The sequence below is a fragment of the Bubalus bubalis genome, chromosome 1 (genome assembly GCF_019923935.1).
Source record: "Bubalus bubalis isolate 160015118507 breed Murrah chromosome 1, NDDB_SH_1, whole genome shotgun sequence".
Taxonomy (NCBI): domain Eukaryota; kingdom Metazoa; phylum Chordata; class Mammalia; order Artiodactyla; family Bovidae; genus Bubalus; species Bubalus bubalis.
This window is the reverse complement of record NC_059157.1, coordinates 102,474,380-102,603,880: the sequence shown is the minus strand read 5'-3', so window position 1 is coordinate 102,603,880 and position 129,501 is coordinate 102,474,380. Positions and strand designations below refer to the sequence as shown.

The 129,501-nt window shown below is 39.0% G+C and overlaps 1 protein-coding gene and 1 long non-coding RNA gene across 6 annotated transcripts; one reads left to right on the top strand and one right to left on the bottom strand.

Moving 5' to 3' along the window:
- Nucleotides 1-21,733: 21,733 nt before the first annotated feature.
- On the bottom strand, nucleotides 21,734-97,505 carry CD200 (CD200 molecule). 4 transcript variants are annotated; one of them, XM_044941744.2, is made up of 5 exons: nucleotides 97,424-97,505; nucleotides 93,881-94,201; nucleotides 91,209-91,481; nucleotides 85,671-85,778; nucleotides 21,734-21,979 (listed from the first exon to the last, which is right to left on the bottom strand). In XM_044941744.2, the coding sequence occupies exons 2-5, from the start codon at nucleotides 94,077-94,079 to the stop codon at nucleotides 21,957-21,959; spliced, it is 603 nt and encodes a 200-aa protein (XP_044797679.1). In that variant the 5' UTR covers nucleotides 94,080-94,201; nucleotides 97,424-97,505; the 3' UTR covers nucleotides 21,734-21,956. The 4 variants fall into 4 exon arrangements, with proteins under 4 accessions (XP_044797679.1, XP_044797683.1, XP_044797681.1 ...); XM_044941746.2 differs by lacking the exon at nucleotides 21,734-21,979 and adding an exon at nucleotides 78,355-79,663; XM_044941748.2 differs by lacking the exon at nucleotides 85,671-85,778.
- A 3,512-nt stretch (nucleotides 97,506-101,017) lies between these two features.
- On the top strand, nucleotides 101,018-105,674 carry LOC123333306. Of its 2 annotated transcripts, none has more exons than XR_006550604.2 (3): nucleotides 101,018-102,323; nucleotides 102,405-102,468; nucleotides 105,616-105,674. It is a non-coding gene; the product is annotated as an uncharacterized LOC123333306 (long non-coding RNA). The 2 variants fall into 2 exon arrangements; XR_006550603.2 differs by having other exon boundaries at nucleotides 102,405-102,688; nucleotides 105,616-105,673.
- The last annotated feature ends 23,827 nt before the right edge of the window (nucleotides 105,675-129,501 follow it).

Below are 129,501 nucleotides of genomic sequence, written 5' to 3'. Positions count from 1 at the left end.
TTAAAAGCACAATTGATGGAATGGAGAAAAGTCCAGAATATTTAATTGGCCAGTATGGGTCAACATACTTTGATTTACTGTATCTGTATCTTGCTGTTTTTCTTATCAAAGATTAGGGGCAGATCATACATGGTAAAGTAGTGCAATTTGATAGCCATTTATTTTAAAATAATGAGGTTGCAGCCACTTAAAAGTAAAGCATTAACTCAAAATGGATTAAAGATCTAAACGTAAGACCAGAAACTATAAAACTCCTAGAGGAGAACATAGGCAAAACACTCTCTGACATACATCACAGCAGGATCCTCTATGACCCACCTCCCAGAATATTGGAAATAAAAGCAAAAATAAACAAATGGGATCTAATTAAACTTAAAAGCTTCTGCACAACAAAAAAAACCTATAAACAAGGTGAAAAGACAGCCTTCAGAATGGGAGAAAATAATAGCAAAAGAAGCAACTGACAAACAACTAATCTCAAAAATATACAAGCAACTCCTACAGCTCAATTCCAGAAAAATAAATGACCCAATCAAAAAATGGGCCAAAGAACTAAATAGACATTTCTCCAAAGAAGACATACAGATGGCTAACAAACACATGAAAAGATGCTCAACATCACTCATTATCAGAGAAATGCAAATCAAAACCACTATGAGGTACCATTTCACACCAGTCAGAATGGCTGTGATCCAAAAGTCTACAAGTAATAAATGCTGGAGAGGGTGTGGAGAAAAGGGAACCCTCTTACACTGTTGGTGGGAATGCAAACTAGTACAGCCACTATGGAGAACAGTGTGGAGATTCCTTAAAAAACTGGAAATAGAACTGCCTTATGATCCAGCAATCCCACTGCTGGGCATACACACTGAGGAAACCAGAAGGGAAAGAGACACGTGTACCCCAATGTTCATCGCAGCACTGTTTATAATAGCCAGGACATGGAAGCAACCTAGATGTCCATCAGCAGATGAATGGACAAGAAAGCCATGGTACATATACACAATGGAGTATTACTCAGCCATTAAAAAGAATACATTTGAATCAGTTCTAATGAGGTGGATGAAACTGGAGCCTATTATACAGAGTGAAGTAAGCCAGGAAGAAAAACACCAATACAGTATACTAACGCATATATATGGAATTTAGAAAGATGGTAACAATAACCCTGTGTACGAGACAGCAAAAGAGACATTGATGTATAGAACAGTCTTATGGACTCTGTGGGAGAAGGAGAGGGTGGGAAGATTTGGGAGAATGGCATTGAAACATGTAAAATATCATGTATGAAACGAGTTGCCAGTCCAGGTTCGATGCACGATACTGGATGCTTGGGGCTAGTGCACTGGGAGGACCCAGAGGGATGGTATGGGGAGGGAGGAGGGAGGAGGGTTCAGGATGGGGAACACATGTATACCTGAGGCGGATTCATTTTGATATTTGGCAAAACTAATACAATTTTGTAAAGTTTAAAAATAAAATAAAATTTTAGAAAAAACTGAAAAAAAAAGGTTAAAACTGTAAAAAAAAATAAAACAAACAAACCATAGCACATCCATACAATGGAAATCACTCAAAAATAAAAGAAAAAGTTACTGATTAAAAAAATAAAGTAAAGCAAGAAGAGATGAATTTATGAATTTCCAGTGTACATGGTCTAATTATTTCAAAAATAGCTTGTAACATTCAACAGCTTGAGGCTCTTAGGATGCTCAGATGCTTCTGAGAATAATGCAATAGACCTCATACAAAGTGGATAACAAAGGTTAGGATCTATTTGAGCAAATACATAAACTACTGCACAAGTGAATGCGGGATGTGAGAAAGTATGTGTGTGTTATTGTATAGAAGGGAGGGTAGATGATTTACAGAAATGGTTAAAAAAAAACTGAAAAAACTGACATTCCATTTAAGCTTACTAAAGAAACTCAAACTATTAGAGTAAATGGGTCATTAAAGAAAATATATGAAAAGAATGTATTATGTCATGGCAGTTAATATGTGGGTTGGAAAAGAATTTCCAGACACAGAGTTTCACAGAAAGGAGTGGGTTTATTAAGAATAAAGGGCAGAGAGAATGTGGTCGCTGCAAGCACAGAAGGCTGATCTCCTGACAGGCTAGCAAGAGCTGATTCTTTTAGTGGGCTAGTAGCCAATTTTTATAGCCTCAAGATAAAGAAAATTCCTGCGGAAGGTTGGGTGATTGATTAGGGTGTTATAAGGTGAGTACCAGAGTGAGCATTTTTGCCTAATATGGGTCAGGAAGCTTGCTGGTGGTGTTGAGCAGAGCTTTGGCAATGGTTCCAAAGGGGCTCAGTCAGTTCTGGAAATGACTTTGGATATGGCTCCGCCTCTGTGGCCTTGGTGAAGGCCTTGTGGCTTTGGGGAAGGATTCCACAAGATGTGGGGATGGGAGTATGACATTCCATAAAAGTTTTTGTTCCAGAAAGACACAACTGAGATTCGGTAGCAGAGTTTTTCTTATTTAACACTGGCGTTCAGACTTTGCTGCTTAGGATTAGGTTGTGGAAGTTGTGTTAGAGTCACTGTCGTCTAGCCAGTATGATAGCACCTCTCCTAGCATTTTGAACAACCAGTTCTAGGTAGGCCCTTTCAGCCAGGACACACTTATGGGCAACTAACTCTGCAAAAGATATACTAGAATGGCTGCTATGCTTTTAGAAATAAAAACAGGAAGTATGGGGAGGATATATTTAGCTGTCCTTATCAGATGAACACACAAAGCTGAACAGTTTCTTCATGATTTTCTTTAATTTAAACAACAAAATATTTCTATTATTGAGACATTCTTAGCACACCTTATGGTAAAGATAGCATTAATGATGATTGCAACTTTAAGTGATTTATACTTATATTTGTACCATGCTGCCCAAACCACAAATCATTTACATTTTTTATTCCTTCTTAATAAAATGTGTCAGAGTTATATATGTCCCCAATAAATCTATTTCAGTATTATCTACATGGTTTATATCATTAATAAAATATGAAAAAATATAATAATTTAATGAATATTAAACTTGCTAATTATTCCCAATAAGATAAAGTTATTAAAAACATTTGGAATCAATTTGGTATTGCTTTATATACAAAAAAAGTGTGGAAATGAAAGAGAAGAATGATTCTCCAACCTTATGGAATATAAAACAACTTGAAGAACTTTCAAAACTGCAGATTACCAGCTCCCAGCACTAAGAAATTCTGATTCAGGAAATCTAAGATATGACTCCACAATCTTCACCGTTGAAGGACACCTCAGGTAATTTTAATGTAGGTTTCCCAGTGGATAGGCTAATTTGTTTTATGTGGTTAATTTGACAGCTTTGCCCACTAACTGAAACTTTCTAGGCCCCAGAATAGATTATCTGGCCTGATTATACTTACACACACACACACACACACACACACACACACACACACATATCCACTTCTTTAAAGAGCAGTTTTAGGGTCAAGGAAGTTGAGTGGAGAGTACAGAAAGTTCCCATATGTCCCCTGCCCTCAAACAGGCACAGCCTTTTACATCATCAACATCCTGGTCCAGAGCAGTGCATCTATTATAATCAATGAACCAACCCTAATACATCAACAAAATTCCATAGTTTACATTAGGGTTTCCTGGTGTTGTAATTCTTCGTGTCTGACAAATGTATAGTGAAGTATCAGTCAGTTCAGTTGTTCAGTTGTGTCTGACTCTTTGCGACTCCATGGACTGCAGCACCCCAGGCCTCCCTGTCCATCACCAACTCCCAGAGTTTATCCAAACTCATGTCCATTGAGTCAGTGATGCCATACAACCATCTTATCCTCTGTCATCCATTTCTCCTGCCTTCAATCTTTCCCAGCATCAGGGTCTTTTCAAATGAGTTAGTTCTTTGCATCAGATGGCGAAAACATTGGCATCAGCATCAGTCCTTCTAGTGAATATTCAGGACTGATTTCCTTTAGGATGGACTGGTTGGATCTCCTTGCAGTCCAAGGGACTCTCAAGAGTCTCCTCCAACACCACAGTTCAAAAGCATCAATTCTTCAGTGGTCAGCTTTCTTCACAGTCCAACTCTCACATCCATACATAACCACTGGAAAAACCATAGCCTTGACTAGACAGACCTTTGTTGGCAAAGTAACGTCTCTGCTTTTTAATATGCTGTCTAGGTTGGTCATAACATTTGTTCCAAGAAGCAAAAGTCTTTTAATTTCATGGCTGCAGTCACCATCTGCAGTGATTTTGGAGCCCCCCAAAATAAAATCTGTCACTCTTTCCACTGTTTTCCCATCTCTTTGTCATGAAATAATGGGACCATAGTCCATGATCTTAATTTTCTGAATGTTGAGTTTTAAGCCAACTTTTTCACTCTCCTCTTTCACTTTCATCAAGAGCCTCTTCAGTTCTTCGCTTTCTGCCATAAGGGTGGTGTCATCTGCATATCTGAGGTTATTGATATTTCTCCCAGCAAGCTTGATTCCAGTTTGTTCTTCATCCAGCCCAGCGTTTCTCATGATGTACTCTGCATAAAGTTAAATAAGCAAGGTGACAATATACAGCCTTGACGTACTCCTTTCCTGATTTGGAACCGTCTGTTGTTTCAAGTTTAGTTCTAACTGTTGTTTCCTGACCTGCATACAGATTTCTCAAACAGCAGGTAAGGTGACCAGGTATTCCCATCTCCTTAAGAGTTTTCCACAGTTTGTTGTGATGCACACAGTCAAAGGCTTTGGTATAGTCAATAAAGCATAAGTAGATGTTTTTCTGGAACTCTCTTGCTTTTTCGATGATCCAGCAGATGTTGGCAATTTGATCTCTGGTTCCTTTGCCTTTTCTAAATTCAGCTTGAACATCTGGAAGTTCACAATTCACGTACTGTTGAAGCCTGGCTTGGAGAATTTTGAGCATTACTTTGCTAGCGTGTGAGATGAGTGCAATTGTGCGGTAGTTCGAGCCTTCTTTGGCATTGCCTTTCTTTGGGACGGGAATGAAAACTGACCTTTTCCAGTCCTGTGGCCACTGCTGAATTTATATATCTATATCTATATAGATAGATAGATAAACATATATATATATATATACATATATATATATATATAGTGATGTATATCCTTTATTATAACAATGCACAGAATAGTTTCACTGCCCTAAAAATCTCTTGTGCTCTACTGCTTCATCCTTCCCTCTCCCCAAACTCCTGGCAACCATTGGCACTTCCCATAGTTTTGCCTTTTCCAAATTGTTGCTTAGTTGGAACCATATAGAATGTAGCCATTTCAGGCTGGCTTCTTTCACTTAATAATATGCATTTAATGTTCTCCCAGGTTTTGTTTTGTGTGTGTGTGTGTGGCTTAATAGCTCAGTTCTTTTTAGCACTAAATGAGAGTCCCTTGTACTGCAAGGAGATCCAACCAGCCCATTCTGAAGGAGATCAGCCCTGGGATTTCTTTGGAAGGAATGATGCTAAAGCTGAAACTCCAGTACTTTGGCCACCTCATGCGAAGAGTTGACTCATTGGGAAAGACCCTGATGCTGGGAGGGATTGGGGGCAGGAGGAGAAGGGGATGACAGAGGATGAGATGGCTGGATGGCATCACTGACTCGATGGACGTGAGTCTGGGTGAACTCCAGGAGTTGGTGATGGACAGGGAGGCCAGGCGTGCTGTGATTCATGGGGTCGCAAAGAGTCGGACATGACTGAGTGACTGAACTGAACTGAACTGAACTGAATATTTCATTATCTGGAAGTACCAAAGTTTATTTATTTAATCACCTACTGTAGGACATCTTGGTTGTTCCCAAATGTTGGCAATTTTGAATAAGGTTGTTGTAAGCATCTGTATACAGGTTTTTGTGTAGAAATCAGTTTTCAATTCATTTAAGCCAATACTAAGGAACTTGACTGCTACATCATACAGTTTGTTTCAAGCTCCCCAGGTGGTGCTAGTGGTAAAGAACCTGCATTCCAATACAGGAGATGTAAGAGATGCAGGTTTGATACCTGGGTTGGGAGGATCCCCTGGAGGAGGGCATGGCAACCCAGTCTTCTTGCCTGGAGAATCCCATGGACAGAGGAGCTTGGCAGGCTATAGTCCACAGGGTCACAGAGAGTCAGACACTACTGAAGCTACTTAGCACATGCATAGTATGTTTAGTTTTGTAAAAAACTTTCTTCTGCCTTCCAAAGTGGCTATGTCATTGTGCACACCCATCAGCAATGAATGAGAGTTCCTGTTGCTCCACATCCTCACCAGCATTTGGTGTTTTCAGTGTTTTGGATTTTGTCCATTCTAATAGATGTGCAGTGACATCTTATTGTCTTAGTTTGCTTGGTTGCATCTGATGATGTGACGTTGATCACCTTTTCATATGCTTATTTGTCATCTGTGTATCTTCTAGGTAAGGTATCTGCTAAGGTACCTTACAGGTACCTGCTATGGCCCATTTCTTAACTGGGTTGTTTCTTTTCTTATTGTTGTATTTTAAGAGTTCTTCGTATAGTTTGGATAACAATTCTTTATCAAATATGGCATTTGCAAATATTTTCTCCTGGTCTGGTCTATGGCTTTTCTTCTCATTCTGTTAATGATCTTATCACTTATAGAACTTATATGTTACTATGCTTGCTGCCACATTAGGCTATAGGTTTCTTATGAGTGAGGATTATTCACATTCCACTTTCATTTCTTGGCTCGGTGTTTGACACATAGTAGAATGTTTAAGGAATAAATGGTTGTGTTTGTGTAGTGTCATCTATACTCTCACTACTCAAAGTCTGACCAAGTCAATCAGTTGGATAGGCATCCTACCACATAAAGTTGTGAATCAAGAGAGCCTTGAGCATCTTCACAGTTCAGCATTTGTTCAGTTCAAGTGAATCATTTGGTGAAAGAGAAATATTTATTTCCTAAGTAATTTATTTTCTTTATATTATATCTTATATTATATCTCCAAACCATTAAACCAACACAATCCACTCAAATTACACTCTTAGGATAAATGAAAAAATTGAAATTATATACCAAAGAATTTTCTGACCACTTCTCTTGATTAGTGGTGGGTGGTAACCTGTGGTATGAGCTTTATCCTGTGAATCACTTATTTGCAATGTCAGATGTGTTGATGACTACTCATTCATTATTAATTTTTATCGCTATGACTTTAACCTCAGAATTCTTTAAACACAATACCTCAAAGAGCTATGAGTCAACTATTGAGAGGGCAAAGGGCAGAAATTTTTACTTTTCAGTTATTCAGGAGAAGGTTTAATTGACATGTGAAATGCACTCAAGTAACTAAAAATTAAATGGTGACTTGATAAATAAATGCACAAGGCTCAGAATAAGAGAAATTACACTATGAAATATGAGAGAAAAAAAAGAGGCACAATACTTGACAGATTTATAAAGGATTAGAACAATATGATAATTAATTTCATTTATCAATTTGTCTAGGCCATGATACTCAGATATTTTGTCAAACATTATTTTAGAAGTTTCTGTGAAGGTCTTTCCTAGATGAAATTAATGTTTAAGTCTGTAGACTTTGCGTTAAGCAAACTGCCCTGATAATTTGAGGATAGGTCTCATCCGGTCAGTTGAAGGCATTAATGAAAAAGACTGACCTCCCTAGAAGAAGGATTTCAATGGCCTTTGGACAAAATTGCAACGTCAATTCTGGGTCAGCAGCCTGCCAACTCACCCTGCAGATTTTGGACTTGTCAGCCTCCACAATCCTGTCAGCCTATTTCATCTCTCTCTCTCTCCATATATATGTGTGTGTGTGTGTGTGTGTGTGTGTGTGTGTTTATATATAGAACTGGAGTGGGGTGTCATTGCCTTCTCCATATAGATATACAGATATATGGATTTATAAATATATATAGATATATGTATGGCTTCCCAGGTGGCTCAGTGGTAAAGAACACACCTGCCAATGCAGGAGATTCAAGTTTGATCCCCTGGGTCAGGAAAATCCCCTGGAGGAGGAAATGGCAACGCACTCCAGTATTCTTGCCTGGAAAATCCCATGGCCAGAGGAGCCTAGTAGGCTACAGTCCATAGAGTTGCAAAGTATCAGACACTACTGAGCGACTGAGCATGCACGTGTAAATGTATGTATATCTTCTATTGGTCTGTTTCCCTGGGGAACACTGAATAATACAGGCAAATTTCCAAGAAAAAATTACTTTTGCATTTTAACAGAGCTTCTGCTTCACTGAAGGAAAAACTTATTAATATTTTATTGTTAAAAAGAACACTCAGTATTGTTACTTAATTTCTGTTGCTCAATAATTAAAATCCTTGATTTTTTAGGTCTACTCAACTATAATGCAGTGTCAATAACCCTAAAAGCTTTTCTGTCATAATTATATAAATTATAATTTTTCATTCCTTTTTATTTAAAGAAGAAATAAATTACTGTTTATATTTCCAAAGTATTTATTTTTGCCTGGACTGAGTCTCATTGACTTCTTATTTCCAGCTTTACCCTTTTCCCTTTGCATTTGAGAATCAAACCATCCTAAGAACTCAACTTTGCTCTAATAATTTTTGAAAATTATTTATTTGGCTACACTGGGTTTTAGTTGCAACACTCGAGACCTTCAATTTTCATTGCGACATTTGGACTCTTAGTTGTGGCACGTGGAATTTTAGTTTCCTGACCAGCTAAGTTCTCTGACTTAGTTCCCTGAGCAAACCTGGGCCCCTTGCATTGAGAGTTTTAGCCACTGGACTACCAGGGAAGTCCTGCCCTAATAATCTTGAGGAAGTGAAAATAGGATAAATCACAAAAACTGAAACTGCCTCCATGAATAATGATGCCGCTGCTGGTGCTGCTAAGTCACTTCAGTCGTGTCCGACTCTATGTGACCCCATAGATGGCAGCCCACCAGGCTCCCCCGTCCCTGGGATTCTCCAGGCAAGAACACTGGAGTGGGTTGCCATTTCCTTCTCCAATGCAGGAAAGTAAAAGTGAAGTCGCTCATTCGTGTCTGACTCTTAGCGACCCCATGGACTGCAGCCTACCAGGCTCCTCCGCCCATGGGATTTCCAGGCAAGAGTCTGAGAAGCAATCACTCCCTGAGAAATTGTACCCTATTGATCCCGATTGTACCCTGGGATCCTACACACATCCCCATAGTAACGATGACTCTTTGCCTGTGGAACTAAGGATCCTTAGAACATTTCCTCAGTATTTTATTCATCTCTTCATTTATGCAACAAAAGTATACTGACTTTCACCTGGCAACTGGGAATAAAGTAGGAAGACGCGTAAGACATACCATCTACCTTTAAGGTGATTAAAGACCTAGAGAGAGGAGAGATATGCAGACAAATTAGCACAGAGCCTTAGAGGTATAGTGATGGAAGTATTTGTAATATATAATAAATGTGTATGTTGGAGATCAATGAAATGCTGGCCCCAGATTTTATTCCTGTGCCTAATGCCTGTGCCTTTATACATGTGCCTATAGATTTAACTCTGTTTAGGCACAGGTAATGATTATTCAAAAGGAATTGCTGCTAAAAAATTCAAATAATATGTTTCCTGTGACTTTTTTTGCCACTAGAACTTTAAAAATTCTGCTCTAACTGGTGTGCACTCATACTTACCCTTACTAAATCTGTGTGACTCACTCATCTGAAAAGACTCAGACTGTAGTCTATTTCATTTTACCAAGTACACTGTCAACTTTCCTCATGTCATATACCCATCACCTCAACGACATTTATAGACTATTTTCAGTTTTGTTGTTAATGCATTTTTAGGATTCTCAAGCCCATTATATGTGAGAAATTATCAGAATAGAGATGGTGTTGCCACCCCTCCCAAATTGTCTCTCTGCCAGCAGTTTCATCCCAGGCTGTTTTAAGCATGGCCTGTTAATGGCTCACAGCTGCCTACCCGCCCACTTCCTTGGACAACTGCCCTCAGATGCCTGTCACCTGTTGGAGTGACTACCAACTTCTCTCCACCACTGCCTACAGCCAATGACGGACTGACTAGTCAACACTGGGTATGATAGAACCACCGCTTATGTCAGCAGAGAACAGCTCTGTGGTGCATTTCTGTTCCTGTGCACCCCCACCCTGGCAAACCCCTCCAGTGCTCTTGCCTGGCAAATCCCATGCACGGGGGAGCCTGGTGGGCTGCCGTCTCTGGGGTCACACAGAGTTGGACATGACTGAAGCGACTTAGCAGCAGTAGCAGCAGCACCCCCACCCTGAGAGATCCAACCGCCTGAGGTCCTGGTCACCTCTTTCCACTTCCCTCTCCTGCTTCACACTCCTCTTAGAGATTCATCCTGAAGAGCACTCCCTCAATAAAACTTGGGCATAAGAATCCCTTTCTTAGGCCCAGTATTAGGAAATCTAACCTAACCTGGTTAATCTCATAACTGATGGCTATGTTTTATCTTATACAATAGCAGCCTGTGGGAGTGGGGGGGCGGGGAGCGGAGAGCAGCTCATGACTTCAGTTTAGGAAGGAAATGATTAAGCAGTAGAGCTATAATCCATATTCTCTTTTTACTGGTGGACCCCTAAGAAAGATGGTAGGCACAACAAATCCTCTGATAGTCATAGGAGACAGAGAAGGTGCACTAAAGGTCCTGAAGATAAAACTGGGAGGGTGTAAAAGTGCCACAGATGGAGGGAACCAGAGCAGGGGGGAAGTTGCACAGTGACTGGAGACATTATTTGGTGGTTATCACCCCAACCTGAGTGCTTCAATGCATGGTACCACTGGAATTAGCTGTCCTTCCTAGTAAATATTAAGTAACACACAATTGCAGGAAGCAAGAGATAACTGATAAAGAAAATAATTGAGGAGGCAGTTTTGATTTCTACTAACTCCCTTAACAGTCCTGTCTAGCTTCAGAACATAAGGCAGATGGTTCTTGAAGGTTGATAGTAGACTATGGAGAATTAAAAAACTGGTTTGTCTGATAGCTTTAGCAATGTCTGATGTGGTAAAGGTTATGTATAAAGGCTAAAGGAGATTGTAGAGCCATTTTAGGCCTTGTTAATGATTTCTTTTCAGTCAATTTCTGAGTCCAGCCAAACACAGTGGCATTCTCATGGATGAAATCCAGGATGCATTTACTATTTTTGACACAAAAATATTTGAATTTGCTTACATATCTATTTCTGCTTTATTGACTATGCCAAAGCCTTTGACTGTGTGGATCACAAGAAACTGTGGAAAATTCTGAAAGAGATGGGAATACCAGACCACCTGACCTGCCTCTTGAGAAATTTGTATGCAGGTCAGGAAGCAACAGTTAGAACTGGACATGGAACAACAGACTGGTTCCAAATAGGAAAAGGAGTACGTTAAGGCTGTATATTGTCACCCTGCTTATTTAACTTATATGCAGAGTACATCATGAGAAACGCTGGACTGGAAGGAACATAAGCTGGAATCAAGACTGCCGGGAGAAATATCAATCACCTCAGATATGCAGATGACACCACCCTTATGGCAGAAAGTGAAGAGGAACTACAAAGCCTCTTGATGAAGGTGAAAGAGGAGAGTGAAAAAGTTGGCTTAAAGCTCAACATTCAGAAAACGAAGATCATGGCATCCAGTCCCATCACTTCATGGGAAATAGATGGGGAAACAGTGGAAACAGTGTCAGACTTTATTTTTCTGGGCTCCAAAATCACTACAGATGGTGACTGCAGCCATGAAATTAAAAGACGCTCTCCAAGAGGAGAAGGGGACGACAGAGGATGACATGGCTGGATGGCATCACTGACTCGATGGATGTGAGTCTCAGTGAACTCTGGGAGTTGGGGATGGACAGGGAGGCCTGGCATGCTGCAATTCATGGGGTCGCAAAGAGTCAGACATGACTGAGTGACTGAACTGAACTGATCTGATCTACATATCATCAGTCTAATAAGATGAGATTAGATTCGGTAACCATTAAGAGCAAGTTTTGAGAAGGCAATGGCAACCCACTGCAGTACTCTTGCCTCGAAAATCCCATGGATGGAAGAGTCTGGTAGGCTGTAGTCCGTGGGGTCGTGAAGACTCAACACGACTGAGCGTCTTCACTTTCACTTTTCACTTTCATGCATTGGAGAAGGAAATGACAACCCACTCCAGTGTTCTTGCCTGGAGAATCCCAGGGACGAGGGAGCCTGGTGGGTTGCTATCTATGGGGTAGCACAGAGTTGGACACGACTGAAGCAACTTAGCAGCAGCAGCAGCAGGAGCAAGTTAGACCACCATGGGTCTTACCAGGTGGTTCAATGGATGAAGAATTCACCTGTAGTGGAGGAGACCCAGGTGATGCAGGTTCAATCCCTGGATCAGGAAGATCCCCTGGGCAAGGTCATTGCCACCTACTCCAATATTCTTGCTTGGAGACTCCCATGGACAGAGGAGCCTGGTGGACTACAGTCCATAGGGTGGTTGAGAGTTGGACATGACTGAGCAACTAAGCACATCACAGGCAGTTGTTTGAATACTTACTGTGTGGCTGCAGTTTGTAGCATTACTATGTGGTCAAGGTAGATGAAACATAGATGAACATAAGGAAAATCCCTGTATGAGTAACTTAGTTTTTGAATTACCTGTAGAAACTTGGGTGAAAAATTAAAGTGACTCACTATGCCCAACAAAAAACCCCTTGCTCACAAGGGGATTGGAAGACTGAGGTGATTGTCTTAATCATTTTGCTAGCTAGAAGTTATTAATACCTTGAAATGAATAGGTGTGAATGAACTCAGGTCATGTGTTAATGGGCTTAAAGATTCCCTTTGTACCTGCTGACTAATATGGTAAGAAATTATATCTTTGTCTACAAAAAAGAAATTCCTAGAAATGGCTCAAGTAAGATTAAGGTCAAGGACCTCTATACAGCTGGTGTGTGGATTGCACTCTACCATTACTGGTAGTCCTGGGAAGCTACAAGTGGGTTTTAAATGGGATTGAGACTATACTATAATAGGTTTGCTTATCTTGTAACAGAAGCAACTTTGGAGAATAAAATTAAAGTTCTGTAAGAGCAAATTATCCATAAATTTGGCTCATTTGGATATATTTCACATGTTTTTCCTCTACCAGTGTACAGAAATGAACAAAGAAAAATAATATTTTATGGCTATACCACAGTCCTTTTCATTCTTAGATTAGTGGTTTCATTGAAAAATTGGGTTCAGTTCAGCTCAGTTCAGTCACTCAGTCATGTCCAACACTTTGCAACCCCATGAACTGCAGCATGCCAGGCCTCTTCATCCATCCGGGAGTTGGTGATGGACAGGGAGGCCTGGTGTGCTGCGGTTCATGGGGTCACAAAGAGTCGGATATTACTGACTGACTGAACTGAACTGAACATGTCCATTGAGTCGGTGACGCCATCCAACCAACAGATCCTCTGTCATCCTCTTCTCATCCCGCCTTCAATCTTTTCTAGGATCAGGGTCTTTTCCAATGAGTCAGTTCTTTGTATCAGGTGGCCAAAACATTGGAGTCAGCATCAGTCCTTCCAATGAATACTCAGGACTGATTTCCTTTAGGATGGACTGGTTGGGTCTCCTTGCAGTCCAAGGGACTCGCAAGAGTCTTCTCCAACACCACAGTTCAAAAGCATCAATTCTTTGGTGCTCAGCTTTCTTTATAGTCCAACTCTCACATCCATATATGACTATTGGAAAAACAATAGCTTTGACTAGACAGACTTTTGTTGACAAAGTAATGTCTCTGCTTTTTAATATGCTATCTAGGTTGGTCATAACTTTTCTTCCAAGGAGCAAGTGTCTTTTAATTTCATGGCTGCAGTCACCATCTGCAGTGATTTTGGAGCCCCCAAAAAGTAAAGTCTGCCACTGTTTCCACTGTTTCCCTATCTCTTTGCCATGAAGTGATGGGACCAGATGCCATGATCTTAGTTTTCTGAATGTTGAGTTTTAAGCCAACTTTTTCACTCTCCTCTTTCATTTTCATCAAGAGGCTCATTAGTTCTTCTTCGCTTTCTGCCATAAGGGTGGTGGCATCTGCATATTGAGGTTATTGATATTTCTCCCGGCAAGCTTGATTCCAGCTTGTGCTTCATCCAGCCCAGCGTTTCTCATGATGTACTCTGCATATAAGTTAAATAAGCAGGGCGACAATATACAGCCTTGACATACTCCTTTACTGATTTGGAACCATCTGTTGTTCCAAGTTTAGTTCTAACTGTTGCTTCCTGACCTGCATACAGGTTTCTCAAACAGCAGGTCAGGTGACCAGGTATTCCCATCTCTTTAAGAGTTTTCCACAGTTTGTTGTGATGCACACAGTCAAAGGCTTTGGCATAGTCAATAAAGCAGAAGTAGATGCATTTCTGGAACTCTCTTGCTTTTTTGATGATCCTTCAGATGTTGGCAATTTGATCTCTCGTTCCTCTGCCTTTTCTAAATTCAGCTTGAACATCTGGAAGTTCACGGTTCATGTACTGTTGAAGCCTGGCTTGGAGAATTTTGAGCATTACTTTGCTAGCTTGTGAGATGAGTGCAATTGTGCGGTAGTTTGAGCCTTCTTTGGCATTGCCTTTCTTTGGGATTGGAATGAAAACTGACTTTTCCAGTCCTGTAGCCACTGCTAAGTTTTCCAAATTTACTGGCATATTGAATGTAGCACTTTCACAGCATCATCTTTTAGGATTTGAAATAGCTCAACTGGAATTCCATCATCTCCACTAGCTTTGTTCATAGTGATGCTACCTAAGGCCCACTTGACTTTGCATTCCAGGATGTCTGGCTCTAGGTGAGTGATCATACCATTGTGATTATCTTGGTCGTGAAGATTTTTTGGACAGTTCTTCTGTGTATTCTTGTCACCTCTTCTTAATATCTTCTGCTTCTGTTAGGTCCAGACCATTTCTTTCCTTTATTGTGCCCATCTTTGCATGAAATGTTCCCTTGGTATCTCTAATTTTCTTGAAGAGATCTCTAGTCTTTCCCATTCTATTGTTTTCCTCTATTTCTTTGAATTGATCACTGAGGAAGGCTTTCTCTCCTTGCAAAGGAGAAAAGGAAAGATATATACCCATTTGAATGCAGAGTACCACAGAATAGCAAGGAGAGATAACAAAGCCTTCCTCAGTGATCAATGCAAAGAAATAGAGGAAAAATTGTGATGTAATCTGAAGTCCTTGTTTCTCAAAAACTGCTGAAAAAATATTTAAGGGGTGGATTTTTTTTTTTTGATGTCGACCATTTTATCAAATTTACAATATTGTTTTTGTTTTATGTTTTTTTTTTTTTTTTTGGCCCTGAGGAATGTGGAATCTTAGCAGCCTGATCAGAGATTGAACCTATACCCCCCTGCAGTGGAAGAAGGCAAAGTCTTAACCAATGGATCACCAGGGAAGTCCCAAGGGTTAGATTATTCAAATGATTGAATAGGAGGGAAACTAAAGTGAGGACTCCAGTGGAACTCTCTCTATAATTTGGAGATGGGAATACTGGGTTGGGGAGAATGTAATTATAGTACTTTATAAATTTCCCATCTTACATTTTTCCATTTTGTTTATCTGGTGGTACCAGGCTTGGGTTTAAATATACATGTGCCCAAGAAAGGTGATATAAATGAACAAGATACAATATCTATGCTATTAATTTTGACAGTGTATATTCCCAAAGGTACTTTTGGGGAGGTCATAACTTTACCCCATGTAACAAAATTGGGGCTAACTGTAAATACGATTCATTTCTAATCAGCAGGGCATATTACCTTACCTCTTAAATACTATGAAGTAGTATTTAAGGTATTCCTGACTTCAGTCCCCCTCACAGGAAGACCAACTAGCAGCTATCCACAGACAAGATATCAAGAGAAAACTCCAGCACATGGAGATGAGACTGAAGCATCTCCCTGAATCATAGGAACCTAGAAGGCCCACATTAGAAGGGGAAGGGGAGTGGCTACATCTCTCCTCCAGGTGTCTGGCACTGAATCTCTGGCCCTCTCTGAGTCTACAGTCTCTGCAGTCTCCTAAGTTTGCATTGCTCCTCCAATGTTGTAGGACATGTCCTGGGAGTCCTACAACTCCCTAAACTCTCATCTCAGACACCACTGAGGGAATCTAAGGAACTTGGCCACTGGGAATCAGATAGACACAGCGAGGAGGACAAGGCTTATAGTAACCAGTGCTCAGATCTTAGGGGACAACATTCTTACCTGTGGTGGTGCCCAAGCAGAGATACCAGCCAGTGGCTCTGCCCATCTGCAGAGCTGAGCCAGTGATCCTGTCTAGCCAGGGAGCTTGGTAGGCAGCTCTATCTAATTTAGGTCCCCAGCTTCTGAACTGTGGTGTTGGAGAAGACTCTTGAGAGTCCCTTGGACTCCAAGGAGATCAAACCAGCCCATCCTAAAGGAAATCAACACTGAATATTCATTGGAAGGACTGATGCTAAAGCTGAAACTCCAATATTTTGGCCACCTGATGCAAAGAATTGACTCATTGGGAAAGACCCTGATGCTGGGAAATATTGAAGGCAGGAGGAGAAGAGGATGACAGAGGATGAGATGGTTGGATGGCATCACTGACTCAGTGGACATAAGTTTGAGAAAACTCTGGGAGATGGTGAGGGACAGGGAAGCCTGGCCTGCTGCAGTCCATGGGGTCACAGAGTTGGACACAACAGAGCAACTGAACAACAACAACCAGCCAAAAAGCCACAAGGGCAGTGGAGCCTTTTATACGGTCCTGTCCAGGCAGATAAGAAAATTTGCTGCCCTACCACCTGCTGAGTTTAGCCTCTAGTCCCACTTAACCAGGAAGCCTGACTAGAGAATCTGGGCAGCTGCAGAGTCCATCCTACAGCTGTGCTCAGGCAGGAAGCCAGGCCAACAGTACTGCCCAACTATTAAGTACAGTCACTGGCTCTGCATAATGAGGGAACCTGAGCAGTGATCTCTATACATAAAATCGATAAGAAGCTCATACAACTTAATAGCAAAACAACCAAATAATCAGATTTTTTTAGTGGGCAAAGGACCTGAATAGACATTTTTTTCCAAAGACATACAAAGAGCCAAGTAAACAAAAATGTGCTCAGTATCATTTGTCATCAGTTCAGTTCAGTTCAGTCACTCAGTCGTGTCCGACTCTCTGCAACTCCGTGAATCACAGCACGCCAGGCCTCCCTGTCCATCACCAACTCCCGGAGTTCACCCAGACTCACATGCATCGAGTCAGTGATGCCATCCAGCCATCTCATCCTCTGTCATCCCCTTCTCCTCCTGCCCCCAATCCCTCCCAGCATCAGAGTCTTTTCTAATGAGTCAACTCTTCGCATGAGGTGGCCAAAGTACTGGAGTTTCAGCTTTAGCATCATTCCTTCCAAAGAAATCCCAGGGCTGATCTCCTTCAGAATGGACTGGTTGGATCTCCTTGCAGTCCAAGGGACTCTCAAGAGTCTTCTCCAACACCACAGTTCAAAAGCATCAGTTCTTCGGCACTCAGCCTTCTTCACAGTCCAACTCTCACATCCATACATGACCACTTAAAAAACCATAGCCTTGACTAGATGAACCTTTGTTGGCAAAGCAATGTCTCTGCTTTTGAATATGCTATCTAGGTTGGTCATAACTTTCCTTCCAAGGAGTAAGCGTCTTTTAATTTCATGGCTGCAGTCACCATCTGCAGTGATTTTGGAGCCCAGAAAAATAAAGTCTGACACTGTTTCCACTGTTTCCCCATCTATTTCCCATGAAGTGATGGGACCAGATGCCATGATCTTCGTTTTCTGAATGTTGAGCTTAAAGCCAACTTTTTCACTCTCCACTTTCACTTTCATCAAGAGGCTCTTTAGTTCCTCTTCACTTTCTGCCATAAGGGTGGTTGTCACCTGCATATCTGAGGTTATTGATATTTCTCCCAGCAATCTTGATTCCAGCTTGTGTTTCTTCCAGTCCAGCGTTTCTCATGATGTACTCTGCATATAAGTTAAATAAGTAGGGTGACAATATACAGCCTTGACGTACTCCTTTTCCTATTTGGAACCAGTCTGTTGTTCCATGTCCAGTTCTAACTGTTGCTTCCTGACCTGCATATAGATTTCTCAAAAGGCAGATCAGGTGGTCTGGTATTCCCATCTCTTTCAGAATTTTCCACAGTTTCTTGTGATCCACACAGTCAAAGGCTTTGGCATAGTCAATAAAGCAGAAATAGATGTTTTTCTGGAACTCTCTTGCTTTTTCCATGATCCAGTGGATGTTGGCAATTTGATCTCTGGTTCCTCTGCCTTAAATGCAAATCAAAACCACAATCAGATACTCCTCACACTTGTCAGAAAAAGACAAGAGTAACAAGTGCTGACATTAGTGCAGAGAAAAGGGAACCCTTGTGAACTGTTGGTGGGAATGAAAATTGGTGCTTTCGCTATGAAAACCAGTATGGAGTTTGCTCAAAAAGTTTTTTAAAAATATAAATAACATATGATCCAACAATTTCACTTCTAGGTATATAATGGAAGGCAACCAAATCAGTATCTGAGATGCTGAGATGTCTGCAACCCCATATTCATTGGAGTATTATTCACAGTAGCCAAGATACCTAAGGAAACAGCCTAATTTTTCACCTATGGATGAATGGATAAAGAAAATGTAGTTTACATATACAGTGGAATGTGTCACAGCCATAAAAGAAGGAAATCTTGCCATTTATGGTGATATGTTTGAAACTTGAGAGCAAATGTGAAGTGAAATGTCAGACAAAGAAAGATAATGCTGTATGATCTTACTTATGTGTGGAACCTAACAAAAACAAACTCATAGAAATCGAGGGCAGATTGATGGCTGCCCTGGGCAAGAGGGCAGGGTTGGGGAAACGAGTGAAGATAGTCAAGGTGGCTTGGTAGTAAAGAATCTGCCTGCCAAGCAGGAGATGTGAATTCGATCCCTGAGTTGGGAAGATTTCCTGGAGAAGGAAATCGCAACCTGTTCCAGTACTCTTGCCTGGGAAATCTCATGGACAGAGGAACCTGGTGGGCTATAGTCCATGGGGTTGCAAAATATCAGACATGGGTTAGCAAGTAAAAAAAAAAAAAAGAACGACAAAAATCAAAGTATACAATTACCAGGGGAGAGTGCAATCATGCTGTTTCTATTATGGCCTTTCAGAGCAATAAAATAATATTCTATCTCTCCAGTGCTAGCTCTGGCTGGTGCTGGGAGGATAAATTCCTGCATAGATCTATTTTATTAAAAAAGGAAAAAATTTTCTGGAAGCCACTCAACACAATTTCTCATAGCTGGTGTCACAAATAAGCAACAGAGTTGAGGGAATTCAACTCTCTCTTTAGAGTGTTAAGGAAAAAGGGAGTTGAAAATGGCTGTGGGTTTGCCTCATTAACAGTGTGTTCCACCAGGAGTGATAGGGTGGTGACCAGATTTATATTTTTGAAATGTCATTGTACCTATAGAGTAGAATCTGGGCAAAAAGGGCAGGGCTCTGGAGCTAGAAAAACTAGGATATTGAGAGAATAGAGGGGATGAAGGCTGACACTAAACTTGTGATTTAGGCCCTGAGAAGGAGGCACTATATGAGAGATAAAATGGTATACATGTCAGCACTCGATCACTGGATGGGAGAGATTAGGAAGCAAGATAAATGACTGCCAGGATCTGATCAGGGTGAGGACTGATGCTAAGGCAAGAGGTGAATGTCAAGGATAGAGAGGATTCATTTAGTTATCTGTGTCTACCTAGTTCCACATATATTGGAGAAGGAAATGGCCACCCACTCCAGTGTTCTTGCCTGGAGAATCCCAGGGACGGAGGAGCCTGGTGGGCTGCTGTCTATGGGGTCGCACAGAGTCGGACACGACTGAAGCCACTTAGCAGCAGCAGCAGCAGCAATTCCACTTATTGTTCATCATCTACTTTTTATGTGTCTTTTGATTTTTGGGACCATACTGTCCAAAAGTGAACTGGCTCTGGAATGTTATGACAATTGTGACATTTATTGAATCCCAAATCTTTTAATAGTTGTGTCATGGAATCTGTGTTTAGATTTTAGAATTACAAGGCTTATAGTTACTTATGGAATTCTTGTTTCAAGTCCTCAACTTGCTGCTTTCCAGAACTCTACAAGGGCCAAATGAGATAACTATGGAAAAACTCCTTTTTTGTAAACTATAAAATGTCATGAACATGCACACTGTTGTAAGAAATCATTTTAGATATGTTGATTATCGATGGGAAGATAATCTCTGGTTCTTATATTTGTGAAAATGGAAATGAATTTTGACTCCATTCAACAGGCAGCCTTATATAAAACCCTTGTAATTCTCTACCTCTCCCTCACACCTTCCTACAAGAAGAGGGTGATCTATCCACCTGGTGAATTTGTGAGAAGAAATTGAACTAGGTTTGCTCTCACTTTGGATCTGCCTGGCTGCAGGTAGGCTCATTCAAATCTGCTCTTCTGCTCCTTGTGGAGGGGCAGGTTGGGCACTGTGAGAGAAGCTGACTATTTCTATGACTGCATCAGCTTCTTTTAATCTTCATTAAGGGTGTTCAGTTCAGTTCAGTCGCTCAGTCGTGTCTGACTCTTTGCAACCCCATGGACTGCAGCACCCCAGGCCTCCCTGTCCATCACCAACTCCTAGAGCCTACTCAAACTCTTGTCCATTAAGTCAGTGATGCCATCCAACCATCTCATCCTCTGTTGTCCCCTTCTCCTCCCGCCTTCAATCTTTCCCAGCATCAGGGTCTTTTAAAATGAGTCAGTTCTTCACATCAGGTGGCCAAAGTATTGGAGTTACAACGTTAGCATCAGTCCTTCCAATGAATATTCAGGACTGATTTCCTTTAGGTTGGATGTCCTTGCAGTCCAAGGGACTCTCAAGAGTCTTCTCCAACACCACAGTTCAAAAGCATCAATTCTTCGGTGCTCAGCTTTCTTTATAGTCCAACTCACATCCATACATGACTACTGGAAAAACCATAGCTTTGACTAGACAGACTGTTGTTGGCAAAGTAATGTCTCTGCTTTTTAATATAATTATATTAAAAAAAAAAACCCTCATTTAGCTTACTCAACTCTGTTTCTCTGTTTTAGTTTCTTCCATTCATTGAGTTTACTCTCTCTCTCTCTTAGGTTTTGGCTTCCTCAAATAGCTTATTATTCTGGATTGTTTACACTTGTTTGTAGTGGAGTTTTATTTTTGATTATCTTGTTGTAGGTGTTCATGCAGCCTGCCAGAACATTGTTTCACTGCAAGTGTGGGGAAAACATGGCATGCTGACAGTATGGGACCTCAGTGCCTATTCTTTCTGAGTGTGGGTGTTCATCATTTCCTCCCAGGTCCACAGTCACATGCACATTGTTTATCATCCTTTCTCGCCTACCAAACCGTCTCATCCTACTATAAGCAACTGCCGCCACGTGAGGAGTCACAGGGCAGGGCTGTTCCCCTCGCCTGCTCCTATAGCCGCCATGTTTATTGCCTCTGACACCCATCATTCTCCAGGTGTGCAGTTTTTGATACCAAGTTCCATATTTTCAGTAGTTTAATTATGCATAGGTTTGGGATGGTGGCTTTTAATCAGTCCAGCCTGCATAATTTTTGTCTTTCAGAGATTCCTCCCAAAACCTTAGAGAGGGTGCCTTAGAGAGGGTGCAGTGATGGTTTTAGTCACACATTTATACTGTATGTGCAATTTTTGCGTGTGTATTTATATGTTTCCCATTGCTGCTATAGCAAATAACCATAGACTTGGTGGCTTAAAACAATAGAAATTTATTCTCTTACGGTCTGGAAATCAATTTTGGTGGATCAATATCAAGATATTGGAAAATATGTGATTCCTCTGGAAGCTCCAGGGGCAATTTGGTTCTTGCTTCTTCTAGATTCTGTTGGCTCCCAGCAATTCTCAGCTTGTGGCTATATCACTTCAGTTTCTGCTCCCATGGTTTAGCTTGTCTCTTCCTCTTCTGTAGGTGTCAAATCTCCTCTTGCCTCCATCCTACAAGGATATATGGGATTGCATTTAGGGTCTACCTGGATAATCCAGAATATAACCACATTTCAAGATCCTTAACTTAATCATCTGCACAAAGATTATTTTTTCAAACAAAGTAATAAAGATGATTTTTCCAAATATAATATTTGTAGGTTCTAGGGATGAATATTTGATAACTTCAGGAACCATTTTTAGACTATCACTATACACATGTACCCCACCCCAATTTATTGCCAGAAAGATAAAATATATATATGCGTGTGTGCACTATACAGATTATATCATTTACATAGATAATATGCATATATTCATCTGAACATTTTTAAAAAGTTTTCCAGAGTTTATAGCTTTTATCCCAAAGGTATCAAACTCAATTCATTTTCAACAATAGAGCTTTGAAAATGCTGAAATCAACTGATACTACCTGAAGGATGTAAAAAGATTGATAAATCCAGACCATGTTTCTTTTCAGTTACCTTAGAAATAGCACATGTTGTGAAAGTTCAGAATTCCAAGAATCCCTATAGCAGTTTATGCTAATTAATACACAAAAACCAAGCATGGAGTGGAAAAAGTATCACATTCTTTGGCAAAGGCAAGAGAAAGAAGGGGAAAAACAACTTATCATGAAAAGGGCAGGGACCCAAAGCACACATGAAAGTGTGGACCTTTGGCAAAGCCCTGAAATAATTCTTTTAACAGATGGTCTATTTTGCATTTAGAAACAAAATAGTGATCAACAAGTCTGAATGTAGTCTATGCATATATGTGTACATAGGTGCTTACATGTGTACATAGGTGCTTACATATGTACATATTTTAGTCTTTTTTTAAGAAGCTTTGAAAATAAAGTTTATTAAACTTCCAGTTATAAGATGAATAAGTTCTGACAACCTAATATACACCATGGTGATTATAGTTAACAAAACTATATTTTATACTTGAAAATTCCTAATGTTCTCACCACAAAAAAGGAATTATAATTATATGATATGACAGAGGTGTTAACTAACCTTGCTATGGTAATCATTTCACATGCAAGATAAACATATGCCAAATCATCACAATGTACACCTTAAACTTACTCAGTGTTATGTCAGTTGTATCTCAAAAACACTGGAAAAAAAATTAATTGTAAACCTAATAATATATAAATAAATGATCCTTACAAAAATAAAACTTAAAAGACTTAAAATAGGTCACCAAGGCATAAGCCTTTGGTCTTTAATGATGGTGGTGTTTTCCCCTTTTCTTTCTTCAAATAACATCTTTTTCAAGTTCATAAATTACTGTTTCCCCTCACTTTCCTTAGGTTCCATATCTGTGGATTCAACAAACTGAGATTGTGTAGTACTATATTTACAATTCATGCAATGTAATGTTAATTGCAGCACTATTTAGGATAGCCAAGACATGGAAGCAGCCTAAGTGTCCATCAACAGATGAATGGATAAAGAAGATGCAGTATCTATGTATGTATATATATATTCCATTTTGTATATATATAAAATATCGAATATTAGACATAAAAAGAATGAAATAATGTCATTTGCAGCAACATGGATGGACCTAGCGATTATTATGCTAAGGGAAGCAACCCAGAAAAAGCAAATAAATGATATTGCTTATATGTGGAATCCAAAAAAAAAAAAAAGATACAAATGAACTTATTTACAAAACAGAAAGGGATTCACAGACTCAGAAAACAAACTCGTAATTACCAAAAGGGAAAGGGGGTGTTGGGGGGGATAAATTAGGAGACTGATATGAACATATTGACACTGCTGCTGCTGCTGCTGCTGCTGCGTCGCTTCAGTCGTGTCCGACTCGGTGCGTCCCCATAGATGGCAGCCCACCAGGCTCCGCTGTCCCTGGGATTCTCCAGGCAAGAACACTGGAGTGGGTTGCCATTTCCTTCTCCAAACATATTGACACTACTATGTGTAAACAGGTAACCAAAAAGGACCTACTGTATAGCACAGGAAACTATACTCAATGTTTTTTAAGTTTAAAAAAAAAAATTTAGTATGTATTGGAGTACAGTTGATTAAAGATATGTTGTTGTTAACTATACTTAATATCATATAATAATCTACAAGGGAAAATAATGCATATATATGTGTGTGTATATATATATATACACACACACACCTGAAACTTATATGCTATTATAAATCAATTATACTTCATTTTTTTTTACAAAATTAAAAAGAAAAATTAAAGTCGAAAGACTCTTGCTCTTCTAAGAAAGTTAAATGAATTATTTGCTTTCCCATTTATTCAACACACTTTCTTCTGTGCTAGTCTCTGTGTAGGGCTTCTCTGATGGCTCAAATGGTAAGGAATATGCCTGTAATGTGGGAGGATCTGGGTTCGATCCCTAGTTTGGGAAGATCCCCTGGAGAAGGGAATGGCAACCCAATACAGTATTCTTGCCTGGAAGAATCCATGGACAGAGAAGCCTGGTAGGCTATAGTTCATGACATCTCAAAAAGTCAGACATGACCGAGCAGCCTCAGTCTCTGTGTATACGCCAGGCAGTGAGTACAATAAGCATGGTCTTTGCCCTTGTAGAATTTAAAGTCTAGTTTGTCAAGAAAGCTTCCCTGGTGGCTCAGGTGGTAAAGAATCCGCCTGCAATGTGGGAGACCAGGGTTCGATCCTTGGGTTGGAAAGATCCCCTGGAGAAGGGAAAGGCTACCAATTCCAGTATTCTGGCCTGGAGAATTCAGTCCATGGGGTTGCAAAGAATAGGATACGAATGAGCGCCTTTCACTTTGTCAAGAAAAAACTTTTTTAGTTCTACCATATTGTACTTCTAGGAGAAAGCAAAAAGCAGGAGATATTGATATAGGAAAGTCTAGTCTGAACTTTAGGTATTCATTCATTTGCCAGCCCATTTTTATTAAAAAGCAGATTTGATTCCAAGTATGTTACCCTAAGTTGTTATAGCTTCAGTTAGCTTCAACCCAGACCAGTGAGTGAAAGATGTGTTCATTTTTTCCCTGAAGAATGAGGTACAATTCACAAGCCATAATATTCACCATTTAAAAATGGGCAGTTCAGTGGTTTCCAGTATTTTCACAAAGTTGTACAATCATCACCACTGTTATAACCACCATTTCCATCACCCCAAGAAGAAACTCTGTATCAATTTGCAGTCACTTTTCCTATTTCCCACTCAGTGCCTGGCAGCCACTAATGAGCTTTCTAGGGATATGCTTATTTTAAATATTTTATATCAGTAGAATAGTTACTATGTGTCTGGCTTCTTTTGAACCCATGGGTGAAATACATTTCACCTCCTTTTGCTAATGGAGATTTTAAGACTCTCATGTCCTCCAAAGACCTGGTAGCCTGAACAACATGATTTTGCCTGAGTTGTTTTCCCAGAACTTGGAGTCGGCTGCATCTAGTTCAAGCAGAACAAGGTCAGCTGTGTATAGTTGAAGCTGAACTCATTAGAAAGGACCATTGACTCTTGAACTGGGCATGTGCAGGCAAGCACATTCGTGACCTTTAGATGTGCAGAAGCCTGTAGCTTTGTTATGTGCTGTGCTCAGTTGTGTTCAACTCCTTGTGACTCCCTGGACTAGGCTCCTCTGTCCATGGAATTTCTCAGGTAAGATTACTGGAGTGGGTTGCCATTTCCTCCTCCAGGGGATCTTCCCCACCCATGAATCAACCCACATCTCCTGCATTGGCAGGAGGCCCACCTGCGCCACCTGGGAGGCCCGTCACTTAGATGCCTGCGTAGAAAAATGAGTATCTTGCCTTCTTGGAGTAGATGAGACCTGTTTTTCTTGCTTCACTGCTCACATCAGTGACTGATCATTTTGGCCTGCTGTAGGCACATTGGGCAAAACAAACCCGGTGAATAATACCTTCTCTTAGCTTAAAATTTTCCAGGTTGATATATGCTGTGCTTGTTGTGCTTAGTTACTCAGTCGTGTCTGATTCTTTGCGACCCTGTGGACTGTATTGTAGCCTGCTAGGTTCCTCTGTTGATAGGATTTTTCATAGTCTGGCATTAGCAGGCGGATTCTTGACTAATGAGCCCCCTGACATATGTTGTATCATGGAAAAGTACTTCATTCCTTTTTGTGGCTGAATAATCCATTATATGGATATACTATACTCATTTTGGAGAAAGCAATGGCACCCCACTCCAGTACTCTTGCCTGGAAAATCCCATGGATGGAGGAGCCTGGTAGGCTGCAGTCCATGGGGTCGCTAAGAGTCGGACACGACTGAAAGACTTCACTTTGACTTTTCACTTTCATGCATTGGAGGAGGAAATGGCAACCCACTCCAGTGTTCTTGCCTGGAGAATCCCATGGACAGAGGAGCCTGGTGGGCTGCCGTCTATGGGGTCGTACAGAGTCGGACACGACTGAAGCGACTTAGCAGCAGTAGCAGCATACTACATTTATTTATCCTTTTTTTGGCTATTATGAATAATGTTGCTATAAAAACTTACATACAAGTGTTTATGTGGAGCCATATTTTGTTTGTTTGAACTGGTACCAAATAAAGCCTATAGAATGTGGTTAGTTGAGAAATCTTTTAAGTCTCTATGGCTTTTCCTCTACAACATTTTCAAATTTGTTGAAGAAATTGAGTCATTTGTCCTGTACAGTTTTACAAAATCTGAATTTTGCTGATTGCATTCTTTTGACATAATTTAACATGTTTTTCTAACATCTGTAGTTTCATTAATTGATAGCTGGATGTAGAGATTTGATTGGATTCAGACTTGATGGGAGAAGGTGAGCTGACAGATTATATTATACTCTTGTTATTCTACAAGGGGAATGCCTGGTTGTCTGTATTAGCAGCCATTGATGCTCTTTGCCTAGATCCATTATGGAATGAGAAGTAGAGATAATTTGGTTTTGTCACTTCTTCTTTATTCATTAGCTAGAATATAGTATATAGGGAAAAAAATGCCCTCAAATATTTTGTTTTAAAAGAGATTCTTTTTAACTTTCCCTTTTCGATATTTCATTGTTAACACTAACAATGCAATGGATTTCTATATGATAATCTTGTTTCCTGCTACCTCACTAATCTGTTTAGCAGTTCTAGTAATTTTATATTAAATATATATTTAATTTTTAATTGGAGGATAATTGCTTTACTTTTTTGTGTTGGTTTCTGCCATACAACAATGTGAATCAGCCACAAGTATACATATGTTCCAGAGAAGGCAATGGCACCCCACTCCAGTACTCTTGCCTGGAAAATCCCATGGATGGAGGAGCCTGGTGGGCTGCAGTCCATGGGGTCGCTGAGGGTCAGACTCGACTGAGTGACTTCACTTTCACTTTTCACTTTCATGCATTGGAGAAGGAAATGGCAACCCACTCCAGTGTTCTTGCCTGGAGAATCCCAGGGACGGGGGAGCCTGGTGGGCTGCCGTCTATGGGGTTGCGCAGAGTCGGTCATGACTGAAGTGACTTAGCAGCAGTATACATATGCTCCCCCTTTCTTGAAACTTCCTCCCACCCCACTAGGTAGTTATGGAGCACCAGGTTAAGTTCCCTGTGTCACACAGCAACTTCCCACTAGTTGTGTATTTTACATGTAGTAATGTATGTGTCAGTGCTACTCGCTCAGTTCATCCCACCCTCTGCTGCCCCTGCTGTGTCCACAAATCTGTTCTCTATGTCTGTGTCTCTATTCCTGCCCTGAAAATGGATTCATTAGTGCCATTTTTTCTAGATTCTATATATGTGTTATTATATGATATTTGTTTTTCTCTTTATGACTTACTTCACTCTGTTTTTAACAGGCTCCAGGTTCATCCACATCACTAGAACTGACTCAAATTCATTCCTTCTATGGCTGAGTAATATTCCACTGTATATTTGTACCATAACTTCTTTATCCATTCATCTATCAGTGGACACCTAGGTTGGTTCCATGTTCTAGCTATTGTAAATAGTGTTACAATAAATTTGGGGGTACATATGTCTTTTGAATTATGGTTTTCTCAGGGTATATGCCCAGTAGTGGGATTGCTGGATCATATGGCAGGTTTATTCCTAGTGTTGTTTTTTTTTTAAAGAAATCCCCAATAAGTTGCAGCAAGATCCTCTATGATTCACCTCCTAGAGTAATGGAAATAAAAACAAAGGTGTATTCATTTTAATATCTTCCTTTTATTGGGGAAAATTAATCATTCACCTAGATTATGTTGGAACTTAATAAGAAAGAAGGGCACTAGGGTGATTTCTCTAGTGGTAAGCAATCCACCTCAGCAATCTCTACCAGCCACTTTGTTACTGGAATAATGAGATCTTTTTAAGTTCAGTGTAAGTAATGAGCAATTGTTGTCTCTTAGGGCCATCAGCTTTCTTATCTAATTCTTATTCCATCCACCATTTTTATTTCAGAGACATTTGGAATAACATTTGAAAATTTGGAAAGGAGAATTTTTATATTTGCCTCCAAAACATTTTGAATCAGAAATAAGTAGCCTTTCAAAAAATTTTATTTGACTATAACCAATTTACAATGTTGTGGTAGAGAAATAGTCTTTTAAAATCAGTCTGAAAGTCCAATTGAGAGCAACTGAAGAGCAAGTAACTGGTGAAGTTCAGACCATCAGTGTTTATCCTTTATACTAGAGGAGGCTTAGACAAGTGTTTTGTTTTGGTGTACACCACAGTAATGTCAGGGGGTCTGGTATTCCCATCTCTTTCAGAATTTTCCACAGTTTATTGTGACCCACACAGTCAAAGGCTTTCACATAGTCAATAAAGCAGAAATAGATATTTTTGGAGCTCTCCTGTTTTTTCAATAACCCAGCAGATATTGGCAATTTGATCTCTGGTTCCCCTGCCTTTCCTAAAACCAGCTTGAACATCTGGAAGTTCATGGTTCACGTATAGCTGAAGCCTCAGTTCAGTTCAGTCGCTCAGTCATGTCTGACTCTTTGTGACCCCATGAATCGCAGCACGCCAGGCCTCCCTGTCCATCACCAACTCCCGGAGTTCACTCAGACTCACGTCCATCGAGTCAGTGATGCCATCCAGCCATCTCATCCTCTGTCGTCCCCTTCTCCTCCTGCCCCCAATCCCTCCCACCATCAGAGTCTTTTCCAATGAGTCAACTCTTCGCATGAGGTGGCCAAAGTACTGGAGTTTCAGCTTTAGCATCATTTCTTCCAAAGAAATCCCAGGGCTGATCTCCTTCAGAATGGACTGGCTGGATCTCCTTGCAGTCCAAGGGACTCGCAACAGTCTTCTCCAACACCACAGTTCAAAAGCATCAATTCTTCGGTGCTCAGCTTTCTTAACAGTCCAACTCTCACATCCATTCATGACCACTGGAAAAACCATAGCCTTGACTAGACAGACCTTTGTTGGCAAAGTAATGTCTCTGCTTTTCAATATGCTATCTAGGTTTGTCATAACTTTCCTTCCAAGGAGTAAGCGTCTTTTAATTTCATGGCTTCAGTCACCATCTGCAGTGATTTTGGAGCCCCCCCAAAATAAAGTCTGACACTGTTTCCACTGTTTCCACATCTATTTCCCATGAAGTGATGGGACCAGGTGCCATGATCTTCATTTTCTGAATGTTGAGCTTTAAGCTAACTTTTTCACTCTCCTCTTTCACTGGCTTGGGGAATTTTGAGCATTACTTTACTAGCGTGTGAGATGAGTGTAATTGTGCAGTAGTTTGAGCATTCTTTGGCATTGCTTTTCTTTGGGTTTGGAATAAAAACTGACCTTTTCCAGTCCCATGGCCATACCAGACCACCTGACCTGACTCTTGAGTAACCTATATACAGGTCAGGAAGCAACAGTTAGAACTGGACATGGAACAACAGACTGGTTCCAAACAGGAAAAGGAGTATGTCAAGTATATCAAAAGGAGTATGTCAAAAAGGCTGTATATTGTCACCCTGCTTATTTAACTTATATGCAGAGTATATCATGAGAAACGCTAGGCTGGAAGAAGCACAAGCTGGAATCAAGATTGCCAGGAGAAATATCAATAACCTCAGATATGCAGATGACACCACCCTTATGGCAGAAAGTGAATAGGAACTAAAAAGCCTCTTGATGAAAGTGAAAGAGGAGAGTGAAAAAATTGGCTTAAAGCTCAACATTCAGAAAACGAAGATCATGGCATCTGGTCCCATCACTTCATGGGAAATAGATGGGAAAACAGTGGAAACAGTGTCAGACTTTATTTTTGGGGGCTCCAAAATCACTGCAGATGGTGACTGAAGCCATGAAATTAAAAGACGCTTACTCTTCGGAAGAAAAGTTATGACCAAACTAGATAGCATATTAAAAAGCAGAGACATTACTTTGCCAACAAAGGTCTGTCTAGTCAAGGCTATGGTTTTTCCAGTGGTCATGTATGGATGTGAGAGTTGGACTCTGAATAGATAAAAAAGATGTGGTGCATATATCCAATGGAATGTTACTCAGCCATTAAAAAGCATGAAATAATGCTCCTTCAACTATGCAGATAGATCTAGAGATTGTCATACTGAGTGAAGTCAGAGAGAGAAAGAGAGAAATATTGTGTGATATCACTTATATGTGTAATCTTAAAAAAAGATACAAATAAACTTATTTACAAAACAAAAACAAAGCTGAGTGCCGAAGAATTGATGCTTTTGAACTGTGGTGCTGGAGAAGACTCTTGAGAGTCCCTTGGACTGCAAGGAGATCCAACCAGTCCATCCTAAAGGAGATCGGTCCTGGGTGTTCATTGGAAGGACTGATGCTGAGGCTGAAACTCCAGTACTTTGGCCACCTCATGCGAAGAGTTGACTCATTGGAAAAGACTCTGATCCTGGAGGGATTGGGGGCAGGAGGAGAAGGGGACGACAGAGGATGAGATGGCTGGATGGCATCTCCGCCTTGATGCACATGAATTTGGGTGGACTCTGGGAGTTGGTGATGGACAGCGAGGCCCAGTGTCTGCGATTCATGGGGTCACAAAGAGTTGGACACGACTGAGCGACTGAACTGAACTGAGCTGAACTGAACAAGAATGTCAAGGATGAAGAGTGCCTTATTCTTTATTGTTGTCACAGTACTTAGCACACATTTGGTCAACTCAACAAGATCAACAAACTTTTGTTGGAGGAATAAAGCAAATGATGACACAGAGCTCCAAGGAGATCCATGATGAGGGTCCTTTGGGCAGGAACCACTTCTCTTTTATCTCAGTATTTCTAGTTTCTACCACAGTAGATTCTTAAAAGGTGGTTGCAGATTTCGATTCAATGTAATTGAGTGGGTCCGTTATTCTTCATTGTAGATAGCAGGCCATTTATAAGACAAATGGTCTCAAGGAAGCTTGCAGATTCAGTTCAGTTTAGGAGAACTGAACTGAACAACATGAACAAAATCAAGTATAATACATAAAGGCAATTTTAGATTTTGTTTGTGTGTTTTTACATATATATCTGATTATATGTACTTCATGATCCTGTCTCTTCAAAATATTTCTTTGTGATTGAGTGAAAACTTTTTCTCTTATTCAAAATTTCCTGTGGAAAAAGTTTTGATTATTAGTATGTTATGCCCTTGACTACCGGTCCCAGGTGTCAAGGGAAAATATTACTAAATGGAATAAAAATTCTTCTCACTTCAATCGAGTTTCCATGACTATCCGCTTATGTCAGTATTTTCAGTCTTTTAGAAATAGTATACCAAGTATGTTGGAACCATTTCTAATCTTAACACATTTTTAAAAACTTCTCATTTTATATTGGAGCATACTTGATTAGGGGAAAGATTGAAGGCAACATGAGAAGAAGACAGCAGAGGATAAGATGGTTAGATAGCATCACCAACTCAGTGAACATGAACTCGTGCAAACTCCAGGAGATAATGGAGGACCAGGAAGCCTGGTGTACCACAGTTCATGGGTCACAAAGAGTCAGACACAACTTAGGGAGGGAACAGCAACAGCAACGTAGATTAACAATGTTGTGTTAGTTTCAGATATGCAGCAAAGTGATTCAGTTATGCATATACATGTATATATATTTTTTCAAATTATTTTCTTATTTAAGTTGTTACATAACGTTGAGCACAGTTCCCTGTGCTATACAGTAGGTCCTTGCTGCTTATCCACTTTAAATATAGCAGTGTGTGCATGTAAATCCCAAACTCCTTAACTATCTCTCCCCTGCTCCCACTGTTCCTCTCTGGTAATCATAAACTTGTTTTCTAAGTCAATGACTTTGTTTTTGTTTTGTAAATAAGTTTATTTGTATCCTTTTTTTAGATTCCACATATAAGTGATATCACACAATATTTCTCTCTCTCTCTCTTTGACTTACTTAACTCAGTATGACAATCTCTAGATCTATCTGCATAGTTGCAAGTAGCATTATTTCATGCTTTTTAATGGCTGAGTAACATTCCATTGGATACACGTACCACATCTTTTTTATCTATTCATCTATAAGTGGACATTTAGGTTGCTTCCATGTCTTGGCTATTGTAAACAGTGTCGTGATGAACATTGAAGTGCATGTATCCTTGCAGACAGGTATATATTTTTTTCTTCAGATATATACCTTGGAGTAGGATTTCTGGATCATATGGTAGCTCCATTTTTAGTTTTTTAAGGAACCTCCATACTGTTCTCCACAGTGGCTATACCAATTTACATTCTCACCAACAGTGTTGGAGGGTTCCCTTTTTTCCACACCCTCTCCAGCATTTATTTTTTGTGGATTTTTCCATGATAGCCACTCTGACTAATGTGAGGTGATGTCTTACTGTAGTTTTGATTTGTATTTTTCTAATAATAAGCAATGTTAACATTCACGTGCCTCTTGACAATCTGTATGTCTTTTTTGGAGAAATGTCTATTTCGGTCTTCTGCTCATTTTTGGCTTGGGTTGTTTGTTTTTATGATATTAAGCCACATGAATTTTACTTTTTGTAAATTTTGGAGACTAATCTCTTCTTGGGCTTCCCTGGTGGTGCTAGTGGTAAAGAATCCACCTGCCAGTGCATGAGATGCAAGAGACGTGGGTTCAATCCTTGGATTGGTATGATCCCTTGGAGAGGGAAATGCAACCCACTCCAGCATTCTTGCCTAAGAAATCCTATGGACAGAGCAGCCTGGCAGGCTACAGTCCATGAGACCATAAAGAGTCAGACATGACTGAGCACACATACACTTAATCCCTTGTTGGTCACATCATTTGCAAATACATTCTATGGTTTATCTTTTCGTTTTGTTTATGGTTTCCTTTGCTGTGCAAAAGCTTTTGAGTTGAGTTAGGCCCCATTTGTTAATTTTTGTTTTTATTTCCATTATTCTAGAAGACATAATAGAAAAAGATACTGCTGTGATTTATGTCAGAGAGTGTTCTGTCTCTGTTTTCCTTTAAGAGTTTTATACCGTCTGTTCTTACATTTAGGCCTTTAACCCATTTAGAGTTTATTTTTGTGTGTGGTATGAAAGGGTGTTCTAATTTCATTTTTTAACATGTAGCTGTCCAGTTTTTTCAGCACCATTATCGAAAAGATTGTCTTCTTTTTCATTGTGTGGTCTTGCCTCCTTTTTTGTAGTTTTATTGACCGTCGGTGCATGGGTTTATTTCTGGGCTTTCTATCCTATCCCATTATCTATTCTTCCATTTTGTGCCAGTAACATACTGTGTTGATGCCTGTAGCTTTGTAGCGTATGGTAGTCTGAAGTCAGGGAGCCTGAGTCCTCCAGCTCCATTTTTCATTCTCAAGATTACTTTGGCTATTTGGAGTCATTTGTTTGTCTCCATACAAATTTTAAGGTTTTTTTTGTTCTAGTTCTGTGAAAAAATGCCATTGGTAATTTGGTAAGGATTGCATTAAATCTGTAGATTGCCTGGGGCAGTATAGTCATTTTGACCTCACTGATTCTTCCAATTCAAGAACATGGTATCTCTTTCCACCTTCTTTGTCATTTTCCGTTTCTTCCATCAGTATTTTATAGTTTTCAGAATACAGCAGAGGTCTTTTATTTCCTTAGGTAGGTTTATTCCTGGTATTTTATTGTTTTTGATATGATGATAAATGGGATTCTTTAATTTCTCTTCTTGATCTTTCATTGTTAATATATAGAAATGCAATAGACTTATGTGTTATTAATTTTGTAACCTGCAACCTTACCAAATTCATTGATGAGCTCTAGTAGTTGGCTGATAGCCCTTTTAGGATTTTCTATGTATATTATCATGTCATCTGCAAACAGTGACTGTTTAACATCTTTTCCAATTTGGATTTCATTTCTTTCTTTTTCTTCTCTGATTGCCATTGCTAGGGCTTCTAGAACTATGTTGAATAAAAGTGGTGACAGTGGACATCCTTGTCTTATTCTGTTCTTAGAGGAAATGCTTTCAATTTTTCATCATTAAGTATGTTACCAGTAGGTTTGTTGTATACGGTCTTTATTATGTTGAGGTATGTGCCCTTTTATGATAAACGGGTGTTGAATTACGTCAAAAGCACTGGGAAAACCCAGAGGGATGGGATGGGGAGGGAGGTGGGTGGGGGATTTGGGATGGGGGGACACATGTACACCCATGGCTGATTCATGTCAATGTATGGCAAAAACCACCACAATACTGTAATTAGTCTCCAATTAAAATAAATAAAATTAATTTTTTAAAAGTTTTTTCTCCATTTATTGAGATGATCATATGGTTTTTATTCTTCAATTTGTTGATGTGGTGTATCACACTGATTTGTGGATATTGAAAAATCCTTGCATCTCTGGGACAAATCTCACTTGATCATGGTGAATACATGCTCAAATGCATCTGACTCATTGCAGCCCTACGGACTGTAGCCCACCAGGGTCCTCTGTCTATGGAATTCTCCAGGCAAGAATGCTGGAGTAGGTTGCCATTTCCTCCTCTAGGGGATCTTCCAGACCCAGGGACTGAACCCCCCTCTCCTGGATTGGTAGGTGGATTCTTTACCACTGAGCCACTTAAGAAGCCCATGATCATGGTGCATAATAATCCTTTTAATGTATTGTTGGATTCAGATTGCTTGTATTTTGTTGGGTATTTTTGTGTCTATGTTCATCAGTGATATTAGCCTGTAATTTTCTTTTTTTGTGGTATCTTTGTCTGGTTTTTATGTCAGGGTGATGGTAGCCTCATAGAATGAGTTTGGAGTGTTCCTTCTTCTGCAATTTTTTTTTTTTTTTTTTGGTGGGGGGAGAAGTTTCAGAAGGATAGATGTTAACTCTTATCTAAATATTTGATAGAATTCACCTGTGAAGTGATCTAGTCCTGGACTTTTTGTTGGAGGTTTTCTAATCACTTTCAATTTAGGTAATTGTGACTGGTCTGTTCATATTTTCTATTTCTTCCTGTTTCATTCTTGGGAGATTGTACTTTTCTAAGAATTTGTCTGTATTTTCCAGGTTGTCCATTTTATTGGCATATAGTTATTTGTATAGTCATTTATGATTCTTTGTATTTCTGTGGTGTCTGTTGTACCTTTTCCTTTTTCTTTTCAAATTTTATTGATTTGAGTCCTCTTTCATTTTTTATTGATGAGTCTGGCTAAAGGTTTATCAATTTTGCTTACCTTTTCAAATAACCAGCTTTTAGTCTAGTTTATTTTAATTTCCATTTGAATGGAATAGCTTTTCCCATCTCTTCACTTTCAGTCTGTAAGTGTCCTTAAATCTGAAGTGAATCTCCTGTAGACAGCATATAGTTGAGTCTTTTTTTAATACATGTAGCCCCTCTATGCCTTTTGGTTAGTGTATTCAATTCACTTACACTTCGAGTAATTACTGATATGTTAGGACTCGCTAATCTGTTCAGTCACTCAGTTGTGTCCGACTCTTTGTGACCCCATGGACTGCAGCATGCCAGGCCTCCCTGTCCATCACCAGCTCCTGGAATTCACTCAAACTCATGTCCGTCATGTCAGTGATGCCATCCTACCATCTCATCCTGTGTCATCCCCTTCTCCTCCTGCCTTCAATCTTTCCCAGCATTAGGGTCTTTTTCAAATGAGTCAGCTCTTCACATCAGGTGGCCGAAGTATTGGAGTTTCAGCTTCGGCCTCAGTTTTTCCAATGAATATTCAGGACTGATTTCCTTTAGGATGGACTGGTTGGATCTCCCTGTAGTCCAAGGGACTCTCAAGAGTCTTCTTCAATACCACAGTTCACAGGGCTTGCTAATGCTGTCTTATTAATTGCTTTGTGACTCTTTTGTAGTTCCAATCTAGATATGTGCTTTGTGATTACCATGAGGTTGACATAAAGCATCTAATAGATAAAACAGTCCATTTTAACTTTGAAGGCATGCAAAAGCTCTACTCTTGTACTTCCTTCCCCCTTTTATATTTTTAATGTAATAATTTATCTTTTTCCATATTGTATGTTTACTAACCAATTAAATTAGCTGCAATTATTTTAAATACTCTTTTTCTTTAACCTTTAGACTACAGTTAGGTGGTTAACACACCGTTCTAATAATTAGAATTTTCTAAATCTGACTCTGTATTTAACTTTACCCATGTGTTGTATGTTTTTGTACATTTTAATGTCACTAATTATCACTTTTTAATTTTAGCTTGAGAAACTCCTTTTGGCATTTCTTGCAAGGCAGGTTTAGTGGTGATGAACCTCCTCAGTTCTTCTGGGAAAGTCTTTATTTCTCCTTCATATTGTAATGATAACTTTGTTGGATAGAATATTCTTGTTGTGGCAGGTTTTTTATTTCTTCACTTTGAATATGCATTCCACTCTTCTGGCCTAAAGGGTTTCTGCTAAGAAAACTGCTGATAGCTTGAAAGGAGTTCTTTTGTGGGTTACAGTATTTTTTTCTCTGGCTGCTTTTAGGATTTGTCTTTGTCTTTGATTTTTAACAATTTCATGATACTGTTTTTGAGAAGATCTTTAGCATTGAGATAAAAAAAAAATGATCTATAAATTTCATGAACTTGAATGCCCAAGTCTCTCCCAAGGTTTGGAAAGTTCTCAGATATTTTCTTTAAATAAAATTTCCTCTCCTCTCCTCCATTTGGAGTCCAAATTATTCTAATACTTGCATGCTTGATGGAGTTCTATAAATCACATTCACTTTCTTTACTCTTTAAAATTTTTTCTTTTGTTCTCCTCTGGGTTATTTCAAAGTTGTTACCCTCTAGGTCATTGTTTCTATCTTCCATTTGGTCTACTCTGCTATAGATACTCTCTCGTACATTTTTTATTTTACTTGCTGAACTCTTCAGTTCTGAATTTCCTTTTAGTTCATTTTTATGACTGTTATGTCTTTGTTAAATTTCTCGTTTTGTTCTTATATTGTTTTCCTAATTTTGTTGGATTATCTTTTGGTATTTTCTTGTAGAGTGCTAAGTGTCCTCATTAAAAGCTATTTTGAACTCTTTATCAGCTAGTTTGCAAAATTCCGTATCATTGAATTCAGTTATGAGAATTATTGTTATCTTTTGATGATGTCATATTTTCTTAATTCTTCATGTTCCTTGGAGTTTTTCATTACTGATTTCACATTTGAAATAGCAGCCACCTCCTCAAAACTTTACGGATTGTCTTTGGGTGGGATGTACAGTTGATCCTGGTATAGATGAAAATTTCTCTGACCTGTATGAATACACGTACTTCACACTTCTTTCTCCCTCTCAAGGCAGAATTCTTAAGTGTTTGTATCTCCTGTTCTTACATCTCAAAAGGTTGGCAGCTGAAAACTTCTTTTTTATTTTCCAGGAAGTAGTGCTACAATTCAAGTTTGTAGCACTTATCTACAAACTTGTCTGTAATCTCCCTTATCGCAGATCCTGATCTGATTTTCTGAGAGCACTCTGTTTATCGGAGTTCACTTTGTCCCCACACTCAGTAGCATGCAGAAGAGCTGGCCACAGAATAGGGGAAGTTTGGATTTGGCACTTGGGACACTTGGGGTGTCCACAGGCCTGGGGGTGAAATCCTAGAGTGAAGTGCTCCCAGAAGCTCATAGGTAGATTTCCTGCTAAAGTTCTCAGCACAGTCAGAAGGAACCATATCCTTTATGCCCTCTCATATTCTTCTCTCTCTCTTTTCCAGTCTACCCCTTGCTGTAGTCATGGATATCCCACCTCAGTACTTTGGGTGCTGCTTGAGAGAAATGGGTTTCTTCTGCAGTGTCCCACAGCTGGGATAGCCAGACACTCCCTCACCCTCTTCCTTTTCCCCTCAGTGAAGTCTCCACCAGCTAGTTTAGTTCTGTGCTGTGTAGCCTTGGGGAAGGGATGGCGCTTCGCAATGTTTCTTTTACCCTAGCCAGTGCATTCTTTTGCTCCAATGCCATGCTGTGATTTTTCCCTTGGGAAGGCTGGAATTCCACAGACTCTTTGTTGTCCATGAATGTCTGCCAGTCGGCACTCTCCAGGTTCTCCCTGTTCATGGCCAAGAGGGGTTGGTGTAGGTTTTCAGGCTCCTACTAATTCTGCAGACTTTACTGATGTTTATCTGCTTATTACCAAATGTACAGGTGGGAGAGACTCTTCCTCGGGCTCTTGGAACATAATATTGGATCCACACCTTCCACAGAGGTGCTTTTGTTTGGGGATGGATGCCTATATTGTTGTTTAAAAGGTAGAAAAGAAAAGAGAATATCTATGCCATGATGTTGCTGACATCACTGACTTTTATAGTCTTTTAGGCAGACTTAACATGAGAAAAGAAGCCAGTAGAGAGACTGATACAAGATTCAGGAGAAGAAATAATGTGTGGTGTGCAGTCCTGGATAATGGAGACAAGGAGTGAGACACAAGAAAAGAAGGAGCATCCTTTTGAGTCATGAGAGAAAGAAGAGGGGATGGAACAGGGACAAGGGGAAAATGGGAAACTGGATCTGGGCTTGAATATTTCTACTGTGGTTTCCTCCTGTGTCATAAACACAAACACTTTGTTCTTCATTCCCCTCTGTGACTAATAGTGTCAGAGAAAAATAAAACCATGCTGCAAGACATATAGATGCCTCTATAGTTAGATCCTGAGCTGTGAAATCATTATATCCTTGGAAGTTCCAGTCAGAAATGTTTGGAATATGTACCTGTTTCCGCAGGCACCTCTTGCAGAAATGTAGCTAAGAGGAACTATGGATTATGAACCTGAAGAGTACAGCAGCTGTTTTAATATTCCTCAAGTTTTGCAGTTTTGGGAGCAGCAGGAGATAGTACCCAAGGCAGGGGGTACTGTTGTCACATGGAGGACTGGCAAAAGTGGTCATGGGAAATGCCTCCCACATGAATTTTGGGCATTAGTCTCAAAGGACATGTGCTCCTGAGCACATCTGAGAAACTTCCTAGAGATGCTTCAAGAAACAACTAGAAGATATTTTAACTGGTGAGACACAGAGGCAGGGCCTGACAAAGGTGCTGATTCAAGCACCAGGAGATGAGTTGGCAGAATCTAGACTGTCAATGTTAATGTTACATTATTTGTACCCAGAGGCTCATTAGATTAGAAGACATTTAGACAGCATGAATTTCAGCAAGTCATTTTTATTTATTTCTGAAATATCTAAGAAGTTAATCAATAGAAACTTCAATTAATTAAAATTGGGAGACCAGAGGGGAGCTCTCATACCTTGAGATCTCCTTTTCTTTCCTGGCAATAATTCAACCAATGACAAGCCATGGATTCTTTATTTATTATTGCCCTCCCAACTTCCTTTTTCGCCCTATGAAAGAGTTCTTCCCTTGCTGTGCAAGGACTAGCACGTGGTTTGCCATGTGCAAACCAATTAAAAAGTATTTTAATTGGAGGATAGTTAACTTTATAATATTGTGATAGCTTCTGCCATACATCACTGTGAATCAGCCATAGGCATACACATGAACCCCTCCCTCCTGAATCCCCCTCCCACATCCCTCCCTACCTCATCCCTCCAGGTTGTCATAGAGTACCAGCTTTGTGTTCCCTACATTATACATCAAACTCCCACTGGCTGTTGTACATATGATATTGTATACGTTTCAATGCTATTCTCTCAAATCATCCCACTCTCTCCTTCTCCCACTGAGTCCAAAAGTCTGTTCTTTATGTCTGTGTCTCCTTTGCTGCCCTGCACGTAGGATCATTGGTACTATCTTTCGATTCTATATATATGTGCTAATATATGACATTTGTCTTTCTCTTTCTGACTTACTTCACTCTGTGTAATAGGCTCTAGGTTCACCCACCTCATTAGAACTGACTCAAATGCATTCCCTTTTATCACTAAATAATATTCCACTGTGTATATGTACCACAACTTCCTCATCCATTCATCTGCCAATGGACATCTGCTTGCTTCCATGTCCTGGCTATTGTAAACAGTGCTCCAATGAACATTGAGGTACATGTGTCTTTTTAAAGTATGGTTTCCTCAGGGTATATGTCCAGTAGTGGCACATACCCAGATTGCTGGGTTGTATGATTATTTTATCCCTAGTTTTTAAAGGGATCTCCATACATTTCTCCACGGTGGTTGTATCAGTTTACATTCCCACCAACAGTGTAAGAGGGTTTCCTTTTCTCCACACCCTCTCTGGTATTTATTGTTTTGTAGACTTTTTGATTATGGCCATTCGGACCAGCATGAGATGGTATCTCATTGTACTTTTGATTTGCATTTCTCTAATAATGAGCAATGTTGAGCATCTTTCCATGTGTTTATTAGCCATCCATATGTCTTTGGAGAAATGGCTGTTTAGGTCTTCTGCCCACTTTTTGATTGAGTTGTCTGCTTTTCTGATTTATTTTTATTTATTTATTTATTTTTTGCTTTTCTGATATTGAGGTGCATGAACTGCTTGTGTATTTTGGAGATTAATTCTTAATTGTTCCATTGGCTATTATTTTCTCCCATTCTGAGGGTTGTCTTTTCACCTCACTTATAATTTCCTTCATTGTGAAAAGGCTTTTAAGTTTAATTAGATCCTGTTTGTTTATTTTTGCAAAACACTAGTTTGCCAGGAAAACAGCTAGCAATCTATTTGTTTTAGGTCAACAATAGAAATCACCCTCAGTAGTATCAGCATTTAGCTACAGGGGTTTAAATCCTAAATTAGAAGCTGGAGCACAGATAGCACAGCTCATGTGATAGCCACATACAAGATATGAAGACATTTCATTTTCATGAAGAGATGCTATCGCAGCTCATGGTCTGGGGACATGTGTATTCTGGACTAGGGAGAGATGAGTATCACTGAATGTGTAAGACAGTGCCATTGTTCAGATCATACACATATATGTATGTGTTTACTTCTGTCAAAATTATCAATATACTTTTGTCTTTTACTTCCTCCTTAATTACAGTGCTCAAGTACTCCTCCTGGTGTCATTATATTGTCAAAAAAACCTCCCTGAATAGCAAGTTGAAAGATAACATTCTTACTTCTTTTTAAAAAGCAGCCTAACATATCTTTTCATTTGTGTTGCTTCACATAAAATAACTTCAAGCATGAAATGTGTTCATTATTCCAGCATTCTAAGAATTCGATTTATAAGTTGTCCTTCTAAAGGCATACCCTTCATATGCCAATAATTCCCCAACTTATATCTCTAGTCTTCATCTAAACTCCATTCACACATCTAACTCTGTAACTGATAACTGCACTTAGATATCTGATATAAATGTCAAACTTGGCGTGTCTGACACAAAACTCTTAACTTCCTTCCTCTTCCAAGCCTGCTTCTGATGTCTTTTTATCTTAAGTAAATACCACCTTACCCTTTTACAATGCCAAAAACCTTAGAATCACCCATGACTTCTGTTTCATTCTTTCTGTTACATCAGCCCATCAGCTCCCTCAAAAATGTATCCTTATTATACCCATTCATCACCATACCCTTTGAAAAAAAGTGAAAGTGTTAGCTGCTCAATTACGTCTGACTCTTTGCAACCCCACAAACTGTAGCCTGCTAGGTTCCTCTGTCCATGGAATTCTCCAGGCAAGCATAGTGGAGTGGGTAGCCATTCTCTTCTCCAGGGGATCTTCCTGATACTCTTTACCCTATTTATTTATTTTTAACTTTTTGTTTTGTATTGGAGTATAGCCAATTAACAATGATGTGATAATTTAGGTGGGAAGGATGGGGGGAAGGGATAGTTAGGAAGTTTGGGAGTACATGGGAAACATATGTACACAGTGCTATATTTAAAATGAATACACAACAAGGACCTACTGTATAGCAGAGGGAACTCTACTCAATGTTATGTGGCAATCTGGATACGAGGGGAATTTGGGGGAGATGGGTACATGTATATGTGTGGCCGAGTCCCTTTGCTGTCGGCCTGAAACTATCACCCTATTTATTTTATTTTTTTTATCACCCTATTTAAAACCACTGTAGTAAGCTCTCTCCAGACTCTCCCACCTCCCCCCTTGACTATCTAAGACATGTCTTCACTCAGCCACCAGAGTTACCTTTTAAAAACAACCTTCCTTATGTCACTTCTCTATGTAAAATCCTCCTATCGGGATTTTAGGGAGATAAGAAACAACTCGTCCTTTTCAATCCCCAAGTCTGGATTCAATTAAGAGACAGACATATTTGGACAGATGAGATGGAAATACTAGTTTCATAATTGATAAATGCTTCCTTCCCATTTCCTTCTCTCTCTCTCTAGCTCTCGCTCATTATTTCTCTTTCTTTGTCTTTTCCCTTTTAAATCATCTAGATATTTTGTATGTAGTAGGTATTTTCTTAACAAACACATATACATGATGCTATAGACTGAATGATTGTGTCTCTCCCCTGCCCCAGTTCATATGTTAAAATCTAACTCACAGGGTGATGGCATTAGAAATTGAGGCCTTTGGAAGGTGATTAGATCATGAAGGTGGAGCACTCATTAAACGGACTAAAGTGTTTGTTGCTCAGTGTTGTCTAATTCTTTGCAACCCCGTGGATTGTAACCCTGCAGGCTCCTCTGCCCACGGGATTCTCCAGGCAAGAATACTGGAGTGGGTAGCCATTAAGTTCTCCAGAGGATCTTCCTGACCCAGGGACTAAACCTAGGTCTCCTGCATCGCACTTGGATTCTTTACCATCTGAGCCACCAGGGATGCCCATGAAATGGAATGAGTGCCCTTATAAAAGAGATCCCAGACAGATGGCCAATAGCCACATGAAAAGATGCTCAATATTGCTAATTATTAGAGAAATGAAAATTAAAACTATAACAAGGTATCACCTCGCACCAGTAAGAATGGTCATCATTAAAAAGTCTACAAATAATCAGTTCTGGAGAGGGTGTGGAGAAAAAGGAACCTCCATACAGTGTTGGTGGGAATGTAAATTGGTGCAGCTATGATGGAGACCAGTATGGAGGGTCCTTAAAGAACTAAAATAGTTGTCATATGATTCTGCAATCCCACTCCTGGCATATATCCAGAGAAAACTCTAAATCAAAGGGATATATGCACCCCTATATTCATAGCAGCACTATTTATAATAGTCAATACATGAAAGCAACCTAAGTGTTCATTTTGATAGATGAATAGATAATGACAATGTGGTATACATATATGTAATAGAACATTACTTAGCCATGAAAAAGAATGAAATAATGCCATTTGCAGCAACATGAATGGCCCTAGAGATAGGTCGTATTAAGTGAAGAAGTTGGGGAGAAAAAAACAAACATCACTTACATGTGGAATTTAAAAAATGATGCTAATGAACTTATTTACAAAACAGAAAAAGACTCACAAACATATAAATCAAACTTGCCAAAAGGAATAGTGGGGGTAGGAGAATATATATTAGGATATTGGCATTAACAAATACACATTACTATACATAAAATAGATCAACAAGGGCCTACTATATATAACACAGAGAACTATATTAAAATCTTATAATAACGTACAATGGAAAAGAATCTGAAACTTAACAGATTCACCTTGCTCTACACCTAAAACTAACTCAACATTATAAATTAACTACAAGAAAAAGGGACCCCCAAAGAGCTCCCTTACCCTTTCCACCACATGAAAGCATATGAAGACAAAACAAGAAGACAGCTATATATGAAACAGGAAGCCAGGTACCGAATATGCAGGTACCTTGAACTTAAACTTCCAGCCCTCAGAACTATGAGAAATGTTTTTTAAGCAACCCAGTCTATGGTTGTTTGTAATAGCATCATGAAAGAACTAAGACACATGTATTGTTAGTATTATGGTTTATTATTAATAGTCTTTTTAAAAAATTCTTATTATTTTTATTTAATTGTAATTGATTTCACCATATTAATTAGTCTTAAAACACCAAACTAGATTTTAAGAGGGATTTAAGCTAAATAAAGGTATCCATAATTACTCTATTGTGTAGTAATATCAACTAACAATCTATTATATTCACCTGTTTGTCAGCTTTTTGGACAGTCTATATTTTGATATGTTTACCATCTTTTGAATCTTGCAAAATGTATTTTAAGTATAAACAAGTGACTGATAAAAGCACATCTTGTCTCAGTACCTGATCACTATTTATTTCTTCTAATCTATGTGACCAAAATGTACTTTCTGCCTCTCACCTATTCATGCTCATCAGTTTATATCTGAAAAGAGCTGGACAGGTTTTCATCAAGATTGAAAGTTGCATTTAACGTGGTGAATTGATTCATCAGTAAGTGAATTTAGAAGCTCACATAATTGAAAAGCCGAAAATAGATCATCCTTAGAGAAGCTTGAGCAGAAGCTGATATTAAACCTACCAGAATCTGTATATTTTTGTCTATCTCCTGGTTCTGCTCAGTCTATTTTGGGTCAGGCTCTGACTGCAGCAGCTCCAGACTTCAGGTGCAGCAGAGGAGAAAGTCCTGATCTCAGGAATCTCGTAGACTGATAGTCCAGACTCATTGTATCATTGTCTATAGCTCATGGTCTCATGTCCCGATGCACATTTGTGAATCAAGCTGTGACCAGACCAGACTGTGATGCACAAATGTATTGTCGGATTTAGGATTTGGCTATAAGTGGATCCCCAGAGCCAGGTATAAAGTCAACTTCACGCTACACATATTGACAGAAGCTTGGCAGAAGGGTGACTTTCCAAAACCAAATCAGGGTTCTGTGCCCACAGGCTTAGGAGTCTTGACTTTGATAGCAAAACCAGCAAAGACCCATTATAGATGTCCTGCTACATGATACAGTCTCTATAGTACATACAAACATTTCTTTGAGGGCTTCACAGAAAGAGGCAGTCATTTTTCAGTAAATAATACATTGATGTTTGGAAAGATACCCATAAACTCTGATCTAGAAAGATCATTCCTATTAAAAGGCAATTAACAAATAAAGAAAACACTGCTTCCAGTAGGAGCCAAAAATAAAAAAATCATAAAGCAGATGCTTCAGCTTTCCATTCATGGTGCTGCCTCTTAAGAGAGCTATTTCCTAACTAAGCAGCAACAGAATTTACTTAATTTCACAACTGTTAACATTCTGAAAAGCAATGTCTGGGGGTCAGCTAGGGATCAGATCAAATTATGCATCTGGAACTTGTTCACTTAAACTCTCTGCAAAAGTTTTCCAGTTCACATATATTGGCTGTGTTCCACATTACAGAGAGCCTGACAGGAAAGAAGGGAACCTCTTTAGTCATCAGTCTGAGGAGATTGACAGAATATGAATGACTTTCTGAAGCACTTCTCTGTCATGGTACAAGGGAGTGCTGTCCAAATGTAGGAGGAAACATGCTTTCTTTGCCACCATAATGAAGTATTTATTGAACACTTAACATGGTTTTAGTCCTGCTAGAGCAAATTTGGTAAGAGAGTGCCTGCATGCTTGCTCAGTCATGTCCAACTCTTTGAGACCCCATGGACTGTAGCCCGTCAGGCTCCTCTGTCCATTGAGTTTCTCCAGGCAAGGGTACTGGAGTGGGTTGCCGTTTCCTGACTCCAGGGGATCTTCCCAACTCAGGGGTTGAACTTGCAACTCCTGCATCTCCTGCATTGGCAGGTGGATTTTTTGCCACTGAGCCACCTGGGAAACCCTAGTAAGAGAGTGACACCTGTTTAAATTCATACTTCTTGTTTATGTCATTCATAGCTACTTCGAGCTTTTAAATTCTTTCATTAATAAAATTTACATACATACATAATATACATTTTTTAAAAATTAGTACTCTGAAAGCCTGCTGTGTTGTACCAGTCATTGTTTTAGATGTCAGGAATCTGAGAAAGACATTTTCCCTGTCTTCATTGACCTTCCAGGATAGTAATGAAGATATTAAGAAAATAACCACACAATCATTAGTTATCTTTGTAACTGTTACAAACCAAAAAAAAAGTATCTGTATTATGCAGTGAGAGCTAGTTATTGTGATGAACTCACTTAGTCTGGAGGTTAGGGAGAAAATGAGATTAGGAATATGAGCTGCTATAGGAAAAGGGAGGGCATTTTCTGTGTCCCATCAGGAGACAGTCATTTAGACAGGGAAAGTGTAATAGAAAAAATTATCAAGCTGATTTAGGAGACTATGTACATGGAAAGAGAACTCTAAAAGGTACCTGAGGGTTGGGTGGCATACCTAAGGAAGAACAAACTTGCAAGAAAAGTTCAGCTTTCATGGAAAGAGGTGGTTAAAGGAGATGCAGTTGTAGCTCCCTGGAGGGTAGAGAAGATTGCCAGACTGCCTGGGCCAGAGTTGGTCCACAGTCTCTGTGCAGGGGATGAGCAGACTGGTAGGCAGCCATGAGGAAAGAGCAGGGTGCACAGTGGGAGTTGCAGGTGCCCCTGGAATGGAGAGGACCCCTCTATACAAACCTAGGACACTCCCACGCACAGCTCAGGCTAGGGCAGCTCAGAGCAGCGTGTGCACACATGTGGTTGAGAGGGAAGAAAACAGTGATCTCAACTGGGGACAGGCTCACGCTATCTGAGCCACTGCTCAGTCAAGAATTGAAGAAGACATGTGGCCAAATGCTGGAGAAATCTATGCCAGGCAGGCACCTCTCACAGATGAACACTATGTGGGCTAAGCACTGAAGAAAAAAACATGCTCTCCAGAAACTTCGCAAATGAGGCACTGGAACAGGAAAGGAAACTCTTGTTCCCACAGTACCTGTCCAGTGCTCTCAACTGATTATGCTTACCAGCATGCAGCTGCCAAAAGGGAAATATTTAAAGGGCCCAGATCCATTTTCACAGATCAGGCAACGAGGCCAATTTGGAGCTGAGAGACAGTACATTGATCATGGTCCATGGTCCATTGATCTCAAAGCTGTCAGTTTTCCTAGAGGTTCTGACCTCTAGGAAATATTAAAAGATTAAAAAACAAAAAATAAATCTCGCCCAGTTCTCTGTTGAAACAGTTGGATGCTGTTTTTCCCTAAGGCTCTAGTAAACACTTCCTCCAGTCTCTTTTTCTCAAATAGGTATGTGTTTCCTGAACCAGACAAATGCTGCACTTACTGGCTGAAACCAATAAAGGCCTGCCCATAAAAAGGACAACTTAGATTATGGGTGAGATCACCTTCCTCAAAAATACATAAACATTGGGGTTATGTTTCAGGGAAGGATAGGGAATTAAGTCTGACTGGTCAGCAGATTGACTAACAAAAATGTACACCTAATGTGAGGATTCTATTCTAACTGGAAAATCAGTAGCTCATGTATGGATAATTAATTGGGTTGGTAGGGGGGAGGGATGAAGGGAGACAAATCTTAAATCTCTGGAGGTCATCTAGGTGAGAGAGAACTTTGCCAGCGGAAAATGAAGAGGTGGAAGTTGATTCCAGAAATATCTAACAAGTAGAATTTTGGGGGCTTGGTACCAAGTTGGATTTGAAGACTGAGTGAGAAGGAGGCATCAGAGATAATATCCAGGATTTGAATGCCTAGGAAGGAATGGAGGTTCCCTTCACTGCAGATTCCAAGGCAGGGGAAGTAGTTGGAGGTCAAGTATCACTTCAGTTTTAGACATGTTGAGTAAGTGAACACAATACTATAGAAAAATTACAAGGACAGTATTCAGGGATTGTTTTCACTATTTCTAAATTCAGGAGCTTTATTTAAAACCGTAATCAGAACTCATAGAATTTAAAAAACACATGAAACTAAATATGCAATACGTTTCAAATGCAAAAAAAAATGTATTTATTACAAAATATGAAATGTATTTGTATTACAAAAGATCAAATAAAAGTAAAAAGTGAACTATAAGCAAAGGTAAATTATCCTTCTTGCTAGCTCTGCTCTTCTTTCAACATCAATTCCTTTAGCCCCAGAGCACCTTTTGAGCTTTGTCTCTGACAGAGCTGGTCCCTCTGAGCACCAGTATTAGCATCCTGTGCTTAACTTCCAGAGTTTTCCTCTGCCCTGGCCCTGGTCTGCGGGGATTTTTACCTTTCTTTGTTTCAGCCTTGTCTTGGCCAGGTTCTAAAACCTTCCCTTCCTTACGGGAGAGATCCTCCCACTTCAGATGGCATCTTCCCCAGACATTTCTAAGTCTTTTTTTTCCCCCAAGTGGAGATGGGATAGGGAGAACAAAAGGAAGATGAAGGATGGGGCGAGATGAAGGATGGGGACTGCAGGATCTGGCCAGGCTTGTGGTCAGGGTGTTAGGGATGAGAGCCAGGGGACTGATATAGAGGATTTGTCTGAGGAGAATCCATCCTCTTCTCTTCTTCAGCACTCTGTTAGTCTTAACCATTTGAGACTTCTGGAATTCATTTTGTGCCTTGAATCACATTTTCTAAAATAAAGTTCTTTTTCCTGTTTCAATGGAAATGTGAATGCAGTGTTAACAGACTTCTTTCAGTAAATGAACAAAAAAAAATTGTTTTAAGAAATTTCCCTTAATAAGAATTCTGGGTCAGTATGAAAGATGAACTTTAACAGGAAGAAATTACCTTTTATTGCTATCAATAGCATCATTATTCACTGGATTTTCCATGAGTCTCTTGTAATATTTTCTCCAGAAAAGTAACTCAGTGAATTAAATTAAGGAAATACCCAACCATAATGAAGTTACAAAGATTGCATAATACTTCTTGGATAAAAAAATAAACTTTTAATGCAGAGTCCAAAGGAAGATTTTACAAAATACTGTTCAAACAAAGGGAAAGTGCAGTTCAATGAGAAACAGTGAGAAATAGAGTAAGACAGAGAAAGAGAAAGGATGGGATTCTGCATGAATCACATGTGTTTTATAGACAAGCTACTTGGTAACCGGGAGATGTCACTGTTGTTTAGTCACTAAGTTGTGTTCGACTCTTTGCGACCCCATGGACTGTAGTCCACCAGACTCCTCTGTCCATGGGATTTCCTAGGTGGGTAATATGGGTTGCCATTTCCTTCTTCAAGGTATTGTCCTGTGCCAGGGATCAAACCTGCACCTCCTGCATTCTTAGGTGGATTCTTTACCACCGAGCCAGCAGGGAAGTCCATCAGGAGATAGCCCCTGCTATCAGAATGGACTGTGTTCCAGTGTCCATATGTGGTCTTTGGTTTAGGTCTTAGAACAATGTTGAGAGAGTAATGCCCTAACACATCGGTAATAACCTATTTAACCTTCAATATGCCTAAAGTTCTGCAATAGCAGTGACTTACCAGCCCATAGGATTGTGATACCAAACAAAAATGTACTCAGATCCACAGTGTCAGATATGGGAACGTATCTCCACATTCAGGAAAGAGATCAAGTTCCCCATATTCTATATACCAGTAACAATGACAATCTCCTGGTGGTGACCTCATGGCCTAGGCAGTCTTTGGAGTGAGAATGGGAAAGGAACTGGAGAAAGGTAAGGCTACTGTAAGAACAGAATGGCTAAGGAAGGGTTCCAGGAGACTGAAGTGGGAGGAGGTGTGGGGCTTTGACTTGTTGCTGGATAACTCCAAAAAGACGGTTTTAGTTTTGATTGCTTTTTAAAAATTTTTGTTGGACTATAGTTGATTAATAATGTGTGTTAATTTCAGGTGTATAGCAAAGTGATTCAGTTATACATTTACATGTACCTATACTTTTTCAGGTTCTTCTCTTATTTAGGTTATTACAGAACATTGAGCAGAGTTCCTTATGCTATACAGTAGTTCCTTTCTTTGGTTCCTTTGTTATCCTTTGGATAACAGAGAATTATTCATTGCCAAATTTCATATTACTGAGGTGGAGAAACTGTGGCATAGAACATCACCTTGGAATTTGTTAGAAATACAGGTTATCAAGCCCCACTCAGACTTAAATGAAGTGGAAGCCAAGGGCAGGACCCAGAATTTGTGGCTTAAGATGTCTTCCAGATGATTTTGATTCTCAATATAATCAGAGAGATTACTTTTATTGAACTATAATTTTTTAAAAATGTAAATCTTTTGCTACTTTCACTTCTTTATGATATTCAATTTCACCATAAGATTGTGTTCTAAACACTTCACAACCTACTGAGACCATTTGGCCAATCCTATTATTAATCATATTTAGGTGAGATGTCAGTGATTTCTTAACATGGTTAATTTGAAATTCTGAATCATGAAAAGTGTCATGATAACAAGAATGACTAATCAGAATATCTCACATCAATAGTCGGACAGGGTGTCGTAAGTATAACTGGTGATACAGGAAGGATGAATGATCAATCCAAAATTTCACCTAAGGGACATGGCAGATCTTTAAATTTGACATCTAGTATAAATAGTGAAATGGTAAGGTTTTAGCGAAGATAAAGGAAAATATGGGAATTTGCCTCCCTCAAACTAAACAAAACATACACTACTCATAGTGTAACCTGTGGGTCAGGAGTGTTGGCAGCATGTGGAGACTGTTAGCTGTGCAGCATCTCAGGACCCACTATAGACTCAATCAATCAAATATATAAATACTACATTTTCCTCAGTTCTCCAGGTGGTTCATATGCACGTAAGAGTTTGAGAAACACTAGAATAATTAAAGAACAATGTTGTCTGAGAAGTACATCATTTCCTTACTGTTTTTGCTTTTGATATATGATGTTTTTATGGGTTCCATTACTAACACACACTTGAACACATAAGGAAATTAAATTCAAAAAACTTTGTTCTCTAACTTCCTTGGAAATGAAGCATCCTAATTTTGAAATAACAGAAAATATCCTAATCAACTTTCTGCTGTTGCCAAAGTTGAGTAACATCCAGATCAGATCAGATCAGATCAGTCGCTCAGTCATGTCCGACTCTTTGCGACCCCATGAATCGCAGCACACCAGGCCTCCCTGTCCATCACCAATTCCCGGAGTTCACTCAGACTCACGTCCATCCAGTCAGTGATGCCATCCAGCCATCTCATCCTCTGTCGTCCCCTTCTCCTCCTGCCCCCAATCCCTCCCAGCATCAGAGTCTTTTCCAATGAGTCAACTCTTCGCATGAAGTGGCCCAAGTACTGGAGTTTCAGCTTTATCATCATTCCTTCCAAAGAAATCCCAGGGCTGATCTCCTTCGGAATGGACTGGTTGGATCTCCTTGCACTCCAAGGGACTCTCAAGAGTCTTCTCCAACACCACAGTTCAAAAGCATCAATTCTTTGGCGCTCAGCCTTCTTCACAGTCCAACTCTCACATCCAACTGTCAACTAAAAAATATAGTCACAGCCTGAAAGTAGAGAGTTATATTATTTGGTGGAAGTATTTAGGACTCCAAGCCCAGGAGACAACATCTCGGTAGCTCTGAGAAAACTTTTCCAAGGAGTCAGGAGGGGAAGTCAGGCTATATACAGGTTTGCAACAAAGGGAGCAGGCAGTCTGAACGTCAAAGATCAACTATCAGGTTAAGGGATTTACATCTAGGTATGGGAAGATGCAAGCCTCTGGGCTCACTGAATTCATTCCTTTCATATGCACCTCACATATTTGGGGCCAAGCCCGTTTCCTACTTCACCTTAAGGAGTGGCAGATGGCTGCTCCTTGCATCCTCCCAGCTCTACAGCAGTCACTGTGGGTGTGGCAGCATCCCCTGGATCACAGTTTTGGGAGCCCTCACTCACCTTTGGAGGCCAGGGGTCGCAGATGCCTGTGACGTTTCTTGTTTACTGGTATGGCAGGCAATATTTTCATTTCACAGAACTTGGATGCCACTATCCAGGCAGATAAATGAAGGAAGCTCATGTCTGTGATATACAATTCTTTCCTTTTTTCTTTCATTACTCCTTCTCAGCCTCCCATCACCACTGCTTGGTTTGTACTTTTATTCATTTGACAAATACCTTTTAAGCATCAAGTGTGTGCCAGGGTCTGTTCTAAGTGTTGGTGGTTTATGGAATGAAAAACATAGCTCGTGACTGTCTTTAAATGAGATAAAGGACAGACTCTCAATTTTTTTTCAAGTGTCAAATAAATTTGATACAAATTTAAAACATTAAATGGATGAAGTAAGTGACAGATTTATAGTCTAATGTTTTTTGATTGGACTTCCCTGGTGGCTTAGACAGTAAAGAATCTGCCTGTAATGCAGGAGACCCAAGTATTTGGCATGTGTTTTACAAATATTTTCCTTTATGAACCTTCTATTGTAGTAATTTCTTTCCATGTCTTAATCTTTGGAATGGATGACAACTGAAACGAGCAAGGATAAAGCAATATAAAGAAGTCTAGGATGAGGGACATCTCTATTTTGGCCCCTAGATCAGTCTGTTTGCCTTGGATTAAAGTCACTTTCTGTTATATCAATTCAGCCAGTGAATCAGTATGTCTCCTCCCATACTAAAGTGGGGGAAAATGTACTTAAATTTTTTTCATATATTTGACAGTCTTTTGGGCAAAGTACATTGGAAAGGACGCTGTACTGGGTGTTGGGAGAAGGCAATTTGAGTTCTGGCTTTGTCCCTAACTAGTTATGAGACTGAGTCCATACTGTCACATTTCTGAACTTCAGTTTCCTAAAATGTAAAATGACAATAAATATAGTAAAATTTATGAAAGTACTTTGATATAAGGATATCATGTAAGAAAGAATTACTGTGTTTGGGGTCTTTCATTGTTTCAGGAATAATGATTAGTCAGGGTTGTTATCATGAAATGAGGAAGTAAGCTGCAGTTGATGGAATTCTGAACAATTCCACGTGAAACATGTTTGAATTTGTTTACAATAGCCTCCTGAAGACCCAGAATTATTTTTGCTTATTCACTGCAGATGGTGACTGCAGCCATGAAATTAAAAGACGCTTACTCCTTGGAAGGAAAGTTATGACCAACATAGATAGCATATTGAAAAGCAGAGACATTACTTTGCCAACAAAGGTTCGTCTAGTCAAGGCTATGATTTTTCCTGTGGTCATGTATGGATGTGAGAGTTGGACTGTGAAGAAGGCTGAGCGCCAAAGAATTGATGCTTTTGAACTGTGGTGTTGGAGAAGACTCTTGAGAGTCCCTTGGACTGCAAGGAGATCCAACCAGTCCATTCTGAAGGAGATCAGCCCTGGGATTTCTTTGGAAGGACTGATGCTAAAGCTGAAACTCCAGTACTTTGGCCACCTCATGTGAAGAGTTGACTCATTGGAAAAGACTCTGATGCTGGGAGGGATTGGGGGCAAGAGGAGAAGGGGACGACAGAGGATGAGATGGCTGGATGGCATTACTGACTCAATGGACATGAGTCTGAGTGAACTCCGGGAGTTGGTGATGGACAGGGAGGCCTGGTGTGCTGCGATTCATGGGGTCGCAAAGAGTCAGACACGACTGAGTGACTGATCTGATCTGATCTAATCCTGTTTAGAATTTCCAACAACTGATCTCCTGAGTATATTTACAGATCTAACTTTACCATCAGATGTCTCTAATGGAGGTCACGTGTAAGTCCAGGTTGAGGTACTGTTAAAGAGAAGAGGTTGTCAATATTCAGTCCCTGCTGCACTCTTTTGCAATGATTTTCTATTAACATACCAGGTAGGTATGAGTGAATGGTCAAAAAAGCAACATTTAAGGTGGCTATTCTCTTTTAGATGAGCAAAATAAGTTTTCTTTATCTATTAATAAATGAAAATTATTGATTAGAATTGTTCCACTATGCATATATAGTTAAGTAAAACCAATTATTATAATCTTTTAAATTTTATCATCTTGATAAAGGGGGGAAAGTACACATAAAATGAGATATTCTTCTATTTTTATCTTTAAAACTCACATTTTTGTTTGTTTTTCTCCCTGTTTGTATCCTCTCAACCTTATGCTAGATTGAATTGATTGACCCTTTAGGAGAGATTGGTCTAGGAATTTGTTTCCAGTCTTTGCCCAATTTTACTCTTTTTTTTTAATCAAAAAATATAATTATACATGACACTGCAGTTTCTGTGTTCTCAGCTCCCTCTTTCTTCATGTATAGCCAGTCAGAACACTTTCCTGTTATTGTTGCTCATCTATGCAAAAAAGAAAGAAAACTAACATTATGTTTTTGTTGTGCTTTATCATTTAATCTTCAAAGCAATGAATGCCAAGAATTAGTCACAGACGAGGACATGTGAGCATGAAAAGTGAGTTTGTGATTATGTAGTTAGTGTATTGCAGACCTTGGATTTGCCCTGAGGTTTGACTCCTAATTGAGTCCCATCATACTCCTATACTACTTATTTCTATCCTGCTGGTCTCTTTTAAAACTAACATGTTTTTGAACGTGAAAATCCAAATTTTCTTTCTAGTCTATCATTTAAATCACAGTTACTTCATAGGAACACCACAAGTGCTAAAATGTTAAAAGTCATAATGCAAATTCCAATTAATAAGGTACTTTAGTATTTGATAGTTATACATAACCTCTTGTATTTCTCTCAACAGTAGTACAAGATGAATCTCTTTTTAAAATTTTATTTGGAGGATAACTGATTTGCAATGTTGTGTTGGTTTCTGCCATACAACAACGTGAATCAGCCATAAGTATACATATATCCCCGCCCTCTTCAGCCTCATTCCTATTGCATCCCACTTCTCAAGGTTCTCACAAAGCACTGAGCTGTGCTTCCTGTGCTATGCAGCAGCTTCTCAATAGCTATCTATTTTATACATGGTAGTGTATATATGTCAATACCACTCTCAATTTGCCCCCCCACTCCTTCCCCCCATGAATATCTTTTTTTAAATGGGGAACCAAGGTTTAGATGGGCAACTGACTTGTGGGAGATGGCACAGTGATATTTTTGACAGTGTGAACCTTGGTTTTCTGGCCCCAAATCCACAACAGCTGCATGACTCTACTATGTTCAGAGTGTTTTGTTGAGGAAACATCTGTAGCTTTCTTTCCGGGGAAGAGACCATCAGAGGAAAGACAACAAAGATCTCAGTGGTCTTTAACAATGGTTTCCTTCACTAACAATTTCAAGAGTGGTCCCTCCCCCATTTCCTTTCTATTTTCCAGTGAAGGTCTAGAGTGGTAGGTAGTCACTATGGCTGATATTTGAGGTGTTTTGTTTTGTTCTGTTTTGTTTTGTCTTGGAGATATGCTTCTTCTCTCCCCTTATTTCCTTATGACCATTCATTGAGAGGTTCAAACACAGTTTGCAGTGTGGGTGCAAGAGTGTTAGTAAGTAAGTGTTAGATGCCCAGTCATGCCTGACTATTTGTGGCACCAGGGACTGCAGCCCACCAGGCTCTTCTGTCCATGAGATTTTCCAGGCAAGGATACTGGAGTGCGTTGCCATTTCCTTCTCCAGTGGGTGCAAGAACTTGTTACTAACTGGAGAACGGCTGAGCCAAACTATTGCAAAAACCAGTCCCACAGGCTGCCATCATTGCCAAAGTGGGAAGTCTCTTTGTCCACTCATCCACCATTACGGGAATTCTTGCTCTTCTTGGGTAACCTTTTATCTCAATTTCTTTAGTTTTCTTGCAACATCATCCATGTTTGAATTCCTTTCCTTAGTATGTGGAGACCTGAGGGCTATGTCCTTGGCTGGGTTTCTGAAGCCTGACACTGAGTTTGATAAGAACATGAAGTTTCACAAAGGAAAAGATTTTTGGGTAAAGGGGAAATAAAACAGATTCTTTGATAAAGTGAAGTTGTGAGTCAAGTAAACCGAACAAAATATGCATTAAAAAGGGTGAGAATGTATGTCATAGGAGAAAATCAGATAAGAGGCCAGGATGATGGTGAGGTGCCGGGAGCCGGTGTGAGGAGCTCCACCCGTCGTAAAGGTCATGAGGAAGGAGGCTCGGCATACGCAAAGGCGGGATCGAGCCTCAGTAGTCCCCCTGGATATTCTCGAGCATCTACCCCCCAAAACCAGAGTCTGCCTACTTTACTGATTTGTGCTCTCACCTCTGACTTTACTGGGGGCTGTCCCCCACCACCATCTCGCTCTCTCTGATAAAGAGTTAACTTACAGCTCCAGTTAATAAGTTCCTGGGCATTAGGAGTGTTTAAATCCAAACCCCTTAGATAGCTCTCTAACTCGCCTGACAAGTTTACCCAGACTCCTACAGCTATGCATACGATTGTTTACAGTTTCTCAGCCTCGAGAGGCACAGGAAGCTTAAGATATTCAAATAGCTTAGAGCCTCTTAGAGAGTTAGAAACTGTCAGAATAAAACTAGTAAAAGATTTCATTGATGAGCCAATGCTTGTTGCCAAGTTTCCACATCCCCTGTATTGTATCCTTGAATGTGTATTAATTAATATACTTGGTATGTAGAAAAAATAAGTAGTGGCCTTAGTGCTAGCAACTTTAGACCCCTAAGGTAATAAATTCTTTCCTTTGCTGTAAACCCACTGCACCTCTGCCCTATAGGAATGCAACTTTATCTAACACCTTCGGAGGATGGCGCCAAACCTTAAAATAATTACTCTTAGAGAAAATAAGTCTTACGGTTGACAAACCTTTGTCAAGAGTCATAAAATGTTAATAGGCCTTCTGGCCAGAAGATGATGTAAATCACCTAAACCATTTGTGTATGATAAATTTACAGGAAAGAAACCCTGGTTTTGATAAGGATCAAAGACTGCTGACTTTGCATGATTTCACATCCCCTATTATCCTCTATGTGCAACTTAGTGTATAAAAGCCTCTGTTGAAAATAAAGCTACGGGCCTTGCTCACCAAAGCTTGGTCTCCCCATGTCATTCTTTCTTTTCACATTCCGGCTGAGTCTCCATCTGGAGTGCTGAGGTCCTCTGCGACCATTTATTTGCCTGGGCTTCTAAGACCCACTCGAGAAGGTGCCTAAGGTGGGGCACCTTCCGCTATTGGAGAGGGCGCCTGCAGCCTCCGTGGTCAGAGCTAACCTGATGTCACAGGTTATATTGATTTTCCATGTAAACCAAGCTACTCAGCCTCTTTTCTCCACTGAATTTTCCTGCTGAGCTATCCTCATTCTATTACTCTTTATATCTAATGAATATTTAAATAAAGCTATTGTATCCAGTGAACTCACTGAAGCTGTCTCCCCTTCGAATGGATCAGCCGGGGCTGGACCTTGGCAGTGAGGAGAAAGGCAAGGGCTAGCTTAGAAGTGCCTATGAAGGCAAAGTATGAGGAGTTTTATGGAAGTACCCAAGGTAGAGATAAAACCCTTTTAATATAGGCCAGGGTCACAGCTTCTTTACCAATTGAGCTATCAAGGAAGCACTCAATATGTCAGCAAATTTGGAAAACTCAGCAGTGGCCACAGGACTGGAAAAGGTCAGTTTTCATTCCAATTCCAAAGAAAGGCAATGCCAAAGAAAGCTCAAACTACCACACAATTGCACTCATCTCACACGCTAGTAAAGTAATGCTCAAAATTCTCCAAGCCAGGCTTCAGCAATACGTGAACTGTCAACTTCCAGATGTTCAAGCTGGTTTTAGAAAAGGCAGAGGAACCAGAGATCAAATTGTCAACATCTGCTAGATCATCAAAAAAGCAAGAGAGTTCCAGAAAAGCATCTATTTCTGCTTTATTGACTATGCCAAAGCCTTTGACTGTGTGGATCACAATAAACTGTGGAAAATTCTGAAAAAACTGGGAATACCAGATGACCTGACCTGCCTCTTGAGAAACCTGTATGCAGGTCAGGAAACAACAGTTACAACTGGACATGGAACAACAGACTGGTTCCAAATAGGAAAAAGAATATGTCAAGGCTGTATATTGTCACCCTGCTTATTTAACTTTTATGCAGAGTACATCATGAGAAATGCTGGGCTGGAAGAAGCACAAGCTGGAAACAAGATTGCTGGAAGAAATATCAATAACTTCAGACATGCAGATGACACCACTTTATGGCAGAAAGTGAAGAAGAACTAAGGAGCCTCTTGATGAAAGTGAAAGAGGAGAGTGAAAAAGTTGGCTTAAAGCTCAACATTCAAAAAACTAAGAACATGGCTTCTGGTCCCATCACTTCATGGCAAATAGATGGGGAAACAGTGGAAACAGTGGCAGACTTTATTTTGGGGGGGGCTCCAAAATCACTGCAGATGGTGATTGCAGCCATGAAATTAAAAGATGCTCACTCCTTGGAAGGAAAGTTATGACCAACCTAGACCATATAATAAAAAGCAGAGACCTTACTTTGTCAACAAAGGTCCATCTAGTCAAGGCTATGGTTTTTCCAGTAGTCATGTTTGGATGCGAGAGTTGGACTATAAAGAAAGCTGAGCGCCGAAGAATTGATGCTTTTGAACTGTGGTGTTGGAGAAGACTCTTGAGAGTCCCTTGGACTGCAAGGAGACCCAACCAGTCCATCCTAAAGGAGATCAGTTCTGAGTGTTCATTGGAAGGACTGATGTTGAAGCTGAAACTCCAATACTTTGGCCACCTGATGCGAAGAGCTGACTCATTGGAAAAGACCCTGGTGCTGGGAAAGATTGAGGGCAGGAGGAGAAGAGAACAACAGAGGGTGAGATGGTTGGATAGCATCACTGTCTCAATGGACATGAGTTTGTGTAAACTCTGGGAGTTGGTGATGGACAGGGAGGCCTGGCATGCTGCGGTTCATGGGGTCACAAAGAGTTGGACACTACTGAGCAACTGAACTGATCTGAACTGGGTCACAACTTTCATTATAATTCCTTTGCTCTTCACTTGAGAATGTCAATTCCAAGTGAAATGGAGAGGATGGAGCCTCAAGTCAGGTCACATGCTCCATTGAGAAACTAGACAAAAATCACCCTTGGCTTAGTCAGAAGACATTTTGGGACATTTAAACAATGACACAAGGATTTACACCTAAGAATATTAATTTTCTGGGGCTTCCTTAGTGGCACAGTGGTAAAGAATCCTCCTACCAATGCAGGAGACATGGATTTGACCACTGATCCAGGAAGATCCCAGATGCTGTGAAGCAACTAAGTCCATACACCACAGCTGTTGAGCCTGTGCTCTGCAACAACAGAAACCACCCCAATGAGAAGTCTGGACCCTGCAGCTAAAGAGTAGCCCCCTGCTCGCCACAACTAGAGAAAGCCCACACAGCAACGAAGACCCAGCACAGCCAAAAATAAATAAATAAAAATTATTTTAAAAATTTGAACACAGAACTTGAAAATCCAGAGCAGACAGTTGTAAGTATAACAGTATTCAGGTTTAGACAAAAATGAGAAGGATCTGTTTACCTCAGAGAAGGATGTAGTTGGATCAAGCTTCCCTCCAAGATGGGATTGAAAGAACCATAAGACTAACAATATGGCAGAAATAAAAAGTTACAGAAATCATTTCACTTAAAAACACTATCATCAGATGCTAAGTAGAACACAAGCACTTGTCATATAGTAGAAGCTCAATAAACATCTATTGAGTGGATAAATAAATGAATCAAAGTCATTATCATGCACACAACAGGTGTTTGGCTTTAGCAGTGAATATAACATTTGATAGTATCAAGAAAATGGGCATCTTCTTCCCATATCAAATATTATTATTTCCAAAAGGTAAGCTGAAGCTCCAGTAATTTGGCCACCTGATGCAAAGAGCCAACTCATTGGAAAAGACTCTAATGCTGGAAAAGATTGAGGGCAAGAGGAGAAGGGGATGGCAGAGGATGAGATGGTTGGATGGCATCACTGACTCAATAGACATGAAATTGAGCAAACTCTGGGAGATAGTGGAGGATAGAGAAGCCTGGTGTGCAGCAGTCCATGGGTTCACAAAGAGTTGGACACGACTTAATGATTGAAAACAACAATCAAGAAAAAACAAAACTCTAACAATCGAGCAAAAGAAATAAATGTTAATATTGCCCTAAGAGTTTAAACAACATTGGTAGTTGACAATGATTTATTTCTTAAATTTTGTGGGGTGGATTGCATTTTTAGTATATTACTCTTTATTCCTTATAAAACCTTTCTTAATATCTTAGTTTAAAATAAATTACAAATTTCATGAATTGAAGTAAAGCTCATTATTTTGTACCTTGCCAAAATGTAGGGTCTGCAGGGTCAGGGAGGAATTGAAGCTGAAGCTGACAAGGAGTGAGCAGACAAACCCCCAGAAATCTTCCCATGCCAAGGGTCTAGGATTATCATGGAGTCCATTCTGCTGGCATTTGGGAGGATTTTACTAACCAGATCATTTCCCTATTTTTCTATCCATCATGAAGTTTTGTTTTAAAAAAAGTCTTAATATACAGTAAAATATTTTTCTGAATGCCCCTTAGGATCCAAAACACTAATATGACTCTATGAAAGTTATTATGGAGCCCTTTAAACTGACTTTCTGCTGCCATTGAACTCAGTACTGGGAAGTACAGTCTACAGTAAGGAAACCATCCTTTCTCAACCTTTAAACCAGCTAGTTAGTGAACTAGATCTGAGTTCCATATCCAAATTTCCTATTGTTTGATCAGAGTTTGATTGAGTCAGCTATAGTCCATTAATCTGCTGGCACCTCATCTAGAAGCAATGATGAGGAAGCTCAGCATTGTCTTAAGGAATAAAAAACTACTCCAAACCTACATTGTTTCTAATCAATTACAAATTTATATGAATTTCAGGGATGCAGAAATTCTTGACCTTTATTCCAAGATTGCTCAGAAGTCACCCTGAAAGAAAAATATCGTACCTTAATTGTTTACCCTTATTTAAAATTAGGCATGCAAACATACTTGAATGTTATTTTCTATTTAAATTTATAATCACCTACACATATTCTTAAAAACGGAATTCAGCAAACATGATAATGGTGAGAAACAAAACTTTCCTGAAAAAGTCAGGAACAAAGCAAGAATGTCCCCTCTAACCACTCCTTTTCAAAATTTTACTGCAAGCCCTAGCTAATGCAATAAGACAAAAAACAAACAAACAAAACAATATATATTGAGAAGGAAAAAATAAAACTATCTTTTTTAGAAGATACCATATGTGGGCAATCTGACAAAACTGGCAAAAATATTCCTGGGACTAAGAAGTGATCATTACTATGTTGCAGGATTCAAGATTCATATGCAAAAGTTAATCACTTTTTCCTATATGCCAGCAATGAACAAGCAGAATTTGAAATTTTTTAAAAAATGCCATTTCCATTATTTCCTCCTAAAGTGAAATACTTACGTATAAATATAACAAAATACATACAAGATCTATATGAAGAAAACTACAAAACTCTGATGAAAGAGATAAAAGAATTAAATAAATGGAGAGATACTCCATGTGCATGGATAGTCATTATTGTTAAGTTGATCTATAGATTCAGCATAATTCCAGTCAAAATTCTACTAAGTTATTTTGTAGATAGAAACAAATGGATTCTAAAGTTTATATATTCACTGGCAAAAGACCCAGAATAGTGAAGACAATATGGTAGAAGAACAAAGAAGACCAACACTATCCAACTTCAAGACTTACTACAAAGCTACAGTAATCAATACACTGTGGCAGTGGTAAAAGAATAGACAAATAGATCAATGGAACAGAATAGAGATCCCCCAAATTGGCCCCATAAATATATTCAAGTGGTCTTTGACTAAGGAGCATAGGCAACACAATAGAGCAAAGAATATAGACACAGATCTTTCATCCTTCACAGAAATTAACTCAAAATGAATCTTGAACTTAAATATAAAATGGAAAGCTATAAAAACCCAAGAAGACAACATAGAAGAAAAATTCAGGTGATCATGAGTTTGGTGATGACTTTTCATATACAACACGAAAGGCATGGCCCTAAAGAAATAATTGATAAGCTGGTCTTCATTAAAATAAAAAATCTTCTGCTCTTCATAGAACACAGTCAAGAGAAAGAGAAAGCAAGCACAGACTGAGAGAAAATATTTACAAAATGCATTGCTAATAAAGGACTGTTACCCAAAATATAAGATGAGCTCTCAAAACTCAACAGTCAGACTATAAACAACCCAGTTCTTTAAAAAGTCCAAAGATTTGGACTCTCAAAGACAACTCACCCAAGAGGATACACAGGTGGCAAATAAGCACCTTTATAAACAATGAGCTACCACTGTACACCTATTAGAATGGCCAGAAACCATACACAAACAACACAAATGCTGTCAAAGACACAGAACAACAAGGGCTGTCATTCATTTCTGGTGGGAATGTAAAATGCTACAGCCTCTTTGATTTCCTAAAGGAAATCAGTCCTGAAAATTCATTGGAAGGACGGATGCTGAAGCTGAAGCTCCAATGCTTTGGCCACCTGGTGCAAAGAACTGACTCATTAGAAAAGACCCTGATGCTGGGAAAGATTGAAGGCAGGAGGAGAAGGGACAACAGAAGATGAGACGGTTGGGTAGCATCACCGGCTCAGTGGACATGAATTTGGGCAAACTCTGGGAGTTGGTGATGGACAGGGAAGCCTGGCTTGCTGCAGTCCATGGGGTCGCAGAGTCAGACACGACTGAGCAACTGAACTGACTGACAGCCACTTTGAAAGACAGTTTGAAAGTTCCTTACAAAATTAAACATTCTGTTAACCATACGATCCAGCAGTGGCACTCATTCATGTTTACCCCAAGGAGCTGAAAACTTAAGTCCACACAGAAACTTGCACAAGGATGTTTATAGAAGCTCTATTTATAATTGACAAAACTTAGAAGCAACCGTGACGTCTTTGGTGAACGGAAAAACAAACTGAGGTCCATCTAGATGATAGAATATCATGCAATGCTAGAAAGAAATGAGCTGCTGCTGCTGCTGAGTTGCTTCAGTCATGTCCGACTCTGTGCAACCCCATAGACGGCAGCCCACCAGGCTCCCCCAACCCTGGGATTCTCCAGGCAAGAACACTGGAGTGGGTTGCCATTTCCTTCTCCAATGCATGAAAGTGAAAAGTGAAAGTGAAGTCGATCAGTTGTGTCCGACTCTTAGCGGCCCCACGGACTGCAGCCCACCAGGCTCCTCCTTCCATGGGATTTTCCAGGCAAGAGTACTGGAGTGGGGTGCCAAAGAAATGAGCTATCAAGATACAAAAAGACACAGAAGACACTTAAATGTATGTTACTAAGTAAAAGAAGTCAATATGAAAAAGCAACACATTGTATGGTTTAAACTATATGACATTCTGGAAAAAGTAAATGTATGAAGAGACTAAAGGACCAGTGATTGCCAGGGGTTGAGGGGAAACAGGGATGAAATGGTTGAGTACATAGGATTTTTTGGGTGTGAAACTATTCTATATGATGTATACTATATATAGTGTATGCAGGGCATTATACATCTATTGAAACCCATGGAAGGTACAGCACCAGTGAAGCCTAATGTGTAGTATGGACTTAGGGTGATAACGATGTTTCATTGTAGATTCTTCAACTGTAACAGATGTACCACTCTAGTGCAGAATGTTGATAGTTAGGGAGGCTGTATCTGGGGAGCAGGCAAAAATGGGAAACCTCATATCTTCTGCTCAATTTTACTGTGAACCTAAAACCAAAGTCTGTTTTTTAAAAAACAACAACACTAAAATGTAAAATCTAGAGACATGGGGTTCATCCCTGGGTCGGGAAGATCCCCTGGAGAAGGAAATGGCAACCCACTCCAGTATTCTTGCCTGGGAAATCCCATGGACAGAGGAGCCTGGCAGGCTATAGTCCATGGGGTCGCAAAGAATTGGACATGACTGAGCAACTAACACTTTTTCACGGGACACTAGTATGAAGGAAAAAAAAAAAAAAAAAGACTGTGTACACAGAGTCCGTCTGTGCCTTTAAAAAGATTTGCTTTATGAGTTTTCCAGAAAGCTGCCTGTTCCTCTTTTGAGTCCCTAAGGACGATCATAGGGACTTTCTTGTGCAAAAGGTGGAAAAAAATACAAAGGGTCTTCTCTGTCCCTTGGATGAACTAAAGCAGAAAATGCTGAAGAGGCCATTGAAACAGTGTTTCACATTTCCTGCTTTCCACTTAGGCATCCACTCATATTCTCTGAGTGACTCGTATATAAAGATACTGTTCTGGACACTGGAAATATAGGAGTGGACAAAACAGAAAGTTCACACTTGATGTATAGGAAACAGCAAATACAGACAAAAACCCTAATCTGTAAACCAACAGATGCCTGCCAGCAGCCAAGCTCCATGTGGTTCAACCCTGGTGACTGAGAAGTCACTGTGGAAGGGGTGGCAGGGGGAGGATGTGGGGCTTCCTGGGAGGGCCAGCAGCAGGATAGACCTCTGCCTGGTTTACATTTTATTCCATCTGAACATGTTTCTCCTGATTTGCTTCCTCCCATTCATGCTCTGACCCTGACCTCAGTGCAGATGGACATTCTCGCCTGTAAGGGGAAGAGGTCTGACTTGGTAGTGCCGCCTGCCAGGAAAGTCTACTAGGTTTAAAAGAGTGGGAAGGGGAAGGAGGGGCAATTGAGCTCTATTTACTGAGTCACAGAACTGGCACCAGGCTCTGCTGAAAGAAGTACAAATCACATCCTTGTTTTCCAAAAAGGCGCTGCCCATCAAAACCCCATCAGGGAAAAGAGTCTGGAAGAAGCCAGCCAGATTCATTTTTACCATAGCAAGTATGTGTATGTGCTTTGAAAATGGGAAGCATATTGAAGAGGGTTTTTATTTTTTTCTTCTTAGCTGCCTCTTGCATAGTTTTTCCAATTAAGGGATTTTGGCATCTACCTTCTTGGGGATCCCTAATTCATTCTCTCTGCTCCATTGAGAGTGAAGTTCCATGGTCCTCTGTAGACTGTTTCTCTCTCTAGCTCAACCTCTTTCTGTCCTGGCTTTCTCTCAGCCTCACTTTCATCAAAAAGATTTTTTTTTATAAGATCCATCTCAGACTGACAACAGTTGACTTCTTTTTTTGATCTCATAGAGGCTTTTGTGGACAGGAAACAGTACAGTAGCCTGTGTTATCACTGATGTTCTATCTACTACAGTTATAAACTGAAAACCTTGTTCTTCTTAAACGATTAAACACAATTGCAAAAATCTAGTAAATTAAGAATTTTAGATTGGAGTTAAGCACAGTATGTACTTTATTGTTAGATTAGCTTATACATTTCATGAACAAACAGTGCATAATCTTTCAGACACAACATACAAATTTATTATTTTATTTAAACATAAAATTCAACAAATGGATGTATAAAGCCATTAATTTGAATGTTTCTATATATTTGAACACATTTTATAGACCTGGTTACTTACATTCCTATAAATATTTCCATCTATATTCACATTTCATATAGTGGATTTCCTTGTGAGCAGCTGAGAAAGCAGATATGCAAACCCCATAAACAAAACCTTCCTAAACAGATACACAACTATAGTAAACCTAATTATAACAAAAACTTATGCAGATGATCCTTGAATAACACAGGCTTGCCCTTCATGAGTCTATTTATATGTGGATTTTTTTCAGTAAATACACACTGTAATACTACATGGCTGGTTGAACCATGGATACAGAACTGAAGATAAAGCGAGGTGGGGGAGGGGGTCAGTTCCCCTAATCTCCTTGTTGTTCGGTGGCCAACTATATATTTACATATGATTCTCATAAGCATTTCAAAATCTTAAAGCCTAATTTAGTAAACTTCTAATTTAGTAAATCACATTATCTCAGGTATTGAAAATTGACTATAAATATAAATGGGTAAAATACTTTAAGTGTCTCAGTAAAAATCATTTGTCTACTATGTTCAGTTCAGTTTCTCAGTCGTGTCCAACTGTTTGAGACCCCATGGACTACAGCACGCTAGGCTTCCCTGTCCATCACCAACTCCCAGACCTTGTTCAAACTCATGTCCATTAAGTTGGTGATGCCATCCAAACATCTCATCCTCTGTCATCTCCTTCTCCTCCCGCCTTCAATCTTTCCTAGCATCAGGGTCTTTTCTAATGAGTCAGTTCTTTGCACCAGGTGGCCAAAGTATTGGAGCTTCAGCTTCAGCATCAGTCCTTCCAATGAATATTCAGGACTGATTTCCTTTACGATTGACTGGTTGGATCTCCTTGAACTCCTTGGACTCTCTACTCTTGAGAGTCCCTTCTCTCTTCTTCAACACCACAGTTCAAATGCATAGTCTACTATGTTAGTTTCCTATACACATCTTTAATATAAGTACATGCAAAACAGTAAAATGATTTTTTAAACTTGATATATTTGCATTAAAATAAAAATTTGCAGAAACAATGTCATATTTAGTTTTTCAGCATCCATGTGTTTATTTCTTGGTACAGTCCTAGGCTTGCAAATCATTTATTTAAGTAGAACAGAATCATGATTCGAGGCCCATCATAGTAGCTGAAATTATTTACTCAGAGTCCTTGATCAAACATTTTATACCATAGCTCAATTGATAAAGAATCTGCCTGCAACGCTGGAGACAGGTTTGATTCCTGGGTTGGAAAGACCTCCTGGAGAAGGAAATGGCAGTATTCTTGCCTAAAAAATCCCCATGGACTGAGGAGCCTGGCAGGCTACAGTCCATGGGGTTGCAAGAGTCAGACATGACTTAGCAACTAAACCACCACCACTATGGGTTTGGGGTTATTGGTCATTGGTCAAGGAATTAAAACTTGGAAGGTATAAACCAATACAAGTCCAGTTCAGTTCAGTTCAGTCACTCAGTCATACCAAAAAAGATTCAATTCAGGTATACAGGGTAAGACTCTTTTCATGGCTTCTGCTATGTCAGTGGAAAATCCACTGCATCAATTTCATGTATTTTGTAAGTCCTAGTCCTCTTTTCAGTATCACCCTTACCCAGATTTTATGTTTACTTACAACATTTTATCACGTGATTTAAAGAAATGAATACTGTAACACCTATCCAAATTTCAATCTCTCTGCTTCCTGATGGGAATAAATACAGTTGTGCAATATTGTATATTTTATTGCTTTAGCAACCACTATTATTTAAGTTGGGCAAGGCAAGAAATGAGGACATAAATGGAGTAAAGTTCAATGAAACTATGCATATTGGCTCCCTATAACTACTGTAACAAAGTACCACAAAGTGAATTGCTTATTCTCTCAAGTTCTGGAGGTTAGCAATCCAAATTTCAGTCAGCAAGGCCATACTTTCTCTGACATCTGTAAGGAATAATCTTTGATGCCTCTTCTCCTCTAGCTTCTGGTGGTTTGCTAGCGATCTTTGGCATTCCATGACTTGCAGATGGATCACTCTAATCCTTTGTCTTCACATGAGGTTCTCCCTCTGTCTCTGTCTCTTCTTGGTGTTTTTTTTTATAAGGACACTAGTCATATTAAATTAGAGGTACACCCAACTTCAGCATGACCCCGTCTTAACTAGTTGTATCTTCAATGACCCTATGCCCAAAGAAATTCACTTTCTGAAGGACCAGGGGTTAGGACTTTAACATACAAATTTTTCTTTGGAGGACACAGTTCTTTATATAACACCATGGTAGAACCAGTGGCTTGTAGATACTGGTCATGTGAGGCAGAGTCTCTCAATCCTGGCACTGTTGACAATTGAACTGGATAATCCTTTGCTGTGGAGGGCTGTCTTGTGCATTATATGATGTTTAGCAGAAAACCTCTACCTGCTAGATGCTGGTAACACTCTCCTAGCTGTGAGAACCATAAATGTTTCCAGACATTTCCAATGTCTCCTGGGGGTTGGAGGGTAGAGATCAAGTTGCCTCCATTGAAAACCACAGATAAAGGATAATTAATGTTGGACTACTTGAGAGGAAAAAGAAAAAACAGGAACAATAAGAGGCTGTCTTATGGCAGTGGGAAGTGTAAAATGGGAAAAGGAAGTCATGAAGCATAGCAGTTTTGTGATAACAGAGATTAGGATGTGATCATAGGAGTGTGTGCCTTAAGTAGGAATGAGAACTAGGTTAGTAGAGGGAAAGAGGCCAGGGAATGAAAGAATCATCTATACACATATTGATATAATCAATAATTATGACAGAAGTAGTTTTGGAGACCAATGACTGAAACTAAAATCTTTAAGGAATGAAGGGTAGTTACTTGATAAAGGTAATGATTATATACAAAAGAGGAGAGGTTCATAAATTATCTGATGATTTGAGACTTAATAAAGGGGTTTTTAATGGAGCCAAAAAGGAAAGCGACTTGGAAGTGGCAACAAGGAACACAAATGATACCTCCCCACATCACAGCCCAGTCCAGGGATACAAGGAAAGCAAAACCAAAGCACAGGGCTTCAAGGAAATGCTGTTCTCAAAAGGGCACCAGGTTCAATAAGTGCAGAAGATAAAAAGAAACTTTTAGAAAAAAAGGTTGAGGATGTAGGGGAGTTTGCTGGTTATTAGTCATATGTTCCAGGGAATAGAGTTGAAGGCTTTCAGGAGTTGGTGATTGGTAGGAGGCATGGCCAGGAATGGGAATTCACAGAACCAGAATTTAAAGGTTAGATACAGGAGGATGTGCTGGAAAGTTAAGAGAAAATATCAAGAGCACATAGCATTATAGATGATAATAGAAGAGAAATTTTAAAGAAAAGAGAATCTAATGTGAGATACTGTAAGAAGAGGTGAAAGATATTCATTGAACTTGATGATATAAGGGTCACCAGAGTCCTTCCAGAAAGGAAAAATTTGCTGACAATTTTAGAGGATGGTGGAGTTATCTCACCATCTACCCATGAAGCCCAGGTTAAAACTTCTACTATTGCAGAAACCAGTAATTGAGAAACCAAGCACCACACTCGGAGTGTTGGAGAACTCAGGATTATTACACCAGCAGGCCCAGAGGAGTTAATACTCTAAACTCTGAGCCCCGAACAAAGGAGTTACAGAGTTTTTATACACAGACAGGCATGATTAAGTGGGTTTGCAGGTTTGCAGGGGCTGGGCGATTGCAAAGAGGCAGGACAAGGGTGAGTGAGATAAGCTCCAGTTCCTAGCATTGTGAGTCCCCACTTTCTGAGACTTACGTGATCCAGACTTTGCAAGGAGCAAGATGAGTTACAGAGGCAGGAGCAGGAGGTTATGTAAAATTTTAACTTTTCCTCTTCACTATGTGGCTTCCAAAAAGTCATCTAATCAGTAATCTACGTGGGCTCAAATTATTTCCTCAAAAATAAGGAAAATTTTTAGTGACTTTAAGGCTAACTGCAGGGCTTCCCAGGGGGCTCAGTGGTAAAGAAACAACTTGCAAGAGGTATGGGTTTGATCCCTGGGTCAGGAAGTTCCCCTGGAGAAGGAAATGGCAACCCACTCTAATATTCTTGCCTGGAGAATTCCATGGACAGAGGAGACTGGCAGGGCTATACCGTCCATGAGGTTGCAAAAGGGTTGGACCTGACTTAGTGGCTAAACAACAAGGCTAATTGCAATTATATGAGTTTTGTGTCCTCAGGTAGGCTCGTGGCCCAAAATAAGAGGTCATCAGAAAATAAAGAAGAAAGCCTGTAAGAAAGTCTGTTCCTCTACAAGTGTAGAAAGCATCAGATGAATCAGCTTTAGGGAGATGATTGCATAGTTATGATGTCTGCCAGATATCCCCAATCTATTTTCCAAGCATGATCAACATTGACTTCCTCTGGCCATAGAAACTAATCTTCCTGTTTGGAAACAGAGATAATGGACAATGATCTGAATAAAAGCTGGGTATTCCTGAGAAGTGATTCCAGAAAACTGTGGTGAGAAATACGTAAATCCGAGTCCCAGTTCCATTCAGTGGACTCTCTTCCTCCGGACCCTTCACCTGCTGAACCATTATTTGAATTGCCAGAGGCTAAGAATTTTATAACCCTGGCCTTGATACTCTTGAGCAATTCCAACACTTACGAAGTTCATTCTTTTACTTTCTCCAAGTTGGTTCTAGCTCTCTTCTTGGGATTTTTGTATTCTTTTCCTGGAGCTGCTATCACAAATTACCATGAATTCTGTAGCTTAAAACAACATAAATTGATTCTCTTGCAGTTCTGGAGGCTAAAAGCCCCAAAGCAAGTTTGCCCACCGGGCTACACTCCCTCCAAAGCATTTGTGGGCTATATGTTATTTATCTATTCTAGCTTTTGGTGGTTCCAGGCATTCCTGGGCTTATCATCACATTACTCTGGTCTCTGCTTCCATGGTCACACTGCCTTCTCTTCCCTTCTATATGTATGTCTTGTGAAGGTACTTTTCATTAGATTTAGGGCATGCTGAGATAATCCAGGATGATCTCATCTCAAGATCCTTATCTGAAATCACACTGGCACAGACTTATTTTCCAAATAATATCACATTCTTAGGTTCTAGGGACATGATGTGAACCTCATTATCTTACAGAAGAGTGAAGTGGACTCTTTCAGAACACCAAAGGCTGGATTTATGTAGTAATTCCTGGAGAATTTCTCCAAGTTTTGATCAAAGTGAAGTGAAGTGAAGTGAACTCGTTCAGTCATGTCCAACACTTTGTGACCCCATGGACCGTAGCCTACCAGGCTTCTCCATCCATGGGATTTTCCAGGCAAGAGTACTGGAGTGGGTTGCCATTGCCTTCTCCATTACATCAAAAATTTATATCACATCCTGCTTTTTTTTTTTCATGTAGTTATGTCTAGTTTTGCCAGTTTCTAATTGGAAAAATTACTTAGTCTTCCCAAACCTCCAGGATTTTTGTTGTAGTTGTTATTGTTGTTTTTGTGGTGGTTGTTGTCAAATAGAATAATGATACCCTTTCATAAGGTCATTGTGAATATTAAATGACATAATGTATGAACATTAATCAGCACTATGCCGGGCAAAATATCACACAACTCAATGTTAAGTATTATTATTATTCTTTTATAGTACTTTGAAGTTTTTAATGTGCAACCAGTGATTCTTCTGATTTAATACTATAATCCCACAGTTGGGTAGGTATTATGTCAGGAGACCTAGTCTTAGCAAGATACTACCACAACATTAGTTTAAATATTGATTTTTACTTGTCCCTTCTCTTCTCCAAAGTGACTTGAAGCAGTTTCAAAATATATATACTTAAAAAGTGAATTGGGAAAATCAACCAAGTGAAAGGTAAGTATTCATATCAACCATGATGATAAATTCAAATCCCATCATTTGAGTGTCATCGTTGGCTCTTATAGGAATTCTGTAGTGGCTCTGGCTCTGAAGGATGGCAAAATAATGGGTTAATTATTTTTTATGTCTCTTCTTCCCCCGTTTTTACTCTTCTGTACTTTATAATTTTCTATAATTAATATGTCTTTATTATTTTTATAAACAGAAAGAAGTTCTTAATTGAACTTCTTGATAGTCAAGGAAAGAGGGCACATATATAGTAAAATCAGAAAGGAGGGAGTGTGTAATTTCCTTTGGGAAAATCAGTTTTTCTAGTGTTGTACTTTTAACTCAGCATCATTTCTCAGCAAATACATTGACAATGCCCGCAGATGCTTCTTGCGGCATTGATCAAAAAAAACAGAAGGCGTACATGATTCCGTAATGGACTAAGATTATGCAGTCCCTAGACAATCACTCCTAAAGATCACTGTGAAGAGAGCCCAAGAGTAAGTGAGAAAAGTGGGTCTGGTTCATTGGTACTGAGTCTGAAAATGTGCCCAGGGCTGGCTATAACAGTTTGGAGTATCTGGGGATGATAAGTATGTGTTTAAAATTTTGCAATAATATTGTGTGTAGTATAACTCCAGAGATGATGAAGTACCTGGTCTAGATGGGTGGCCTTTAGCCTGTAGCCACTTTAAAAGCTGGAACATTATAGTCATTGAGGGAAGCTCTAGTCATTGGAAGATTAAAAGCAGACCACTTGAGATTATATTTCCATTGATAAAGATCTAGAGTAATTCAGTGTTGTTGATTGAGGAAGATTTTAATTGAAAAACAGATGAGAATTCAGCAGAGATGAATAAACTATGAAAATACAGGTGATGATATTATTCTTGTTCAGAGGAAAGTATTCCCTCAAGTAGCCCATTAGTAGCAAAGTTGGAATCCAATTCTTTTTAAAATTTGATTTATGAGTTTTGCAAACATATACAAAAGTAGAGAGAAGAGTATGAATACTCTCAATTTCAACAGTTTATCTACATATGGCCAATCTTATTCCCTATAATCCATATCCAAGATATCATTACATATGTAATGATGTGGAATCAAAATATAAAATTGAATTATAATAAGTACATTTATAAATTTTATTTCCAATTCATGACATCATGAATTTTCGTAAGTTATTTTAAATACACACAGGAAGGTTTATTTTGTCTATCTTTAAGTTTTAAATTTCTCCAGGAAAAGAATTTTTCCCATGCTTTCCTCGGCAACTATGTCTCAGGACCTGGGACAGCTGGGTGGTTGAAACAGCTCTTAGTAAATGCTACCCACTGAAAGATACATGGTGCTGTTCTGATCACCAAAAATATAACTAGCAGAATATGGATCAAATAGCAAAGATAAATGCAGCATTTGTAACAGCTCTATGGTCAGAAAACTATACATACTGTATGGGTACAAAAGCCAATTATCACAACTGCATCTAATGATATCATCACCTTTATTCCATCTCTTTGTTCAAGAAACCAAGTCAAACACAAATCCCAAACTTGTGAAATCACTTGTTTTCTTTCTCTTCATCTTTTTACCATTTTTGTAATGTTCTCTCTTAATATGTTTTGCTTTTGAAAATTGATGACTGGAAATTCATTCAAGTCTGACTTTATGAGTGTTAGTTTTACATGTGATTCTTGGGGCCTTTTTAATTTTTATTTTAAACCTGATATATCTCAAAAATTGCCCCTCCTTAACCAAGAATTTGCGTGTTTGCCCTCCCTGTCTCTTTGTCTGTCTCTCTCTCTTATCAACATTCACCTCCAAAATTACCTTAGCTGAAAATAATCAAAATTCCTCTAGTCAGGGGAAAAAATTTTCCAGAATTTAAGCATCAGGTCAAAACTACATATTATCTATCAAACCAGATGTTTACCTATTCACTGCCAAAGAAGCTGGAGGAACATCAAACCCCAGTAATGGGAATAGCTTTGAATCTCATGCAGAGGGAGGCGATACAGGAAAGTTTGGGTTTCCAGTAAGCTCTGCGAGCCAGCAAATATCTTTAAACTTAGGAAATGGTTTTTCTTGGCTAAGCAGATCGCCTCAGGCTGTGTAAGAACCTTTTGTCTGTAATTACAGAAGGAGTTCCAGCTCCAGGTTCTTTCAGGTGTCCCAGTAAAGGAGTGAAACTTAGTGATTTTAGTGAATCAGGTGGAATTCTGAGGCCTGTTTCCTTATCTCTAAAAGCTCTTTTAATTCTGCCTTTCCATGATTGTCACACAGTTTCTTGCAATGCCTTTTGGCATGCATCAGGAAATGTCAGCTTACCCAGGGCATGTCAGTCGGTTCTTGAGGTCTCAGGAATGGTTGCTGACCTTTGTTTACACAAGATGGCGGCTACTCGTGATGCTTTGGGGATAGGAGCCTGTCAAATCAAACACAGCTTGGTAGGCCTGGAGTTCCCTTGAGGAATACATTCTCTCTTTCCAAGGGATTTGTAGATTAAAGTTAGCTCTAAGACAAAGTAGAGAAAAGCATCTCCTTCTCCCAAGTGGTTCCAACCAAGCTTGGGCAGCTGCAAAACTAGCTGTGTCTCTCGGCAACTCACTGGGACAAGGGAAAAGGGAGATAAAATTCTAAGCCACCTTTGAGCTGTATGCTGTATTTCATGAACACTGGCCTGGACCAGTGCTACCCACCCCTAATGATATCAATGGGTTTCCACCCAACTGGTCACTGTTTCTGAAATTTTAGTGCTTCCTGACGTTTCTTAACTAGAAACCACATGGTTTATTCATCAATATACTACTTAAAAGCACTTAATTAAAGCCATTGATGTTTACAATAGTGTCAATATTTACAATATTACAATAAGAAGGGAAACCAAGATGAATACACGTTTAGGGGATTATTACATACAATGCTAAATAGCAACAGCAGATCCAGAATCACATGGTATCTGAAGTGCATCATCAGGGCAGCTAGGCTTCACTGACTTTTGCCCTTGAATTACAAAGTGAAAGCTACTTTCAGGAAAACACAACTTGCTTTTTGAGTTCCAATTCTTTGATTTGAGCACTCCCCTCTCTAGGCTCACATGATTTAGGTGAAAAGCATCTAAATATCTGTTGAATTCTCTGGAACCTTTCAAATCCTAGAAAGGTCTTTCCATTATGGCATAATATCAAATCTGGTAAAGCAACATAATTCTATGGAGAGCTTTCAGGCGTATCAATTTTCGCATTCTTTTTAAGAGTTGGAGGGCTCTCTGCCATCTCTGATGGCAGATGGTGGCTGCTAACACTCTGGAACAAAGTGGCAAAACTGTATTCAGAAAGCTGATACCCAGTAGAAAAGATTTTAACTTTTGTGGATTTTTATTCTTTTGGGTTTTGTTTTGTTTTAATAGAGTGCCAACATGATCAAGGGCTACAAGGGCTTTCTCCCTGGCTTACAGAAAACCACCTTCTTACTGACCAGATTCACTTTGCCTGAATCGCAACAAGTCAAAATGCTAAGATACTGACTTTTGTGTGTTCAGTTCTTTTGGTCATATCCTCAGCACAAAGAAAGGCCATGTCATCCTGGATTAGGATCCCTGCTTATTTTGAAACAAAGCCCAATAGGTTTTCTCTCTGTTCAGCCAGCTTCTACTGCCAGCACTCCTATTTCCACCTCACCCCCGCATCCACTTCCAGACAAGGGTGGAGCCGACTGTGAGAAAGAACTAGGAGCAACTGAGGATATGAGACCTGTGGTGTTTCAGTGTGGATTTTGAGGTCCCAGAGCAGACATGTTTCAGCAGTAAGCTTGCACATGTTGAGAGCTATACTCCTTCTCACTTGAGCCTTTACAGATACTCAGTAAGACAAACTTGGTGCACTCCCAATTTATAGTTGAGGACATGTAAATTCAGAGATATTAAGTGACTGGTCAAAGATCACACATTACTGAATATCAGGGATGAAATCTAAACACCATTCTTTTGGTTCTAAATCCATTATACTTGTCTCTATGCTTCATGACCATCAATTTCTAAAAGTCCTCTTCTATTCTCTAGTTCAGTCGTATTCTCTCATAGGGCAGGAGGGATGCTCCAGTGCAAAGTTGTTTAAACTACTCCTCCCTCCCTCCCCTAATGTATTGTCACAAAATTGATTTGCTCAAGAAATATTCCTTGGCCGATTATACTAAGTGCTAGGGAAAAGCAAGCCAACAGATTAAAACCTCTGCCCTCATGAAGCTTATGATCTATTGGAAGGTGACAGATAATAAACAAAATAAATGAGTAAAGCAGATAGCATGCTAGATAGTGATGGATGCAAGGGAGAAAAATGAAGCAGAAGAGGGAGAGAGAAAGGGTTTGTTGGGGAAGAGGCTTATGTGGCCACCTTCAGGAAGAACATTCTATGCAGAGAGGAGAGTTAAGTGCCATGGTTTTCTGGTGGAAATCTGTCTAAATATTGGTGAAATAGCAAGAAAAGGGTAGTGTGGCTGGCAGAGTATAAACAAGAGAAAGAGCAGTAGAAGGTGATTTTAGAGTATCAGGGAGCCCAGTCATGGAGGGCCATAAAGCCCATGTAAAGACTTTGGCTTCTTCTCTAAATAAGATGGGAAGCACTTGGAGATTTTGTGCAGAAGAATGACAAGATCTGTCTTGACCTATATTTTAAGACAGATATGAGAATAGTCTGAAAGGGGAAGAAAGCAGAAGCAGGGAGATTAGTAAAGCTATGTCAATATATCTACTACCATGTGTAAAATAGCTAGCTAGTGGGAAGCTGTTGTATAGCACAGGGAACCAGCTCGGTGCTCTAGGATGACTGAGAGGGGTGGGATGTGGGGGGAGAGGGGTTGGGAAGGAGGCCTGAGAGGGAGGGGATATATGTATACTTATGGCTGAGTCACATTGTGGTACAACAGAAACCAACACAACAAAGCAGTTATCCTCCAATTAAAATAAATTTTTAATTTTTAAAAAATAAATTAAAAAAAAGGAAAAAAAGCTATTAATATGTCAACAGTCTATGAGAACGAGAATGACACTTTGGGCCAGGTGGTAAGATTAGAGGCAAGCGTTAGATTCTAAGTATACTGAAAGAGCAAATAGGAATATACTGACAAATAGGATATCGGATGAACACAAGTATAAGTGGAGGGAAGAGAGAGGGCACTGGGCAGGAAGTCTGGGATTCTGAGTTGGAGCTTTAGTCCCATCTTATGTCCATAGGATCACAAAGAATTGGACATGATTTAGTGACTGGACAGCAATAACATGTCTTCAGTGTTACCCAAAGAAAGTCACTGAAAAACTTAGGGCATCATTTTTCACACTTATAAAAATGGGCTTGAAAACCTTCTCCACCTCACAAGGTTCAAATGTATATGATGTCTATGCAAGAGCTGGCTTGCTTACAACTGAATCACAGCGCTGTGTGACCTTATCCAAATTCATTAGCCTAAGTGACTGTGGTGAGGAGACTGAAGTCAAATCTGGAGCATTTTGAGAGCAAATGAAAAAAAAAATTACAGTTGTCAGGAATTACTTTAGGAAGCTTTATTTTTAGAAAGTTAAATCTCTTTCTCGATGAGCTAAATAACCATAGAAGAAAGTTGGTTAACAAGAAAACTCTTTTAACCAAAGCCTCATAGTCCCTGGCCATCATGTGGTTTTTGTATTTTTTGTATTCTTTGAACTTGTATGCGTGAAATGTTACCTAGTTGGTAGTTAAAAAGTTCCAACCCCTCCCCCCACATTCTCATCTTGAAGTTTAGTTCTATTTAAGCACAGAAAACTTCTTTTACTTTCCCTTATCTCTGAGCTCATTTACCATCACCCTGGAAAGTTTATAAATTTTTACTGCCAAGAAAATTTTTTGATTCAGTTATTCTAAGTGACTCAAATGTTTACAACTTTCCCAACCTTGATTAAATATACAAAGCCCAAACTGTCTTTTTCTAATTCACAAATTCAGAAAAAGCTCTCCTAATTGAAAGGGTCAGGATGAGTTAAGGGGGACCTGGTGGGCCCCTCCCAAGAGCAAGAGGACAGCATTCACAGGTTCTCCACTCAATCTGCCTTCTCGGAATCAGGCACTCTGAGCTATGCCTTCCACCACCTCTCTTCACTTTCTATGACCCTCCCAAGTCTTTACCATCAAAGTCTATCAATTCTAAGTCCAAGTCTCTCAATATCCTCCAAAGTAACTGATTAGCCATTTAATACATCAATTTAATTATTAGGAAGAAGGGTTAGGCCAAGGCTTCTTTGCAGGGGAATTCCCAGAAAGGTAATGGCCTAAATAAAATTTTGGTGGAATGCTTAGGCACTGTGAAGATAGCTATTTCATAAAGGAGTGCTTTGGGCACTCACGAAATCTCATAAGATGGTCTCCTTCTTTGCCTATCCTTTAAGTGAGCAGTCCTTAAAATTGCCCTTGAGACCATTTCAGGGGCTCCACAAAGTCAAAACTACGGTCATAATCACACCAATTCCTTATTCTTGATTCTCTTACAAATGTGTTGTGGAGCCTTCCAGAAATTACCTGATGTATAATGTTACTATCAGTCTGATGACCCAATGAAATGTATGCTTGTAGGTTTTTGTTTTTAAAATGTATTGGTTTTAATATCAAATATGGTAAATATCAACAGACATAATTTGCTATATAAGAAAGCTCTTTGGGGTCCTAAGTAAAGGGGCCCTGAGACCTTTAAATGTTTGGAACTACTGCTTTAAGTTACAAGATCTGATCTGGCAATTGAGATGCCAGAATATAGCAAAATCAGAAGCAGGATATTAAGTCCTACCAAATTCAAAGCTGTGTGAGCTAATTCATTTGAAAAGGTTAGTATCTAAAAGTAAAATCAAAACAGCATATATAAGGAAGTGCTCCAAAACTGACCGGGTCATATCACCAACATGAAGGAGCTCTCACTGGTTAGAAAAGGACATCTGACTTGTGATGTTGTGAGAAATCAGAAATGTCAACAGCATCTTTTAGAAGACTAAGAGAGAGGGGGGAGGGCTTCACACACAGAGGGATAATATAAGTATTATCATTAATGTCCACATTTTCCACATTCCCCAAGAGAATATCATGAACCAAATAGTTAGACACTTTTAATTATTTAGTATATTAATACAAATATATGAAATAATACATAATTAAATAACATACGAAAAGTTTATTAAATATATAAATATTCAATACAACAATAAAGACAACTTAAGTTTTAGTTTCTAGGTCACTGGATACAGACAAGAAAGCAAAAGATACTGAAAAGGTCACCAGCTTGGTCCAATGATGATTTAGAGTTCAAAACTGTTCCACTAGTTAAAACAATATGTTTATGACAAAGGAATTTGTACAGCCATACATGCTTCCTCTGCTATTGTGATAAGTTACTTTATAAGAAAAAAAGTTGGGGGAGGCAAAGCATTTGATTTAACTGACTGCTATTCATAAAACTTTCTAAACACCTCTTTTCATAATATATTTCATTACACTAGGTTGAATTTAGAATGATTAAAATAGGGCTGGGTCATATTATGAGACAAATGGATGAGAAATGCATGCTTTTTAAAAAATGCAAGCTGCTGTCTAAGACTAACAATATTTTGTCTGCTATAAAAACAGATAAGCCAAGTTAAGGTTGCCAATATTACTTCACAATAAATTGAGTTCCACTTCCATTGTGGTAACATCACAGAAGTACATAAAGAAGAGCAGTGAAACTGAGACTTCTAGAAAGACCAGTTAATAGCAAACACAGTAAGCAGGCAGTGGACAAGATACCCAGTGATGAGGAAATAGACTTATGGACCAAAGAAGAAGGGAAGAAAAGATGGCATATCCACAGAAAGGCAAAAGGCAGTCTCAGAAAAGTTCTTTGGTCCCTACCTTCCTGTATTCTTCTTTCATTTCTTTTCTCTTTATTTATCTTTTTTTTTTTCTTTCCTGGAATTGCATCTGTTTTTAGAGCAGAATGGAAAATTATTTGGTCCAACTTCTTAACTTTCTGGATGCGAATGTGAAAGTTCATTGAGATATGATTAACACAGAGTTGCCACCAGTTGGAGTCAAAGTCAACCTCCGAGCGGTGGCTCCTGGCTCCAAGTCCAGTATCCTTTCAACAGCACAACACTGCATCGTTTTACAAAACCAAGTCCTACAACAGACCTGAGAGGTAAAATGACTTCCTCTGGGAACTCACAGAAGCACTGGGTGGCCTACATGGCAGTGGAAAGTCTTGAAATTCTTGGGCCTTTGACTCCCATTTTTTTTTTTTTTTTTTTTTTTTTTTTGCTCTTTTAGGTTCCTTGGAGAATGACCCTCTTTCTTCTGCTTGCCTCCTGAGTCAGATTCAAGTAGACCAGGAAATAACTGTCAGGGTTCTGTGCGACTCCTCTAGGGCTCTGGGTAAAAGAAAGATCAAGATACGAACTTTGAAAATCTATAATTTCTATTCTAATAGATTTTCAGAAGATAGATAATAGAAGGACCAATAAACACAGAATTCTCCAGTGAATATTTCATCAGCAGAGGAGGAAGTAGATACTGCTGACCCAGTGTGCTGTGAGGCACTGTGACTCTCTTTAAAAGGATATGAGTAGTTCTAGGAAATAATAGCTTACCATTCTTAAGCAATGGAGAAGGAAATGGCAACCCACCCAGTATTCTTGCCTGGAGAATGCTGTGGACGGAGGACCCTGGTGGCCTGCCATCTATGGGGTCACACCGAGTCGGACACGACTGAAGCAACTTAGCATGCATTCTTAAGCAAGATTGTACTTGCTTAATAACACATGTAAGACTACAAGTAAAAGAGCAGGCTCAAGAATTCCAAATGATCCACATGTATTTTATTTATAAGACCTTGAGCTTTGTTTCCTGTGGATACTCACTTATTGGACATCAAGGTGGGAACGGTCACAAACTAGACAGATGGAGGCCCTTACAAGACTATTAGCTTTCTAGCCCTTAAACTGGGAGAAGGTGGGCCTCCTTACAAGGCAGGCCAACAGTGAAGTAAAAGGTCTGGGATTTTATCTTGGCTCCAAATCTCACTCTCTCTGTAATCTTAAGTAATTCTTTACTGGAACCCAAAGTTTTGCATGTTTTAACTGTGTCATCATTTCTAATACCAGTGATCTGTTCCATGGTGAAAGACACAGAGCAGCTCAGGCAAGAATGCCCAGACTTTCAGGTCTGTTAACCACCTACTTTATGATTGGATTTTGTTCTGACATTTTGATATGATGGGTGGCATTGGTACCTATTCACACGTAAAATTTTATAGACAGATAGCCTTGGGATGCAAGATTTCTCCTAGCAGTTCTAACCTAGATTGTTCAATAATAACTGCTTCACACTTTTCTCATTTAAATCATCCCTTCTTCTACTTGAAACTATAATTACACTGGGATGGGCTGAGAGTTACCACTCAGCCAGCCTTCATCTGGGAAGCTTAAGTACAATTATTAGTAAAGCAAAGATTTTTATTTTTTTTGGAAACATGTATCTTTTATATTATTCTTCCAATTAATCTCCAATTTCAGCATCACCAATTATTTACTGAGTACTGCTGTTATTTGATAGAGTTCTAAGCTTAAAATAGGAGAAAATGACTTGATTCTACCCAGGATATAGTGTTTCGCTAACATTGCCATTATCATCATTGCAGAGAACCCATTTATAAGATTAGGTTATTGTGAAGCCAAGTGGGAAAAATCAAAGTAAGTATATAGATATGAGTTTAAATAAATCACTTTTACCTGACATAGTTAGATATTTTGAAGAAAAATGAAGTTTGGAATATGCATTTCACATGATTGTCTAAGTCTTCTATTGGTTTCCAATTCAACCGTGACCCAAACAATAGAAGACTGCTACTGACAATAAAAATTTCTAAAAATTAGGTGATTATCCATGATAATATGCCCCAAAGTGAAGTTGTTTCTGAGAAGCTTGTAATCATTGGTGGTTTGGCTAATGAGAAATAAAAGATTATTCTTAACCTCAAACTTAATGTTTTTGTAGTATATGTAAGGGGCAAATTTATGACATCAACTGGGTTTTAATAGAAAAAAATTATCAAGAAATTTCCATAGGAAATTTTAATTTCTTTTCACTTTCTATTTAGTAATACAATACTGATTCATAAAAGAAAAAAAAACATTCTTTGAAAACCTATTAATCTATTATCATATTGTTGTAGTCTCATGGGAAATAACTGTGATGATCTCACTAGGAATGGTGCAAAGAGAAACTGCCTCTAACTCATCAAACCTTCCTCAGAGAACAGTTTTACTGTTGGAAAAAACCCAACGTAACACTCTCTGGCATTACACCAAATCACAGGAAAAGCGGCCTGACTTCTCTATGAGAAGAACATCTGTCATTAGAGATTACCCCTCTGTCTACAACCTGTAAATTTGCTTATATTTTTGTGAGCAATAAATCAGTGATTTTAATCTACAATAAATACTTTTGATCATTTATCTAACAAAGATTTGAACTTAACAGACTTTTCTTACCAGATTTGTCTTACTACTGGCAGCTCCATGGAGATGATTCTTTGTCTGCTCATATTTAATAAGCTCAAAAACTAATTCACCTCTACTTTTTCTTTCCCCACAAACTGATCACACTCACACACACACACACACACACACACACACACTCTCACTCTCAGTTCCCCCTCTCCACTTCCATTTCTGTTCACATGACCATTTTTTCAGATCACTGAGGTCCAGAATCTTGGGGTCATTTTGACTGATCATATTTCCCTGTCCATCCAAAAGTTTTATGTTTCAGAAGATAATAGAAAGAAAAAGAGAGGAGAAAAAAACACAAAGTAAGGGTAAAGATATTTTGTAATAACCTAAATGGGAAAAGAATTTGAAAAAGAATAGATATATGTATAACTGAATCACTTTATATGTATACCTGAAACTAACACATTGTAAATCAACTATAATCCAATATAAAATAAAAATTAAAGATGACAAGCAAATATAGTAGGACTATTCACTTTCATCACAATTTGACAATCAAAATTTTTTACTTAAAGAAATTTTAAAAAGTCACTATATTTGATGATTTTCTTCCTTTTCTTCCAAATTTTTGGATTACTTAAGTTTTGGTCTTCAGTTCAGTCGCCCAGTTGTGTCCGACTCTTTGCGACCCCATGAATCGCAGCACGCCAGGCCTCCCTGTCCATCACCAACTCCTGGAGTTCACTCAGACTCACGTCCATCGAGTCAGTGATGCCATCCAGCCATCTCATCCTCTGTCGTCCCCTTCTCCTCCTGCCCCCAATCCCTCCCACCATCAGAGTCTTTTCCAATGAGTCAACTCTTCACATGAGGTGGCCAAAGTACTGGAGTTTCAGCTTTAGCATCTTTCCTTCCAAAGAAATCCCAGGGCTGATCTCCTTCACAATGGACTGGTTGGATCTCCTTGCAGTCCAAGGGACTCTCAAGAGTCTTCTCCAACATCACAGTTCAAAAGCATCAATTCTTCGGTGCTCAGCCTTCTTCACAGTCCAACTCTCACATCCATACATGACCACAGGAAAAACCATAGCCTTGACTAGACGGACCTTTGTTGGCAAAGTAATGTCTCTGCTTTTGAATATGCTATCTAGGTTGGTCATAACTTTCCTTCCAAGGAGTAAGCATCTTTTAATTTCATGGCTGCAGTCACCATCTGCAAACCAGTATTTTCTCAGCCTTGAGAGTTTGTCTCTAGCATAGCTGACACTTGATTTTACTAGCTATTTAAGTATATGGGACCAAATAACCTTAAGCTAACTCTCTTCATTTCAGCAACTGAATAAGGCATTGAACAATTATATTTCCCAGAAAATAAGAGACTTAATACACTAAGGACAATTATTTTGCAAATGTCCCTTTCTAGTGAAATTTACCTTGGGCTTGAATGGACTGTATTATGAGATTCTTGTTCAAGGGGACATTTGAAAATGAATTTGAACATGTCATACTTTTCTGCTTATACATTTACAGAAGTATAGAGCAATATCAGCAAACACAGGTTGAAATAAACACAATTAACAACTGTGCCTTTCAAGTCAGGAAACGATAACTGGAATATTCCAGCAGAGGTCAGAAGACCAGGATTCTAATTTTAGGCCTGCTGTTAACTGTGTTAGGGGAAGGAAGTCAACTTCTGTTCTTAACCAGAAAAGCAAAATGTTTGGAAAAAGTAGAGTCAACTGGCTTTCCACCTTTGACATTTTTCACAGAGCTAAGGGCTTCCCAGGTGGCTCAGTGGTAAAGAATCCATCTGCCAATGCAGAAGCCTCAGGAAACTGGATTCGATCCCTGATTTCTGGGTTGGGAAGATCCCCAGGGGAAAGAAATGGTAATCTACTCCACTATTCTTGCCAGGATAATCCCCTGGACAGAGGAGCCTGGCAGGCCACAGTCCATGGGTCGCAAAGAGTCGGACAGAGCTGAGTGACTGAGCACAAGGAGGTCTATGGGCTTAAATTTATGTGCAATAAGATTATCTGATTTGCAATCTCCTGTCCCCTACAGAACAAATTCTTTTATCTACACCTGCAAAAGGTCATTGATGCTGGTGATTTGTTGTTTTTCTTACAAAATCACATGAATTCATCTAGTGTTTATATAAGGCTTATGCAAAATTAAATGTTCAAAAAGCTTAGAACATGAAAGATATTACTCTATGAGACAGAAAGAGAGGAAAAAATGTAGCACATAAGTGATATTATTAATAGAAATATAAATAACAATCAAAGTGAACATTTTTCTTCCCCTTTCTGTCAGTCATGTGAGCAGGAGAAAACTCCCACAGCACCACTTCATCCTAGAAAATTCCCACTACATACAACATAAACTGCACCTTTTCATTAGCTTTAATAAGTTATGCAGTGTCTTCAGAAACCAAAGAAATTTAATTCTTCCCCTCTGGCTGACTCCTCTTGTTTGATAGTGTCTCTTGTTTTCTATTCTTCCATAATGTTTAGATTCAGCATCTATGAGGTACTGATTTTGCAGTTTAAAAAGTGGAATAGAAAAAAATCCCTTTGAAAATCTACCCTTCCATTCATTCATTCATTTAGTGAACATTTAGTGAGTATACATAAGACACTGTGATAGATGTTGTAGGAGATGGAAAGAAATTAACAGTGTATAAGGGCAGGATGAGATGATAAAGGTATTCTCCCCTGTGTAAGTCCTAGAGTGTCTGAGCCATAGTGAGCATATAACATAGAAAGCACTACTCAGTTGGTGATCACATTGGACAAGTTCACAGTCCCTTCAGTGGGATAGCTGACCTGTTGTTCAGTCGCTCAGTCATGTCTGACCCTTTGTGACCCCTTGGACTGCAGCACGTCAGGATTCCCTATCCTTCATTGTCTCCTGGAGTTTGCTCAAACTCATATCCATTAAGTCAGTGATGCCAACCAACCATCTCATTCTCGGTTGTCCCCGTCCCTTGCCCTCGATCTTTCCCAGCATCAGGTTCTTTTCCAATGAGCTGACTCTTCACATCAGATGGCCAAAGTATTGGGTCTTCAGCTTCAGCATCAGTCCTTCCAATGAATTTTCAGGGTTGATTTCCTTTAGGATTGCCTGGTTTGATCTCCTTGCAATTCAAGGGACTCTCAAGTGTTTTCTCCAGCACCACAGTTTGAAAGCATCAATTCTTTGGTGCTCAGCCTTTTTTATGGTCCAAATCTTACATCCATACATGACTACTAGAAAAACCATAACTTTGACTATACAGACCTTTGTCAGCAAAGTGATGCCTCTGCTTTTTAATATGCTGTCAAGGTTCATCATAGTTTTTCTTCCAAGGAACAAGTGTCTTTTAATTTCATGGTTATCATGCCTTATTTAGGACTTCCCTGGTGGCTCAGATGGTAAAGAATCCACTTGCAATGCAGGAGACCCAGGTTCAATCACTGGGTTGGGAAGATGCCCTGGAGAAGGAAATGGCAACCCACTCTAGTATTCTTGCCTGGAGAATCCCACGGACAAAGGAGCCTGCTGCTGCTGCTGCTAAGTCGCTTCAGTGGTGTCCGACTCTGTGGGACCCCATAGATGGCAGCCCACCAGGCTCCACCATCCCTGGGATTCTCCAGGCAAGAACACTGGAGTGGGTTGCCATTTCCTTCTCCAATGCACGAAAGTGAAAAGTGAAAGAAGTCGCTCAGTCATGTCTGACTCTTCGCGATCCCATGGACTGCAGCCCACCAGGCTCCTCCATCCATGGGATTTTCCAGGCAAGAGTACTGGCAGGCTACAATTCACGGGGTCACAAAGAGTCAGACATGACTAAGCACTCATCCCTTATTTATATCTTCATTTGAACCCCGGATTGTCATTAAACAATAATTTTTTCCTTCTTTTTACTTCCCATGGGACTCACCTCGATCTTGGTTCCGATGACGTTTCCAGTAGAGTAGAATTGAGATTAAGACCAGAAGAATTACCAAGGAGACGATGCTTAACAACAGTGGAACTGAAAACCAAAAGCCTGTGGATATTGATAGGAGAAAAGGAAAAACTAGTGATAAGTGGAAGCTGTAGAGGCAAAAAGTAATAAAGAGATAGTTGTAATGAGATTCTACTAGAATTGTGCTTTTGATGAAAATTATTCTTACATATATAAAGGTCTACATTCATGACCTCATATTATTTTAATAGCATTTAAATAATAATAATAACATGTTTTATGTGGTTACTATGTAGTAAGAGCTTTGAATGTGTTGCCTCGTTTAATCCTCAAAATAGCTCGAGTTAGGTATTATTATTACTACCATCTAACAGATTAAAAAAACAAACAATTGAGGCTCAGAGAAGTTGGGTAAGCCCCAAATCAGTGCAGTAATTGGTAGAACAAGGCTTGGTCAGAGATCTGTTTGCCTTCAAAGCACATAATCTTTGCCATACTGTCCATTAAAGTAATATGTTTATTGAGGAATTTTTGGAAAATATAGAAAAATATAAAGGAAAAATAATAAATCTCATGATTCCAACCTCCAGGAATAACTCAACTCCATGTTTTGTGTTCATTCTAATCAATGTCTTTGTTATTAAACTTCTTTCTAGTAGTCAGTAAATGCAACTTAGCCTAAATATCAGTTCCTCAGTGTCACTGTGTAATACAAAGTCAGAAAAAGCACTGTCTGATTTGGGAGTCTCTGGCATTTTCTCCATACCTTTATAATGGGATTTTTCACATCATAATTTAACTGATTATCTTGGTTGTGAAGATCTTTTTTGTACAATTCTTTGTATTCTTGTCACCTCTTCTTAATATCTTCTGCTTCTGTTAGGTCCATAGCATTTCTGTCCTTTATCGAGCCCATCTTTGCATGAAATGTTCCCTTGGTATCTCTAATTTTCTTGAAGTGATCTCTAGTCTTTCCCATTCAGTTGTTTTCCTCTGTTTCTTTGCACTGATAGCTGAGAAAGGCTTTCTTATCTCTTCTTGCTATTCTTGGGAACTCTGCATTCAGATGCTTATATCTTTCCTTTTCTCCTTTGCTTTTCCCTTCTCTTCTTTTCACAGCTATTTGTAAGGCCTCCCCAGACAGCCATTTTGCTTTTTTGCATTTCTTTTCCATGGGGATGGTCTTGATTCCTGTCTCCTCTACAATGTCATGAACCTCCATCCATAGTTCATCAGGCACTCTATCTATCAGATCTAGTCCCTTAAATCTATTTCTCACTTCCACTGTATAATCATAAGGGATTTGATGTAGGTCATACCTGAATGGTCTAGTGGTTTTCCCTACTTTCTTCAATTTCAGTCTGAATTTGGTAATGAGGAGTTCATGATCTGAGCCACAGTCAGCTCCTGGTCTTGTTTTTGCTGACTATATAGAGCTTCTCCATCTTTGGCTAAGAATATAATCAATCTGATTTTGGTGTTGACCATCTGGTGATGTCCATGTGCCGAGTCTTCTCTTGTGTTGTTAGAAGAGGGTGTTTGCTATGACCAGTGCGTTCTCTTGGCAAAACTCTATTAGCCTTGTCCTGCTTCATTCTGTATCCAAGGCCAAATCTGCCTGTTACTCCAGGTGTTTCTTGACTTCCTACTTTTGCATTCCAGTCCCCTATAATGAAAAGGACATCTTTCTTGGGTGTTAGTTCTAAAAGGTCTTGTAAGTCTTCATAGAACCGTTCAACTTCAGCTTCTTCAATGTTACTGGTTGGGGCATAGACTTGGATTACTGTGATATTGAATTGTTTGCCTTGGAAACGAACAGAGATGAGATCATTCTGTTGTTTTTGAGATTGCATCCAAGTACTGCATTTTGGACTCTTTTGTTGACCATGATGGCCACTCCATTTCTTCTGAGGGATTCCTGCCCACAGTGCTAGATATAATGGTCATCTGAGTTAAATTCACCCATTCCAGTCCATTTTAGTTCACTGATTCCTAGAATGTCGACGTTCACCCTTGCCATCTCTTGTTTGACCACTTCCAATTTGCCTTGATTCATGGACCTGACGTTCCAGGTTCCTATGCAATATTGCTCCTTAGAGCATCGGACCTTGCTTCTATCACCAGTCACATCCACAGCTGGGTATTGTTTTTGCTTTGGCTCCATCCCTTCATTCTTTCTGGAGTTATTTCTCCACTGATCTCCAGCAGCATATTGGGCACCTACTGACCTGTGGAGTTCCACTTTCAGTATCCTATCATTTTGCCTTTTCATCCTGTTCATGGGGTTCTCAAGGCAAGAATACTGAAGTGGTTTGCCATTCCCTTCTCCAGTGGACCACATTCTGTCAGAATCAGAAGATATTAGGAAGAGGTGGCAAGATAATACACAGAAGAACTGTACAAAAAAGATCTTCATGACCAAGATAATCATGATGGTGTGATCACTCATGTAGAGCTAGATATCCTGGAATGTGAAGTCAAGTGAGCCTTAGAAAGCATCACTATGAACAAAGCTAGTGGAGGTGATGGAATTCCAGTTGAGCTATTTCAAATCCTGAAAGATGATGCTGTTAAAATGCTGCACTCAATATGCCAGCAAATTTGGAAAACTCAGCAGTGGCCACAGGACTGGAAAAGGTCAGTTTTCATTCCAATCCCAAAGCAAGGCAATGCCAAAGGATGCTCAAACTACTGCACAATTGCACTCATCTCACATGCTAGTAAAGTAATGCTCAAAATTCTCCAAGCCAGGCTTCAGCAATACGTGAACCATGAACTTCCAGATGTTCAAGCTGGTTTTAGAAAAGGCAGAGGAACCAGAGATCAAATTGCCAACATCCGCTGGATCATTGAAAAAGCAAGAGAGTTCCAGAAAAATATCTATTTATGCTTTATTGACTATGTCAAAGCCTTTGACTGTGTCGATCACAATAAACTGTGGAAAATTCTGAAAGAGATGGGAATACCAGACCACCTGACCGGCCTCTTGAGAAACCTATATGCAGGTCAGGAAGCAACAGTTAGAACTGGACATGGAACAACAGACTGGTTACAAATAAGTAAAGGAGTACGTCAAAGCTGTATATTGTCACCCTGCTTATTTAACTTATATGCAGAGTACATCATGAGAAACGCTGAGCTGGAAGAAGCACAAGCTGGAATCAAGATTGCCGGGAGAAATATCAATAACCTCAGATATGTAGATGACACCACCCTTATGGCAGAAAGTGAAGAGGAACTCAAAAGCCTCTTGATGAAGGTGAAAGAGGAGTGAAAAAGTTGGCTTAAAGCTCAACATTCAGAAAACGAAGATCATGGCATCCGGTCCCATCACTTCATGGCAAATAGATGGGGAAACAGTGGAAACAGTGTCAGACTTTATTTTGGGGGCTCCAAAATCACTGCAGATAGTGATGCAGCCATGAAATTAAAAGATGCTTACTCCTTTGAAGGAAAGTTATGACCAACCTAGATAGCATATTCAAAAGCAGAGACATACTTTGCCAACAAAGGTCCTTCTAGTCAAGGCTATGGTTTTTCCAGTGGTCATGTATGGATGTGAGAGTTGGACTGTGAAGAAAGCTGAGCGCTGAAGAATTGATTCTTTTGAGAGTCCCTTGGACTGCAAGGAGATCCAACCAGTTCATTTTAAAGGAGATCGGTCCTGGGTGTTCTTTGGAAGGAATGATGCTAAAGCTGAAACTCCAGTCCTTTGGCCACCTCATGCGAAGAGTTGACTCATTGGAAAAGACTCTGATGCTGAGAGGGGTTGGGGGCAGGAGGAGAAGAGGACAACAGAGAATGAGATGGCTGGATGGCATCACCAACTCGATGGACATGAGTTTGAGTGAACTCCGGGAGTTGGTGATGGACAGGGAGGCCTGGCGTGCTGCAATTCATGGGGTCACAAAGAGTCGGACACGACTGAGCGACTGAACTGAACTGAATTTAACTGAGCACCTTCAGATTGGTCTCACTAATGTTAGACACTAGTTAAGAGTTAAGATTTGTCTTCAATAGTTCTAATACTTGACATAATGGTTTAAGTGTGAAAGATTTTTAGTAAATGCTTGCAGAATAAACAAATATTATACAAATGATATATAAATGTTATAAATGATAATAAGTCAATTTTGGCACTCTTGGAAAAGAAGACATGTTCCTTTTCAGATTCTTGCTTTTCAGGGAAATTTACCCTTTACCTTGGCAAAATCTGAGGATCTTGCCATAAATGTCCAAATCTAACACCACAAACATCTTGACCAAATTTACTTAAATGTTTACTTTTTGATTAGTTTGCTTTTTCAAGGACCCCAGAAACGACTACAGGACATGTTCATTAGAGACTATCTGGGCTTCCCAGGTGGAGCAGTGGTAAAGAATCCTCCTGCCAATGCAAGAGACATGGGTTTGACCCCTGAGTTGGAAAGATCCCCTGTAGTAGGAAATGACAAGAATATGACAATATTCTTGCCTGGAAAATTCCATGGACAGAGGACCCTGGTGGGCTACAGTCCACGGGGTCTCAGAGAGTTGGACATGACTGAGTAACTGAGCACATGACAATGAGGCATGAACTTTTTGGGGTTCACAATGTACCCTGAAAAAAGCAGCAATATCTTTTTATAGGAGGCTTGTTAACTGAGTGCCTCATCCAGAGTCAGTGCTTCAAAACTATGCAGAGAAAGGCAACTATGGCTGTTGTCACTGAAGCATCTTGTCCCTAAGACCACTGCTTTCCTTATTCTCTCTCCCATCATCTTTACCTCTTGTATCAATGAGACTCAGAGATAGCAGTTTGGATGGAAATACAGACAGCAAAAGAGGTCCTGAGCAGGAGACAATTTAGTTTAAAATGAGGTTGGGAAAACTCAGATTGGCCTCTTTCCTGAAAGATCTATTGCCCCTTTCCCATAGTGTAGATTATGCAAAGGTTTCGTCCCAGATGTGACTGCTTCCAGGAAAACATTGTAATCCCCCCAGACTGAGCTGATGCTCCTTCTCTGCATTCTCAATCTTCCCATGTTATACCACAGCGTTCTTTTTTTTTTTTTTTTTATCAGAGAATGGTTTGTTGCAGGGTCAAGCAAGGAGAATGGGTGGCTCCTGCTCAAAAACCCCAAACTCCTACCATAGCTTTCTTATTGAAGCATTTAACCTGCATTTTTACAACTGCCCAGCTCCTTCTGCATTCCTTCCTGGACTAGAAGCTCCCTGTGTTTGGGGACTGAGTCCTTGCTGTCACATTTCTGGCATAACAAATACTCAGGAGCACAGAAGAATAAATCAATGGAATGGTTCTCAGTAAAAGCATTCAGTGTGTGAGCAACACACCACAATTGCCAAAGCAATAAAATAGGCTTTACTGGCTTCCTCAACTGTTTTTATTTCCCTACTTACCCCATTCTCTGCCTTATCAGCTTCTTTGCTAAGAGGCCAAGAGGCTCTGCAGAGCATTCACCACCTTGCAGGTGTGTGTCCACAAATGTGACCACAGAAAACCTCTCTTACCTTTGTTCACGGTTTCCCTGTAGTCGGTCACAGTCCCCAGGTGTAGCACCTGGCAGATCACATCCTTCCCCACCTGTGTCTTGGGGTCTTTGATCTGGAGGATGCTGGTGACAGATGTTGTTCCATTGGGGTGTGAGACGATCTCGGTACTGTTCTCAATCCCTGACCCAAAGACCTTCCAGGAGATCATAGGGGCTGGGCGAGCATTGGCAGAGCAAGTGACATTTAGGTGATCTTCAGATAATTTATAGTGAAGGAATACTGTGGGCTGTACTGGGACAAAAAAAATGATCTGCCATCAGTTATAAAATCCAGTGTGAGTCCCACACTCTCCTCAGAGAGATGAGAGAAAGATCTTTACAGAAAGACAGTGGGGGCTAGAGAGCTAATGTGGCACATCCAATCCAAACTGGGGCCTTCTTTTCCTGTCTAATTCTCTGAACAGCAGGGTGGAGACTGGCCTATACAACCCTGTGACAAGAATGATCCTCTATGGAGTTTGTCTCTAAGAGAATTAGCTAGATGGACAGAGGGTACCTTTCCCCCCAAACAGTGCAGAGAATAATTATGCTTTTCTCTTTCGTGGACAATGCAGCATCTCTGCCTTCTTCTGCGTATCCCTCTCAAGTAGTCGAACAACAACTATCAATCAGCACCTCCACACAGGTGGTCTGCACTCCTCAGAAAAGCAGAGCAGTTTCAGAAGAGAGAGCCTGTAGAGGGGCTGCCACTTAGAAAAAGCCTTTTTCTGTTTGGAACTGGGCCAGTGAATAAGAGGCATGGAGCAGACTTAGAAAGTCCCTGTATACAAAATGCAAATTATGTATTCACAGTCAGTAGTCAGAAAAATCACAGAATGACAGTTGTAAGGACCTTGGAGATCACCTTATGGAGTTAACAGAAAATAAAGAGCTTATGAAAAAAGGACATTTTTAGGTCAGCTGTACCCTGTTCCCTTTCAAAAGTCCCTTGACTAATGAGTTCATTTTCCTTGGAATATACAGTTTATCTCTGCTGAGCAAATGCAAACGTCTTTCTATGGTTGGCTTTGGAGCCCACAAGATAATTAAAGGGCAGTGCTAAATAAAAGCTTGTCTGTGTTTAGAAGTTCAAGAGGTGGGTGGGTGGGAGTAGGCTGGAGGAAATGAGCCAATAGGAGGACTGTGGCTCTGACCAGAGCGCCCAGATTACTAGCATCAGTGAGCCCTGATGTTATAAAAGTAAAGGAGGGCCAGTATGGCTGAAATGGCCAGCCTGGCTAGCAGGGTTCTCTGGTGTATCAAAGAATCACTTGGATGAAAGCTATACCTTATGGCAGGAAAGTGTCATTGTGGAAAAGAACTACAGAATTACCAGCTAGAAGACACAGAGGAGTCTGTGTTTCAGGCATACAAATTATTCAAAGATTAATGAGTAAAGAAAGGGAGCAAGAGAGAAAGATGAACAAAAAAGAGAAAGGAAACAACAGAAATGAGAAAAATATGACACAAGAAGGAAAAGGAAGAAAATGGTGGAAAGAAGGAAATAAGGGAGGGTGAAAGGAAATGAGGGACGGAGGCCTGGCGTGCGGTGATTCATGCGGTCGCAAAGAGTCGGACACGACTGAGCAACTGAACTGAAAGGAAATGAGGCAGGGAGGGAGGGAAGGAAAAAGAGCAAAGGAGGAATAAAAAAGAAGAGGGAGGAAGGATTGGAGGAGGGAAAAGACCCAAAAAAACCCAGGGAGACAGAAGGAGACAAAGGAATGAAAGAAATAGAAATCAAGAAGAAAAGCCTGATGCAAGATTCTGCAGAGTAGACTCATGGACAAAATAAGTGAAAGAAACGTGTTATCTGGCATTGTCCTACCTCCCTTGCATTCTTATTTACTGAGCCTCTCCTTATCCCTTGTCCAATATTCTTGGTGTGTTCAAACTCTCATTTTAACATTCCCAATAACCCTAAGTTTGGCTTTCCCTTCTAAAACCACCACCAAGTGTGCATCCTCCAAAGCTACCCCTTATTCCTAATTCTCGGTTCTTGATCCCAGCTAAGCATCAGTTAACAGGAAAGGAATCTTGTCAAACTAAGCCTCTTAGATTTTAGAAGAATGCTTATTTTCCTGTTAAATCGCTACCAGGCACTGGGTATGAAGAACCTCTGCTGCATGGCTGCTTATCAATTTTGCAAAAGCTCCGCTGAAGCAAAACGAGAGGGACCCCCCATAACTGGCTCCAGCTTAGCCCAATCTGGCTTTGTCCTTAGGTTAAGAAATACGAAAGCTCTTAGGAACCAGAGATGATCTATTTCACACTTATGGTGCAGATAAATAAACTCTGGTACACCATGGACAGGACTCTTCTAGGGTCACATGACTCCTAATGGCAATGCCAGGTCTGAAGCATAGCACTGCTTAGGGAGAATTTATCCTCATTATGGTCCTTAGTTTACTCTTGTTGACAACAGGATTCTTCAAAGCAAAGATAACTTCAGGCAAAGATTCAACATAGTTCTATGAACTCTCCAAATAACCATTAGCACAGTTACACAGTAGACATGAAAGGCCAAGCGTCCTCCAATGAACCTTTCTGGGGCTAGGATCCTGAAAGACTACGTACTACTACCACTGCATTTCAAACATTCTTCAAAATAACATTTCAAGCTAGAGACAATGTATTCTCAGAGACTCTCACCAAAGAGAGTGAGGCAGGCTATTCCTGAGATCTTTCCAGAACCAAAGGTATTAAAGAGGCACTTGTAACACGCCTCATCTTCCAAGGTGGTATTCCAGAAGGTAATGGTTGAGTTCATGAGTCCCAGCTGGGTGATGTTTATCTTGTCCTTGTAGGCAGGCTGGACTACAACCCCATGGTTCTCGCTGTAGGTGATCATGTTTTCTGGGCTTACAGCCTTGATTTTTTGCCATGTCACAATCAAAACTTCCTGGGGATTTTGCAGAGAGCATCTTAAAGAAGCAGGTGTGTTCAGCAGCCCTCTTACATCCTGGGTCACCACTTTCATCATGGAATCATAAAAGAACATTTATATTTTAATACATACACAAATATACATTTTTGATTAAAAAATGCATGTTCAAAGTCAAATTTATAAAGAAAAAAATACAAAAAAGAAAACAACATTTACCTACCTTCCTGATGTTGCCAGAGAACTATAAGTTCAAATATGTTTGTTCAGTCTTTAAGAGTAGCAGAGTAGAAAAATAAGAAAGCAAACTCCCAGTGACCAGAACTTACATGAAGAATCCCTGTAGGCTGGAAATTAGGTGAAATGAGGTTGAAGATGGAAACTGCCAGATAGGATAGATAGGATAGAAGTATCACCAAGTGAGTTTATGCCTGGAACAGTAACAGCTAGGAATAAGAAAGGGCCAATGGGCAACATGCAGTGATTAGTTTAAGTGAAGAAGTTACAGCAGCTCTATACATTCCACACACACATCTGAAAAGGAAGGGGCAGCAGTAGTGACGTCTGCCGTCAGGAAGCAGTGGTAAATATAGGAACATAGACAGAGAGATGTACAGGACAATGCTCCAGGAGGCTGATAGTACCAGAGAGCTTTGACAACCAAATTACAATCTACACAGTCCCCCATTTTTACTGAATGTAGTACAGAATATAAGGTATGGCAATAATTTCTTCCCCCTCCAATGCTGGCTACTCATATTGATATGATCGATGACTCAATGGGAAATGTCAATACGGTAACAAATAGACAAACACTTGAGTCAACTGACACATGATAGAGGAATAATAAACTCTACAAATGAATGAATAAACATTTTTACGTGAACAAATGTGATATCTTAAGTGTGAAAAGGAACCAGCACTGTAAATAGTAGAAACTAGAGATGTATAAAATGAAAAATATAAACTCTTTTCACAATCTGGCTGCCTTAGCAGAATGAGTATCACTGAAGACTAAATGAGTAAGTAGGAAGACCAGATCATAAAATTCTTCCAGAATTGGAAGGGTTAAAAATATAGAAAAGATTAAATATTGAAAGACTGATATTTCAGTATTAGTCCAAGTAAGATTTTTAAAAGGAAAGAGAAGGGGAAATGGAAGACAAAAACACTAAGAAACAAAAATGTATTTTTCAAAATGATAAAAGGAGAAATCTGAAATAAGGTATATCCTTCATGAACCTTGATTTGCCTAACAACATAACTCTGAAATATATACAAAGCTAATAGAACTACAAAGGAAAATGCATAAATCCATAATCATAATGGGAGAATTTTTCATTGTTCTCTCAGAATTTTCATTTCCATCTATTAAAAAATAAGAAAATCAAATACAAGGACATAGAAGACTTTAAAAACAAATATTTATACGTGTACATGTAATATGTGCATGAGCATGTATTTATAAACCTTTACCCAAAAGAAAACATACATGCTTTTCAAACCACATGTGAAACATACCCCCAAATTAAACTTGAAGTAATAAACAAAAAAAATGACTTTGAACTCAATCCATAATGCAATAAAATCAGAAATTTACATACTTTTGTCTCCTTAATTACACCAGAAATCATAACAAAAGTTATAAAGCACTATGAATGACAATAAGAATATCATATATTAAAATCTGTAGAGGCTTATAAAGCAGTTCTCAGGGGGGAATATTTAATCCTAACTTAATTTATTGGGAAACAGGAAAGATTGAAAAATGAATACCTACATGCATTCAAAATTCCCACACACCAAAAGTTGATAAAAAGAATGAATTAATAAAGTTAAAAGCACAAATTAATAAAATAGTACACAAAATACTGACTTAATCAAAACACCAAAATCTGTTTTTTTTTAAGACTAATAACACAGATAAAATGACAAGAGTAATTAGAAAAAAAGAATATATGCTCTACAACTTCAAGAATGAAAAGGTGGGCATAGCAACAAATACAAACTGGAACCGCCAAGTGTTGCAAAATTCCAATTTTAGTGAGGTACACTCTTGATAGTTGCAAAAAATTCTAGGGGAATAGCTGTTGTTAGGATGGGGTTTCTTAAAGGTTTGCTGAGTGCAGAGCATAGATTTGAATAAATTGTTGCTTTTAGAATAGAGAGTAAAAAAGGGATCAAAACTAGAGCTTCAACTTCTAGGGTGAAAAAATCTATGACTATGAGAGATTATTTCTCTTTGACTATGTGAGAAATAATTTAATGGAAAGTTTACAATTATTTGCTGCTTATATGAAATTCCATTTAAGGTCCCCCAGTTGGTAAATCCTGAACTATACACGGTGTGAAGCATCCCTTTTGTACCCCTGTGAAGGCTGCTGACTATAGTACACACCACATTGTTGTGAAAGTCGCTCAGTCGTATCCGACTCTTTGCAACCCCACGGACTATACAGTTCATGGAATTCTCCAGGCCTGAATACTGGAGTGGGTAGCCTTTCCCTTCTCCAGAGGATCTTCCCAACCCAGGGATTGAACCCAGGTCTCCCGCATTGTGGGTGGATTCTTTACCAGCTGAGTCATGAGGGAAGTCCAAGAATACTGGAGTGGGTAACCTATCCCTTCTGCAGCAGATCTTCCCAACCCAGGAGTTGAACTGGGGTCTCCTGCATTGTAAGCAGATTGTTTACCAACTGAGCTATCAGAGAAGCCCATAGTACACACCACACAAAAGGTAATAAAAGGCCAGCAGTAAGTGAGGTGTGGTCTCCCATGGAACCAAAGAGAAAGGTCTGGCAGAAGTAGGCAATTCAGCATATAAGTGGACAGCTCAGGTGTGTTTTATATAATAGACTATGTGAACATATGTGAACTATATGTAGCTTTCATATTTCACCATTTTTAATATTTTTCTGTAAGAGGGATACAACCAGTTTTAAGGCTTATTGCCAGATTACTTGCCCTAGAGGCCAAATTCATTCTTGCTCCAACACACATTCCCATGTCTTCACACACATATGGAATTATTATTTTAAACATTATGCACTTTGATAGGTGAAAAAACGATGTCTTAATTCAGAAACAATTTTTTTTCATGTCTGGGTTTATCTATGAAAAGTTTCTTAATATTAAAGTTTTTGAAAACAAAAATGTGGAAAGCAGAAAGAACCACTCCCAGTCTTCCAAACAAATTACACGGTTAAATAATTCATGCAGACAAATGAACACAGCACAGACAAGAGTGGTCAGATGTCCACTCCAGAAACTGTGTTTCCTGGATTCCACGCAGGGGAATTGAATATCTTTACCTTGTGCCCTGCATAAGATCAGTGGTGCCAAGAACCAAATCAGTTGGAAGGTAGATAGATGACAGACGAGCCTTCTGAACACCTGAAGACAGAGAGCAAGTACAGAAATGGGCATTTGAATGTGGACAAAGCTAAGGGAGCTTCAATCTAATCGCTGTATCAGGAAAAATAGCAGCTAAAGTTTTAACCACTGGAAGCCTTTGGTTTTGTGGAAGCAGCACCAGGGACTATAAATGGAAGAAATAACAGAGGGTGCTTAGGTTGGGACGGGAAAAGCAGCCATGTGGTTCTTTCGTTATGGCCATTCCTAGCAATTTGAGGCTGTGCTCCCAAAGCCGCCACTGTCAAGACTGCTGAGAAAACAAACTGCCAAAAATATACCCAGAAAACACAGACTACAAATGTTGCAGAACATTTACTCCCCAAATGATCCACATCTGTTAATATTAAAAATCAAACTCAGGTGTAACCACTTTGCAGAACATGTTTTGATATTTGCTGAGAGAGATTTTCCTGCAAATTCTGCACAATTCATGTAAATTGTACCTTTTAAAACCAGTATTTGGCTTTTTTTCTTCCCCCTTGCTTTATTTTCATGTGTCTGGGCACAAATCCTTGGCATTTTTTTTCTTTTTTAACAAATCATTGTAGTATTTAAGACAGTATTACTCTGGGAATCATTTTGCTATAAAATGAAGAGTGGAATGGAAACAGATTACTCTGCATCAGTCCCATAGTCTTGATCTACATTAGTATGTTCATTGTAAGGTAAATTTTGCCTATTTTTCTATAATTGAGGTGTTTAAGAAATGCAGATTTCTCATATCTTTCTTTAACTGAACTTCAATTTTATTTCATGTTGCTATTCTACTAGAGGTAGAGACTAAATTTCAGTCAATGTTACATAATCTCTGTCTGATAGTTCAATTGACTATCACTTCACAATTGTCCCAGTCTCTGGCACAGCATCCAGTCATGGGAATGCCAAGCCATTGGACAGGACTATTAACCCTTGGTTACAACCATCCTTCCATCTTGGCATTGTGCTCCCCTCAAGTCATCCTCCTGATCATCAGTTTGTGTAATTAAATCCTGTGCTTACAGGGTGTTCTCTCATGCTCCCCAGTTCTCTGGATTCTGTGCTCCTGGATCCTTCCTATGCTGAACAAAGCAGAATTATACAAGGGTCTCTGCCTAGACTTCCATGTATCTATCAATCTCTGTTTTACTGTTCCCTTGCCATGGTGGGTAGGCTTGCCTCTTCCCACAGTTGCCCCTAGGAAAGCAAGGCACAGCTGTTTTCTGTTCTTTGATTTCAACACGTACCTCTAAGTTCTATTCAGCGTCCTCCTAAACTCCCCACTCCTGGGGCCAGGCACAGAGCATCCTTCTCAGGACACAAACCAATGCTAATCAGTCTCTCTCTGCTCTCCCAGCCTAGGGTCAGAAAAGCTGCTTCCTCTATCACCTTGTATTCTTCCCATCAGCTTTTTCTGGGATGAATGCCTGTCCTTGGTCTTTCATCATTTAGGCTTTTAAAACTCAAATGCTTAGGTTTTTGTTATTTCAAAACTTTGGCTTCTGAAACCAGAAGTTTTCTTTGGCATTCTGATTACACACCATCACGCCACATGGAAATCCAGGTTCTAGTAAAGGCTGTGATGAGGAATGCAAATAGTTTAGTTCTCAGAGTAAAAATCGGTATTTTAGGATAAGAGAAAAAGCAGACACACACCAAAACACAAGATGTGGGAACTGGGAGACAGTAACATTTAAGAAACAGAAGCACAGTGATTGAGGTGAAAAGAATTAGAAAGAAAGCCTTGCTATTAATTAGGCACACATTTCTTCTGGCTAATTTGAATTCAGGCTAGCACAAATACTAGGTGTGTAAGCTTAGACAGATCATTTTACCTCTTAGAGATACAGAAAAAAAAATAGTACCAATCTTCTGTTAGGTTAAATGAGATGGTATATGTAAAGCTCCTATAAAGTGATTGATACAAATAAACACTAAATCAATGTAGCTGTTATCACATTAGGTTACTGTCTGTATCTCACTATTTGCTAAACCCAGGGTAGACAAGACGTGAGTGGGGAAGCTGGAAGAAGATACAAAGACCATAGGAACTGCAGACATTCTTTATTCAGCGTGGCAAGGCAGACAGGCTTTACTCTCTAATGGCTGAAACAGCAGTAACAGTGACCATGCAACTCGCTTCAACTTGATTCTCCTCGAGCTTTTTAGGTGGTACCTATATAGGGCCACACCATGATGCCTGAGCGCAGTGCCACAAATAATCCCAGCTGTAGGATTTGAGTGGAGTGAGGCGAGAGCCTGATCACTGCCACCTGGCCAATTGTTTACTCCCTACATTCCACCCCTTCAGGGTCTCTCACCACACAATCTACGTGCCCATCTTCCACGATATTCCCTTGGCGAGTAACCTTCACAGGGGCAACTGTGCCCCTGAGGATTCTCTCATTTAGGACCCACAAAACCTCCCACAGGTGCCAGGCCCACCCCTTCAAAGAGGGGATCTTTGGGGTGTTCACAGCCCACCAACATGATTGCACTTTTCTAAATCTGAGGACACAGCCTTTACAGTACACTGTTCTCTGTATCTCAGGGTCATAAGCCACATCATCATCTCATGTAACTACCCATATCTCTTGCTGCTGCTGCTGCGTCGCTTCAGTCGTGTCCGACTCTGTGCGACCCCAGAGAAGGCAGCCCACCAGGCTCCCCCGTCCCTGGGATTCTCCAGGCAAGAACACTGGAGTGGGTTGCCATTTCCTTCTCCAATGCATGAAAGTGAAAAGTGAAAGTGAAGTCGCTCAGTTGTGTCCAACTCTTAGCGAACCCATGGACTGCAGCTTACCAGGCTCCTCCGTCCATGGGATTTTCCAAGCAAGAGTACTGGAGGGGGTGCCAAGACATGGTAAATGCCAGTATGTGTTACATAGCTTAAAAAATTCATTAATCAGATCACACAATAATGGAAGTAGAGAAGTCCACTTATAACCCTTGCCAAGAGGGCCAGAGTCCAGAGATCTGGGTCTTACCTGACAGCTACACTGCCCCTCCCCTGAAAATTTGTAAGTTCAAATCCTGAAGCTGCCACAGTCATATGGACTTGAAAAAATTCACCTGTCTGCCTGTTTATTTGTAAAACTGGGTAATAACTCCTTCTTTGAAGGACAGTGGTGAAGATTAAGAGCACCTGGCATTCAGTAAGCACTAGCTGGGAGGCCACCATTCTTCTTTGTTAAGGAAGGCAATAACTGTGTAGTCTAGCCAACAAACCATATGCAAAAAAATTACCTTGAGGCATTACTTGTATTTGGATTTTTAAATTATTTTATATCAGTTACCAATGTAAATGAAAATCCTCTCCTTCATTTTGTCATATACCTAGATCCTGGATAACAAAATCCCTGTTTCTCACGGATACCCTGGGTTTTAACTCTGATTTATCCGATCCTTTTGGCTTCCCACGGCAAAGGCCCAGAGGATACAGAAAGAGGCTGGAGCATCACAGAGGAGCCAGCCTGATCCTGAAATTCTGCAACCCCACCCCAGATTTCAGGACCAAAAATGGAGCCAATACAGCACCCTCTATCCACGCAGCCAGCGTCTGCCTCCAGGCTCATTTCTTCTACAAGGATGTCAGTGATCGATCGGAGAAAGCGTCTCCGGAGCCCGCACCTGGCAGCATCCTGTTTCCAGTTTACCGCGACAGATAATCGCAACCCTAGGAATGGAGGTATGGCCTATAAACCCCGCTGTGGAAGGCAAGATCCGCTTCTCTGCAAGGTTTAGAACTGAGAGGAAAGCGCAAGCGGGAATCCCAGCTCTGAATCAGAGAGGGGAAAGCCGCAGCCTAGCGTTCGCAGCCTGATATCGCCCCAAGGCCACCAGAGAGGAGTCGCCCACCCTGCGCCCTGTTTTCCACGCCTGGCCCAGCTCACCAGACACTGCATCCTCGCTCCTGGCCGCGCAGGTTATTTGGTTGCTGCTGAGAAGCCTGGAGGGATCTCACACCGGACCAGGCAAAGCCCCTCCTGTTCCGCGGAGCAAAGACGACGTGTTCCCCACGGATTCACAGCTGAATTCCTCCTGCTCCGCCCCGGCTCCGGCCCCGCCCCTTACTCCTCTACCAGCCTCCCCCTACCCACCAACGCAGAGGTATAAAGGGAGATTAAATAGTACTCATCTTTTCCCGTCTTCAACGCGTTTCGCCGTTTTCAGAGGTTTCAACTGGGAAGACTGAGCAAGTTTTTGGAAAAAGATACATTGTTTTCATTTTCATTATACAGACAAAGAAAGAGAAAGGAGTGGGTGGGAAGACATGAATTGCCTGACTGCGTGGTGCTTGGAGGAATGGCCGGCTGCATTGTGGTCCACGCAGAGTATTAAATGATTTTTGAGAAATGTTAGTTTCCCCAGTTACCGTCCCGGAAAACCCAGATATTTTGAGGCTAAATTTAACCAATAGAAAATTTGCAAAGCAAATGTGTATTTTTTTTTTTAATTTCTTAAATTTTCTTTTATTTTTAAACTTTACAAAATTGTATTAGTTTTGCCAAATATCAAAATGAATCCGCCACAGGTATACATGTGTATTTGTATTTATTTGTATCCAGAATCAAATTATGTATTTAAACCGTCAATGCTGTAATGATCTCTCCCTTATTGATGTGACTGGGTTTGTGTGGTTTTTTTTTCTCTGCTGTGAGAAATTTTCTTCCACTTGCATTGATGATGAGGATATTTCTTATTTTAACAAGCTTCGGAGTTCTTGGCTCTTAAACAAAAGACAGATCAATGAAGTGTTCAATTCCTATAGCCTTTTCTGTTTTCCCGACCACCACCCCTGACCACCACACCTACGACAAGGTATTGGGACAGAGCTTCTATTATACTTAAGGCTGCAAATTCCAGGGCAGTAAATAAAATAATAACTGATTTTTTTTCCAGAAAAAACAAACACTGAAAGGACTAAAATATTCATGGAGTGGCAAACAAGATACATAAGAGAAAGGTAATTTATATAGCGAAATTAAAGGTCAAATTAAGGAAACTAAAAAATAACTCTTAAAGCTTCAAACATGACAAGTAGAGACACCAAGAAAAAGAATCAAAGTAACTTTAAATGTCACAAAGCAGCGCCAGATGCAAGAAGGCAATGAATTCACTTTCAAAATATGGAAGAAAAAATAACTCTGAACTCTACTTTGTCTTTTATAACAACTACTACAAAGGTATTATTTTTAAAAATACTTTAAATTTTTTATCAAATGTGTTGTTCACAGGGTGAAATGCATACATCATAAGCACCCAGTATTCATCATAGAGTGAATATACGTGCATAGCCAGAAGCACATAAAAACTTGCCATGCCCTGTTCATCAGAGCCTGTCCTCTCTTTGACTACCCTTTTTGTCACTACCACCTTTCCACCACTCTCTTACTTTCAACATCATAGGCTAGACTTACCTGTTTGTGAACTACATATAAATAGCATCATAGATGATGTCATTTGTATCATCGTTCTTTTACTCAACAGTAGATTTGAAAATTTTATCCATGTTATTGCATGTAATTGTGTCTCACTCATTCTCACTGCTGTATATGACCCCATTCTTTAAATGCCACATTTATTTATCTATACCATTGTTACTAGACATTTGTTTTCCATTTTAGGGAGGGTTATTATTAATAGTGTTCTATAAACATTCTTATACATGACTTTTCCTAAACATACGTACACCCTTATTAGATTATTCTTTGACATTGCCAGTTTTATCTTTTTCTATCACTTTATTTTTAAACTTTCTTTATTCTTTTTTCCTCCCAAATACATAGATGATATTTTGTGGGTGATATTTTGCTGGACCTCAATTCTTAAAATCTACTGAAGAACTGTGACCTAAATTAGCAAAATATTATAAAATAGCAGGATGAAAACAACATTTTGTTAAGCATAGAAATTTCAGAAATTATATTGAGATTCTCCTTTAAAATATTTTCAAAAGAAGTATTCTATAAAAAAGAAAAAATTAGTCCAGGTAGACGCTACATGGAAAGATAAACAGAAAGGATAACTCATCAAAACTTATAACTGCCTAAAAAAAAGCAAATTCTTCAAAATTGTATGTTTATAATTAAATAATTTAATAATTCACATCTTTATGGAAGGGATTAAGAGAATAGATAATGAGATTTTGAGAGATAGGTGAGAATTATGCCAAGATGTATATGTTTAGGAAATAGACATAAAAATGTAATACAAGATGGAAAAAATTCTGAAAAATGACAGATCGGTCATAAGAATTTTAAAATTGGCATTTTGACAATGTAAAGCCTTTCAGGTCATATACATGGAATGTTGTTCCATTTGTTGTGTTTTCTCTAATTTCTTTCATTAAAATGTTTTATAGTTTTCACTTTAACTTTCAACTAATAAAGACCTACCATATAGCACACGGAGCTACACTCAATGTTCTCTAATGAACTATGCATGTGTGCTAAGTCACTTCAGTTGTAGCTGACTCTCTGTGACCTCATAGACTACAGCCCACCAGGCTCCTCTGTCCACAAGATTCTTCAGGCAAGAATACTGGTGTGCGTTGTCATGCCCTCCTCCAGTACTGACCTATATGAGAATCTAAAAATGAGTGGGTATGTGTATATGTATAACTTATCCACTTTGCTGTACAGCCGAAACTAATACAACAGTATAAATCAACTACACGCCAATAAATTTTTTAAAAAATTGAAGTGTAGTTAATTTACAATGTTGTGTTAGTTCAGGTGTACAGCAAAGTGATTCATTTATATATACTATACATACATACATACATTCATACATATGTGTGAGCTTTCATAGTGGCTCAGATGGTAAAGAATCTGCCTGCATTGCAGACCAGGGTTGGATCCCTGGGTTGGGAAGATCTCCTAGAGAAGGGAATGGCAACCCACTCCAGTATCTTGCCTGGAGAATTACAAGGACAGAGAATCCTGGAGGGCTATAGTCCATGGGGGTCACAAAAAGTTGGACACAACTGAGTAACTAACATTTTCAACTTTCATACATATATGTGTGTGTGTGTGTGTGTGTGTGTGTGTGTGTATACACACACACACACACATATATACTTTTTCAGATTCTTCTCCATTATAGTTTATTACAAGATGCTGAATACATTTCCCTGAGTTACACAGTAGGTCCTTATTGTTAATCTATTTTAAATATAGTAGTGAAGATATGTTAGTCCCAAACTTCTAGTTTATCTCTCTCCCTCTGTCCCCGCCATCCCCTTTGGTAACCATAAGTTTGTTTTCCATGTCTGTGAGTCTAACTCTGTTTTGTCAATAAATTTACTTATATTACTTTTTTAGATTCCACATATAAGTGATCTTATATAATATCTGTTTTTCTCTGACTTAATTCACTTAATATGATAACCTACAATTCTTTAACCTCTTTAATTAGATATATTTCTAAGAATTTTATTCCTTTTGATGCTATTTGGAGAAGGAAATGGCAACCCACTCCAGTGTTCTTGCCTGGAGAATCCTAGGGAAGGGGGAGCCTGGTGGACTGCTGTCTATGGGGTTGCACAGAGTCGGACATGTTATAAATAGGATTGTTTTTCCTAATTTTCTTTTTGGAAAATAAAATAATTTGTTGTTTATATGTAGAAACACCAAATTTTTGTCTATTAATTTCATATCCTATAACTTTATTGAATTTGTTTGTTCCAACAGGTTTTTTTTTTGGAGGGGGGCGGTGGTTTCTATATGTAAGATCATGCCATTTCTGCAAAAGGGACAGTTTTACTTCTTCCTTATTGATTGTTATGCTTTTTATTTCTTGCCTAACTGCTCTGGCTAGGACTTCCAGTACTATATAAGAGACATGCATGGGTATCCTTGCTTTGTTCCTTATCTTGGAGGTAAATATTTCATTTTTTCATTGTCGAGTGTGATGTTAGCTATGGGCTTTTCATATATGCCCTTAATTATGTTGAGATACTTTCCTTCTATTCCTAGTTAAGAGTTTTTATCATGAAAGGATGATGAATTTTGTCAAATGTTTTTTCTATAGTGTGTTGAGATGATTATGTGATTTTTATCCTTTATTCTGTTAATGTGAAGTATCACATTAATTGGGCTTCTCAATGCAGGAGACTCAGGTTCAATCCCTGGGTCAGGAAGAAAATGGCAACCCACTCCAATATTCTTGCCTGGGAAATTCCACGGACAGAGGAGTCTGGTGGGCTACATTCCACGGGGTCGCAATGAGTCATATTTATCATGGTATGTATTACATCCCTAGTATTTATCTTATAACTGAAAATTTGTGCCTTTTGACCAGCTTCATCTAATTCCCTCTTCCCCCACCTTCTTGCTGGTGGCAACCACAAATCTGATCTCTTTCACTATGAGCTTGTTTGTTTGTTTTTGAAGTATAATAGACCTACAACACTATGCTAGTTCCTAGTGTGCAACATACTGATTCAATATTTCTATACATTACAAAATGTTCACCACAATAAGTTTAGTTATCATCTAAACCATAAAAAGATTTTACATAATTATTGACTATATTCTATACACTATACCTTTCATACCTGTGATTGATTCATTTATTGTGTAACTGGAAATTTCTACATCCTTATCTCCCTAATCTATTTCTTTCATCCTCCCACTCTATCCTGTCTGGCAGCCTTCTGTATCTATGACTATTTTTATTTTGTTATGTTTGTTTCTTTGTTTTGCTTTTCAGATTCCACATATAAATGAAATCATATGGTATTGATATTTCTCTGTCTGACATTTCATTTAGCATAATACCATCTAAGTTCACTCATGTTGTCACAGATGGAAATATCTAATTCTTTTTATGGTTGAGTAATAAGTGGCAACCCACTCCAGTATTCTTGCCTAGAGAATTCAATCCAGGTTCCAGAGGAAATTGGCAGGCTAGGTTCATTGGGTTGCAAAGAGTCAGACATGACTGAAGTGACTTAGCAAGAGTGCATCTGTACAAATAGTACAGATTTGTACATAGTACAAAATCTGTTTTATCCACTCATCTATTAATGAGACCTTAGGTTGCTTTCATATCTTGACTATTGTAAATAATGATGCAATTAATGATGCAATGAACATAGGGGCACATATCTTTTCAAATTTCTGTTTTCATTTTTTTTTTATATATACCCATGAGCAGAATTTATGGATCATATGGTAGTTCTATTTTTAATATTTTGAGAGGAGCCTACATACTATTTTCAATAGTGGCTGTACATCTCCATAAGTGTTCTCTATTATCTACATCCTCACCAACATTTTTTTGTTGTTTTTTTCATAATAGCCATTCTATTGAGCCATTCTCAAGTGTGAGGTGATATTTTACTGTGGTCATGAGTTGCATTTCCCTGATGATTAGCGATGCTGATCCTGATGTCATGTGCCTGCTGGCCATCTCTATGTCTTCTTTGGAAAAAATGTCTATTCTGGTCCTATTCTCAGTTTTAATTGGGTTGTTTTTGATGGTGAGTTACATGAGTTCTTTGTGTATTTTGGATATTTACCTCTTATCCGATATATTGTTTGAAAAATCTCCCAAACAGTAGATAGCCTTTTCATTTTGTTAGTTTCCTTCACTGTACAAAAGCTTTTTAGTTTGATGTAGTTCCATTTGTTCATTTTTGTTTTTGTTTCTCTTGCCTGAAGAGACAGAGTCAAAAAAATATTGCTAAGACTGATGTCAAAGAGCTTACTGCCTATATTTTCTTCTAGGAGTTTTATGCTGTCCAGTTTTACATTTACATCTTTAATCCATTTTGAGCTTATTTTTGTATGTGGTGTGAGAAAGTAGTCCAGTATGATTCTTTTGAATATAGCCGTCCAACTTTTACCAACATAATTTATTGAAGATGCTGTCTTTTTGCTCTTGTATATTCTTGCCTCCTATGTTGTAGATTCACTGACCATATAAGTGTGAGCTCGTTTCTGGGTTCTGATTCTGTTCCATTAATCTGTGTATCTGTGTACTAGTACCATATTGCATTCATGACTGTAGCTTCATAGTACTGTTTGAAATAAGGGAGTATGATACTTCCAGCTTTGTTCTACTTTTTAAAAATATATGTGGCTATTTGGGTTTTTTGTGTTTTCATACAAATTTTAGGAACATTTGTTCTAATTCTGTGAAAATGCCATTGGTATTTTGTTTGGGATTGTACTGAAGCTGTAGCACACCTTGGGTAGTATGGTCATTTTAACAATTTTAATTCTTCCAATCCACAAACATGGTATATCTTTCCATTTGTTTGTGTGGTTACCAATTTCTTTATCATTATCTTGTCGTTTTCCAAGTACAGGTATTTTGCCTCCTTCAGTTCAGTTCAGTTGCTCAGTTGTGTCCAACTCTTTGCAACCCCATGGACTGCAGCACACCAGGCCTCCCTGTCCACCACCAACTCCTGGAGTTCACCCAAACTCATGTCCATTGAATTGGTGATGCCATCCAGCCATCTCATCCTCTGTCATCCCCTTCTCCTCCTGCCCTCAATCTTTCCCAGCATCAGGGTCTTTTCAAATGAGTCAGCTCTCCGCATCAGGTGGCCAAAGTATTGGAGTTTCAGCTTCAACATCAGTCCTTCCAATGAACACTCAGGACTGATCTCGTTTAGGATGGACTGGTTGGATCTCCTTGCAGTCCAAGGGACTCTCAAGAGTCTTCTCCAACACCACAGTTCAAAAGCATCAATTCGTCGATGCTCAGCATTCTTTATACTCCAACTCTCACATCCATACATGATTATTGGAAAAACCGTAGCTTTGACTAGACAGACCTTTGTTAGCAAAGTAATACCTCTACTTTTTAATATGCTGTCTAGTTTGGTCATAACGTTCCTTCCAAGGAGTAAGCGTCTTTTAATTTCATGGCTACAGTCACCATCTGTAGTGATTTTGGAGCTCAAAAATATAAAGTCAGCCACTGTTTCCACTGTTTCCCTATCTATTCGCCACGAAGTGATGGGACCAGATGCCATGATCTTAGTTTTTTGAATGTTGAGCTTTAAGCCAACTTTTGCACTCTCCTCGTCACTTTCATCAAGAGACTCTTTAGTTCCTCTTCACTTTCTGCCATAAGGGTGATGTCATCTGCATATCTGAGATGATTGATATTTCTCCCAGCAATCTTGATTCCAGCTTGTGCTTCCTCCAGCCCAGCATTTCTTATGATGTACTCTGCATAGAAGTTAAATAAACAGGGTGACAGTATATAGCCTTGAAGTACTTCTTTTCCTATTTGGAACCAGTCTGTTGTTCCATGTCCAGTTCTGTTACTTCCTGACCTGCATACAGATTTCTCAAGAAGCAGGTCAGGTGATCTGGTATTCCCAGCTCTTTCAGAATTTCCCACAGTTTATTGTGATCCACGCAGTCAAAGGCTTTGGCATAGTCAATAAGCAGAAATAGATGTTTTTCTGGAACTCTCTTGCTTTTTCGATGATCCAGCAGATGTTGGCAATTTGATCTCTGGTTCCTCTGCCTTTTCTAAAACCAGCTTGAACATCGGAAGTTCACAGTTCATGTACTGTTAAAGCCTGGCTTGGAGAATTTTGAGCATTACTTTACTACTGTGTGAGATGAGTGCAATTTTGTGGTAGTTTGAGCTTTCTTTGGCATTGTCTTTCTTTGGGATTGGAATGAAAACTGACCTTTTCCAGTCCTGTGGCCACTGCTGAGTTTTCCAAATTTGCTAGCACATTGAGTGCAGCACTTTCATAGCATCATCTTTCAGGATTTGAAATAGCAAACTGAAATTCTGTCACCTCCACTAGCTTTGTTTGTAGTGGTGCTTCCTAAGGCCCACTTGACTTCACATTCCAGGATGTCTAGCTCTAGATCTGGCCTCCTTAATTAGATTTATTTCTATGTATTGTATCCTTTCTAATGCAATTGTAAATAGGATTATGTCCTTAATTTTCTTTTCAATAGTTCATTTTTAATGTATAGAAAAGGAACAAATTTCTATATATTAATTTTGTATACTGAAACTTTACTGAATTCATTAATGAGTTCTAATAGTTTGTTGATGGCATCCTTAGCATTTTCTATGTAGTACCATGTCATCTGCAAACAGTGATAAGTTTCCTACTTCCTTTCCAATCCAGAACTCTTTTTATGTCTTTTCTTATTTGGTTGCCGTGCCTAGGACTTCCAATAATGTGTCGAATACCAGTGGCAAGAGTGGTCTTTCTTGTCTTGTTCCTCATCTTATAGAAAATGTTTTTAGCTTTTTATGATTAAGTATGATGTTAGCTGTGAGTTTTTCATATATGACCTTTATTATTTGAGGTATATTCTCTCTTTACTCACTTTGTTGAGAGTTTTTATCATAAAGGAATATTGAATTTTGTAAAAGCTTTTCTGCATCTATGAGATGATCACCTGATCTTTATTCTTCAATCTGTTAATATGATGTATCACATTTGATTGATTTTCAGATATTGTACCATCCTTATCTCCCTGGGATAAACCCACTTGATCATGTTATGTGATCATTTTAATGTATTGTTGAATTAGTTTGCTAATGTTTTGTTGGGGAAATTTGCATCTATGTTCATCAGTGACATTGACCTATAATTTCCTTTTTATGATGCTTTTGTTTGCTTTAGATATCCAAATGATGATAGCTTCATAAGTGAATTTAGAAGCATTTATTCCTCTGAATTTTTTTTGAAATAATTTGCAAAAGATATATGTTAACTGTTCTCTGAATGTTTGTTAGAATTCACCTGTGATGCTACCTAGTTCTGGTCTTTTTTTGGCTGGGATTTTCCTTAATTACTGATTTAATTTAATGACTGGTAAATGGTCTGTTTATATTTTCAATTTCTTCTTGTTTCAGTCTTAGGAGATTGTACTGATGCAGTGTCAGTTGTAACTTCTCTTTCATTTCTGATTTTATTCATTTGAACCTATCCTGTTTTTCTTGATCAGTCTAATGGTTTAGCGATTTATCTTTTCAAAGAACCAGCTCTTAGTTTCATTGATCTTTTCTGTTATTTTTTAAATCTCTATTTCATTTATTTCTGCTCTAATCTTTATGATTTCTTTCCTCCTATTAACTTTGGCATTTATTTGTTCTTCTTTTTCTAGTTCCATTAAGTGTAAAGTTAGATTGTTACCTGAGATTTTTTTGCTTCCTGAGGTAGACTTTTATCATGTAAACTTCCCTTTTAGAACGGATTTTGCTATGTCACATATATTTTTGGATTGTGTTTTTTGTCTCCAGGTATTTTTTATTTCTTCTTTAATTTTTTTCTGTGATTCATTTGTTGTCTAGTGGCATATTGTTCAGCCTCCATATGTTTGTGGCTTTTGCAGCTTTTTCTTGTAGTTGATTTCTAGTCTCATAGCCTTGTGGATGGAAAAGTTGCTTGATAAACTTTCAATCTTCTAAAATTTCCTGAGATTTATTTTGTAGCCTAGCATGTGATCTATCCTGGAGAATGCTCTATGTGTATGTGAAAAGACTGTGTATTCTGCTGCTTTAAATGGAATATTCTATATAGATCTATTAAGTCCAATGTGTTGTTTAAGGCAATTGTTTCCTTGATGTTTTTGTCTGGATAATCTGTCCATTGATATAAATGAGGTGTTTAAGTCCCTTACTATTATTATGTCATTATTATTGTATTATTGTCAATTCCTGCCTTTATGTTTGTTAATATTTGTTTTATATATTTAGGTATTCCTATGTTGAATGTGTATGTTTATAATTGTTATACGTTCTTGCTGCTTGATCTCTTTATTATTTTGTAATGTCCTTCTTTGTCTCTTATTATATCTTGGTTTTAAAATCCATTTTGTCTGATGTAAGTATTGCTTCCCCAGCTTTTTTTCTTTTGATTGCCATTTGCATGGGATACTATTTCTATCTCCTTACCCTCAGGCTAGTGTAGATTTGGATTTGAAGTGAGTCTCTTATGGGGAACATATATATGGGTCTTGTTTTCTTGTTTATTCAGTCACTCTTCATCTTTTGATTGGAGCATTTACTCCATTTACATTTAAAGTAATTATTGATAGGAGGGCATGGAAACCCACTCCACTATTCTTGCCTGGAGAACCTCATGGACAGAGAAGCCTGGCAGGCTACAGTCCATAGAGTCACAAAGAGTTGGACATGACTGAAGTGACTTAGCACAGACATAGACATGTGCTTACTGGGATTCCCAGGTTGTACTTGTGATAAAGAACCCACCTGCTAATGCAGGAAATGTGAGAGACACAGGTTTGATCCATGGGTCAGGAAGATCCCCTGGAGGAGGGCATGGCAACCCACTCCAGTATGCTTGTCTGGAGAATTCCCATGGACAGAGGAGCCTGGCAGGCTATACCCCATTGGGTCACAAAGAGCTAGACATGACTGAAATGACTGAGCACGCACACATGCACATGTACTTATTATCATTTTGTTAGTTGTTTTCAGGTTCTTGGTTGCACAGAGTTGGACACGACTGAAGTGACTTAGCAGCAGCAGCAGCATGGTCCTTTTTTATTCCTTTCTTTTTTTGCTCTGTTCCCTTGAGATATGGTAACTATCTTTAGTTTTAAATTTGGATTCCTTTCTCCATTCTGTGAGTATATCTATCATAAATTTTGGTTGTTGGTTACCATGAAGTTTATATATATATATATATATATATATATATATATATATGAATCTATATATAGATTATTTATATATACACGATTATTTTAGGTTGCTGATCTCTTATATTCAAATGCATTTTAACAGCCTTGTATTTTTACTCCTCCAAGTTTACTGTTTTGACATTATATCATTTATCTTTGTCTTTTGTATATCCCTTTACAATTGTTGTGAATATAGTTGATTTTAGTACATTTGCCTTTTAGCCTTTCTACTAAGTTTATAAGTAGTTGATCTAATACCTTTACTGTATATTTGCCTTTACGAATGAGATTTTTCCTTTTGTAATTTTTGAGCCTCTAGTTTTTGTTCCTTTTTTTTCTGCTTAGAAAAATTCCTTTTACATTTCTTGTGAAGCTGCTTTGGTGGTGAACTCTTTTAGTTTTTGCTTATGTATAGAACTTTTGCTTTCTCCATCAAATCTGAATGAAAGCCTTGCCAGATAAAGTATTCTTGTTGTAGGAGTTCCCTTTCATTGCTTTAAATATATAGTACCACTCCCTCTGGCCTGAAGAGTTTTTGCTGAATAGTGAGCTGACAGTCTTTTGGGAGTTCCTTTGTGTATAACTTGTTACTTTCTCCTTGATGCTTTTAATATTCCCTTTATTTTTGTCATTTTAATTACAATATATCTCTTTGTGTTTCTATTTGGGACTCTGTTCCTCTTGGACCTAGATGTCTGTTTTCTTTCTCAACTTAGGGAAGTTTTCAGCCAATATGTCTTCAGATATGTTCTCTGTCTTTTTCTCTCTTCTCCTTCTAGACCCTTATAATGACAACATCAGTGTACTTGATGTTGTCCCAGAAGTCTCTTAATCTGTCCTTATTTATTAAAATGCTTTTTTTCTGTTTAGCTTGAGTGATTTCCACACTCCTTTAAATTACTGCTTCTTCCCCAGGTCTCTGTTGAGTGAAATTTTGTGTGTACCTTTAGCAATGACATCTCTACTTCCTAAAGCCCTTAGGCTCTCCTGAAAGCACATCACACTGGCCTTCAAATCCAGATTTTCTAGGGCTCATCTTCCTGGTGCAGGACCCCCAGGGTGGACTGTTCGATATGGAACTTGTACCACTCACTCTTGGGGGGAACCTCTGCAATTGTGACTCTCCTCCTGTTTGTGGGTCATCTACCTGGGATATGGTTCTTGACTATACTGAGTCTCCACTTCCCCATCCATCCAATGGAATGTGGTTCCATTTTTATATCTTTAGCTGTAGAAGACCTTCTCTGCTAGTCTTTGGGTTGTCCTCATTGATAGTTGCTCTGAAAATTATAATTTTGATGTGCTTATCTGAGGAGGTGAGCTCAGGGCCTTTCTCCTCTACTATCTTGGCCAAGTTCACGCCTGTGTGAGCCTTTTACTGTGCCATTGAATTTAATTTTCTGGTATTTTGTTAAGGCCTTTTCCATATATTTCTGCTGTTACTGCTCAGCTGTTCAGTCATGTCTGACTCTTTGTGACCTCAGGGACTGTAGCCCACCAGGCTCCTATGTCCATAGGATTCTCCAGGCAAAATACTGGATTGAGTTGCTATTCCCTTCTCCAGGGGATCTTCCCGACACAGGAATCGAACCCTGGTCTACCACATTGCAGGCAGATTCTTTACCATCTGAGCCACCAGGGAAGTCCTTCCATATATTTATGTTGGTATAAAAGTAATTGTGGTTTAGCAGTATTTAACTTTGCTGTTTGATATTGGAATACATTCTTAAATAAATGTGGTTATGTTACATATCATTTTAATGCACATTTCTCACTTTATGCTTTTTTTTTTTTTTTGCTAATGACATTACTTGCTGTGTATTGTGTATTTATTTTAGACTAGGGAAATGATGTTTTTTAGAAAAACAGCAAATTTAAGTGATTTTCATACTCAAGTTCAAAATGGGTTGTAAAGCAGCAGAGACAACTCACAGCATCAACAATGCATTTGTTCCAGAAATTGCTGGAGATAAGAACCTCGAAGATGATGAATGCAGTGGCTGGCCATTGGAAGTTGACAACAACAAATTGAGAGTGGTCATCGAAGCTGATCCTCTTACAACTACATGAGAAGTTGCTGCACAATTCAACATCAACCATTCTATGGTCATTTGGCATTTGAAGCAAATTGGAAAGTTCAATAAGTGGGTGCCTCATGAGCCCACTGAAAATTTAAAAAATTGTCATTTTTGAAGTGTGATTATATGCAACAACAACAAAACATTTCTCAATCGGATTGTGATGTGCAATGTACAGTGGATTTTATATGACAACTGGTGATGGCCAGCTTGGTGGTTGGACTGAGAAGAAGCTCCAGAGCACTTTCCAACACCAAACTTGCACCAAAAAATGGTTATGGTCACTGTTTGGCAGTCTGCTGTCCATCTGATCCACTACAGCTTTCTGAATTCCAGTGGAAACTACATCTGAGAAGTATGATCAGCAAATCAATGAGATGCACCAGAACTGCAATGTCTGCAGCTGGCATTGGTCAACAGAAAGAGCGCAGTTCTTCTGTATGACAACACTCAACCACATGTCTCACAACCAATGCTTCAAAAGTTGAACGGATGGGGCTATGAAGTTTTGCCTTATCTGCCATGTTCACCTCATCTCTTGCCAACCGACTATCATTTCTTCAAGCATCTTGACAACTTTTTGCAGGGAAAACACTTCCACCTACCAGCAGGAGGCAGAAAATACTTTCCAAGAGTTCATTGAATCCTGAAGCATGGATTTTTACATTACAGGAATATTGGCTAAAAGTGTTGATTTCAATGGCTCCTATTTTTATTAATAAAGATGTGTTTGAGCCTAGTTATAATGATTTAAAATTCACAGTCCAAAACCATAATTACATTGCACCAACCTAATATATTTGTTATATAATACATTTCTGTTCTTGTGTTGTCTTTACCTTTGGTATCAGGTAAATCTGGTCTAATAAAATGAGATTGGAACTGTTCCCTCCTTTTTAATTTCTTGAGTTTAAGAAACATCAGCATTGATTCTTGTTTAAATGTCTGGTAGAATTTGGTGCCTGTTTGGTAGAATTTATATGTTTGGTAGACTGAAGTCATTTCAGTCATGTTCAACTCTTTGCAACCCTATGGACCATGGCCTGCCAGGCTCCTATGTCCATGGGATTCTCCAGGCATGAATGCTGGAATGGGTTGCTATGCCCTCCTCCTGGGAATCTTCCTAACCCAGGGATCAAACCGACGTCTCTTTCATCTCCTGCATTGGCAGGTGAGTTCTTTACCACTAGCACCACCTGGGAAGCCCCAGAGAATGTACTGGGGTGGGTAGCTGGTCCCTTCTCCAAGGGATCTTCCTGACCCAGGGACTAAACCTGGGTCTTTCGCATTGCAGGCAGATTCTTTACTATCTGAGCCACCAGGGAAGTAGTGAAGCCATCTTATCTTGAACTTTTATTTATTAGAAAGTTTTTGGTTACTGATACAATTTACATAATAGTTATAGATCTGTTCAGACTTTCTGTTTCTTCTTAGTTTTGATAAGGTTGTATGTTTTTAGGAATTTATTTATTCTAGATTATCTAGTTGGTGGCATATAATATCTCACAGTAGTCTCTTATGATCCTTTTTATTTCTGTTCATCAATTATAATGTTTCTTGCTTCATTTCTGATTTTATTTATTTGTCTTCTTTCCGTTTTTCTTAGTCTAGTTAATGGCTTGTCAATATTTTTATCTCTTCAAAAACCAACTTATAGTTTTGTTTTTTTTTATTATTTAATAAAACATTTTTATTTCTTCAGTCTTTGTAACTTCCTTCCTTGTGCTAACTTTAGGCTCAGTTTTTTCTTCTTTTCTAGCTCCTTAAGGAGTAGAACTAGGTTTTTTATGTAATGACTATGAGAATTCCCATAGCATTTCTTACATGAACAGAAAAAAACAAATCTATAGTTCATATGGAACACAAAAAGCCATAATAGCCAAATCAATCTTGAGAAAGAAGAATGAACCTGGAGATATGATATTTCCTGATTTTAGAGTATAATACCAAAGTTACAGTAATTAAAACTGTGGAACTGTGGTAATGACAGACATATGAATAAATAAAATAGAGAACTCAGATATAAATCCATATATACACAATTGGTTGATTTTTGACAAGAGTGCCAAGAATGCACACTAGGGAAAAAATTGTCTCTTGAACAGTTATTGTTAAAACTGGATCTTCACATGCAAAAGACCGAAATTGAATCTTTACTTTATACCATATAGAAAAGTCAACTCAAAATCAACAAAAGACTTAAATGTAAGACTTGACACTGTTAAAATCCCAGAAAAAATATAGGTGAAAGACTTCATGACATTGGTCTTAGCAGTGATTTCAAGGATGTACACCAAAAGTACAGGCCACAAAAGCAACATAGACACATGAAACTGCTGCTGCTAAGTCGCTTCAGTCGTGTCCGACTCTGTGCGACCCCATAGACAGCAGCCCACCAGGCTCCTCCGTCCCTGGGATTCTCAGGCAAGAACACTGGAGTGGGTTGCTATTTCCTTCGCTTCTGCAAAACAATGGAAACAATGACAGTGTGAAAGTGCAACCTAAAGAGTGTGAAAAATACTTCCAGTAGTCTTTAACAGTCATAAAACTGTTACAAGCATGCAAATGTTTTCTGTGTCATTAACGACATTTAAAACCATAACATTTAAAACCAAAACCATGTATGTTCCAGGTGTGGAAGAGGAAACAATTACTCAGATACACAAGCAAGTAGCTCCAGGATCAGTTCAGTTCAGTTCAGTTCAGTCGCTCAGTCATGTCCGACTCTTTGTGACCCCATGAATCGCAGCACGCCAGGCCTCCCTGTCCATCACCATCTCCCGGAGTTCACTCAAACTCACGTCCATTGATTCAGTGATGCCATCCAGCCATCTCATCCTCTGTCGTCCCCTTCTCCTCCTGCCCCCAATCCCTCCCAGCATCAGAGTCTTTTCCAATGAGTCAACTCTTCGCATGAGGTGGCCAAAGTACTAGAGTTTCAGCTTCACCATCAGTCACTGATCTCCTTTAGAATGGACTAGTTGAATCTCCTTGCAGTCCAAGGGACTCTCAAGAGTCTTCTCCAATACCACAGTTCAAAAGCATCAATTCTTCAGCACTCAGCTTTCTTCACAGTCCAACTCTCATATCCATACATGACCACTGAAAAAATCATAGCCTTGACTAGACAGACCTTTGTTGGCAAAGTAATGTCTCTGCTTTTCAGTATGCTATCTAGGTTGGTCATAACTTTTCTTCCAAGGAGTAAGTGTCTTTTAATTTCATGGCTGCAGTCACCATCTGCAGTGATTTTGGAGCCCCCAAAAATAAAGTCTGACACCGTTTCCACTGTTTCCCCATCTATTTCCCACGAAGTGATGGAACTGGATACCATGCTCTTCGTTTTCTGAATGTTGAGCTTTAAGCCAACTTCTCACTCTCCTCTTTCACCTTCATCAAGAGGCTTTTGAGTTCCTCTTCACTTTCTGCCATAAGGGTGGTGTCATCTGCATATCTGAGGTTATTGATATTTCTCCCGGCAATCTTGATTCCAGCTTGTGCTTCTTCCAGCCCAGCGTTTCTCATAATGTACTCTGCATAGAAGTTAAATAACCAGGGTGACAATATACAGCCTTGATGTACTCCTTTTCCTATTTGTAACCAGTCTGTTGTTCCATGTCCAGTTCTAACTGTTGCTTCCTGACCTGCATACAGGTTTCTCAAGAGGAAGGTCAAGTGGTCTGGTATTCCCATCTCTTTCAGAATTTTCCACAGTTTATTGTGATCCACACAGTCAAAGGCTTTGGCATAGTCAATAAAGCAGGAAGAGATGTTTTTCTGGAACTCTCTTGCTTTTTCCATGATCCAGCGGATGTTGGCAATTTGATCTCTGGTTCCTCTGCCTTTTCTAAAACCAGCTTGAACATCTAGAAGTTCACAGTTCACATATTGCTGAAGCCTGGCTTGCAGAATTTTGAGCATTACTTTAATAGTGTGTGAGATGAGTGCAATTGTGCGGTAGTTTGCGCATTCTTTGGCATTGCCTTTCTTTGGGATTGGAATGAAAACTGACCTTTTCCAGTCCTATGGCCACTGCTGAGTTTTCCAAATTTGCTGGCATGTTAAGTGCAGCACTTTCACAGCATCATCTTTCAGGATTTGAAATAGCTCAACTGGAATAAGCATTGCTTATCAACAGGATAAGCATTGACATTTGGTCAGTGTCAGGGTTTGTCATCCATCTCAATCTTAAAGTTCTTGCCTCAGAGCCAAAGTGCTCATATAGGAAACTATCCTGAGCTTCTGCACCTTATTTCTTCCATTTATTGTCATATCATCTAACCTATTGAGCTTCTAAAATTAGTTTTCACTTTATTTGGGATGTGTTTCCAAATGTGTTTTTAAATTAATCAGTGCTAGTAATAAAAGATAACCCTGGAAAAAATTTTGTGCAGACAATATATCCAACAAAGTTAATCTCCAAAGTGTTTAAAGAGCTCCTACAACACATAGAAACTCACAAACACCCACGCAACAACAATAACAAAAACCCCTAGTAACCCAATGGACAAATAGGCTGAGAATTTGAATAGATATTTCTCCAAAGAAGATACAAATGCCCAACAGGTATATGAAAAAATAGTCAGTGTCACAAATTATCAGGGAAATGCAAAAAAGTGCTACAATGAAATATCACCTGACATCTGTCAGGATGGCTATTTTCAAAAAACAAAAAGACAACACGTGTTGGTAAAAAATATGATGAAGCTGCAACCCTTGCTTGCTATTAATAGGAATGCAAAATGATGCAACTGTTGTGGAAAACAGTAAAGAGGTTTCTCCAAAAATGTAAAATAGAACCATATATGATCCAGTCTCACTTCTGGGTTTTTATCTAAAACAATGGAAACCAGGATCTCAAAGTGATATTAGCACTGAAATATCAATAACCTCAGATATGCAGATGACACCACCCTTATGGCAGAAAGTGAAGAGGAACTCAAAAGCCTCTTGATGAAGGTGAAAGAGGAGGGTGAGAAGTTGGCTTAAAGTCAACATTCAGAAAACGAAGAGCATGGTATCCAGTTCCATCACTTCGTGGGAAATAGATGGGGAAACAGTGGAAACGGTGTCAGACTTTATTTTGGGGGGCTCCAAAATCACTGCAGATGGTGATTGCAGCCATGAAATTAAAAGATGCTTACTCCTTGGAAGAAAGGTTATGACTAACCTAGATAGCATACTGAAAAGCAGAGACATTACTTTGCCAACAAAGGTCTGTCTAGTCAAGGCTATGATTTTTCCAGTGGTCATGTATGGATGTGAGAGTTGGACTGTGAAGAAAGCTGAGTGCCGAAGAATTGATGCTTTTGAACTATGGTGTTGGAGAAGACTCTTGAGAGTCCCCTGGACTGCAAGGAGATTCAACTAGTCCATTCTAAAGGAGATCAGTCCTGGATGTTCTTTGGAGGGACTGATGCTGAAGCTGAAACTCTAGTACTTTGGCCACCTCATGCGAAGAGTTAACTCATTGGAAAAGACTCTGATGCTGGGAGGGATTGGGGGCAGGAGGAGAAGGGGACGACAGAGGATGAGATGGCTGGATGGCATCACTGAATCAATGGACGTGAGTTTGAGTGAACTCCGGGAGATGGTGATGGACAGGGAGGCCTGGCGTGCTGCAATTCATGGGGTCGCAAAGAGTCGGACACAACTGAGCGACTGAACTGAACTGAACTGATATTAATTGTAGCATGATGCACATTAGCCAAGGTGCAGAAACAACCTAAATATTCATCTGCAGATCAATAGATAATGAAAATGTGTTATATATAGTGGAATACTATTCAGCCTTAAAAAGAAAAATTCTGCAATATATGACAATGTGGATGAATATCATGGGCATTATTCTAAGGGACATAAGCCAGTCACAAAAGATAAATCCTGTATAAGTCCACTTATGTGAGTGATCTAAAATAGTCAAATTCATAGAATCAGAGTGAAATGGTTGTTGCCAGGGGCTGGGGAGAGAGAAGTGGGAAGCACTAGTTAATTGGTCTAAGTTAAGCAACATGAATTAGTTCTAGAGATCTGCTCTACGACATTGTACTAATAATCACTAGTATTATATTGTATGCTTATAATTTTTATTAAGAGAGTAGATGTCATGTTAAATGTTCTTACCACAATGAAGTAAAAATGTTTTAAAAATAGAAATGAATTTACATACATTATAAGAAATTTAAAAATGGAATAATCCAGTAACTTTGAAAGGAACTCAACTGAAATCAAATAATTCCCCTGCCAAAGATGATTCAGAAAAATAAAAGTATAGTCGTTACATCTAAAAAGCAGACAAAATTCCCCAAATGGTTTAGCATTTGAAAATCTGTCAATAGAATTTAATGTATTCATGAACTACTTTGGAAAGTTCATGTCACTATCTCAGCAAGTACAAAAAGAATTACTCAAGTTCAACAACTTATATATGATAAAATCACAGAAAATGGAAATAATGAAACTTCTCCTTAAGTTGATAATATGCTTAAAGGCCAAACACTGCATCAGATAGTGTAGAGAAATTTTAGATGTTTTTAAATTCAGAAGTCTTTTAAAGCAAAAATGTCATTACAGGCAAGCAAGATGATGATCTATGTGAAAAATCATTAGATCAACAGAAAACTTTGAATACATAAACAGTTTAGCAAGGTTTCCAGCTACAGGTTAACTCACAAAATCAATAACTGTTCCTAAGCCACTAATAACAAGCTAGAAAATTTCATTTAAAATATGTTACTATTTATTATAGCAAACAAATGAAAAGTACCAAAGGATTAACTTAGAAAAGATCCACAAAACCTACTGAGGGAACATTTTTAAACTTTCTTAAATAACATTCAGAAAGACTTGAATAAAGGGATAACATATTTGTAGGTTGAGCAAATTACACCATAAAGATACCAATACTTCCAAAAGTAATTAGTCTATAAATTCCATGTAGGACTAACCAAAATTCAAGCTGTATTTTTTAAAGAATTTAAACTTATTTCATGATACATTTATATGTTTGTGTATACTTCAATTGAAATATCAAGTTTGAAAAGAAAAAAGGGAAACCTCTACCTACCACATTTTAACACATAACAAAAGACCATAGTAATAAAAAGTAAGCATTCATGAAAAAAAAAAAAAAAAAAACAAAAACAGGGGAACAAAACTTCCACCTGAGAGAGCTGAAAATAAAGCTTATCTGTAAGGAAAGGGTAGATCATGTAGTAGATGATGTCAAGAATATGATGAAAATTAATACTGTTTTATCAAGTCTACATTAGGTATAAAGGTTTAAAGACCTAAATAGAAAATAGAAAAATAGAAAGCTAGTAAATACGATTATATTTTTGTGAGTTTAGGTAGATGAAGACTTCTTAAATAAGATTCCAAACTCAAGCTATTAGGTTAAAAAAGTTATGAATTTAACAGCATTAAAGCACTAAAGATTTCTTTTAATTTGAGTAATACCAAATAGGGAGAAGTAATCAATATCTTGTATGTACAGAATCTAGGATATAAGGAATATCTATAGATGTCATATGAAGATGTAGACAATAACTTCTCAGAAGGAGAAACCTATTTAAAGCATGCTCATACTTATTAATACTCAGGAAAAAAGAAAACCCCAAATCAGATAAGCCATTCAATTGGTGACAGTGGGAGGTGGGAATAGACTGTGAATCAGGGAATCAATTGAAACATTCAAAGACATGATTATTACTATAACCTCATTTGAAATGACTAATTCATGAAACTATATATAAACAATTTTTTTCCATTTATTTTTAAAATAACAATTGCTGCAACCAAAGGCACGATTGGGCTTCCCTGGTGGCTCAGATGGTAAAGCGTCTGTCTGCAATGCAGGACACCCGGGTTCGATCCCTGGGTTGGGAAGATCCCCTGGAGAAGGAAATGGCAGCCCACTCCAGTACTCTCGCCTGGAAAATCCCATGGACGGCGAAGCCTGGTAGGCTACTGTCCATGCGGTCGCAGAGTCGGACACACCTGAGCGAAGGGAAGAAGAAAGGCATGATTTAATATGGAAGATTAAGTCTTAAATTTGAAGTATACACAAAGACAGCAAAAGTCACACATTCGCCAATTACTTGTATTCATTAAGGAGTGTGGTTCATTAGGGGTGTCTCAGCTGGAGTGTGCCTGGAGAATGCCAGGGATGGAGGAGCCTGGTGGACTGCCGTCTATGAGGTCGCACAGAGTCGGAGACGACTGAGGCGACGCAGCAGCAGCAGCAGCAGCAGCAGCAGGAGTGTGGTTTCAAGCACATTCTCAGACCTACAGATACAGACTGTGATGATACATAAGATGAATACAACCCAAACCCTCCCCCTACTGGCGGTGTATTGTAAAGCATGCTACGAATAGAAAAGGGAGATTCAAACTCTTGACAGATCAAAATATCTTTTCAATAATGTTTTTGATCATTGATTTTTAATAATATATTGATATGATTTGTCTCCTTGGAGAACATGCCCTGTATACTACCAAATTTATACCTCTGGTCTTACATGCTCTGTAAATCCCAGATTCATAAATCTAGATCCTTCTCTTTTAACTGCTTCAATGGATTGGTATTGCAGACATTTAAAAGTTCAAATGCCTTTCCGAGCCGTGCGTCTTACCTGTTCTGGCCCTCGCTTCTATTTCTAAGTCATTGTTCTAGTCACACTGAGGTTCTCATTATTCTTTGAACACTTCAAACTCATTCCCACCTGAGGACCTATACTAATTTTTCCTTTTTTGTCTGGAATATTCTTTGCTAGAACTTTACTCAACTTTTTTCTTACCCAGTTCTCAGGTTAAAAGTCACCTCCTCAAAGAGACCACTCAACATAAACTGGCCCCATGATTTCTTTCAATTTTATCGTTCTGTTTATTTTCTAAATAGTACTTGTCACTACCCAGTATTTTCTTATTTCCTTGTATCTTTCCTTAACTGCCTCTCCCCACGGGGATACAAGCTTCTGAAAGGCAAAGAACTTGTAGGTTTTAGCTGTGACTCTGTCTCCCACACTGAGAACAATGCATAGCAATATATAGGCATTGAGGAAGTATTTGTTGAATAACTGAATCAATATTTTATTATATTAATCTTGTAAAGTAACACCACTCTCACCTTACTGTGGCTTTGTCAGGTAGACTTATCTCAAGTCTCCCGTCCTCACAGTTTTACCACCCAGCAGTCATCCTTCCACCAGATGTCTGAAGTCCATATGATTCTCTCCCATCAAAATCTGTCCTCAAGAATCTTAAACTCCATTTACCGTGCGTGCCAAGTCACTTCATTTGGGTCTGACTCTTTGCAGCTCCATGGACTATAGCCCACCAGGCTCCTCTGTCCATGGGATGCTCCAGACAAGAATACTGGAGTGGGTTGCCATGCCTTCCTCCAGGGCATCTTCCCAACCCAGGGACTGAACTCCCATCTCTTGTGTCTCCTGCATTGGCAGATGTGTTCTTTACCACTAGTGCCACCTGGGAAACCTTCTATTTACTGTAAGCATGAAAGATTACTAACAGCCTGCCTCTGTAACAATCCCAAGTAGCATGTCATTTTAATAAGGATAAATCCTTTGACTGCAAAAAATTACCAAGAATATACAAAAGTTTTCCATGATGATTCTTTCCATGATTAATTTTCCCAGAGCCATTGGAATTTTTTTTTTCCTATTTAAAATTAGCCCTATTTAATCCACCTTTTCTATGAAAACAGGTAGTAATAATACAACTTACTTTTTCTTTCTCCAAACAATACAGAAGATGAAAAATAAAATACATGAAACAGTAAAGAATGTACGAAATGTACGTAGCCAATTATAAGAAAAACCAGCAGTACCTAGAAAACATAAACCAAAAACATGTTCTTTGGGACTATACTTCTTTTTATATACTATGCTGACATTTTGGTATCTTTAATCTGTAATGCTCTATTGGTTTACCATTGGTTTGTTGACATTCAAATTGATACTATAAGATTGTCACATTTCATTTTGTAAAATAATATACTAATAGTATTCAAATTGAAGACAGACAATATTTACTATCATTCTATCACTCTCAAGAATTAAAAAAATATATAGCCACCTAAATATCCACTTAGATATAACCACTTTAAAAATTATTAAGCAAAATATAATATAGTCACTTAATGAAATATTATCCTGTTACTAAAATTGAATTTCCAAAGATTCTGTAATAACCTTAGAAAATAAATTTACAAGGATAATTAGTATTTAAATTAACATTCTTAGAGATGCAATAGACACTTTATAAGTATTATGTAAGGTAGTAGTATTTGCCACCCTGAAATACATCTCATTTACACAAGGATCATTTCAGGCTGATTTTTTAAGAAGCTGAAAACACAGGATATACAACTGAAAACCAAGTAGAAGTTACTCTTTGGTAAGAAAGATGTTCATAAGAAAAATAAATCTATAAGACAATCTGTAAGAGAAATCTTCATTTGTACCAGGAAGAAGAGAATGGTGCTAAATGTGTAGATTCTTATCAATTGAGAAAACAACAACTCAAATATGCATAACAGCCTTACCCGTGTTTACGTTGCCCTTTCTGGTAACCTCCCATAACTGACTCCCACCCCTAACGTCTTTTTTCTTAAAAAAGCTGAAGATAGTGCTGAGGGTGATGGTGTCAGTCCTTTCAAAGGCTCTGTTTTCTTGGTTCTCTCCCATGTACACATACACTGAAATTTGTTTTTCTCCTATTAATTTGTAATATCATTTCTTTTTAAATTAGACTAGCCAAAGAACCTAAAAGGGAAGAAGGGAAAACTTTTTCATTCCTATAATTATTTACATCAACTAGGTGAGCACAATTATTTGGTACAAAATGGAAAACAGAGGCCCTAAGATGTAATAAAATTGCCCAAAACTACATAGTGATTAGGTGGTAAAACTGAGAAGCAAGTGCAGTTCTCTATCTGACTCCAGGGCCTGCATACTTAAGAAAAACACAATGAGTATCAACGCTTTCTACAATAGCTGTTTTGACTACAATGTACTTAAGTTGTATTAATAAACTTTCCTTCTTTCTATATAGCCTTCTGAATATAATGTATATTTTATATAACAACTTCAGTTTAACAAAAGACCATCATTATGATTATCAATAATAGTTCTTAGGTGTAGCATAAAAATGAACCTGTGCCTCATGGTGGATGGATCTTAAGGAAATTTTCACTTATGTTAAGTGGCATGAACTACTGTGTATTTTGCATCTTTGTTTTTGTCCTCTTTCTGTTTGTCAGATTGATGCCATTTGTCTGCTTTTTGTGACCTCTCATTCCTTTTTAATTTGCTGCTTTAGTTTTTTATTATCATTGAAAAAAAAGATAAATTCTTGTTAGCAATTACTTCTTCCCTGAGATACTATTAGAAAATCATAGATTTTAGTTGAAAAGCTTTGTGCCATTTGTTTTTGACTGGTCAAATATCACTCTGCCTCAGTTTCTATTTTTAACTCTGTTTTTTGTTTTTTTTTTTTTTCTCAGGGAGATACTGCATAGCTCATTCAAATGGGTAGAGGAAGCTGAATGGAAAGAATCTGGCACAAAAATTTGAACACAGACCTGAAGTCAATGGCAACAAAAATCGGGCGGGGGGGAGGAAACTCTAAGATTTCAGCAAAATCAGAGATTTATATCCCAAATACGTTCTATAAAGCTAGTGCTACATCGCTTCAGTGTCCAACTCTTTGTGACCCCATGGACTGTAGCTCACCAGGCTCTTCTGTCCATGGGATTCTCCAAGACAAAATACTAGAGTGGGTTGTCATGCCCTTCTCCAGGGGATCTTCCTGACCCAGGGATCGAATCTGAGTCTCTTATGTCTCTGGCATTGGCAGGTGGGTTCTTTTCCACTAGCCTCACCTTAAAGATAAACATGGAAAAATCCTCTTCTGAACTGATGTTACATCTTTGAAGACATTTGTATCTCAGTGAGAAATAAAATTTTTTTAAAAAAAAAGAATTGAAATTAACTATAATAATCTACTCAATAGATTGATGGGACATACATATGCCATTTAGTTGCCATAACTCAATCTCATGATTTGGGGAAAACTACCAGGATAAAAAGGCTGATTGACTTCTGTTTGAAAGGATACGTGTAACAGAAATACGTATCTCTACTCTTTCCTGAGACTTCATTAAAATAATAGTAACAAAACTAAAATGATTACATGAAAAGTAACAAGTAGACAGAAGAGAGACCTCCATTAACAAGAAGTTTAAACAAGCATATGAAAGATATAAAAAGTACAGAATGGCCTATGAAGGCGCAGGATGAAAGAAGCTGCAGGCTCACGTTTGTACAAAGCAGACTATTCCTGCACAGAGAGCCCAGCAGGACTTGCAGGGAGGGGCTCAGGATTCAGATGACAAAGGAAGGAACAGTGAATCACAGAATAAAGGTTAGAGGCAAAAGCATCACTTCCATATCCCAAAGCACAACTCTGGATAGCCAAGTGCTTACCCCTCAGGCAAAAAACATGGAGGTTCAAATAATCATTAAACATGCAGAAATAGCCAAGGTAGAGGGGATCAGAACACCAGAGTAAAGGCTCTACATTCTGGCTTTCAGAGTCTTCTGGTTAATCGCTGCCTGCTCTGTACAAATAAAAATTTAGTTCTTCACAAGATCCAAAAAACCAAATGAAGATACTTTAAACTCCCAGTCAGGAATCTGTAAACTTTGAAGAAAGCCTGTAATCAAAGTGGAAATTACTAAGTAAAAATAACATAAAATCATGGTAGTGGAGGTGAGGCAGGGACTGGTAGAGATAATTAAAGACAATTAAAGCACCCCTAAATTATTATTTAAATTATTATTCTTAGAAAGATTTGAGAAGATATTATTTCCTTAAAGTAGGAGGATAATTTGTAAAATTAATTTTAAATTATAAAAGCAATTCAGAATTATAAACTTGATTATCAAAAGAAGGAAACAGTTAATAAAGAGTTTGAAGACACATTTTAGAAACTTTCTCAGTAGTCTGAAGAAAAGGAAAAGAGACATGAATGTTAAAGAAAAAATAAAATCCAAACTAAATATTTTAATGGCCGCTTAATAAAGTTTATCAAAAGAGAACGTTATCTGAATGGGGGGAAAGTCTCAAAGATATGAGAAGGTTGTCAGAGTTGAAGGATTTGAGTCTCTGGATTGAATGAACCTACCAAATAAATGCCCATCACATTAAAGGATTTTTAAAAAGACAACTATTAATAAAAATAGCACTAGAAAGTTTCAAAAGTCTAATAGTAGAAGAGCCTATGTTACCAATGAGAAGTAATGTTTACTATCACAATTATCAGATTGACATTTGGCTTCTTATCAATAACAACTGATAATCTGCCTGCAATGCAAAAGACACCAGTTCAATTCCTGGGTCAGGAAGATCCCCTGGAGAAGGGATAGGCTACCCACTCCAGTATTCTTGGGCTTCCCTTGTGGTTCAGCTGGTAAAGAATCTGCCTGAAATGCGGAAGACCTGGGTTCAATACCTGTTTAATGGAGAAGGCAATGGGACCCCTCTCCAGAACTCTTGCCTGGAAAATCCCATGGATGGAGGAGCCTGGTAGGCTGTAGTCCATGGGGTCGCTAAGAGTCTGACACGACTGAGCGACTTCCCTTTCACTTTTCACTTTCATGCATTGGAGAAGGAAATGGCAACCCACTCCAGTGTTCTTGCCTGGATAATCCCAGGGAAGGGGGAGCCTGGTGGGCTGCCATCTGTGGGGTCGCACAGAGTCGGACACTACTGAAGTGACTTAGCAGCAGCAGCAGCAATAACAATAGATGGTCAAGGTAACAGAGAAACACTCTGTTCTGAGGCCAAAATGATGCTTAAAGTTGTATAACAAGCAAGATATCATCACATGTAAAAGCATTCTAAGACCATGGGATAGATCCTGTGGTCTGTTAGCATGACCACGAGAGTCACTAGGAAAACTGCTGCTTGTTCTAATCTACAGCATTGAGTTTTGAACTCAATTCTAGACTAGTATTCTAGTCTAGAATACTAGAGTGGGTTGCCATTTCCTTCTCTAGGGGATATTCCTGACCCAGGGATTGGACCCACATCTCCTGAATTGGCAGGTGGATTCTTTACTGCTGAGCTACCTGGGAAGCCCTGAGTTTTTTTTTAATTCAGAGATTGATGAGATTTCATAGGCCTAAATGATGTTATATTTAGCTCATCTGGACTGCTTACTAGACTACTCATTTCAATACTTTTGAAGTTGGCTATATACAAAACTGTTAGATTTCCAAAAGATATGATGTCTCCTTCACTCATTCAAAATTTATGATTCAACATCACCGAAAGCTAGTGATGCTTTTGTTTCTTGGGTGGATGTGACAAATTATGGAGATACTTTACCCTTTTCATCATTTTCTTGCATTTATAAAAACCAAAATATAGATTATATTAAAGATATCTTAATAAAATAGAATAAGTAGACTAACTAATGTGACTTACTAAATACTGTCACCAACTCTGAATATAGCATTAAGTTATACTACAAACTGTCCAGTCAAATAAGATTCTGGAAAAGTTATTAGCTTGTGCTTTCTGCAAATGATATGCAGAGGTGCTATAGTTTTTTTCCTAAAATAATCTGTAATAAATGACTTGCCTTCTCCATGTGTATTTTGAAGAAAGAAAATATTTCACTCATTATAAAGCCTAGACTTTGAAGTACTACTCTCTGAATAGTGAAGTCACTCAGTCATGTCTGACTCTTTGCCCATGGACTGTAGCCCATGGACTTTACCCTACCAGGTTTCTCTGTCCATGGGATTTTCCAGGCAAGAGTACTGGAGTGGGTTGCCATTTCCTTCTCCAACTCTCTAAATAGTAAACACTTAACAGTAGATTTCTTCTGTGAACTCTAGTTGGCAGATAAGCAAAGAGCCCTTCTCTTTCTGTTAAAAATATTTAAGGCTATGCAGTGAGGGCAGGAAACTCCTTTTTTGAATTTCTGGAAACTTGAATCAAAGCATATTAATTCTTTAATGTGGTGACAAGACCCTGTTGACATTGAAGCTGTGGAAATGCAGCTACAAAAGATGAATAAATGATGGCCAGTATAAAACTTGGTAGTAAGAGAAGATTTCAAGGATATATGTTACAATCTCAAAGTCAGCCACTTAAAGGGTATAGAAGTGTATAGGAATGTATAATTAACAAAGAGGGGGGAAATGAAATAAAAACAAATAATTAATCTAAAAGAATTCA

Coding starts and splice junctions, on each gene's coding strand:
- CD200 (XM_044941744.2), bottom strand. CDS start 94,079: ATGATCACCTACAGCGAGAACCATGGGGTTGTAGTCCAGCCTGCCTAC. Junction 85,779..91,208: donor CAGGGAAACCGTGAACAAAG/GTAAGAGAGGTT, acceptor CAATATCCACAG/GCTTTTGGTTTTCAGTTCCA. Junction 21,980..85,670: donor TCATCGGAACCAAGATCGAG/GTGAGTCCCATG, acceptor ATATCCTTGTAG/GATGGAGGCAAGAGGAGATT.